Source organism: Anabas testudineus, chromosome 21 (genome assembly GCF_900324465.2).
Source record: "Anabas testudineus chromosome 21, fAnaTes1.2, whole genome shotgun sequence".
NCBI lineage: Eukaryota > Metazoa > Chordata > Actinopteri > Anabantiformes > Anabantidae > Anabas > Anabas testudineus.
In genome coordinates, this window is record NC_046629.1 from 5,610,536 (window position 1) to 5,729,827 (window position 119,292).

Here is a 119,292-nt window from a genome sequence, read left to right on the forward strand (position 1 = left end):
AGGACGACTTGCCATGACTAATGGAGTGGTGAATTCTGTATTTCATGTCAAGTTTATTATTTATTTATTTTCTTTGATCAACACAGTGTAACGAACAGCAAAGGTTGCTGCATCTATACAACATAAACCATAACAATTAATTTTCAGTGCATTTGTTTTTGTTTGGATAGTTAGCATTTACTGTAACAGAGTGTTTTCTTGACACAAGTGGTTTAAATTCCTGACTAACTGCTGCGCTGGGTTTTCCCCTCTTGGTTTAGACGTAAAAGGCCGCGACACATCATAAATAATAAGAAGAATGTCACAGGGCCTACTTCTTGTGTAATTAAATCAACGTGTTGTACTGTATGTGATGGTGAAAAACGCCTGTGTGTGTGTCTGTGTGTGTGTGTTTGCTCACCATATGCACTATGACACATACACACACAGACTGTGTCCTTGCCTGTCTACTGTACTTCAAACACTCATACTTGAACGTGTTGTATGAATGAACATAAAACAGTTTCCGTATCTCTTAATAAACACTGCTCAGTGCTCACATCTAAATGCTGGATTTATTGACCACCATCAGCAATTTTGGGAAGAGTGTGTGGTTGTTTGGAGTTGGCTTTTAGAGGAGAACATTCTTCAAGTGTGACTAAGCTGAATACAACAGTTGAATATAATTTATTTTGAACAGTGGGTATTAGCTGACCAGCTTTTCATTGAGTCAGTGCTGACATGCTTGTTTTCCTTATTCAGTAGTTTAAGTTAGAAAAACTAGCATGGGTTGAAATTAAAGTCTGTTAGTTCTTTAAACTGTGCAATCTTTTCCTAAAGTTGCTGCTGATGAGGCAGCACCTCTGCTCATCTCTGTCTGTCACATTATCTGACTATGTTGGCTTCATTTACCAGTGAGTGGACCTTCTAGTCTGAAAGATGCTGTATGTAGGCATTTGTACTCCTAGCCACTAGGGGGCTATCACATGATTTTGATCCTCGCTATTAGCCAAATATAAGTCTGGGTTGAATGTTATTATAATCATAGAGAATACAACTGCAAGATAATAAAATTTACATTTTCATTTACATTCATGCTATACTGTTGAGTCAGTGTAGTGATACTAATGTAGTACTTCATTCATACAGTGCATTCAGAAAGTATTGAGTTTTGTCTATTTTGTTCTGTTGCAGCCTGACACTGTAATTGTCCAAACTGAGCAATGGGGGGAGAAAGGCCTTTGTAAGAGAGGTGACCAAGAGCCCAGAGGTCACCGTGACTGACCTCCAGAGGTCCTGTGTGGAGAAGGACCACCATCACTGCAGTACAACTACTCAAATAGTCTCTTACAATGTGTAAAAAAAGGTGTAAGTGCCACAAATTAACATTTAATTTAAAGACATAAAATCCTAAAAACTTGTTTTGTTTTATTACAGCTACATTTGTTATTTTAAGATTTAACTGTTCACAAGTTTCTATATATTGTTTCTGTACAGTATATTTTTAAAATGAGTTTAAACATCCATGTGTAGCAGGAGCTGACGTGTTGGGCCATCTGCCCTCTGACCCTAAACAGCTTCACAAAACACTTTCTAAATCTCATTTTGCCAAAGTAGGAACTCATCTGTCGTCACTTTTGACTCTCTGTAGCCAAAACAGTGATTATATCAATGCTGCTGCTGCAGTTAATGTAGATAACAGCCACGCGGGAGAGAGGGAATTAAGCCCAGAGCTGCGAGAGACAGACTGGTCCCTCCACCACAGGTCCCATTGTCATTTTCGGGAAGGCGATCACAGTAATAGTCTTGTAATTGGCTTTAAGTGGATTAGGTGCCGGGCAGGGCAGAGCAGCTCTGGTCACAGATGTGCAATCCAAACACAACCTGTTGTCCAGGCTGTGACTGAGTGTGAGGTCTCAATCTGGACAATACACATGCGTTCCAATTGTTCCTGTTCATGCTTCTGACAGGCTCAAGTAACAAATAAAGAATTTACTGCGATTACAAAACTGCTAATTTACTCCTACTACTACTAATGTATCACAAAGAAACAACTTTGTTAAGATTGGAACAACAAAGAAGAAGAAGAAGAATCACTAATGACATAAATTTGACATTTAATCATTGCTGGGGAGAAGTAAACTACAGAACTACCTCAGTAATCCTGCTTGGTGCCCCCACCTGTATTATAGTTTAATGAGCATTGTGCAGACAAGTTATTGCAATAAATTGTTATCGTGTGTATTTATTCATCAGTGTCATGCAGTCTGAATGTCACAGAGCCATTCTCAATTAAAATCTTCTTTCCACTAGTGGTAGTAAATTTAACTTGGCATTCCTTTATGTAGCAGGTGTGAGGGATTAGGCCGAGGGGGGTTGTTCGCAACGTGTGCATGTTATGAGACGTCTGAGCATAAAGACCGACTCACACACTGAGTTGCGTGAGCAGCAACACAACAATATATATACTGTAATTTGACAATGTGGCAGAACCATGAAACATGAGTTAGTTATTCTGATCAAGACAATTATGATGTCTTGATCGTAATGTGAAAAAGACATTCTGACACGCTCTCTCATCACTTGACATCTTTACTGACCAGACAAGAGCATCTGTTGAAGACCTTATGCATGTGAAACCTTTATTGCTTCCTTTTAAAAGTGCTTTAAAGGTTCTGCAGGATGTCCATGTGTCTGATCGTGCAGAATAATGTGCACCTGAGACGACAGGCTCATCTGTGTGTGTCTCTACAGTGTCAGCTTTAGCTTCCATTAAAATCTGAGTGTATCCATATGAGCGCTGGGGAATATCTTCACACATCAAGCAAGCAGTGCAGTTTAAAAGGTTCAAGATTAAATGGAGATGTTGATTTGTACCATTGTCTTCCATTTGTGTTTTTCAGAGCCTTAAAAGTTTTTGACATCGCTTGAGCAGTTGGTAAATGTGTTGGTTTTTGGCTCACAGGAGTCCTCCAGGAGGAGGAGTTTGCTGAACATGTGCAGCCGCTCCTATTTCCACCAGAGAAATGCTAGAGGGTCCCAGCTTCCTGTTTTACCCTCTCAGCGCACGTTGCAATGTGACCCCTGACAAGTTGCTGGGCAGCACAATGAGCGCGGGTGTGATTCAGCTTTCAACAGGCCTGTTACCCTGGATTATGCCAGCGTTGTTTAATAGTGTTATCCAGACCACAATAGAATGTTGTTTTATCAGAGTATTAAGTCAGACACTTTGCTCACTGATGGCTTCAAAAATGTCACCGTGAAATTTCTGTGAATCTGTCCCTGGCCTTTGCCCAGTCGGCCCAGGTGAGGTCCATGAGAGAGCGCAGCTGCCACACTCAAACTTGCATTCAGACACGCACAGCCAGGCATGTATGGCCCCCATAGATAGATTGATGGTGGCTGGAGTTGGTGGGGGGACCGAGGGATGTGTGGCTGTCCTGAAATCAAGCCAGCTTTAACACAGCGGACACGCTCTCAAGCCCACAGTCGTAGTAACATTTTATGTGACAAGCATTATAAAGGTGATTTATAGAACACATGTGCGTTTGGTTGAATATTTTCCAGAATATTTAGCTGCGGGTTTTAAGTCTGCATTTTCAGATCTGCCTGGTTGTTTGCATTGTGTTAAACAAACTTCCTGCGAAAATAATGAGCGTAGCGAATGGAAAACTCTGAATGCCCTCTCAGAAAGCCTGACAAGGACAAGGGTTGCATGCTGTTGCAAGCACATACTTATAAGCATTGTTGTTTTTATGGGTTGGCCTTTTATGTATGTCACTGACCTCTGACTTGTTCTCTTTTGTACTCGTTCATTCTGAGCAGACCCCGGCCATAATGCTCACAGTGGCTGTAAATAGAAGCTTTGATGTAAAATTCCTGCAGAAACAGTGTGTGGAGCTTAGTGTGGACAGTTCAGACAGATTGAGGTGTCAGTCACACAATGGTTTACTCAAATACTGCTGTGCTTGTTTAAAGTTTCTCACATTTCTTGCCTAAGACTGTGAATCAAATACAACTTTCTGGAAGCTACTGCAAGTCTGTTCCGCTTCTGTAGTAAAGGTTTAGGTTTTCAGTGGACTTTTAGAAAGGAAACACGCTTTACTTTTGTGTGTGTGGAGGGAGAAAAGGCTGCAGAACATCTGGGCCCACACGCACACGCACACACACACACACACACACACACAATGTTAATGTAATTAAGTACCAAAAGATTCCAGCACTAATACCATCAGCCATTAAGTGTTGAGGTTCAGGGATGAGGAAACAATGATAATGAGTCCAGATGTTTTTATAATGTCACTTTACTTTAACTGTTTATTCTCACTTTTTTAAATAGAAACTGTAGCAAAATAGAGGAGAAGATGAGGAGAACTGTTCATTTACAACCCATAATTGTGACAAAATATTGTGACAAAGCATGTCATACAAGTAATAGACATCAAACTAAAGAGCAGAAAATCCGGAGCTCCTACATTCTCTGTCTGTCTGATAGGACGAAACAAGCCGGCATTCCTAATTTTCATTTCTCCTGCTCCAAGGCTGGCGACACCTGTTTCACTGTATCTGGACTCACAACTCAGCCAGCTCTCTTCATCCCTCTACACCCTCCCCCATCCAGCATCTGTGTGCTGTTCTACCCCACCCAGCGCCCCCCATTCCCTTCCACCACAATCCCCTCCTACTGATGTTACAGTCCTGACAGTCAGGCCTCTTGATAATAGCTGCTGTAAGTTTAGTCCCTCCGTGTCTACACATGATGTGTTCATGCACAGTAATGAGTGCAGGTTATCTGTGCCTTCACAGCAATCAGAACCCAACACACAATCACTGTAGTAAATGTAAAAAAATACTCTTGAAGTGTAAAAACACACTTTGGCACACATGTATCTATGCAGATGGATGAGAATTGAATTCTAGGCTGCCTTTATCAGCCTCTAATAGATTGACCAGTTATTCCTTAGCCACCACTCTTTAGTTTTTCTCAACTTGAGCACATGCTTTGTACTCTAAAATCAACCCTCCACAGAGGTTTCAGTATCCGGGTCACCTTCCCGGTCAGTTACACTATCAGCTGGATCTCTGAAGACCTGACTGCAAACTGTCACAGAGCACCGGACCTCTCTCATTTAGACAAGGGGGCTTCCCGGTGGGGGGTCTTTGTAGTCAGCAGGCACGGCACCATGGGACAGCCTGGGCCGAGGATTTTATCAGAACCACCTGCCTGTGGAGGTCAACCATATCTCAAACATCTTTTTTCCCTCCTGAGGAAGAAGAAGAATCATTTAGACTGTTTCCTGTTGACCTGCATGTCACAGAGGTCTGTTTCTGCAACTGTGAGAATCTCAGCCTGTAGATGGGCTGAGCATTAACTGTATCTGTCTAAAACTCGGAAAACAGCAAGTATTTTAGTTTCTGTTCTTCAATCCATTTGATTTTAAGAGATTAGGATTAAGATTAGATTAAATGCTGTCTTATACAGTGAGGGAAAAAATTATTTGAACCCCAGCTGATTTTGTAAGTTTGCCCACTAACAAAGAAATGATCAGGCTATAATTTCAATGGTAGGTGTATTTGAACAGTGAGACACAACAATGACAAAAAAAATCCAGAAAAATGCGTTTCAAAAAGAGTTATAAATTAATTTGCATTTCCATGAAGGAAATAAGTATTTGATCCCCTATCCGTCAGCAAGATCTCTAGCTCCCAGGTGGATCTTATACAGGTAACGAGCTGACATTGGCAGCCCTCTCAGCTCGTTACCTGCATAAAAGAGACCTGTCCACAGAAGCAATCAACCAATCCAGATTCCAAACTCTTCACCAAGGCCAAGACCAAAGAGCTTTCCAAGGATGTCAGGGACAAGATTGTGGACCTACACAAGGCTGGAATGGGCTACAAGACCATCGCCAAGCAGCTGGGTGAGAAGGTGACAACAGTTGGTGCAATTATTCGCAAATGGAAGAAACATAAATTAACTGCCAATCTCCCTTGGTCTGGAGCTCCATGCAAGATCTCACCTCGTGGAGTTTCAATGATAATGAGAACAGTGAGGAATCAGCCAAGAACCACTCGGGAGGAACTTGTCAATGATCTCAAGGCAGCTGGGACCATAGTCACCAAAAAAACAGTTGGTAACACACTACGCCGTGAAGGACTGAAATCCTGCTGTGCCCGCAAGGTCCCCCTGCTCAAGAAAGCCCATCTACAGGCCCGTTTGAAGTTTGCCACTGAACATCTGACTGATTCAGAGGAAGACTGGGTGAAAGTGTTGTGGTCAGATAAGACCAAAATCGAGCTCTTTGGCATCAACTCAACTCGCTGTGTTTGGAGGAGGAGGAAGGCTGCCTATGACTCCAAAAACACCATCCCCACTGTCAAATATGGAGGTGGAAACATTATGCTTTGGGGGTGTTTTTCTGCCAAGGGGACAGGACAATTGCACCGCATCAAAGGGAGGATGGATGGGGCCATGTACCGTCAAATGTTGGGTGAGAACCTCCTTCCCTCAGTCAGGGCATTGAAAAGGGTCGTGGTTGGGTACTCCAGCATGACAATGATCCAAAACACACGGCTAAGGCAACAAATCACTGGCTCAAGAAGAAGCATATTAAGGTCATGGAGTGGCCTAGTCAGTCTCCAGACCTTAATCCCATAGAAAATCTGTGGAGGGAGCTGAAGGTTTGAGTTGCCAAACATCAGCCAAGAAACATTAATGACTTGGAGAGGATCTGCAAAGAGGAGTGGGCCAAAATCCCCCCTGAGATGTGTGCAAACCTTGTGGCCAACTACAAGAAACGGCTGACCTCTGTGATTGCCAACAAAGGTTTTGCCACCAAGTACTAAAGCACGTTTTTCGAAGGGATCAAATACTTCTTTCCTTCTAGAAATGCAAATTAATTTATAACTCTTTTTGAAACGCATTTTTCTGGATTTTTTTTGTCATTGTTGTGTCTCACTGTTCAAATACACCTACCATTGAAATTATAGACTGATCATTTCTTTGTTAGTGGGCAAACTTACAAAATCAGCTGGGGTTCAAATAATTTTTTCCCTCACTGTATATTTTAAGCATCACTTTGAGACAGGATAAAATAACTCCACGATTCCTCACGATATTACTTGAGGACAATGTTCTGTCATCAAGAATGTGATTAGACATAGTGTCTTTCTTCTAATTTCATAGATAAATAGCTGGGTATCATCTGCATAGTAATGAAAATGTATAAAGTGTTTCCTAATAATATTGTCTAAGGGGTCCAAGCACAGAACCCTGTGGAACTCCATAATTAGAATAGAATTTTGTGGTATATAGCGCCGAATGCAGCACTAAGATCTAACAAGACAAATATAGAGAGTAGTCCATTGTCTGATGCTAAAAGAACAGCAACCTTAAAAAGATACATTGATCTGATCTAATATGAACTTGCTGATCAAAGGTAAGATATCTTTGAACAGCCTAGCCGGGATGGGGTCTAAGAGACATGTTGTTGATTTAGGGGAATTAATTATTGAAATTAACTCAGCATGATCTACGGAGAAAAAGAAGTCTAGGTATGAGTGAGGTCAGACAAATGAGTCTAGAGCTGTTGAACATGCGAATCCATTCATGCCAGTTGCAGGGAGGATCTGATCATCTTTTTTTTAATAGTCATGATTTTATTAGTAAATAATTCATAAAGTCAGAGTTAAGAAGATACTAGGCTCAGCAGAGCTATGACTCTTTGTCAGTCTGGCTACAATGCTGAAAAGAAACCAGGGGTTGTTCTTATTTGCCTCTATTAATGAGCAATAATATGTGGTTCTAGCTTTGTGGAGGGCTTTTTTTTATATATTTTAAAACTGTCTGTAACAAACTGGGTTTTTCAAGGGGAAGGACCTAGAAATGCCAGGCACACATGAATAAGAATGTAGTTTATTGTATAGATTGTATAGGAAGGGGACAAAACACTGATAAGAGGAGACACAAGGTACAGGACAAAACAAGAACAAGGTCCAACAAACAAAAAACAAGTCAAAAGCACAAGGCACAAACTAATAAGTTAACAGCTGGAGAGCAGTACAAACACTGACTAACTCCATGAGGGAGTGTTTATATATCGAGGCTGGTGCACAGGTGGAACCGATGAAATCAAGGTGAGTGGGCAGAAGAAGACAAAGGTGGAGCTGATCATGGTGATAGAGGTGAGTAGGCAGAGGGAGAAAAACAGGTGAAACTTATAAGATGATAATGAGAGGTGGACAGAAAAATAAACTAACAGGGGCAAGACAAGACAGAGATCGTAACACTGTCTTTCCAGACTAGGCAGGATTCATTTCAATTACTGGAACATCACCTCCTTTCCAGTGTACGTGATCTCTGCTTTAAGCTTCAGATTTGTGAATTGTACCATGGAGTTAACTTCCTCTGATTTACTACCTTCTGACTCATTCAGACAGATGTATTCTTCCTGCTGCAGCCAGGTTTCAGTAAGACTAAATAAGTCTATTTGATGGTCAATTATCAGATCATTTACTAACTGGGATTATTTGTTCTATTATTATTATTATGTGGTGTCAGCATTAACCAAACTGAAGTTCTGTGTCATGAATCAGAATACAACCTGCAAACAGTGCACTTTGTCTGGTTTCTGCTGAAACCTTAAACAGTTTTATGTGAAGATCACAAGCTGATGTTTGTTTTATGTTCAGGTAACAAGAAATTAAATCTGACAGTCTCTCAATAATAGTGACTGTTTTCAAAAAAAACGTGATCTACAGTGTTTTGTCTGCTCTAGCTTTTGTTTTAATAATAATGTTTTAGTGCTCTTGCAATAAATGCTGAGATGTGTGGACATGCAACACCTAATAGGACCCAATTTTCCGTAAAATTGTGTTTTCAACTTGTTTCATTACATGTAAAGTTTTATTTTCCAGGTCATTATGATGATTCAGAAAGAGATCTCTACTTCTGTGACTGTAAAAACATTGGCCACATCACCAGCGTGTGTGTGTGTGTGTGTGTGTGTGTGTGTGTGTGTGTGTGCTTCCTTTTTAAAGCTTGACATCTGTATCATGACTTTATCAATCCTAAAATAGCTTCAAGATGTTTCTTGAAGGAGAAGAAGTACTGGTGTGAGGCAGCTGAAGGTATTTGCAGACCCTTTGTGAAAAAGCAGTGATTTAGGGCTTCAGTACACATGTCAGGCACACTGCAACACCTCAGAAAGTGGGTCTGCGTCTCCTGTCAGCACTAATTTACACTGAAGATGAGTCAAGCTAAGGAATCTCAAGCAAAAGAGAGAAATAAACACAAGAGGGCAACAGTTTACCAGAATTTCTGATTGGACTTCCTCAGATAAACTCACACTCTGTCTTATCAAAACCAGATCCTCAGATCCAAGAAATTAAAGCAGTGTAGCAGTATTTTCTCTTTCTCTTTTGCATATGGTCCACTGACCTCCCCGGGGTGGACTTGCATCCAGTAGAGTTCCCCAGAGAGCGATTCAGAGTCTGTTAAAATGTCTGAAATGTGTTAGGAGAGAAAGATCAATGGCTGAGACACGAGGATTATGGGATACGTCCAGTCAGCGTGCTGTCACTCAGAATGTGCTCAAAGAAACAGCTCAGGCACCAGATCACTCTCATCTCCGTCAGAGGACCTTGTTAAAATACTTGGTGCTTTATCTGCAATTGTTGAGTTTCATGTTTTACGGGGAGCTGGCCGCACTCTGCCATTAATCAATCAGTGGGATTGTTTGCATAGTTTGTTTCTAATGAAAGACGGCATGATGAAAGGCAAAGAGTGGCTGTTCCTCAAACTCAACCATTCTTTTCCACTTAGGGACCTGATGGATAGTTTACAGTATAAAACAAACCTGTTGTGCATTATGTCATAGCACTGCTCTGTAGGGTCATGTGCACCGCTCTTCTTCACTAATTCAGTTCCTGAGGTAGATTTGCGGTGAATATGGGTGAGGACAACTGGAGGGATAGGGTGATTTTTGAATGCTGCTGGAACAGGGGAGGGGGTGTATATAAGTCAAATAATGTGCATAATTATTGGAAATAATGTCCAGATATAAGGAGTGGAGCCAAATTATGAAATCATGCGCTTCTCTCCAGTGCATCACCCTGCTCATTATTTGAAGTCATGCTTGGAAAAACAGGTGTTTCCAATACTCGGTCGTTGTCTCCACGGTCCCACAAACCCTTTATTTTCTGATGATGGTTCAGATATGATGTTTCATGGCTGAAGCTGTACGCATGATAGGAAGTGATTGGAGAGAGCTGTTCAGATGACATGCATGTAATGGACGCTGATTGGCCCCATCTATATCCCTGGGGTCTGCGCCTGTGTAACAAGAGGGGAACCACAAAGCTGGAGGACTGATCCTAAACGCTGCATGTTCCTCTGTTTGGCGGTTCAAATGATTACAGGAGGATTTCTCTGTCTCTTTAAACAGGTGCCATATTTATGTGCATCAAGCACAACAGCAGTGCAGCTGAGTGCAGTTGGCACTCAAGCTTGATTCTCCATTCTCATAATAAACAGAACCAGCAGGGAGAAAATTTGTCTTTTTTGGGTTTATGATCGATGCATTGCGTCAGTGTTTGAAGCCCGTGCCTGTGATGTGGAGCAGAGCAGATGTGTGTCTTTTATAAGCGGAGAACTCGCTCTTGTGTGATTAATAATCATGTCATTTGTTGTTATTGTAGCCTAGAGGCTGTGACTGATTAGTACGTCAACTCCCACAGTTACAATATCAAACCCTGTTTTTAAACGTTAATCAGTAATTAGCTGTGAAATATAGAACATTGGGTGTGTAACAGCATCATTATTTTGTTGATTACACACTGTAAACACAATAATTTGTTTTATGTATGTGCTCCAAATTACACTGTATGAGTAACTCCTGTTTCTACTGAGTTTTGGAGATAATATCTACGTTGCATATTAGTCTAAACACAGTATGTTGTTAATTTTAGCAAAATTTAATTGTGTTAATGATCAACTTTAGGCTAAAAATCTATTGCTAACGATGAGGAAAAAAGCAAAATCATGTGCATGAACTAAAGCGTTTATTGAGCTTTTTATGTGCTTGGCACCTGTATTTACATTGTTTTTTTAAATGCCTCAAAAAGAAATACTTTGCTATTTCCCTTTTTCACACATTTGTATAACAGAATTGCCTGTGAAATTGTTGTTGCTCAGCACTTAAATACACATCTCTACAACACACCAAAACATACTTTAATTATTCTGTTTTTCTATTGCTTCTTTTATAATGTTTCACACTTTTAAGCTTATGTTATTGATTGCATTTGCCATCTTATATATATATACAGTATGTGTATATATATATATATACATATATATAAAATATATGTGTATATACATACATACTTAAAAACATAATCCACTCAAAAATAGTGAAGTCATTCCAGTCTATGAGGAAAACATGTTGATGAAGCTGTGTAGCTGCTGAAGACAGACTTGTTCAGTTCAGCTGATTGTGTCCATGTGTTCACCCTGTTTGGCACATCAACTGGCCACTACAGCACCCCGATACTTCATCTCCTGTGTGTATGTGGAGCAGTGAGTCATTGAGTGATATTGTCCAGTTGTCCCTTTCATTCCAGCCAAAACTTAGCATAGCATGACTGCGAACCACTGACCCCTTGACATTTCTACAACGATACGCCGCAAGTGCTGCGCGAAGCAAAACCTTGACAGCGAAGATTCTTTGGTTGCATGATGTCATGACTGGATGACCTTTGATTGCTCAAGAATGAGTCACTTGAAAAGTGTGTTGCGACTATTGCACCATAACATATTCACAACTGATAATCCCTTCAGAATCAGAGCGTGTGGGCTCCTTCATCTCTTTGTTTCCTTCCTTCTTCAGTGAGGTTGTTTCTTTACTTTTTCTTTTATTAATACAAAGATAATCAAATAACAGTTCTGCCCCACTCTGTAATGCTTTGTACATGGTGGAGTGTCTTTAAAAACAAAAGCATGAGATGATATCCGTGTCTGAAAGTTTAGTTTGAACCACAATACATTAGCGGTTCATGTAAAAACTCCAGTTCAACACCAAACCTGGTTCATTCATAAATTAGAGATTGGCCTCTCAGCTGAAAGACTTTACAAATACTGAAGATTGTGAGGTTTGATCCCAGTTTCTACACCATGTGCATAGACATCTGAGAAGAGGAGCCATACTGACGACCGTCACAGGAGTTGCTGCCCTGCTGGCCACTGGGGGCGTTGCCGATCATGTGCATAGTGTCCATGCTTCCGTTGGAAAGGTACTGGCGCTCGGCGAAGGCCCCGGCTGGAGACGAGGAGCAGAGCAAACCTCCCTGTGGCTTCTCTGGGCTGGTGGCCAGGCGAGGAGAAGTGGGAAAGTTGTATCCGTACAAGTTGTAAGGGTTGTGCAGGGAGAAAGCATTGTAGGAGCCCTGTTGCACATGATGGTGGCTCCCACTGAACATGTGGGCGGAGGAAGGAGGGGAACCAGATGAAGAGGATGAGCCAGAGCCGGAGCCACCCCCAGCTTGCATCACATACTGAAGCTGTGAGGCTGGGAAGGAGCCGAGCTGACTGCTGTATGCATCCATCTTGCCTCCAGTGCCACTTCCACTGCCACCTCCAGTCAGGGAGGCATGAGTGCCGCCCTGCATGCCGGCAGCAATCAAGGAGGAAGTCCTCTGTGGCAGGAAGGAATCAGAGGGCTGAGCAGAGGACACAGCACCACCTGCAGCCTGGAGGCGTCCATAGGAACTGTCGGCCAGGCCCCCATAGCCCTGCAGAGCCGCCATGTTGTTGCGAGCACAAGCTGGGTACTCTGATAGTCCCAGGTTACAGAGCTGACTCTCCCTGCAGCCCACATTGAAGGTGTTGGGAGCAAGGTGGAAGGTCGGAGGGGAGCAGGAAGGAGACAGGAGGTGTGCCGCACCTGAAGGGGACGGGGTTCCTGTGCTGGACGTGGTAGGAGAAGTACCAGTGCTTCCACCTGGGAAACACACAAATACAGAGAGAATAAAATGCAGTAGCAAAAGTTTAATATAGAACCAATCAGTGCAAAGATTATACTCAAAGTCATTCATAAGAATCAAGAGAGACGTATTGAAGACCCCTGGACTAAACTCTGTGTAACCGACGGTGGTGTTTGTGTTGTTGGGGTTACTTAGAAGGCTAAAGTTCTAAACTCTGACAGTAAACGAGAAAGTGACATGCATCCCTGCCCATCTACCTCTGACCTCCCTGTGCAGAGTAGTAAAAGATTTCCTTGTGTGAGTCTCTCATTGCCAGACATCCACATCCTTTCTACTGTGTTGCAGTGCAGGAAAAATGTCTTCCACAACCGGTTGCAATGTGTAAAAGTTAAAAATATATGTCTTTTATGTGGCCACAGAATAAACCAAAGAATCTGAAAGTCCAAAAGTCTTCATCATGAAGATGTATCTCCTAAGTCTGAGCACATGTAAAGAGCCGACAGAAGCAGAGTCCAGTAGGAATCGCCAACAGGGTAATTTCCCAGTGGTCCACATGCACTGAGTCAGACTAATTAAGTATACACTGAACTATAATATGAATTCACCTGTGGCCAAGTTAATAAATAACTTTGATCCCAACGGACTTTCTCAAACTCCAACCCTCACACTAATTGGTGTTGGAAACTGTTCTGGGAGATCACGAACCATATCGTGAAATATATTACTGGTACGTGGAGATAAATGTGCACCATGTCTGGTCAGCAGAGCCACCCCAGCTCTTTCTTCAATAAAAAGCCACACGCTCCAAGTTTTAGACATGTACTATATGGACTGGATTGAAAAGGGAAAGGGGGAGAATATATATATATATATATATATGTTATGGCACAAATTGTATCCACTCAGTCCAAGTCTTTCAGAGTGAAATGATAGCTGTGGGATCCCAGTCGCATATTTTTCTATTTATGAGAATTTGGCCAAGGTTCATTTTGCTGTTGGAGAAATTCAGTTTGAAACCAGAATGAGGAGGAAGCATAACTAAATAATCCAGAACTTGCTTGGCTGTGGTTCTGATTTTGAACCATATGCCTTCGATAATAACGCTGCATCACTGTGCTCTGCTAAAGATGAAGAAGGGGGTTGTAGGGGGAAGAACAGAGGGGAGAGAGAGTAAGAAAGCAGCATAGATATATGTAGGAGGACCGTTTGGTGATGTCATGTTTTCCTCTGGTTAGAAGGGCCCGAGGTGCTTCAGCGCTGAAGGGGGAATCGCTGATCACTTGAAGGGAAAAGGGTGTCTACTGCCGTTAGGGCAAAGCTCCACACTGCACACGTACACCGCTGTGTCCTTACAGGGGGACACAGGGTTCACTGGCAGCGCAAGGACTTTTAATTAAATCCCAGTCACCTTGGAGGAGTTTAATGATAACAAACACATGTCATCGGCTGAGACAAAATCCTGAGTGTCACGTCATACTGACCTCCAGAGGTATCCCAGATAAGGTCAGTGAGAGACCAGATTTTAAAGCGGCGAGGCCCTTGATATGAGCCATGACTAAGACCTTGTGCCGGTGTTGGAGCGGATACAAAGGGAGGTGGCCCAACTGACGCTGACTCGTGTTGCGGAGTCGTCCAAAAGCCACAGGATTTGTTTAACAATTTTATTTTCAAGGGCTGCGTGTGATGTGAAAAGTTCAGTAGACACAGTCTGACCTGACAGAGTAGCAGCGTATGGCCAAGCTCACATGAAGGACAACCATAGCTGATGTAGTGTGTGGTGATATATGCAGGGAAACTATGCAGAGGGAGAGTTCAGATTGGTACAACACATGCACCAGTGTCATGCTAATTACCCCGGTACACTACCACACAGTGTAGAAGTTAACTATGAAGTCATTGTGACTTTATGTTTTATTGACAATTATAAAGAACATAAACAAATATCTAACATTTAAAGAGATGATAATGAACACAAAAAAGAATTGAGACTACTTGTTGACAAATAACTACACTATGACGTGAAGCCGCAGAGGTTTTAAAAAGAGCTTTAGAGGATTCAGATCATTGTAAAATGAGCAATAGTTTAACATCCGCAATACACAATTAACTGACAATTCAGGTTAAATTACTTTCTATGGAGTTTGACATCTACACACCTTGTTGTTTCTGCATATTGGTGAAATCTTCAAATGTGAGGGTCCTCACAGGAGGTCTCCAGAAGGCATAGGTCTCCATGATCGCCTCGAGGCCAGTCCTGATTTCAGAATAACAAAGGATAAAGCAGTATTTTAATTATCATGTCTGTTCTAGCATGAATTACTAGATTTTACTAACACTTCTTTATTTTCATGGCATGAGAAGTGCAACAACAAGCATAACAAAACCTCAGAAACACTTTGAGAAATATGTTTGTATTATTTCATTATTATTATTTTATGTATTCAGTCCTGTAGATGCAGTCATTTGTATTTTGATGTTGTTTTCAGTCTTACTGTATAGAAATTCTCTTCTTTTAATCAGTTTTTATTTATTCAACACCAACGACATTTCTTTTTTCTATCTATCTACTTCCCTGTAGGTAAAGCTGCACATACATGATGGTTTCAGTGTCTTGCTCAAAGATAATTCCATATGTGACCTGGGAGAACTGGGACTCGAACCACAGCCACCCTAATAATCCAATTCAACTACTTTAAAAAGTAGTGTGGTTTTATGATGCCTTTAATAATAAACGACTAATTCAATTTACGCATTTCGACAACAAGTGAACATTATAAACTTTATACAGTTGGAACTGCAATTGATTGTGCAGGTGTATCTAATAAAATTGCCACTAAATGTACTTTATCCACTGTTTCTGTGGAAGTGCTATGAAAAGAAAAGCTAGTTTTATATTAATAGTCATAAATAGTCATAAAGCAGGTACGTGTGGGTGTGACTAATGCATGAGTGGAAAAGGAGGAGAGATGGATATGGGTGAGAAACAGAGAGAGTATTGGAGCAGAAGTCTTGAGAAAGATCAGTTGAACAGAGAGAGGAAGTGATGTTGGTTAATATTTGTGTCTGAGGAAGGCTGGTGGTAAATGAGTCAGTCTGAATGAGAGAGTGTCAGACAGAGAGGGGGCGGGAGAAAGTGGAGTCCTGCTCAGAGGAAACTGGAGCCATTAAAAAGGAGCACGTTTTTAGTGTGCACATAAATCTGGGTGACGTTTCATCTTGAATCTGTACACAGTTCTCCGTCCTGCTTGATTTACTTCCCTGCACACTACTCAGCCTCGTCCCAGGGAAACCCGCACCCGTCACAGCTCACCATGTTGTTTTAGGGCCACTAGCTGCCTGGCTGTGGCAGCTCGTTAGTGCGCCATGCTAATCGGCCCGGCCCCTTCTCATCAGTGCACTCATTCATACAGTCACACTGCTGTGGGACCAAAACCCAACAAATGAGCTGTATCGCTCTGCTGGGCCATAAAGCCCGGTCACCAGACACAACTGACAGCACCACCATGACTTACAGTTCTACATTAAGTCGCTATTTAAAAGTCAGAAAAGGGAAAACAAGTTGGTGCTTAATTTGAGAATTAGCAGTGCAGGTTTGCCCTTTTTATTAATCTGAATTTTCCCTCAGTGTGGAGCTCGTTGGTCACGATCCAAAGCGAACAGGCTGCTGATGCCTCCCTGCAAAAACTCTAAGTAAAACTCTTATGTTTTTAAATAACATTCATATAAAACACTAATCTAAACAGTTTTAATGGCACGTGGCAGAGCAACAAAAAACTAAGGATGTCACACCTATTTCTGTTTGTTTCTGCTGTTACACTTTATTTTGCTTGAATTCACTGCAAACAGAAATTTAAGAATGATGATATATAAATAGTTGTTGAGCAGCATTTCCCTTGTTTCTAAGTGTCTTTGATTTTCTTTTGTGTTAAAATCACAGACTTTACTGCAGAAACAACGGCTTGTTAAGTATTTTAATAAAAATAAAAAGAAAGAATGAAATGCTGTTTGTATTCTTTCCAAAAGTCACTTTTCAAATTCCTTAAAATAACAATTAGAGCTCAGTGAGGGAGTAAAGGAAAAGACAAAGGATCCTGCCTAATCACAAATCTTCGGTTTATCATGACTGACTTTGAACATTTGAAGGTGGAGGTGCAGCAGCAAAGTGACAAAATAAGTGAAGTCTTTTACATATTTCTAATTTGTACTATGTTTAGAAAATCTGATTAAAACATGTCTTGTGTTTTTTTTTTATGTGTTGCTCACGCCCACAAATTAGATCACCCGTTATTAACCGGGTGGGCTGCACTTGACACTGATCCAACCACAAGAGGGGGTTCTGTTGCTTTTATTTCAATAGTTTTAAATATAAATATTAATCTTTTCTTCTGCTTCTACGTTTGAATGCTCCTTTTTTATAATAGCAGCATAGTTGTCATCTACTGAGATGCACATTATATTATCTTTATATAAAATTATAAATAAATTATACTTATTATATTTTGAGCTCTTGCCCACTACAGTATTCTCATTTACCTGAAAATCTGCAGGTTTGTCTTGATTAAAAATTGGGAACTGAAGGACCTGCAGTTACAGTATATTATCCAGCCTTATCCAGAGTGACACACAGTGTGGAACCACACAAGCTCCTAAATCACCATAATTATGCAAAAGAAGCAGCATTCGACTCAGCACACTAACACGGACAATTAGAGATTGAAAAAAAGCAGGAGAACAAACTACAAGATTCAGAATGACTCTGAAAAGAGTTTGTAAGGTGACAGAAGATGAGTTCTCTGAATTGCAACAAAACAATTCCCAACAGGACCGAAGGAAGGAATCACGAGCAGCACAGTACGTGAGGATAAAATCAGTTTTTCTCCCCTCGGACAAATCTCTCTTTCTCTGTTATCTTTTCATCTGTAGCTTTCCTGCAATGAAATTCTAATGCCAGTTCATAAATCAAACCGTCTATTGTTTGAAAAATGAAAAAAGATGTCTCAAATATCTGTGTGCCAATAATGCAGACCAGATGAGGGGGCTGCTTTCATGTGCGGAGGGGTCTGGTGGTTCAACACACCCATGCCTTCCCCCTCGTCTCCTCTGCAAATGTTATATATGATAATTCAGACACCGAGAGAAAGAGGAAGGAAAGTAGGCAGAAGGAAAGACGGAGAGCGGCGTGGAAACAGCTGATGCAACAGTTGAAAGAGCGGCAAAAGTGTGTATGAGAGACTGTGGAATAAAAAAGCCATGACTGCAGTGTTAAAAATGATTTTTAGGTCAAAGGACGTCTAGACGTCTAGGTTAAAACAGGCGTAATTACATTTAACCCAACAGCTTTTTATGATTACACTATATCTCAGTCTGAGGCAGGTTCTAACTATGTGCTAAATAGTTTTTTTATGGCTTCATGTAACTAGATGGCTTTAAAAAACAAATTCATAGGGGAGAGATAAACATGAAATGAATAGTCCATGAACAGCTAACTGTACATGCTGGGAATACAGAAAAATTTATATCATATTATTTGACTGTGAAAAAGTCAGCAAATAATTGACATTTAGGAGTAAAGATGGTAAAAAAACTGACACACTTACAGCTAAAAATGCAAACGGGGTCATGAAGACAACGTGGCAGGTTGTTCTGTGCAACTTCAAGGTACTTTAATGGAGTATATATTTATATGAACTGACTTCATTACATTTTAGATATAATATTGTCCTTTTTGCCCCAGTTTATTTTCATTGAAGGTGCAGATACTAAATGCTAATGATGTATTATGATTAATAAACTGTTTATAAAGCAGATACTTTCTGAATACTCAGCTGTTACTAACACACTAGTGATGCTTACACCAATAATTATAAACTAATAATATTATGCACTATTGTTCAAATGTTTGAGTCACTTAATATTCTCGTTTTTCATTAAAACGTACATTTTCAGTTGTCAGATCAAATTTACAAAAAGGTTTTCTAATGATGAATGTTTGACAATATAAAATTACCATTACCCGCATCCTGCTCTGCTGCGCTCTGCCATGTTCTGCACAGCCCTTCAAATATTAGTCATTATTCAATTACAGTAAATAAGAAGCTGCAAAACGGACCAAACGAAGAGAAGTTGATAAGATAGAAAATAGATTTTTTACATGTTTCTGCTAAATTTATATTTTAAAAAAAGTAAATACTGTAAATTTAAGATCTGAACATTATTTAAAAGGCACAAATTGAACAAATCCAGACTAGACTGTCACATTTATGTCATCAACAGCATTCAGAGTCTCAGTTGAACTTCAAGAAATATAATTGTTAGTGGAGCACTGAGCATGAATTTGAGCTGAACTGAGCAAACAGATGCTGTGATGCTAATATACCTGTTTCTGCCCGAGTCCCGGAAACCTTTGGCGAATGGGTTACGGTCAATCTTTAGTCTTGTAATCTGCAAACAAGAACAGAAAACAGAGAACAAAGATGTTTGTAGCATGTAGCATTGACAGTTCGAGAGGTTTAACTATGGTCAACATGTCAAACATCACCTGAGATGACAACTTTTAGAAGACAAAGACGTCTTCACTGTGGTTATAAGAGAACTTTGATGAACTTTGAGTTGAGATTTAGTCTCTACTGTGTATTTATCTGGCTTGAATTTGTAGGTATGTTTGAAATGTGCTTCTGAATTCATCATATTTCCACATAAAAGTTCTGCAGGAAATGTTTCAGGGATTTAAAGAAAATTCCAACATGTGTGGATTGAATTATATTTGCATGATCGTGACTGTAAAAGAATAAAAACTAATTTGTGAGACATCGGATACCTGCTGGTTTTGGTAGGCGGTGACGGTGGTGAAGACGGTTTCAGGGAAGCTGAAGGTCTTCACTCCCTCGCCGCTGGGTACTGGCTTGTTTGGAGACAGGTCGCTGCTGAAGTCCTTCCTGATGACATGAACGCGAGGCTGATACTTGTGCATGGAGTGGAGAATAATCTGGAAATATGAGGAGAGAGAGGAGAAAGTTTCTTTATGTCCTTCCTTGTCCAGGAGACAATTTGAAGCCCAATTGGAGGAAAAGTTGAATCAAAATTCAAACAAAAGCAAATCTAGTCCAGGAATTTCTCAGGAATCTGTAAGTGCACCTCTAAAGTTTAATTTATTTGTCTGCAAACACACAATACATGCACTTCCTTCCTCACATCAATTAGCTCCTCTGACTCTCTGTCAGTGAAGCTAAGCGGAAACTGAGTTCACACTGCGATGACGCTCGCAGGAGAGCCGAGGATTATTTCACAGCAGAGCGGAGGCGTCAGACGGTGTCGGCCCCAGCCTCGCCTCGGGGCCTCGGTCTGCTCTTGATTAATCTGAGAGTGAGAAAACCTCCCCAGAGCCAAACTCCCCAGACCGCTCCCCCCCTTTGCCTTCCAACTCTGCTACAACAGAGGGGGTCATTTCAAACCAGGGCTGTGGGGGGAAAAGCAGTATCAGAAACAGCCTCTTTAATGTTCCAGACCTCAAATCTCACAAACTCAGACACACAAATTAGAACTGGGCTGCTGCATAGAAACACTCACATGCAGGTTCTAATCTGAAATCCTCGTTTTTGGCCTCCATCTGTGTCAACGTTCATTTCTGTAGTGTTGTAGCACACTCTGCTTGGAGATCACCTGCCAGTCAAACTATGTAGGAGGTGCTGTGCAGCACCTCTTTCTCTGTTGTTCAGTAGATGTGCAGAATTATTTTCCTGCTGCTGCTCTTTCAATTCATAAAACTGCATTTTCTTTTCTCATCTTTATGTATTTTCCACTTTGATAATTTTAATCTGCAAATAAGGGGCTGCACAGTTTTCAATCAACTTTCAATGTGTGTGTTTAGAAATTGTAACATCTCAAAAATAAAAGAAGTTCTCTACCAGACAACAAGTGTTAAATCGTTAAGTGGTTCCATGTTGAATCACAGTCATGTACTAGCAATAGAGATTTCAAAATAGACACGCATGCAGCTGCCTTGTGGCCCAGAGCAGAGTCATGCTTACAGTTCCCAGCCGGCCCGAGGTGAAGTAAAATCAGAGCGGATCACACAACTGACACGCTGAACTCAGAACAAACGACTCGGAGAGCGGCCAGAGGACACGAGCTGACAGTTGTTCACGCTCAAATACAATTAGGCTAAATAAGTGATGTTTTCATTTGGTGGTAGGTAATGACGTTCTTTGAAGCCCCTTTGAAAACGGTCTGGACATTCACACGAGCGAGACACCCAGCACATCTGTGGTGTGTATCTCCCAAAAAGCCAAATTAAGTCATGTAAAGCATCATTTAGACGACGGCGGAGCCTGAAGCCAAATATAATGAAAAACACGTTAATGTCCATCACTGTTTAATATTCAAAACCCAGCGAGGTCCCCTGTGAAATTACATAAAGCTACAGACAAGAACAACGAGGTCTTCAGGTCACCAGTAGTGACAGTTCTGTACAAAACCTCCTGCATGATTCACTCGGCTGAAGAGAAGCAGGCAGATGTTGAAAACAGACTATATAGAGAATTCTTCAGAGGAGTTTTGAATGCAGCACAGCATTAATAAACTACAGTGGAATGGCTCATTAACAACAAAGCAACAATCTTTTTGGCCAGTCCAGCCCGCTTCAGCGTTTTATTAGATTTTCCCATAGACAGAATGAGACGAAGACAAAGTCTGAAAATCCAACATAAAGGGCGAGACTGAGTGCTGGTAGCTTCCTGTGCAACATCCTCTTTGCACAAATGACACCAAGCTGCTGGGTTTGATGCTATGATAAGTACATTTTAATCAGTTTTTTAATTTGCAAGAACGTTTGTTAGGATCACAGTTCAAAATGCATCAATATGACCAAAACATATTACTGGTTTGACTTTTTATGTATTTATTTTAAACATGCAGGGCCACAGTCAGTGGTAGAATGAAACAAAATGTAGTATTTAGCACAGTTTTGTGATGCTTCAGTGCATGACGCACTTATTTTATCACTTTATACTTCAATATAATTATATAGCAGCTACAGTTATAGTATGTGTAGTTATTTTACAGGTGTATTTTTAAAGCATATGGTCAAATTTCCAACATAAAAACTAAGTAATTCAATTTAGCTCCACCTTGTTGTTTTTTTTAATTAGGTAATGAATCCAGATGCTTCTTTCAGCACTGACCACAGTGAGAACAGTGTTTTATTGTGTTTTCAGTAACTGTAACCAGAGTTATAATCTAGTTTTAATAAATCATACAATCAATCATAATTATGAATGTCTCATAATTTATGAGCTGATAATATGTTTTGTATGTTAGAAGTATTTTAATTACATGTAAAACTGTTTTTTTTTTTTGTTGTGTTTTTCTTTTCTATACACAGAATATATAATTATCTGCTCGCTACTAGATTTAAGCTTTAATTAGAATCATTTTATTGGAAAATGTATTTTGCTGTAGTTTTCAGTTAAACCTACAAATTTCATGATGTGTTTACAAACTCACGGCGGCACTGTTGATCAGTCTGAAGGACGACGTCCCATCTGAGACATAATAAATATTGCGTTTTCACACAGGCTTTGCTTCTGTTGTGCTCTGTGACGTCTGATGATTCATGACACGTACGGTGTCTGTTTCTGATGAGGCAGACATTTCACGACACCACAAGTCAGGAGGATGAGCGAGAAGTGCTGAGGTTTCCCACACAGGAAGCTCCAAAATTAATTTCCTTTGGCCTCTAAACACCCACCGGGGGAAACAAAGCCCTTAAACTGAGCAGCGGGAGAGGAAAGACAACCTCCCCTCACTTGGAGGGAGCCCTGCATGTGAACGGTCGCCCACAAACACCCATATGTTATTACATTTGTCACCACGGAGCTGATGTGATCATCTGCAGAGCTGTGACAGAGCGGGAACCTGCCAGACCCTCACACAGCTCAGTACAATAAACCGGACGCCGCCATTTTGTCGCAGCACTGGAGACATGTTCGAAATGGTACCTTCACTACACAACTTTTACACATCATCTCTGTATCGATGCTGATCACTGAGGAGGAACTGATTTGCCGCAGCTCCTCTGTCTTTTCTACACTTTTTTCTCCCGTCATGACTTTGGTTCAGATGTTATCTTGTTTGTATCCAAAGCTTCAGCAGCTAATTAAAGGACACGGAGCTCACACAAACATGAGATAATTCTGGATTTGCTATTAATTCAGATTAGAGCTCTTCCACCAACACTATATAGGACCCCAGACTAACAATAAAAACTACAAGTGAGGCAGCCATGTTGTTTGTAGTTGTTGTGCCTCTTTGTTTCTCTTTGTAAAGCTAAGATCTTTTCTACCAGCCACTCAGAAACTGCACAGATTGTTTATAAAGAGTTAAATTGCAATGCTGCTTCACAAATTTCTCTCATGGTAAAGCTTTGTGTCATACTATATTATTTATTTTATTACTTAGTTGAGTATTTTCTTAGCTTTTATTGCAGATTTAAAACATAAGGTGCCAATCAATGCCAATAATAAAAAGCCAACATGGTTTTCCTTTACCTAATATTGTCCCTTTCCAGTGAAACCCATTTCTAACTATAGAGAAGGATAAAGTACGGGATACAAATACGGGACTTACTTTAGTTTTCTGCCCACTTGGTGATTATAAATAAGGTAAGCAGTAAATCAAACAAATTGTGGTCTAACTTGTTGCATTACAGTTAAATATTTCACCTACAAAACCCACAGTACATATACAGAGCAGCCAAGGACCAATAAGAGACTTACTTTAGCTCACCACCTCTGTTACTGACTGGATGCAAGCAAGGCAGTAAATCAGACAGATTGTGGTCAGACTTAAGTTTAAGCCCAGTGGTGTGGCTGCTGGAGCATTCTACAAATCAAATTCGGTCATTAAGTGCTTTTAACGAAACCGTTTCATTACTAAATGCTTTATGGAGCCATGAAGGAAATGAATATTATATATTAAAACAAGGGCACGGGTTCAAATCCCCGACTTCTAATGTCTCTCAACGCTAATCCACAAACCTACTAACATTCAGTCCATCTTCAAAGTGGGACGGAGGGCAGTTTGTGTGATGCATCGCAGAAAATTCAGAACAAGCCTCACGACTCTGTGAGTCATGAAAGTATAAAGAATCATTTCAACTTTTCTTTTAAGCAAACACACTGTGAGAGAGCCGAGGCACAGGCACGGCTTCAACGGTGCATTAATTTCTGCAGCACTGTGGAATGACATGAGGCACAAAATTAAACTAATGAATCACAGCTCAAACATTTCAACCCAGAGCGCTGCAGCTGAAATAGCTGTCTTCTTTACCGCAGGACCCCATGCTGAGTCAGCACTATTTTTATGCCAGTGGCATCTGATTGGTCAGTGGATGCAGGAGAATCCAGCAGCAGTGTTGATTAATGCTAATACAATCAACTAGATTTAACTTTTACTTTAACCTTTGTTGAGTTACAGTAAAAAAAAATCTATTAATTAATAAAGGAAGCGTCTAATTTATCATGTCTGTTGAATATTAGCTCCTTTGCTTTATTACTGTGGTCTAAATATGGTCATAACAGCGTGTTTCCCCACTTAATATTTATGTTGCAGCATGTGAAAGTATTCGGCAGCACAGAATTTGTCAAACAGAAAAGGTCCCTTACGTGTCCCTGGTCGTCCAGCTCGTTGTTGGTGAGCTTGAGCTTGTCGAAGCTGACCACCTGCCTCATCCACGTGTCTCCTGAGGCCAGAGAGTCCGGGTGGATGTAGACCCGAGGAGGAACGGGGGAGTCCGCGTTTCCTGCCACCATCCACTTGGAGCTGTGGTACACGTACCTGGAAGACAGAAGCACATTTGAAGTACTGGTAACTCCACTAATAAATAAATGAGCTGATTAATGCAGAAACACCGACACTGATGCTTCTCTCCTTCACGTATCGCTAATTTTATTAAATGCATTTTCTAATCACAGCACAAATTCTCCCTCATCACTTCACTGTTTTGAGAACTATTAAGACTCTGAGATTACATCAGGGTTGAGTGGGATATCATAAAGCCTGTTTGGATTTCACAAAGGCTCAAGCGCCTCTGCTTTTTACACTCCGCTGGAAAACAAACTCCAAACACTCGACCACGTTGCCACAACACCGGCTTTTCAAACTCCCCCTTTGTTTCTTCATTGTGCTTGAAATTTCTGCATTGCTGCATAGTTTCAATTAAGCGGAGCCATAATATTTGATGATGTTGTGAGTGAGTTTGAGGGCAATGGGGCGTCCCACCCATTAAACAGCAGGGAAAGAGAGAAAGAAAGAAAGAAAATGGCTTTTATTGTCGCAGCGTCCACAAACAACCAGTCATAGTATTCTCTGTCTACAAAAAGGGAGGGAAGGGAGAGAGACGAGAGAATGAGGAAGATAAAGTGGATGTACATAAAGATAAAAAGGTGGAATGAGAGAGAAAGAGAGAGAGAAACCTAGAACAGGAGAGCGAGGTAAAGAAGAAGTGGAGAGACAGTGTGAAGCACAGCTGTTTGCCTTTAGTTCTGGCCGGGCGCTCAGTCGAAAGTGTTTTATCTGCAGCGTCTCTGCCAAAGTCATCACTCACTCCTGAAACATGGACAAAACTCTCATTTGGTCCTTTTGTTATAGCCTCAAAGGGCTGCACCACCCCGCTACACACACACACACACACACACACACACACTCGTAAAGCCTAAGTATAAATACACTGAAATACAAGCAAAAATACACACTCGGCCTCCTCCTGCCACAAAAAACACAACTGGCTTTAAAGAGCAATGGGAGCGTTTTGAAGGATGTTGGTGAACATGCTGTTTGGCAGCCATGTTAGAGGTAAAGTCAGTTCTCTGTCACCTATAACAGCGTAGAGTGTTTTAAACATGACATTCATAATCAACACATCATCTACATTCACAACAGGAGCTCAGCAGTTTACTCATATCTGCTCCACCTCCTCCAATATCAATAATCAAAGGCAGCTCAATCCCTACAGTCCTCGTGTGTCCACGAGCAAGACGCTGAACCCCTAATTGGTCAAGATGTGTGATTTTTTAGTCGCTTGAGATAAAAGCATCCAACAAATGACTGAATGTAAAGCCAACGAGAGATTTGACATGTTGGACCAGTTCAAATCAGAGCTCTTATTAAAGGATCTGTGCACACGAGAAACATGTAAATGTGTTTTAACGACAGAACTTCTATTTCCTTCCCTCCACGGCCACACACAGCTAACAGCTCTTACTGGTATTTGTCCCGTTCTCCATCCTGTTTGTTAAATAAAACGCACTGAAGCCATCACCGGAATCCAGTTTTCACCAGACCTTCATAACTGAGCGAGATTGTTCTGAGTGGTTTGCAGCGACCACATGGTGAGATGCATTAATAAGCTCAGATGGACTTTGTTCAGTTTTTCTACATTAATGTATTATGTTTTATTGTTTTGTCATTTCTCCAAACAAAGACCAAAACTGAACTCAGCTGTGCAATTCAACCCAATACCCCCAATAAAACATTCAATAACCATCTGATGTCTCAGCTACGCCTTCAGCCATCGTGTGAGTTTTCATCTACACTTTCTATACGTGTGTTATTTTATTTATCCAGTATAAAAGGTTTAATCCTGATTTTAATGCATGCACCCTGTCAATCAGGGAAGAGCAGCCACACAACAAGTGTTAAACCTGCAATGACGTGGAGGCAGGAGAGACAAGTTAAGAGAAGTATATCCCATCATATCATATTTTAAGTTGATACTGAGAACATCCAGCAGCAATAACCAGCTGGCTAGTTGCTAACGAGTCTTCAGTTTGGTGCTCAGCACATTTTAGAGCTTTTTCTCTGAAAACAGCTGCTCACTGTGGTCAAAAGTGAAACGCAGCGAGAGGGAAGCAATAGTAAAGTTGTGGCCGGACAATTAAAGAATGAGCTATGAAACTGTGTGCTCGGTGGAGCTGAGCTGCAGATTCAGTGGATTCTGTGTTTGGTTGGTTCATTGACGACTCACACTGTCGTTTCATACATCGACTATTTAGCTTAGAGTCTTTTTGGTTACAGGTTACATTAACACGAATCAGTGCAGCATCAACACCATCTGTCCTTTAGTTTAGTTTAGAAAAACTCCTGTTAAATAATATCAGTTAAAATTAAAATCATATAAAATGTATTTACATAAAAATGTTTTTGCTCTCTGTTGGTGAAATGATGAAAAACCATTAATCTACCTGTTACACACTTTTTACTCCATCTCATCCCAACACACCTTCACACACAGCTCTGATATTCGACCTCGACACACACACACACTAACACACACATTTACATGTGAACAAAGGTTGCCAGGCGTTTTTGTAATTTCCTGTTTGGAGTGCTGTTTAGGGTTACGCTCGGCATAGCAGGAAAAGTGTTGGGGAACGAGGAAACTTTAGCCCCAAACAGGACTGGAAATCTGATTAGTCGCCTTGCTTTCATCTTCGTAAATCTGCCATCTGGCACCAGCACGATCAATAAAGACTGGACTTAATGTGACACTCTTACTGGACAGATGAGGGAGAGCGGAGGAGGGGGTCCTCTCCCCTTCCAGCCAAACTCCAAACCATACAGCTGACAAAACCGAACTCCAGTGCACACTCTGGTTCTCTTTCTTTTTCTCAAATACACCCACTGAGATGAACACGCAGGCACGTTAAAACATAAAACCCACATATAGAAATGCACACAACAAATATCCTCACCATGAAGTATAAATAATGAAAAGCTGGAGTTCCTCCAGTGCTTCCTTCTGTTGCAGGTTATTGTACAGGTTGTCAGAATAAAGATTACGTTAAATACAGATTCTCGCGAATATGGCAAAGTGTGTTTTATTTTAAATGTGCACTTATTGATTTTATTGATTGATCTTTGGGCAAAAGAATAAGCTGTAAACACATAATGTGATGATGTGTTATCACACACAAAGAGTGAACCAAAACTTTAAAGTCGAGGGCCAGAAAACCAAAACAAAGCCCTAAAAGAAGCTAAAATATTCCCTTAAATAATAGTTCTCTGTGGTTTTATCTCTACAACTAACCTCATTCGTATAAAGATACAATATTTTGATGTACTAATAAGATGAATAATTTTGATTAGTGCAGCTTTAATTGTTTTACTGTGTTTAATTTTTATTACAGTCTCAGTTTAGTTGATTCAGGTTAACATGATGGGTTTAAGACTGGAGCTTGTGGAATTATTACATGGTGATCAGGACTTTGTTGTGTCTTTTGTTTCTAGATTTAACATTTGAAGGATAGAAAAAACATGCCGTAAATGCATTTGATCCAATTTAGCCATTCTACATGCAGCTAAGTCTAATTTAATTCAAGTTAGAAGAACATAATGCAGCACAAGGTTTTGCACGTTTAACTCTTTCAAGTGTGTTTCTAATTGTTTGTGGGTATTTGGGGTACGTATGTGTTTTAAAGCATTAGTGCAACATACTCTGACGCAGTTGAAGGACTGGGGTACGTTTGGGGACACACATCTCCTAACGTTCAGTGATCAGAGGATAAACTGAGTGACCGTCCACATGAAACAACTGTAATATATGGAGATTTAATGAGCGCAGCACCAATGAGACGTTCTTAAAGACAGGCAGGGAGCCCAAGCAAAGCAAGTCCTTTCCAATAAAGACTGGATTTCCAGACCCCAATCTCTCCAGGACTGTGAGACACACCAGTGACAGCTCCCAGCTCAGTTTGCAAAGCCCTGTGGTAAATTCTCGAGCCAGGAAGAAAATCCTATTTAATTTTACAAGTTCTTCTGGCCTCTAAAAATCCTCCACAATGTCTTGGTTCGCTGGTGGGAGAACGAGGAGAGGTGGCAGGGCAGAACGTCTGCCGCTCTGGTGGAAAACTTTACGTTAATAAACAGTGATAGGAAATGACAGATGCAGGAAACTTGAATCAAACACACACATCGTTGACTAATAAGTTGTTTTTATGTAGAGTTGCATCTTAAATTCCTTTCTGACATGCCATAGTTTTGTTTCTGCTGAGGGATTAAATCTGTGGCACGCTCAGCTTTTACAATCAAATATTCATTCTCACATCCCAACACATGAAGACTTGTAAACTTGTTTTATGCCATTTAACTTTCTGCTTAAAAATACGCTCAGCAGCTGCCAAGAGGCCATGTGGGCATTTATAACACACACATTAACACAACTCAGCTTTAAGACATGTCTCTACACTTCTTTCCATATAAAGTTAATTCTTGTTAGATTGAACTACACCTTTAGATTAGGTGTAGTTTGATGGTGCTGCTATTTATCACAATTCACATTTTTCCTATCTTGTTTTTTTTTTATTATTATTATTGGAAGAATGAATTCTTTATTCAAAGTTTTGGAGTTGCCTTGAATAACTCAACACTTTCCCGCTATATTAAAACTTGTGGACGCCAACGGGCATGAGGTGGAGCAGAGTACACAGGGTGAAGAAGTCAGAAAGCATGGGGAGTAAAACGTTATTGGATTTGCCACATTATCACTTGAGCGTTACTGTATGTGCATCCGCTCTTACTGTTTCAAACCAGACGCCAACGCTGAATATGCAGGTAAACATCACACATTTTTCCCATCTTCTTCATTTCACTTCCTGTTTCTGTCACGACACCTGAAAAGTTGATATTGAGCCCTAAAGAAAAAACCTATAAACCTCTACAGAAGCAGGTATGTGCCCCCCCCCCCCCTCAAACCTGACTCGACTCTCGTGTTTTCCCTTTTCTGTCATTACAGCTGAATGTTGAGAGTTATCCTATTTGCAGGCAGCCTCTGGCTCTGCTGCTCAGCCAGGGGGATGATGAATACATTTCAATCTCCTCTCTCTGGCTCCGGCTTCAGGGACCAGTGCAGCGGGCCAGGATATCTTATTGCATATCCAGAGAGATCCATCATACACAAGCTTTCCTCCAGCACATCCACACTTTAATCACTTTCACTTCACTTCACGGATGCAAATGATGGGAGTAACTAAGTGTTTTGCATTGATGAGAAAAAACAGCAGCAGTTATGAAAAATGTGAAAAATGACAAAAGGCTGAAATATTTTTGTTCTTTCCAAATCCACTTACGTACGTCTCTAACATTAGAAGATGACGAGAATCCAACTAGGTCAAAATGTTTATGCTCAGTCCGACTCGTGTGCAGCTCACAGGCACATGTACATATGTGCATATTATGTCCAGCTGTGCATTTATTAAAAGAGGTTCTGAGGGTTGATCCAGCTATTTTCAGACTGAAGTCGCCTAAAGCTGTGTTTCTGTGCAGCATCTGTACATTTTACTTTTTTTTTGTTTTTGTTTTTGTTCATGCCAATAAAAAAATACAATTAGTCAGCGTTTTCACCACAGCTTAATTCTTGTTGTGGGTGAAAAGCATCTGAAACAGAATTGAGACCATCATGGGACATTAAACGCCCCACTGAAACCCAAAAGAATGAAATCTTTTTGGTTTCACAGCGGTTTGGTAGAGAAACTCTGGGACACATTTCTGCATTTGGAAGTTAAATGAAAATGGCAAGGAACATAATGAAATGTGCAAAGACAATTACATGTAATGTTGGGCTTCAGACTGTTTTCTACAACAGTGTTGGGAGATGAAACTAATGTGTGATTGATTAACGCCCTGTCTGTGTGGGGAAGGTACCTGTATCTCTTGTTGTCCACAGGCACGATGTCCATGGCGATGTAATACTGCTGATGAGGGTCCAGACCTGCTATCTTCACTCGCATGGCAGGAAACATCCTCCTGAAGTGGAAAAAGCAACACTTACTGTTGTATAACAGAGTAATAGGTGTCTCTTTGTTTTCCTGCAGGTGTGGAAATAAAAGAGGACAAATCTTAAAATCACCTGAACAGACTAGGATCTCCACTACAAACAGAAAGATGAATGTTACGTGTGCAGCTAATTAACTCATAGGTGCAAAAAGGAATTTTTTCTGACAGTTATTTTTACAAAGAAACAACATAAACCTCACATAAATATTCAAATGTCTAAAAATGTAAGATAAAGTAATATTACTGACCTGAACTGCCTGTTTGGGTCTTTTAATTTCAGCTAACTAACATCAAAAATTTCTTTTTTACATGTGCCGAGCATTATTTCTGATTCTGATTCCCTGTGACATGTTGACTGCTGATTTTTATTATGATGCTGTACCGTTAATTATTGGAAACGCTTGTGCAGTGGAGCACTGAGGCGCCTCCCTCCAGTTCTGCAGGCTACTGTACAAAATACCCAGACTTCTGAGTTAAGAGTTGTTTGAAGGTTTGAGGAGAATCTACATTTGCTCCGTCACTCGTTAGACAGTGAAATCAGAGGAGATGATGTGTTCAAGTCCTTCGTTTGAACAGTTGATGTAAACACAGTGATGTTTGTGCAGCACTGAATGAGCTCATCAACCTGCAGCTACGTGTTTATGTTCATTAAATAGATAAATGTATTAACTATACGCTGGAAGTATTTGAAAACAAGGCTGATAATTGAAACTTTATAAGAGGTAATTGGTGAAAGACTTTAAGATTTAGATTTTAGTTGCAGTTAGTTGCACACAAACTGTTGCTGACTGGCTTCTCTGTAGGGGAAGAAGTAAACATCCACCTTTAGATTTGGGGAGAGGCAGTTTTTTGCTTAATCAGAGCTCAGAGCGGTTTTATTGTCTTTAATTAATTTAATTTCCCTAATTGGTTAATTTAATAAAACCCAACATTTAATCTGTGCATCACATCATATTTAATTTTTGTGGGGCCATTAATTTATAAAAACTAAATTTTTAAATACTAGAAATTATAAATGTTTCTTTGTGTTTTTATTATTTCACTGAACACTCCGTAGTGTCATCCCGCTGTGACCTCTGACCTTTGCACTGCTGAGCTTTATTCTGCTAATGTCTTAATTTTTTCATAAATATTTAAAATAGTTTAACTGGAATGTGATTTAAATGAGATTATAAATAGATTTCACCTCCTCTGTTTTGATGTTGAAGACTTAAACTCACTTTGGTGCAAACGTCGTGAAAACTGCGTAAAAAGGAGGAAACGACGCTGATATGAAATAAAACGCTGTGTACACAGAGAAGGACGTGCTTCAACTTAATTCCTCGTTTTGCACTTCAAACGCTGCATTTTACTTTTTCATTTAAAGGTCGTAAATCCAGCCCGGACTAATGAGAACAGAGGGCTGTTTTCGTGCTTCCCTTCTCTTCTGGATTTATGGGCTTATTATGAGCAGGCCGTGAAGTGCGCACGGCGACGGTCTCGTCCGTCTTCACTCTGCTTCAGCGCAAACTCATTGTTGCTCTGTTTATGAGCTGATTACCAATTTAAACCCAATTCATAAAAAACAGCCAAGTGTAGTCTGTAACGAGCAGAGGAGGGTTAGAGGTTATTTAATCTGAAGTCAGAGCAGAGAGAAAAGATGAAAACAGCCTCTGGTTTCAATTAAAACCGCGCTAAAAATAAAATGTAATTAATGAATATGGTTTTAAAGGGTCAAACAAATGACCAGAAGAACAGGTTTAGAAAGCTGGACATGTGTATAGGTTAAAATCTGCTGTTTTATATGATGTAAATAAAAAGACCCAAATTCAAACATGCAATTAAATTATTCTGTATCATCTTCAATCAATATGTCTCATAATTTCAAACTGTTTTGAGAAATATAAAGACTGATCTCATCGTGGACAGCGCTACTTCACGTCATTTAACAAACAAGAGCTTTAAAGACTCAGCACGATCATAAAAATCCTGTTATCAGTCGTCTGCCGACTGATGTGAAGAGAGGAGGAAATGTTGGTGGAAATGTGCGGCGCTCCGGGCGCGGTGAGGGGAGCAGGCTGCGGGGAAAGGTCTTTCCTGCAGGATCCGCAGGTCAACTCCTGCGCTTGCTCTGGGTTTTGTGGGACTGTTGGTGCGAGAACCCGGAACATGTTAGAGAGAGATTAATTAGAACCAGCTCTCCTTGTTCTCCAGCATCAGGAATAACCTGCCGCGTCGTGAAGGCCTGAACGCAGCAGAGCGGCCTGCATGTGCAACACATTAACACCCCCGAAACTGAGTGAGTGAGTGTGTGTGTGTGTGTGTGTGTGTGTGTGTGTGTGTGTGTGTGTGTGTGTGTGTGTGTGTGTGTGTGTGTGTGTCCCCTTATGTGAAATTATTTTCGAAAATTAATTCACAGTGGGACTGAAGAGGAACCTTCTTAGCTGTTTGTGCTCTCCAAATAATTAGAAAATACTCTGTCGTGCGTAAAAGTTTGCAAAATCTCCCTTTACGCACAGTTGGCACAGAGTCTGTCTGCGCCATAATTCCGCCGCAGAGCCGCACGTAAACCTTCTGAGCTACTTCCAGCAGGTGTGTGCGTGTGTGTGCGTGTGTGTGCGTGCGTGTCTGGCCTACCTGCCCGCCTTAGTGATGATCATCTCCGTGCCGATGTCATGGAAGCGCTTCCACAGATCTGCGCACTGCAGCTCCACCTGGATCTCCTCCATGGAGGCCGGGGGCGACTGATCGCAGGGACCGGGAGCCAGGTCGGCAGGTGAGCCAAAGGAGCACGATGTCCTCTCGGCCAGACCCTCTCCGTCGGAGCCGGGACTCGCTTCTGAGTCTGAGGGGGAAATGAGGAAGATGCTGAGAATGCAGCTCTGAAACAGTGGAATTAATGCGCGGCTTTACGCAGGAAACTTGGCGCGGCGAGAAAGTTCTCTCCACCGACTCCAAATCACCTGCCTTCTCCAGCCTGGAGAGAGACGGGCGAGTTTGTCTCTCTGGCACAGCTCGTCGTGGAGTTCTGGGCTGATGTCAAAAGCAGAATAAATGTTGCGTGAAGACTTTGAAGTGCGATGTAGAAAATATTAAATTTTGAATTGGGCCACACAATGACGAACTCCGATGGGAAACATCCAGCAAATTAAGTTTCCCTTCAAATGCTCCTTCTGGACCAGGTTTTACAGACTGACCATTCACAACGTTTGAGCAGATAAAAACGTTCCCTTCATCCTGAATCACATCCAGACCTACAGGAGAGGTTTCCATCCGTCTGAGCCTCTCTGACTCCCAGACACCAACCAGTGACCTCAGCCGCTTTACATTCGCCTTATTCACTTCAAGTGGAATAAGCAGCCTGGCTATTCAGGCCACAGCCTGGTGGACAAAATAACAGAAACACCTGACAATCCTGCACTATCCACATGTTGAATTTGCAGCATCATTATTTAGTCCACAGCACATTTCCACCATCTTCACTGCATTTTAACACTAAAGTATTTCTTTAATGTCAAACAGGAGCTCACAAATTATACTAGATTCTAAATCCAAGCTCATTTTCTGCCAGTATAAAAATGATTACTCTCCTTCACTCTGACCTTTAAATATTACTTTACACACATGTGATGTTATTTCAAATTAAAATCGAAATGTTTGGGTATTAAATGTCAAATTGTATCATAGTTTTTCCAGCTGGGGTGCTGGATTTTTAACGTTCAACACTCCTGATCTGCACTTTAACAGACAAACTCTCATAAGATCACCACATGCACATGCACCAAGTCTTATTTCACTTTTCTTTGAAACAGTTTACGGCTGAATATCCTACACACACCCCAACACCGACCAAAAAGAAAAAAAATATCTAATAATGTATTATTTATCGGGGGCCCTGACATGAGGAGGTTGACTTGGCAGACTAAGGGCACACAAATATGGTTATGCAAATGCAAAGCTGCTGAGAGACTGGACTGCGTCCCAGGTGAAACCGCCGCGGCGCAGGCTGAGCCAACCCCGCTGGAAACAAGAGCCCAGAGAGAAGAGATGGAGATAGGAGGAGCGGAGAGGAGGGATAGGGGGGCGGACTGACCACAGAGAGACAGAGAGAGACTTTCCATCATCTTCTTGGGAGATCCTTCCAGTGTCACTGCAGCCAGTGAGGACTGTCACACATGATCAGTCTCCTCATCGTCCCCCTTTAACTGTTCGCACACATGCAGATCCACAGTGAGACACTCAATCAGTCAGCTAGCTGCCCCCTCACTCCCCATAAAAAACACTTATTACACACACTGATGGTGTTAAAGGAAGAGGACAAGACAGATGGATCAATCCCCCCACCCCATTTAAAAAACTCTGCAGTGCTGTAATGTAATCTTCAGATGGGACCAATAAGATGAGATGATGCCAACAGAAGGCATTTAATTTAACAGGACTAAAAAGAGGGGGGGTGAGGAATTTGTGATTGTGTTTTGGTCTCAGCATCAAACTGTTCTGCAGAAAGTGAAAAACACACTGGTGACGGTGTCAGTAAAAAAATAATCATACGATGGAGGTTTGTCTGATCCAATCTACTGTGGAGGCATTTATTCTTTTTTAATCATTCATGTTCCGTAATCTATCATGTCTGTGTCATTCATCAGGTTTTCTAATTAAGATCTAAATGCTGTGGCTTTACCTCGTGTGCAAGAAGACTTGACACTGTATAAAAACATTGACATATTTTGGCATCACAACTAAAAATATTTGCAGTAAACACAACCTGAAAAGCCACATTTAGCTCCATATCTCCAAAAACTGGATGTTAGTGTGTGAAACGGAGGCGTTCAGAGGAAACAGACGCATTCCAGACAGCAAAAGCGGTCTGATTAAAAGAGACAATTTGGCAGGAATGCCTCCGAGATGCAGTGAAGGGGAACTGTCAGCCAAGCGGGAGCCTGTGAACTGTGCCTGGCTGCCCTGTCATCAGGCTGAAGGACCTGTCCTCCACCAGTCACCAGCCACACACACGGGTCTGAAATACACCACCACGCTCCCAGAACCGGCTTCGTGTTTGTGTTTATGTACAAACTCAGAGTCAGAAAGAAAAATCCAAACTGGAAACACAGTGATGACTTTATACGAAGGCTGAAGCTTTTGTTTCATTTCTTTTTTTTTTTTTTTTAGCTGAATGAATAAGAACTGACATTTATGGATGAACAAAAATTTGCCCATTCAGCCGAACGCTGCTCTGACATCTGCTGTGGTTAGCTTCTCACACACTCACACACACACACTTGGGGCCTGTATCTAGTGGTTAAAGGCTCCCAATCAGCTCATGCCAGGCCCCATTACAATAAAGCCAACATCCATAGTCGCCCCTAAGTGGTCTGAATTGAATCAAGTCAGCGGTGTACATGTCATTGTCCTCTGTGTCACAGTTCACATGGAGTCACACTCACACCAGCTGCAAACAGCTTAATGCCCCAAAACACTGAGAGGACCTGATTTTAATAATGTTATAAAAAGCTTTTTATTCACTAAGTAGATCATAACTAATACAAATATTTTGTTGTTTTAGTTGAACAATAAAGCTACATTCTGCATTTAAAGATTCATGATTACAAGAAGCAATGTAAAAACAAATAAAGAGATTTAAAGTTTAATTGAAGCTGAATTTAATTTTTCCAACTCTGAACCGCAGATAAATATTTGATCTAAAATCATCTTCATCATAATAAGTCTGATACAGGTGTGTGATAGTTTGTAGGTAGAGATTCATCACCTAATTTGAGATATTTATTTTGAAAGTTGCCTCTTAAACCTGGTCAAAGATAGAAAATTATATTTAAATCCTAAAACTCCCCCAAATGTAAATTTGAGAAATTTTTATCCAATGATTTTTATCATCTCCAGAATTTCCATTTGAAGCTGTGGAGCAGCAGTAAAATGTGAGAGGATCCTTAAAATACTAAACACATTCAACAGAAAAAGTTTTTCTAGAGTAAGAAGTTAAATATCACAGGTGGACTTGAAATCTGTTAGAATTATTATATAGCTATTAGTCGTTTAGCATTTATAGTGAAGTATTTTATCAAGAAAGTGGACATGATCATTTGCGAAATATGAAATCACTGATAACTCAGTTCACACCGTGGAGCGTCTGTTTGCTCACTGAATGGATGGAAACAAAAACTAAACACGTCTTCTCTCAGCCTGCGCGCTCCACAGAGGAAAAACCCTCTTAGAGAAACTCTGAAAGGAAGAAGCGGCCTTCGGTATGTTACCAAACAGCAGTGTTCGCGTTTAACCAGCAGACACCTGGTGAAATTGTCACTGTCTGAATGTGTTTGGTTCTGTGCGTAATTTACGCGTAAAAGCGAAAAGTGTCACCTTGTAAATCGCACAACTTGAGTGAGGCCTTTTCTAAATGGCATTAAATAATAAGTTATACTAGATGTAGCTTCTCGTGTTAATTGTAAACCTACCGAGTTGTAGCTGCAGAGGTTTTGTGAGCTCTAGCAAAACTACTTTTTCTGTGCTAACTGAGCCGCTCGGCTCTTACAGTCCGACTGTAAAATGCGAGCCTGTGCTTCTCTCAGTCCTGGCCTTGTCTTTAGGGCTAATAAACGTGTTATACGACCAGTCGGCTTCCAGCCTAGCCTGGCGTGGAGTAAAAATAAAATCACTCCGTTAAGGATTCCTCAAAACCACATAATCTGACCACAGAGACTCGCTGTTCTCGGTCACAGCCGCCCGACTGCGCCAAAGCGGAGGCATTAGGACCCGAGCAGGACACGATGAACCTGCCAGGAACCCGCCTGCTAATGAGTGGGACCAGAGGGGGGCGGGAACTGTGTCGTTCATACAGCCACAAATTCTGAAATCACCCGGAACAAAACCTGGGAGAGAGCGAACAAAAAAACATTTCTGCCTCACGGAATTAAAGACGATTGGATAATTATTCCCGCATTGACCGCGGTTTGATTTGAGTTCTGTTTCATTTTGACCTTTGAAACACACACACACACACACACACACACACACACACACACACACACACACACACACACACACACACACACACACACACACACACAAAACCAAAGTTTAGTGTCACCTCCCTTATTTAACCTCAGTTCGCACTGATCTATGCATCAACAGGTTAAATCCCCATGATGATTTCTAAAACAACTTCCCCTCATTCAAATCCTGCTCCCGGTCATTTACTTTTATTTTCCTCTTTCTTAAGTTCTGTTTTTCATCCACGAAGTTTCGCACCAGAGAGGAGTCGTGCGTAAAGGCGCTGCGCCCCAGGGGTCAGCCTGCAGCCTGCAGCAGGCAGCGGGACTCAGCGTTGGCCTGCAGTGTGTGAACAGGACGCAGAGCTCGGAAAGTTTCACGTCTGTCTGTTTATGTTCCTACAGAAATGTAATAAGCTGTAAAGTTCATTTAACACAGTACGAGTCGTTCAGGCCCATTTCATTAAATATCCAATCATCGAGATCCACAATCCTCACGAGGAAAAATCGTTTTCTCGACCTCTAACATTTTGCAAATAGACGAATAAAGTTAAAAAATATTTGTTATTTATTATATTTAACGTTGTGTGAATTGAATTTGCAGACAAATGTACTTTTATCTGTGACCTAAAAGGGGCGCGCAGCTCGGATTGTGAAGCGCAAAGCGAAGCGTCGAGGTTAAAAGTCACTTCGAGCTCTTTTTCAGCGCCACAGCAGGTTTATCTCAGTGTGATCAGAGATATTATAATGAACTAATTCACAGGAACAGTAATACTGGAGCGTACATGCTGCAAAATAAATAAATAAAATCAACTGCAAATGAGCTGTGAATTTAACATTATGGAAAAATAAATAATTAATCACATAGAACTTTAATTAGTGCGAGTAATAAATTAGTATCTGATCTTTTCTTTTGCTATATTTCAATAAAAGGGTTTTTCTTAATCCTCCTTTGTGCATTTTATTGATTTTATTATTAAACTATTTGCCTCTTTAAACCTTCAAAGTTTTTTCTAAGCGTCAATAAACTTAATAAACTTATGAAATATAAAATATTCTCCCGGTGGCGCAATACGGGCGCACATTCACCTGCAAATCTGCACAAGTACCTGGACTCATTACTCCGAATCTGGTTCAATAGAATTAAAAAGGTCTAGAATCGTTTGTCTGTCAGGATAAAACGCGTCACGTCAGGCCTCCTCCAAAGCCTGCAGCCAAATTTCTGTTGAAAGCAAACTGCGTCCAAACAGCAGCACGACTTTAGGCTCTGACTCATTCAACTATTTCTACTGTTTTTGATGTTATTTCTATCTGACAGTGTAATCCACCAGTCCCGAGTCAAAACCTGGACAAACCAAGAGACACACGTCTAATCTGAGCCTCGCGTCTGAAGCGCAGTGAGATCACTGATTGATTGGCTTCCTTAAGGAATGCTGTGTTATTTTTCTGACAGCAGAGACTTTCTCTTCAGGCCTGCACTCATCTTTTTTGGAAGCTACGCTACAGCAGCAACTACAAAACGTCTTCCTTTCTTTTCTGCGCTGCAGTGAAGCAGAATCACTAAAACAACAACTTCTCACTCGGTTTAAAGAATAAATCATCCACATTCACATGGAGACCGTGGAGCTTCTAACTACATGCGGTGTCGTGGGTTGGGTCATTGAAAGTGGAGCCATGTTTTGACTCGGGACTCGTGGGTTTGCGTTGCGCTTCAGTGATCTAACGGTGCACTCCGGACAACTGAGCGGTGTGGTGCATGTCTGCGCACTGACCCGGGTCCATATCCAGACAGTGCGTTGGGTCCTCTCCGTCGGTGGCGAGACTCTCCATGGACAACTCCAGCTCCTTCTCCTCCCAGCCTCGGAGCTTCCTCTTCTTGTTGGAGCCGATCAGGGCTTCCACGGAAAAAGCGTGGGCTCTAGAGCTCAGAGCTGCGGCAGATCGCCTCCTCTCACTCATTTCTCTCAAATCCACCCGAAGGGGACGCGGCGAAAAAGCCACTCCGTCCGTCCAAAGTTTGCAGTGAAGCAAACAATAAAAATGCACACGTCAGTGTTTACAGCGAGGCTCAAACTCACCAAGTGTCCAAAGTAAATCCAACTCTGACTAGAAACGCCGCGTCAAACTTTTAAAGGCAGAGTGCGTCATCCTGGCTGCGCAGGAGTTCGAGTCCGAGAGGATTGATCGTTTTGATGCGGTGTGCCGCTCTGTCCTTCCACTCCGCGTTTTTCTTTTTCTCTTTCTGACCCCCTCACTTCTCTCTGATTGATACTCACTTCTGGAGGAGCATTTTTTCCAAGCGCAGAGGGCGGCCCTCACGCGCCCTGTCAAACGCCAGCGTCCAATGAGGAGAGAGAAAAGAGAGCAGCACGAAGAGTTCTGTCCAATGGGAGCGGGGCGAGACGCGCGTCCTGGAAGAGGAACCGTCATCAGAACTGCAGCAGCCTAATCAACCACTTCATAATGTAGCCAATGGAAAACACATGAGCTTATTATATTTTTTGTCATTTAGCCGAAGATTTGCCTGCAGCACAATAACTTAGCTGTCATTTGAATTTATTGATGCAGTCACTGACCTCCCCAGCCTCTCACTTTGTTCAGATCCTGCAGATTCACTTCTCCTCAGGCAGGTTTGGGCCACAGCGAGGCCCTCACCTCACAGAAAAATGTCCCCGTGTCATTTTAAAATGCGTTTCTCATCAAGCCTGAGCTGCTGCCTCCATCACTACTGGGGCAGATTGGAGGAAAAGTCCCGTCACAGCTTCATCGTGTCGCCCGACAGCTGAAGCAGAGCTGCAGCAGGACAGGTGGGCTGGTCCCAGACTAGACGAGACCAGAAGATTAGGAAGGGAAGCAGCTCTGCCCGGCGCGTTGTCCGCTCGGTAACAGAAACATATTCATAACCAATATGATGAACTGGTGTGTTCAGAGAATAGATAATAATATAATAGATAATAATGATTGTTGATTTAAAAAATAAGTTTCCTTCCACGACTTCATGTCTAATTATTCTACAAGTCTATTAACTATTTAACTGTAACTATAACATAATCAGGTATTAATCGTTAATATTTTGTTGTTAAATTCCTGCTACTGGTGAAATAAAAGAGCAAATTACCATGAAATGACACGAGTCCAGTGTCATTCGATAAAATAATAAAAATTAAGAATATTTTCTGATTTCTTTTTTTTGTTTTTAACATTTTGTGTTAAAATAAGTGAAAAAAGTGAAAAATACTTTTTCCAGTGTGAGTAAATAGTAAATAGACTCTACACTCAACAAAACCGAATTAAATTATAAGAATTATAATGAGATATATTTTACTCTTTAAAAACATGAGCTCTTTGCTGAGACCTTGCTCTGAGCTGCATGAGATGTGTGTGCGGGCCTGATGCTCGGGAAGAAGCGCCTGAAGAAAACAGGATGATCACTTTCTACCGCGGAGGAAAAATCTTTTACACGTTTCCCGTCAGCGGGAGAAAGAAGCGGAGTTCGGCACCGAGCGGGCCTGAAGTCAACCTGCGCCCGCAGACAGGGGAGCTTTCCCAAAGGTCACCGCAGAGCGTTGTTCTTAACAGAAAGATATATTGAAGTGCGCAGCGGGTTCATGACTCTGCTGTGAAGGTGGAACAACTGTTAGAGCATCACAACAAATTAAGACAACTGGAAAATAAAATAGTCACAAAGAAATAAACCCCGTCGGGTTATTTTAGTGACATCTTACAGCTTAAATGAAATAATTCAACTCGCCTTAATTCATCATTTCCTCCTGACACACTTCAAATCTCCGCTGGGCGACGAACGACGAACTTCTACCGACTTTCTGTTGTTTAGTAGAAACTATTTTCGCGCTTTGTGTTTTTATTTGGGCGTAAAACTAATTATTGAGAAACAAACCAGATAAGCAAAGAATACAAAGTTTGAAAATGATCTGAAACATCAATTTAAACAACTTTACTCAGTCGATACTTTTATTATCGCTCGTGCGTAAAGTTTTGGCAAAGGAAGTAAATATTGTGCGTGTGCCTGCGTGTGTGTGTGTGCGGGGCGGGGCGGGGCGGCTGGGGTATCGTGTGGGAGGAAACTGGTTCAACACCCGTAGTAAAAACTAAAACCAACTGTTTGCTGTTTAGATCCTAATTATAGCCTGATGGCATCTCAGTCGCCCAAAACTGAACCAAATCTGAACTCTTTGATTCTCACTTTAATTAAATCTCCAGAGGTTCAACTACAAATATTTTCTCTGAAATTATTTCTGAATTTCTCACATAATTAGGACCCAAACCACCACAGTTGCCAGTTCTGTTGCCGTTTTTACCAAACTGGAGAGTCTGAGAACTTTTTACTCATAAACACAGTCACACACCCGAAATCCAACTGAGAACAGTTTGTTTTTAGATTTCGTGCAACCAGAACAGACGCGTGGAAGCGGGGCCGAGACGCTCAAACGTGCCGTTAATATTCAATTAAACAAAACCTCTGACCCCGCCTGACCCCGGAGAAGGAAGCCAGCAGCAGAGTCTCTGAAGCGGCAGCAGCTCTCGGGTCAGTGACTGTGACCCCCCCACGCTGGACTGGACGCTCTATACATGTTGCAGAGCAGGAGCTGCAGGTTAAACTTGCAGACACGTGTGCAACGAAGCTAAATTCACATGACGCAGATTTTTATATTTATAAAAGCAGCAGCAGCCTAATTTAAGATTATGTTATAGGTGTCAAATTGTGCATTTAATTATAAACTGTGTTACTGTGATGACCACAACCAAAAGGTCGGAGTTCAAGAACAAGATAAAAAAAAAAAGAAGAAGAAGCAAATATCCAAAAAGGAAGTGGAGGTTTGGACCAAGTGCGCAGCGACTCGTGTGCGTAATGACGATAAGAAATAGTTCATAGTAAGAGATAGTATATGAGAGATTTTTTAAAATCAAATCAATAAAAGGTCAAATAAAACTTTATACTTTAAAATGACAGAGTTTGTTAATTTCACACCAGACATCGCTGTGAACAAAGGAATGAAACAATAATAGTCAATAATAACACACTGAAACTTCTTATTCTGAAAACATCCACGCTGTGCGTGTCCTTTGTTTTGTGGAGTCAAATAAATCTTCAACGGGTGTTATACAGATGTAATTATAAAGTGGAAAATATCCTGCAGTTACAGCCTATCTGGGTAAACGTTATGTTCTATTCTCAAACTAACGATTTAAGTAAATAAATCGGCCTAATTATACGACACTTGCGTGTTTGTCTTCTGCTTCTACTGCTTCTAAACTCAACTAAACAGTTCGGCCACCCTGCTCAAGAGGTTTAAAAAGTCGCAATGGTCCTTTAATAAAATGTCAGGGGCTAATTTATCACCGCTGACGTTTCTTAGAAATAATTGTCAGATATTACAGCTGTAAAACAAACACCGCAAAGTTATTTTCAATTTTATATTTATGTTCCGTAATTTACATGAGGTCACTGATAAATGAAGTTCGTTGTATATTAGTGTGATAAAATCTCTGCTGTCTGCTGAAGGTTAAGAGGTTTAATGTTTATTAGTTTCCTTTTCTGCTCACTGCGTGTTCACCGTAAAACTTCTACATCACCAAAAAGCCCATTTCTGATGTTTATTTTGTCTGTAGCTGTTTCCATGCGACACCATTTCCATTTCTCTAAAAAAATAACATTTACTACGACTCTATTAAAGTTTTTACTTCTGCGCATAAAACGCTTCAGTTGCAGTTTACTTATTGCGCCACAGCGACGTCACCGAGGCCTGCGCACGTCTCCGGCCGCATCTGGTCCTAACAGGTCGCCGTGATTAACAACCTGGTGCTGTGTGTGGGTGTGTGGTGTGTGTGTGTGTGTGTGTGTGTGTGTGTGTGTGTGTGTGTAGAGTCTGTACGTGTTTCTATTTATATTCTGTCCGCTTTTTATGCCAAAAGAAAAAAAAAATGACGCAAAGGGAAATAAATCTAGTGAGGATGCGCCGAGATGGAAAAATCACAGCGCAGCTCCACTGTGCGTGTGCGTGTGTGAGACCCTGCAGGTATATTATAATCCTGAAGAGGTGCGTTTTCAATTAAAACCCTGATGGAAGAAAGTTAAACCTGCAGGGATACTAAATAAATAAATAAATAAATAAATAAATAAATAGAGAAGACAAGGAAACGATCTGATAAATTAATTAACACGAACTTTTGTTTATTTGACCAAATTGCAACTAGAAAATAAACGTTTTTCAGTGTTTTCTAACATGGATCCTACAATTGGACTCGTCTGAACTCGTTTCCAGCGTCTTTGCTCTGGTCCAGAGAACTTGGCGGTGTTTCTGCACAGATTTGATGTTCGGCTTCCTTCTTTCGTAATAGAGCTACAGGTTTTAATGTCTGCTGTGTTTTAAAAGACAACAGGTTTCAGCTGGAGAATCCCTGAATCTTTCCACAATATATTATAAACTGTAGATGTCAAAGAACTAAATTATTTGCAAAGCTGCATTGAAAAATCTTGTTTTTAATTCCTTTATGAGGTTTGTTAATCAGAACATTGTTATTAAAGATTTTACAAACTCTTATTATCGTGTCTCCGTCTTTTTCTTTTCTAATTTTACTTTGTGCGCCAACAAAAGTCTCGACTTCTCTGTATCTGGGTTTTTTGTATAAACAGCAGCAGGATGGTGAACGAGCGAGAATAAGAGTGGGTGAGAAACAGTAGAGAAGGAAAAACAAGAAGGAATCAAGGAGGGAGGAATCGAAATAGTGTGGAGGAGGCAAAAGAGGAGGAGACAAGAACGATGACAGGAAAATAAAGGACAAGAAGGAATTAAAGAATGGACAAAATTAATGGAAGCAAATATAATTTATGAAATAAATACCTTAATGTCGATGCTCATATTACTGCAGGTGTAAAATAGTCTCTCTAACATGATCATGTGCGAGGGTTCCTGTGAACAGCCAAACTACAGCAGGGTTTTACAGTTGGGTAGAAATGAGTGTGTTTAATTACTGTGGACACATGATTGTAACCGTGTGTGTGCAGTTACTGTGCTGAGTGTGTGTATTATTTTAATTAGGCGTCTGTTTCCTATGGCAGAGATGCACAAGTGAGATTAATAAAGTTTAAGATGCCACAGGATGATAATAAAAGTCAAAGAGACAAAAAGGATGAAAAACTGAAAATAGTAAAATGAGTAAATAATAAATAAATAGAAAGCCTCCACCTTTGAATCACCTCAGTGTCCGTGCTCAAATCTTTACCTCTAAACTCTTGTGGAGGCCGAGGTGACACACTGGACCTGCAGCAGAGTCTGAAATCAGCAGGTGGCACAATTATTCAGTTGCAGAAGCCACAAAGTGCAGGACGTTTAGCTGTGGAGTGACAAGCAGCTGCTCCGGGAGAAAAACAAAACTCGACAGTCCAAACACGCAGAAAACATCTACAAGTATCTGTTCTGTAATTGTGGAAGCTCGGCTGACGATGGCGTTGACGTGTTTCTAGCATCTGCCCACACAGTTAGAAACAGCCAGTGCGACACACACACCACCCTTAACGATGACCTCAGTAATAATCATGTACATTAATTTATTCTTTACACCGATTCGTGCGACTGTACAGGTGTCCCTAATAAAGTGGCAGCTGAGTGTATGTAACAGACAAACATGTTGTGAGTGTGGAGACTGACCCGAGCTGACACTACATTCCTGAGCCTCAGTTATTATCTCAGTGTGGCCCGGATGTTGTTCAAACATTTTGCAGCAGTAAACAGTTCGGTCCTTATAGCTCTGAAATAGACTAAATATACACGCTGAAGTGATCTGCAGTACAAAGACACGACTTCACTTTAGGTTTTTAAAACCATGACGTGAGTTATTACACGTTTTCCTTTTAATTTTTGCACCACAAAATCTTTCACGTTTTTAACTGTCTGACCTTTATTTATTCACACATATTGTGTTTTGTACATCTGTAGGAGGAGTAGGGCAGTTTTCTTCCATCTATCCTTTACTTTTCTTTCTGTTTTGTAAACTGTGTTGCGTTAACAGAAACCTCCAAACCCTAAAAAATAAATAAATCACATGTCGAACCATCACTGAATCTGGTTTGAGTATCTTTTATCTGCTTTTATTCTGTGATTCGTTGTATTTTAAATGTGAAAGTCAAATACGTGTAATTTAATAAGTAGCTTTTATCTCTTCAAATAAAATGATTTTCATTATTATTTTGACAGCAGAGAAGTTTGTCTGTGCAACATTTTAATTAAGGAGCATTAAAAGAATATTGATGAAACACCCGATAAAACGGGCAGATAAATGAACAGCAACGTCTTCAAAATGAGTGCTCAGTAAACGTCCTAGAACAACTCTTCTGTTGTTGTTTTGTTGGGTTGAGACCCACGTTACCACTTCGCCCAAGTGAAGCAGCCTCCTCATTTATTTCAATGAGATAAAAGCAGAAGGCAGAAAAGCAAAAGGTTCCTCCAACAATCGGTTTTCAGTCTAAACACCAGTTTTCCCCTTGAATGGTATAAAAAAGCAAACAGTCATCAGAGTATAATTGGTTTCAGTAGTTAACTACTGAGCGTGGAGTTGTTTTTTTCGAGCCTTGCTGCCTCTCAGCAGAATCCAACACGCTGTCGGACCTCTCTCAGGACCGGGGCCGCCAGTTCCCGGGCCCTGTGAGTCCCCTGAACCAGCACTTTCTCCAGATGATCCCGGTCATTCCTCAGCCTCTCGATCTCCTCTCTGATGGGGTTTAGCCTCTGGATCACAGCCTCAGTTACGAGCTGCTTATAGGCTCCCGTATCCAAACCTCTGGCTTGACACAGCGCTTCCTCCACGGTGATCATCGCCATGGCAGCATGGATTGTCACCAGGTTAGACACACCTGGACGTGTCTCGGGGTCGAAGGTGACCTCAGAGGTGAAGTCGGTGACCGCGCGGCGGATCTTAAGGGCGATGTCATCAGGAGAGTCTGTGATGGTAATGGTGGCCATCGCTTGGGGGTCAGATTTGGACATTTTAGCAGAGGGGTCACGGAGGGATTTGACCTTTCGTGTGGAGCCTGTGGAAGAAAAACAGACTGATGAAACAAAATATTAAAAATATAAAAGTACTTTAACATATCGTTAAGCTTTGTAAGTACAGTGTGCTGATTGATAAACACTTCCTGCTAAATACCGTGTGACTTTCTCCTCTAATCAGAAGTTAGAGGAGCCTGTATTTAGCCTGACGAGCCAAACAGCGTCATGCGATGGGAACCTCAACGAGCGACTCTGAGTTTCTCGATGTTGTTGATGTTAGGAGAACATTTTACGTGGAAAGTGAAGGTTGCATGTTCCCCTTAAACCTGATTAGTTCTTTTTACAAATAGAAAACAAACTATAAGTAATGATACTGTGGGATTTCCTGCTGCAACTAAGTTCCAACTCTTTTCTTTCCCATCAAGTCGTCCACATCCACCCCACATGCCACGTCCTGTCCATCACCTCTGAGACTCTCTTATTTCAAACAAATCTTAAGATAGATTTAGGTTTGGTTTAAAGCGGAAGGTGGTGACTTGAAGCTTTCATTTGAGAAATGAAGATGAGATCCACACGTCAAATATTGCTCCTGGCTGCACAAAATAAACCTCTTAAAATAAAGTCATCTCCAGGACGCCGCCCACCTAATATATTATAACTTTATTACTGTGATACAAGAAGAAGAAAATATTTCTTCAATCAAAGCTGCATCTTGACTGCATCTTTTGCTTTTATGACACTCATCATCAAGGACAATGAAACTGGGATCTGAACATGTGGTCCGTGTGTGTGTGTGTGTGTGTGTGTGTGTGTGTGTGTGTGTGTAAAAACTATGAGTAGATATTTTCAAAATAAAACATTTTATTGCTTGTTAACTCTCTGTTGAAAGACGACATATTCTCTAGAATTTCGCTTCACTGTAACATGTGGTAGGTCGCTCTACTCTGAAAACAGACATTTCATTAATTCTTCTTTATTTAACAGATATAGTCCTGGACTAGAGAACTGAAAATAAAGTATTCATTAAATAAACTTCAAATGCTAAATGGTTACTGCTCATGCCATAAAATATGGTAAGAACAACGTCCGCGATGCCCCCTATATCCTAGCCCCGTGTTTCTTGTCTGTATCTCGACTGTCTAGAATCAAACAAAGGCAAAAGCATAAACATTCTTTATTATATTATATATTATTGACCTCTCTTCCTCGTTTCCTATCAGTGCAGAAAGTACATGAAACCTTGTTTCCAATGCAAATCAACCAGATTTTTATTTTTAATGGAAAATATGACTCTAAAAATGAAAAGCTACTCCCTGCTGGTACCAGTCGTCGTTTTTTTATCATTTGTAGCTGTGAAACTGATGCGTGTGTGTGTGTTCTTACTCAGGAGAGCGCGGGGTTCAGGGAACAAGTCTCCGTAACGGTTGTTGAAGATGCGAGCGAGATCCTGAGCCAGCTCTAAATGCTGGACCTGATCCTCTCCGACGGGTACGTGAGTGGACCTGAGAGAAGATCCCAGAACAAAACATCATCAGCAGCTACAGAGTGAGAGAACAAGAGCTGAAATACGCAGCGAGAGTCGAGCACGAATCGGAGACACTAGAGATGGAGTCGTCTCTGCACCATCAGTGTCTTTGAAAGGAAATGGAGTTTTGGCTGTTTGAGTAGCTCGGTGAAGTTTTATCAACATTTTTACAGGAACAAATATCACACAATTCAACAACAACACTTGACTTCTTGTGCTGAACTGTGTCGATAAATTTCAGCCACATAGTGGGAACATCACTCTGGATCAGCCACAGGCAACAAAGATCAATACCTAAATGCTACCTAAATAAGTTTTCATGATCAATATAATAACATTTACACTTTATGTGGCATTTACTGCGTTAAAACGTTTCTGTCATTTCATATTTATCCATGCACACACTGCACATTTTCATGTTCAACTCAACTGATCAAGACCAGAAGTAATAAAATACAATTAAACACATGCATTCGCAAGAAAATAGAGTTTTAAAAAGACATCACTCGTTAAAACACAGAGCTCATTGGGATTTAATTTATAAGACAATTATTCAAACCACTTCCGACTGAGTTTCTCTTTGAGATTAAACACAGAATGGCCTTGGCTTTCGAATACAAAGATGAATCTGCTTTTGAACACGCAGGATGACTGCACATGTCTGTACGCTCCAACAGTAACAATGGCTGCCGTCAACAACCTCAGCAAAAGCACAGTGCACGACCCGTAACGAGAGAGGAAACACGGATAAATGACTGAAAACGTCTTGTGTGAATGGAGTTCTTACTTGTAGAGGAGAATATCGGCGGCCTGGAGGACAGGATACGTATAGAGACCAACGCTGCCTTCATTCCTTTGTTTGCTCTTCATCTGGAGTAAAAAATGGACAAAAATAATAAGAAGCACAAGCAGGAAGAAGAAAAATAACAAGAACATCAAAATCAGACTGAACAGAGGGGAAATACTCCGTCACTCCACACAGAGTCATTTTCACTTTTACGACTCATCAGCTCTCACACACACAGGATACGGATGAGCTCCTGTGACCTGTTCCACTGTGATTCAGATTGGTTCATGTGGTGAATAAATAAAGGTGTTTTCTATGTAGTAACGAAGAACAAGAACAGGGAACGTCTGGTTCATTTGCACTTTATTACGTATTTAAACTGAAAGAAGCCCTTTGGCAGTCAAAAGAGAGGAATAAAAACGATAGAGCTGACAATAGGGATACTGGATAAGTGCCGGAAATTCAGTGGGAGTAGAAGAAGGAATGCTCTTAATTTGCATCTATTAAAGTGACGTTAAGCACAGACGTGCTGATAATCGAATCAGCATGATTCTGAACCAGTGTGGGAGAATGAAGAGGTCCAAATGCAATAATTAAGCCAAGATATGCAATTTACTGTAAAAAGGAGCCATCTTCAGACTGCAGCAAGATTCAAAGCTGGATTTTGAGGGTTCCTCCCGGTTTAATTGTGTTCAGCATTGAAATAAATACTTCTGATGATATAGTAAGTACAGAAAAAAAGACCAAGTTACAGAATAAATTATTGACAATGCAGCTGCACAGTGACAGTATCTATGATTATGTGCACAGGAATCAGTTTAATCAGAAAAAAGAGATTCAGTCTGTGCATCAGGAAGTAAACTATGACTTCATTCTGGTATCTGTAAGTAACCAGCAGACACTGTTTCCCTGGTTTCTTTCCTGTCATTCTAAAGATGTTTAAATAGTGATAGAAGTGGTTAAACAACAAGCACTATTCACATACGTCTTAATAACCTTATAGGAGTCCAGCATTTCAACTAGAATCAAGAATCGATTTTTTTATGGCTTGTAAAGCGTCACAACCCACTTTTACTGTAAATTATTTATAGAGGTTTGTTTGAAAAAAGGTTTTCTTCACCAAAGTTTACCATTTGTACTTCAGCTACCTCTGAAGCTTCTCTACAGACTCACTGGTCATTTATCTGATAATTTTTTTCTATGTGTGTATATTTATATCTTATCGTGTTCGTGTTTGCTGTGGGACACCTTAACGACTCACCTTCCACTGAGGTAGGTGGCGTAGGCGGGGCATGCTGGTCAGACAGCCGAGGATCCAGGAGAGCTCGGCGTGCTCGGACACCTGCAGGGTGGAGAGACCGGGACGAAGTTATGTTTTATAACAACAGCAACACAAGCTGCATGTGTGCAACCGAAACCTCGGCCACCTGGCACGGACAGTTCTAGATCTGAGTATTAATACTTTAACTACTTTTTCTATCCATCAGCAAAAAACTCTCTTTTCATTTCTAATCTCAAATGCTGGGTTAGAGTAGTACCTATTTAATATTTAACAGGGTTTTACTACACGTTTACACAGAGGACAGATAATGTATTCATATGTACACACTGCATATACACATGCAAACTGCCTGTGTGCATTATGCTGACCACAAAGAAGAATACAAGAGATAAATAGAATAAATAAATTAAGCAGACAGCTTAAACAAACACATATGAAGGGATGAGGGGTGTGGTATGATCCAGCTGTGGTGGAGGAAGAGGAGGGTGCCCCCCTAGCGCCTCCAAGTGGGAGAGAAGTGTACTGCTACTGTGTACGTTCAATCTGCCCTACACTTCTCACAAGGACAGGTGTACACACCTGTGTTCAGCCACTTAACACTACTCTCACATTAACTTAAGGGGTTTCTGCCTGTTTCTACTTTTGTGCATTAATAGAACAGGAAACAGTAAAAACTTTTGTTTTAATTAATTTTTACGAGTCTTGAGGGCACAAAACAATCCTGCATCTGTGGTTTCTTCTATTTGTTGGAGTTAGTTCCCGTTCCAGTACGAGGGTCTGATAACAGATGGTGTTAGCATGTTGGACAGATTATAAAGCCCCTTTAGGCAAATTTGTTATATGCGGCGTTAGCCTATATAAATAAAACTTGATTTGATTTTTAATCAGCTGAGGTTACATAGAGTTTATTTACTGAAGCCAATTACTTGAAAATTAGCTAATAAACACTGGTGCACTGCAAATAGACTTAAATAGACATCAATTCAATGTTGTTACCTTGTTGCTTGTTTACAAACTCAATTCAGCCTTTCACTGAATTATTAACACGCCATCTGCTTGAACTGTTGTTTAGCTTTAGGTTAGTGTTCGTTTTTTCCTATTTGCATGTGGACAAATTAATAGCAACATGTTGTGGAGAAATGAAGAGGTGAAGGCTAATGTAGTATCGCTTGAGCATCTGGCAGTGGTAAATTAACTCTAACATATCTGCTTTCATGGAGGCTGTTGTGAATGTAAAAAAAAAAAAAAAGAAAAGAAAAGAAATATGTGTGTGGGTACGCAGGAAATATCCTTCTGCTTCAGCAAATTAAAGTTTATGGACGCTGGCTGCGTTGCCATCCTCTCTTTCTCTTGTTGCTTGAAAAGCATTCTGCGGACCGTGACGTCAACACCAGACAGCGGGGACATAAACCAGGATTTCAGGCTAGCATGTAGGGGGTCGGTATTCATTACACGCTGCAGACAGACAAGAGATGGGACAGATGTCGATGACAGCGCAGAAAGAGATGGATATGGTTTGAAGTGCAATAAAACTCAGATATTTAAAGGCTTGGGAAGAACAGGGCCTCCATTCACGCTGCATGGCAAAAACGCACCGCAACAAGAGATATGCTTATGTTACGGATCATGTGGGCATGACATTGATAGTGACTTATACAGCCATGACAGCGAGCATGACCTTCAAAAGGGGACTTTAGAGAACAGTCCAGCACAGTAGATCTACCCCCCCACCCTCAGTACTTCTATGAAACCCAGAGGTTTTGTGGATCTGCTGATTCATTCACTTCACTTTTGATGCACTGACTTCAGCTCGTCACCAGTTCAGTTCTTTTTTTCTCCCTCTTCCAAATGAAGCTGAGTATTTTCTTTGGCCAGTCATCGTATTTTTACATGTGGAGCAGGCATGTTGAACAGGAGAGTCGCCTCACTGCCAAGTTATGTGGCATGAAGCTAAACAGGAATAAAAATAGGACTGAATATGTGTGTGTGCAGGACTGGTAGAGAAACGCATTTGAACTATCTCACACATACACTTCAACTTCTAAACTTGCAAGAAAACAACACGGCAGAAACAAACAGCTGTGGTTTCTCTCCCCGTCCTTACTGAATTTAACCCTGAAATCTGGGATCTGCTGTGCGCTGCAAACACTGAATTTTTCATTATTCTTCAGTTTCTTTACGTGGCTGAATCAGGACTTAATGACAATTTATAGTAGTGTGGGTTTTTACGCTTTTGTAGCATACAGTTAGGAATCAGGGATGCCCAGCAGGTAAATATCAGGTGATCTAAATGAAATAAGCAAACTTGGGAACGAAGTCTGACAAAAGGGACACTCGCATATACTTTTACACGACTCCAGTGGAGCATTGATTAAGTTTTTGTTGGGTAACTGTAGGAAACGTGTAAAATAATGTGCAGAAATTTGGCCTAAAATAATAAAAAAAGAGTAAGATTTGGAAGAGAAGAGAGTGAGAGTGAGACAGCTGAGCGTGCAGAGGTGGGTGGGTGCATGAGGGAGTTCAGGTAAACCGGTGCTGTTGAGTTGACAACTCTGTAGGCAACAGTCAGGGCTTTGAACGTGATGCAGCAGCTACATGAAGCCAGTGCAGAGATCTGAAAAGTGGTGTAACGTGTCACAAATGAGACGTGCTGCTGCATTATGGATGACCTGAAGGTGTTTGATGGTGCAGCTGGTGAAACCATCAGAAAGACAATGCTGTAGTCAAGCTAAGATATGACCAGACACACTAAATAAAATAGTGCTGAAACCATTCATTAGTACTGATTAACCGACTCACCTGAGACTGTTGGAAGAGTACAGCTCTCTCTGGGTCAATGCCGCAGGCCAGCAGGCTGGCCGCCATGTCCATTATGTTGCTCCGGAGTTGGTTCGGGTCCTGAGGCTGGGTGATGGAGTGCATGTCCACAATGCTGTACAGCACTGAAGGATACTGGTCCTGCAGGGCCACCCAGTTCTCCAGAGCACCCAGATAGTTCCCCAAATGGGGCACGCCAGTCGGCTGAATCCCAGAAAAAACACGTCCACATCCTGGAGACAACTAGAAAAGATCATTTTGTAAATTTTATTATTTTAATTAATATTTTCAATTAGTAAAATACAAACAAGATGACTGCTTGTCACACTTTCATTGGTACTTGAACTTCTAAAAATAAAGATCATGTCTATAACATCATGCAGCAAATATTCGTTCATTTAAAACTTAAACTAACAACAAGAGAAAAAGATAATGACACAAAAGGCTGTGAAAACTAGTGAAGTGAGGTGAGATTAGAGTTTGGAGAAAGAGAGAGCGAAGGTGAAAAGGTGAGAAACTAGAAAGAAGCCTGCAGAGACTGAAGTGTCAGTGTTCAACTATTGGCAGGTTGGACGCCAGCAGCAGTCTTGTATTTCTGGGATGCTAACTCCATGGCTATCACCTCTGTTCTCTCCCAAAGAATGCATCACCTCACTGGCCAACAATAACACCTAATTATCAGTGTAATCAACTTCAAGGCCTGTGTTAAGACAGAGACACATTGAGAAGTCAGATTTACCACACTACATGCAGCCGCCACATCACCAGCATTAAAGTCTGAGCCGTATTTTCAGAGGTGGATTTGAGACAGCAGCAGTTTTTTGACTTGCTCTAAAGGAACGAAGGAGATCATTGTGTTGGGTAAGACTGGTCGGGTAAGACCGTCTTATTTCTTCCGGCACTGGCCGACTCCTCTGAACATTGGCTTTCACTCTGCCCTGCTGGAAGGGAGTCGTAACCACTGCTTGTGACACCAAGCACCACATGATACAATTAGAGGGCACCTGTCATGAGACATGAAACCACACTGGCATCTAAAATCTAGGGCTTCTTCACCAAAGTCTTTACACGGTAGATTAAGGCTTCAGTAGAGCATAAAAAACACAAAGACACAGACAGGAACAGTTTTTTATTTCCTTCTTTTTTCGTTGGGCAACTAGAAAGACAGTGTTCAACATCTGGGCAACACAAATGAAGAGCCCACAAGCCGGGATGCAGAGGTGTTGTGCTGTGGTTTGGCAGGATGCTCACAGTAACAGGTAAAAGGCTGGAGAGGGATCATGTCTTTGTTAGAGTGTGGAGCTGGGTGGAGGTAACAACAACTTCCATTGGCACTACAGTTAGCATTTTACATTAGTTCTACAACCTCTAGAGCAGGTTTCAAGTAAAAGCAGCTTTAAAAAAAACTAACCGGATCTTGCTAAACAGGTTTTCTGGAATATACATCCCTGCTAGACAAACCCAAACAAAAGGTGGTGAATTATTTCACATGCTGCTGTTTTTCTGTGACAGTAACGGAATTTATGCAACATGTTTAAACATACTTTTGTTTATTTGGAAGTAGACATTGTAATGATCAGCTTTTCCTGCATTTAGTTTAAAATTCCTGAGATGTATGTGCAATAATATCTTCATTGTTGATTTAACAAAGTGTGTAACTGATTAGCAATCCACAGATAAAAACACGAGTCCACAGACAAAAACTCATTGCATTTGACATGTAGCTTAGTAGCTACATGACACATTGATAATGAATGATGCTCTGAGCATGGATGCAGCGTGCTACCATGGTGCAGGTCAGTCAATGTCCCATAAGCCAAGTTAGTGTAGCTACCAAAAATTAAATAGCTAAAGTTAAAAATGCAATTTACAACATAACATTTAACAGTTCGACACAGAAATTACGCACTTGCATTCACATCACATTTAGAAATTTAAACTAACCAGTGCACAAAATATAAACAATATAAAAAGCTTCAGAAGTCAACTGGTCACGACAGACTGAAGCCAGCTGAGGTACAAGCACAAAACCACACTCAGATGGCGACAAACACTGTCAGAGACATGGTGTTAATTCATACTACTGAGAGAGATGGTTTCAAATATCTTTTGAATCTTTTAAACTCAATATACACAAACTGTCCGGCTGAAGATATCACAATCCAACAGCTCTGCCTGTAATGTTTGGTTCATGTTTCCAAACTATGGTGCATAACCAGCAGGTTTCACATTTTGCCATTATCATTTGATTATCAACAATCAGATAATGGCAGAAAGTGTCCAGATATTTTTTTAATTAATATCACACGCCTCTTGTTAAATTCATAAACTACCCATGAAAACTAACCTTGTGTTAAAGTTGACACAGTTATGGTCTGCTATCATTTTCAAAACAAAGAACCCACACTAATGACGACGTTACGTTTGTTTTAGCTCAACATGTGTTGAGGGGCTGTCTACATCAACAGCTGGACATTTTAACAGAAGAGTTTTTCCAACTCTTCCCCCTCAAACCTCATGGGATCTGTGTGTTATCACCTCAAATCTGACTGCTGATAATATATTCCTTAGTTGCTCTCCTTGAGGTTATCATAACTAATCATTTAAACCTGAAGCTTTCAGAGGATATCCTCTTCAGTCACCGTTCAGAGAGTGGTTATCTTGACAGCTTGCTGAGCCCCATCACATTCAATCTGACTATCAGACAGGCTCAGCACAGCATCTGAGATCAGGTAACAGCTGCCCTCTCACCAGCGTTGCCCAGAGTTTCGGCATTTTCCAGCCCAGAGGGATCAAAGAACAACTGCTCGGAGGCCAGCTTGGTCCACAGAGTCTCAGACTATTGGCCTCAGGGAGCCAGTTGCTACCCGGCAAAAAAAGAGTCAGGAAGGAACTGGGTGCTTATGTCATTATCGACGGGGTAATTGCACTGGAGCACCGCTGATGCTGATAGCCTCTTAAGAGGTGTCAGGATTGATTGGGGTGCAGATGGGCCCCAAGTCTGGCTCATGTATTTTCTCACCTCAAGTCGACATGGCAAACGCATGTTCCCCTCTGCTGTGGCCCCCAGGGGAATCCATTAGCTATGCAGACATGGTAATGATGTCATTTGAGCCAATCGGGTGTCAAATGAGAGTCAGCACCACAGCTAACTAGCCACTGGGCAATCATGGGCTATCGCACATCATGTTGCTTCTCCAAACACCTCCATGTTACTGCTGGTCAAAGGAAAGTGTCTCTAAACATGTGCTTCTGTAGCTGTTGGATGAGAAAGTAGGTTACGCAAGAAAGTAAATCAGCTACTGCATGATGAAAGAGGAGAAGGCAAATGTTGTAAAGCAGTTAATGTTTGTAATGAATACGGCCCTGCAAAGCCAAAAGTAATAAACTATTATCATTTAGCTTTCTTTTCCCATGGATTATACTAATTCACATACGTGTAGAGTGCTTTATTTCCTATTAGATGGTTTAAGATATAAAATAAGGAGCAACAATTTGACTACTTATATGCCAAAATAATTTGATTGTTCTGCTTATTTAATTATATATCTGCTGAGCAAACCTGGAGACAGTATTCAGACCTCTATATGAAGTTATTATGTGTTGTAGGTCACAGGACTATTTTCTAGTGGTTGAAATATTCCAAGCATGTTGCGTTTCATGATGTCAGCACATCATGAAACACAGGTGTTTTGTCGTTGACGGCTTTTGATGAACAACTGCTGCACTATGACTAATTGGGCTTTGGCACAACACACTTGAATGTGTCCAGTGCAAAACACTGCATTGAGCTAAACAGATCAGCCACAACAATAAAACCTCTTGCATAATATTAAACAAGTCCAACCCTAATACCAAAACAGCATTTACCCATCCAGGCATGAACCTCTGAAGGTGCCCTTCTGGTATCTGGTACTAAGACGTTGGCAGCATTTTCAGAGTTCTGTAAGGTGCACTTGTTGCTTAGGAAAGCTCATATTAAAGCTCATATTTTACACTGACAGGCACAACGTTGTCATACATTGTCACTAAAGTGAGGAAAGCTTTCCTTCCTTCACATCTGCCATATGCTGAATGCGTTATGCACCGTGTGTGTGTGACATTAACACCAACAGCCAAAAGGTTAGATACACTAAAAAGCCATGTTTTCACACTTGCACTACCTTTCCGGGAAAAAGTGCTCATTTGTCAATGCGTGTATGTGCATGGTAATCTCTGTAGGGATGGTGGTCATGTGCAAACATAGACATACGTCCACACGTGTCATAGTCATTGCCTACATCAACATGAGAGAAGCTGTGAAGGTGTCTGTCTATATGAATTTGACAGCTCACATCAAGGATCAACGCTGATGGAAAGAAAACGATCAGACAGCTCATGAAAAAAAAGAAACAGGAATGTGAGCAGATCTTGTGTATAAGCTCTATTATTAAACGTAAAACAATAGTCAACTGGAAAGGATTCAGTTCAGTCAAGGCCAAATAAAAAAAAGAATCAGTCCTGGATTTCCTATCATTTAAGAGAAAATATGGTTCCAGGAAACATTTCTCTTTTCTCTTTAAAGACTTTCAGAACCCTGGGAAAGAAAACAAATTCATCATTTCAGTGCAAGATACAATGAAATTACATCCTCAGAAGAATGTGTGAGGATGAGAAATAGCACTGGGGAAAAACTGAACAGAACTCCAACACATATTCAGTGTGTAGTTTCACAGGACAGGGATTTTACGAATCTTTCTCTAATCTAAGTAACTCCTTCTGTAGAGGCCAAAACATTCACCTAACACCTAACAGTGAAATAAAATATGGACCTGCAAAAAGCTGGAACAATGTGGAGACTGCACTTTCCTTGAACTGATCTGACAAAATGTTTTATCATAAATGAGATCATGCAGAAGTTATAGTAAAAAAAAAAAAAAAAATCTTCCATATATCCGGACACTAAAATGCATCTCATGGCCTGTTTGAATATTGCTTTCTTTACTCAGTAGTATATTGGTCACTGTAAGAAATGGCTTCAATCACGGGTCCAGATGTATAAACAATGCACTAAACATAAATACACAAAAACCCTGCACACACCATGTGATCATGCATAACCTATCGTTTTCCAGAGGCAACTATAAATTTAATGATCGGCAGAATAAAAACAACATGATGTAATGTTATATTATAGTTTTGTTTAGATGTTTTGTCAACTGTCCAGCACTTTTATCCTAAACCGTAAAGATGCCATGTTGGTAAAGAATTAATCGAGCTATTGTTGAGAGGTTGCAGCGTCGAGCATGTCCAGACCTACAGTCTCGCTTTGCTGCGTGTTATTAATCACAGTCACAGTTTTGGTTGGGCTCAGACTTGCAAAACAGTGGATTTCTCTTCTCTGATCTGTTCTGGGCCGCTTTTCGGAGCTCATACATCATATCAGAGACCGGGAGTCCTGGAGTGGCACACTGACATCTCTCTCACTGAGGAAGAAGTGGGGGGTGGCAACGGTCCCCATCATTTCACTGCGCCAATTTCAACACATCTCAAAACCACCTCTGGGAGAATCACCGCTTGCCCCGCTGTGAATTACTATCAGCTCTTTGTAGGCCAAGGAAAACGTCCAGATCTGACCGTGGCTGGAGCGCATCGAGATGGACCTACAGATGGAGCATTTTCGTGGCTCTCCCACTGAGCGTTCGACACACTGGATCCAGTGTTGTTCTTCTGTCCTGAGTGACACACACACCCCATTAACACTGCTGAAATGCACCTTGACACAGCTCCTGCTTTTCCTCTCTATCGTTCTTCATCTCTGTCTTCCTCTCACTTTGGGACCTGTTAACGATGGCGACCAACAGAGCTGCACTTCACTGAGGTATCAAAAAGGAAATGGGGCTTACTGTATTACACCCCTCTTTATCCCTAAAAATGTGAGTGTGTGTGTGTGTTTGGCTAAGGTGGGAACATACCACAGCTGGAAACAAAGTGCATATGTCCACAGAGAAAACATGCACACAGGAATGTGTATGCATGCAGAGAAGAAATGGGGCAGCAGATAACACAAGAAAAAAAAAGGAAAAGAATGTGATGGAGGAGGCAAAGTGGTAAAAAAATAAATAAGAATAAAAGTGTTACTACAGTCAAGACAAGTTTTTTTCCTTTTTTCCTCCCAGAGAGGGGGAGCAGAGGGGAAGGTCCAAAAGGAGCGTTTGATTAAATCTGCGGTTGACGTGTGGGACAGGTGAGATTGATGAGGTTCCTCTGAGCTTCACACTGTGCGGAGAGCGGGGGTAGAAGAACAGAATGCTGCAGTGTGGCGGGCCAGGGCTCGGGGCCCGCTCACGCCGTGGGGTCCCTCGGCTGATTAATGGGACTGGAGGCCCTTCAAAAACAGCACTCCCCGCAGACAGGGCCCGACGGTGCTCCAAAAATAACCAGGCAGGGAAGGCAGCCCCAGACTCTGGCTCTAACAGGCTGCAGCTTCTGAAGGATCCAGATTTCAATGTGGCCTGAGGTGGGGCGTACGGGGGGGGGGGGGGTTACCTAGAGAAGCAGCCTCCTCGAGACAGGAAACCGTAATCTGGCTCATTAGGAACTAAATATTTAATGACTTTTCTACTTTATGGGAACTGCCAAACAATGACAACTGATATCGTATCATATTACCTTCATGAAACTGACGCCTTAAGATCTAACAACTAATAAATAGACCTTATGGTAAAATTGTTTTGCCAACTAATGCTTCCACAGTTCAGATTTAACTTCCCTCAGATTTAACGACACATTATATTATTGTAGCAGATGTAATCATATTATGATTGTGTTCAGATTCAGTGTATGTTTTAATGAATCAAAGCTAAATTAATTACCAGAGACAACTGCAGGGCGTACAATGGGAGGAGGTTGACAAACCACAGGACCGAGTTCAACCACAGAGTGTGTGGTTGGTTTTAGGCAAGAAAAGTACTGTGGTTAATAATAAGGAAAGAATGTAATTTTGTTTAAAGTTCAATAAACACATTGTGCGTCAAGTTATATTTTCTATATTAAGTCAGACCACACTCTTTAATAACCGTGTTAGGTTATAGAAAGACCCCAGCCAAGTGCTCTGAGCTGCGAAGCGCCACTACTACTTACTAAAAAAACTGAATGTTGTACTTCAAAATTCTGGGTACACTTTAAATATGTTCAATATTATATTTGTGACTTTCCATTTACACTAATTGTTAACAGAGCAGTGTTTTGCCAAGAATCAGAAAATACAAAATGTACTTAGGAAACTATTTAATTTATAGTCTATATATTGCTTTTTTTTAAATGTAATTTTAATAAAAATGTGATAATATAATAATCATACGCATACATTCTGAGTTAAAACATAAAAAGTTCAACATGCATAACACTGCCATCTAGTGGTCTGGAGTTTAAACAACATAAAATGAATCACTGCCTAGAGTTTGTGTTTAAATTATTAATTAAAAATAACAACAGACAGGGTTTTGAATCAATACAGTATCACACAATATTGCCACAGTAAAGTTCAGTTCAATTCAGGCATTCAAATTAAAGGCGATACAGGCTTAATATATCACAGTAATATGCAATATGTTTGCATTAAGAATATAAGCAAAAGTATAAATAATCAACATCCTTAGGCCACAAGTCACATCAGCATACGGCCTAGAGAACCAGGGCAGACACAGTGTTACTAAACCAAACTAAAACCGAGTTACAGGATGTAACCAGCCACCAGCCTTTGTTTTAATGTGGCTAAATGGCATCATGTTTTTGAATGAAGCAAATGCCAAAGCCTCTATCACTTTCTTCCAGCTCCGATTATAGAAAGTACCACTGGCAAACAAATTAACAGAGTTTGTTGCTGTTGTTGGCTGAATCTCTCCTCACATTGGTCGCGTTTGTGTATGAGCGGTTAGTTTCAAACACAACTCGCGAATCACAGATCTTTGATTCACATGTTTTGCTGCCAAACCATTTCCAAATGACAGAAGCCCTTTCTTTTTCAAACAAACAAACTAAAACACAAGAAACTAAAGCTTGTACGTATATGATTGGCTAATGCAGCGTTTTGGGATGCGAGTTTTGCAGATGACACCCCCGCCTTGCCAAAAGACTGTTTTGACTGCAGTGAATATGACACGTGAGCACAGCATATAAAAAACAATACAAAATAAATGTCAACACCTTTTTAATGATAGCTACTGACAACTGGTTCCTTCATGCAAACAAGGATTAAGAAACTGTAACACTGTACTCTGAGTTAAGGCCTGTTGAGACCAAAGCAGTTTGCCTACAATATGTCCATGATCACATGTAGAGCAGCTGTGTGCAGCTGGAAAAGCCAAGACTAGCTTAAATTATATGTAACTTTTTTCACTGTTAGATAAACACAGTCATGTCAGAGCTACTTGTTTCCATGCAGTCAGTCCTTCCAAACTGTTTCCAATAGTTTTATTTAACCACTTCCTTCGCCGCCTGTGTTAACAATGAACATGTTTAATTTCATTTCACTTACAGGAAACAAATGACTGACACAAGCGCTAATAGTACCTGTAAAACACATAAAAGTCACAACAGAGCAAAAAATAAGCAGCACACACCTCATAAATTATCAATCTATAATTATGGTAACACTCAGAGCGAACCACCAGCAGCAGCTTTTCTGAAGAGTCCAGTCATTTCCTGCTGCAAAAGCAGCGTCTGTTGACTTGTGTGCACCTCAAAGGCATGATACCAGATACTTGGTACGTTTTAATTAAAAATGTCAGACGCTCAGCAAAATGTGCTGGATCAAAACAAGTAAGACTCCCCTGGTGCCACTGTGGGTACATGTCTACAGGCAGTTTTGGTAATTCGACTTGGCTAGATATGAATAAAAGAAAAAGGAATATGTTGACATATGGGATAGTTTTAAGAACAGGGTAACGTGCACAGAATCTGGGTGAGGGTCCTGGCTGGAGAACGACTACGACAGACCTAATTACACAGAGCAGACTGTTGAGAATTAGTGGTTTTTCTGACAGTTGAAAATAAATAGGGCAGTTAATGAACATCCTCAAAGGAGAGGCCGTGTTTCCTCACTCTCGCCAGCCTCTCCCATGTGGTGCGGGAGCTGCACTAATGGTTTTAGCTGACACCCGACTCAGTGAATTTGGAGTGAAGGAGAACAGAGAAGCAAATTAGAAGTCACTTCCTCTTTCCTGGAGCCCCGAGTTGACATGACTGATATCAGACAATAATGGGACCACAGGCGAGAGACGGCTGAACGGGCTAGAGGTTAGTGTAGAGCAGCGGGGCTCTAGGGAGGACACGCTCTTCAAACACACACTTAAACTCAAAACTACACTGACTGAATTCACTACTCAGAGTAAATGAAATTATGCAGCACTTCACCATCACCTTTGTTTTGCCTTGTCATCAAGAATTATCAACTCTGATTTAAGACTGAGACTAGTTTGTCACTCAATTTTAAACAACACTATGTCTTATTAATTTTGAGCAGCCACTGCATTCACACAAAAAGGGGGTCTGCCATTTCAGCATTAGTCTTCTATAAAGCTGAATAATCAGGAGTATATATATATATATATATATATATATATATATATATATATATATATATATATATATATATATATATATATATATATATATATATATATATATATAAAGGAAAAAAAATAAAAGATTTTTTATATAATTAATATAAAAAATATGATAAAACATTGAAAGTATTCAACTTTTGTGAACTTGCTGCAGTTGGTTAAGTTAAGGAAAATCAACTGTATACATTAATATAAAATCAAATCAACTGTGACTGAAGTTAGGGAATTGGCAAATTCAAAAGCACACACACAAAAACAAAGACAAAACAAAACAACAACAAAAATAATTGCCTCTAAATGTGATACAGGCAGTGATTAAGTTGCTTGTTTGGCATAAGTGATATGATGATAGGAATGATAGGATCATAACTTTTAGGAGACACGATAAAGCTTTATAACAATACTTATGCCTAAACATTCTAGCTTAGTATTCCTTCAATAATTACTGGAGGACAGAACTGACCAATAATAAATCGCTAATGACAATAACACTACAACCGTCCAAGCACAAAACACTTAATGCATCACAAGAAAACTTTTTTTTTTTTTGTTTCCCCAAGTTAAAACATAAAAAATAAAAATAAAATAACAGCTGACAGCAGTTTTCTCCTCTGCTCAAGTCATGTTGGCAAATTACTACAAGTTATTATCACGTTATTGTCAACATTGAACAAAATTCTAAAACATCTGACAAAGGTCACACTTCGTCTTTGCACTGGTTTGTTGCGGTCCAGTTTCTCTTTTTTAAACACATTTTGCACAGTGCAGAAAAACCTCCCAAAAAAAGCATCTTGTTTGACGCACATCACACCTCGGAGCATTGTGAGCGTGCCTGTGTTTGCACTCAGTCGTCCACATTTGGAGAAAATTAAAACAAATGAAAACCAACACTTCAATTCTCCTGTTATTGCTGGTAATGAAGGACTGCTGTGATGCTTTTTGAGCCCCCCCTACTTTCTCCCCTCTCGTCACACACCTCTCTCCAACCTCTGCAGAGACTTTGCCTTAACAAAATACAGACGGGTTGGCGGTCAACATGCATACTGCATTACAGCTCATACATCAACCAGCAACGGGGCTTTGGGCAGATGGGTGAAGTTTCTAGCTGATTCGTAATGCAAGAACAGCTCAGTAATTAGAATTGTTGTCGTACTGAAACACACTGGTTATTTTAATGTGTCCCAGGAGACTCGTTGTTTGCCTTAACACCCCATTTGCGTCTCAGAGGCAGCCGTGCAATAATGGGAAACCCTAAGCAGAGTTGTAGTAGGTGCGTTGTTTAAATCCAGTGAAGTAAAAAGTTAAACTTGAGGAGCTACTGAGGATATGATGTCACATTTAAGACTGGAAAAGGAAACTGAACAGAGTAAAATTAAGACAGAGTATGGAAAACATAGTTACAAACAAAAGCTACTGAAGTAAAAGAAGGTTGTGTGTTAAAGTAAAGACAGGTGTAATTTAAACTATTTAAACTAACTTTAAATTTAAACAAACTCATTCAGGAACTGTAAAGTAAAAAAAAATCCTGATATCAACCAATAACTGTGATTTTTCAGCTTTGTAAAATCTACAAAGAGCTACAGTCAAATTTTTATGCAAAAACAATTGTTATAATTTTCTTTGTTTAGCTCAACTTAAGTTTCTGATTTCCTCCATTTCCCAGGCTGCCTCTTCTCCATGGACTGGACTGGTTTAACCATGATATGGTAGAGCCATTTTTCTTTCATCTCTTCTTTGAGAAACAGGAACTTCAGTCAGAACACCAAGGCTGACGGCTACTGCTGAGGTTGAAAGTCTCAGAAAACCCTTTGTGCTGTCAAACTAAATGCAGCTGCTGTAAATACCTAAATCCTGCTGCAGTTTCACAAGTATTCTCTGCATGTCTTTACTTTTTAAAAACAGTTTTAGACTAATACTGACAGTCTGACACACTTGCACTTGAAAGCAATGGACTGCAAATAGACTGTATATTTATTTATTATTATAATTTATTTATTATATAGTGTTAGACTTCCTGCTCAGAGCACAGTGCAGATACTAAAGATGCAATAAGAACTTAATCAATTTTACTAATAGACAACAGTGCACTGTAGTTTAATGAAAACAAATGTGTTTGGTGAATTGGAGAGTATTTAGTTCTGTTTAAATCAGGGGATTGTGTGTGGGAAGTAGTTCATGGTGGATTTTGAAGCGATGGTTTAAATCACTGTGCTGTTATAGGCGTTTCTAATCAGTTTGAAGACGTTTTTGTGTAACTAATAAAATTTATGGTATTTAGTATTTAGTTTGTCTCTACACAACTTTAAGGAAGAATACTTCCATCCTCATGTTATATCATGGGAGTGAGTTCGTTGCTTTCAGTTTTAACTTCATCTGCCCACAGCACTTGTTTCCAAAACCATCAGGCCTATTCAGATCTTCCTCTGTAGACATCAGATTATGAGATTTGCTTCTGATCTCTTCGTGTAGGTCCAGTTTGTGCAGCAACAAGTCCCAGCAGGGCAAAAGATGGCACCTACTGCTGCACCCTGCTACTGACAAGCATGTAACTGTGCACCAGCACTCCTGTAGCTCCTCTGCAGTCTTACAGGGATTTATTTCCGCCTTTTCTCCCCAACAAACATCCAGTTTTACCATAACATTTTCTTGTCTTTCAAAAATAGTTTGCCACAATTAGACTACAGTTGATTGTAAATATCTAGCAAAAGTTGTATATGCTTCTTTTTAGGGATGTCTCAGCTACAAACACATTTTAGGCACAGCACACCACCTCTACACTACAGTAGTTAGCACACCTGCTGAAAAGGTCACTACTTATTATAACAGGTAGTTAACCGAGAGACATACAACATGCTCTCCACTGGCATCATGTAACTAGGACCCCTCATTGTAAATAAACAATACCAGCACTGCAATTCAGAAAATCTTTACACGAGAGGCTAAAACCCGACTGGTGGATGAACAGGTGAACACACTGAGTACAAACAAAAAAAGAAATCTAGTTTCAGTTTAATCGTTCACATAAACTCTCTCGGCTCGAAGTCGCTTCTTCGAGCTGTGACACCAAACTCCACAGTTAAAAACATTTTCACCGCAGTACGTACCTTGTTTTCAGGACAGGCTCCAGCGGAAAACAACCTTTTCGGAGAAGTTAACTTCTGAATGAACCTGAAGAGATGTTTCATGTTAGTCTGCACAGGGAGCGCCATCTTGGATCGTGACCTCATACTACGGTGGCTCTGAAAGGACAAACTAACAGCGATTCATAAATGCGGACAGTGAAGGTGACAAACCCAAAGTGAAATTTGTTTGTTTCAGAGCGATCACGGCGTTTTGTTGATAGATGATTCATCATTTATTTTTTCTTTAATTTTATTTAGTCATAACTAAAAGAGACAAATGTGAATATCATATTGTAAAAAAGTCACACACTCATTATTTCATTTATAAGCTTCTGCGATTTTTTTTCTGCCCAGAGCTGCATTAATTTTTCACCTAATCCCATACTCCTGGAAGAAAAAATCCATTGATGGAACAATCTGGTCATTCAGTATATTCAGGTAGTCAGCTGACCTCATTCTATCGGGTTCATAACGTTGCTGAACCTTGACCTGACCAACTGCAGCAACCCCAGATCATAGCACTGCCCCCACAGGCTTGTACAGTAGACACTGGGCATGATGGGTGCCTCTTAAAGTGTAATCCTTTTATTTATATTAATATTTAAAAGTTATTTAATATTATTTAATTTCCTTTAGATTTTATATCAGTTGTTTATTTTCCCCATCATTTTTTTATTTATTTTTTGTTCAGCAGCCAATTCTCGCTTTGCCTGTCCTAATTCATTCACTAATTTAATTTCATTTTGAGTTTCTATCTTAAGACAAACTAAAATAAGAGTGTGAGAAACTTTTTTTCATAATTATGTTCAGTAGTAAGAAGATTGACAGCTTCTCTGCCACCTCTACTTTCGGTAAAAGGGTTATCAACATGCAGAGTTACAGATTTTAGTTTAAAGTATTAATGTGTCGTGGGTTTCAATGTAAAGTTTTAGCTGAGTGGTATAACAGTACTCTGGATTACAATGATCTGTCCCATGTCTGGTGATTTTGAAGTTTTTTCTACACATTTCAATACAGAAACACACAGTCATTCAGTCTGAGCTCCAATAAAATAAGAAAACAGGGATCTTGAAGACAGTTGCTTAAAGTGAAGTACAAATATCTGGCTCTACTAGCTGAACTGTACACCAGCTGCCTGCACTGATATGTATGTGTGAGCCTATGGAAATGGAAGATATGCAGTTACACACTCTCCCACCACAACATGTACAGTAGGCTATAGAAATGTGTCAGACATGTGCGGTTTCCTTATTATCTGACGTCTCTATGTTAATTGGGTGGTGTTGTGTCTAGCTCGGCTGCTTCCTTAACAACTGAACTTTCCCAGAGAGCAGCTGCAGAACTATTCCATACCTTCCCTCATTACAAAGTGGCGATATACATACAGTACTATAAGTGATTATGCTACACGCAGGCTAAGGTTACAACATGTTTGCAGGGCACACTGGCTGTTCACAGTCCCTGAGACATCTTGTTTCACAAACATCTGCTCCTGATTTTTTTCCCTCCACCTTTTGCATCTGGTTGCATTTGCAGAATACAGGCTATCATTCCATATTCATTATTATTTCCCGGGGCGCTGAGGCTGAGCGCTTTGGTTCATCAGATTTAGAGACCTGAGCCGGTATGTACTCTCACGCCTGGGTGATGGGAGAGCTGAAAGTGACTGGTGGGCGATGGGTTTGTATGCTTGCTTGTGTGTGTGTGTGTGTGTGTGTGTATCTTAAGGACTCCAGCTCCTGTTTCCTGGCCACCCGGTAGAGGTTGGTCCTCCTGGCTTTGTCTCCTCTTTCCTTCTTGAGAGAAGAGAGAGAAATGTCAGCTTCTTGGTTCTTTGAGTCTCATGATAAATAATTTGGGTAATTCAGTATGTGGTGCTTGAGTGAGTTCAGAGAGGTCAGCGTGGGAGAAACTCCTCAAAGTAAGAAAACACAGAGGTCACTGTGAATAAAACTGTGATAAGGATGTTGTGATGTAAGGCTACAACCAGATTAAGATAAGATAAGATAAGATAAGATAAGATATTCTTTATTGATCCCACATTGGGGAAATTCAATTGCTACAGCAGGTCAGTGCAAAAAGAACAACAGTAATGTGCAAAAAGAATGAAAGGGTGTGCAAAAATACAAAAGTAATAAACATTTAACGAGAATCTACAACTATATACACTATTACGACTTAACATATATAATATGTTATACGTAATAATAAAATAAATAAAGTAAAAAACAATACAGTCAGGTGGGCTATGGATGCATGATAACCGGTTTTGTACATGTATATTTAAACTGTGGCATTGTACAGTCTAACAGCTGTTGGAATGAATGACCTGCGGAACCGCTCCTTCCTACATGGAGGGTGTAACAGTCTGCAACTAAAGGAGCTGCTCAGTGCCTCCACTGTCCGATGTAGTGGGTGAGAGGTGTTGTCCATGATGGATGTTAGCTTGGCCAACATCCTCCTTTCACCCACTTCCTCCACAGAGTCCAGTGGACAGCCCAGGACAGAACTGGCCCTCCTGACCAGCTTGTTGAGCCTCTTTCTGTCCCGGTCTGTGCTGCCTGCTCCCCAGCAGACCACGCCGTAGTGGATAGCAGAGGCTACCACAGAGTCATAAAAAGTCCTTAAGAGAGGCCTGCACACTCCAAAGGACCTCAGTCTCCTCAGAAGGTGGAGGCGACTTTGGCCCTTCTTGTACAGGGCATCAGTGTTGTGAGTCCAGTCCAATTTCTTGTTGAGGTGAACACCCAGGTACTTAAAACTGTCCACTACCTCAATGTCCAGACCCTGGATGCTCACCGGTGTGTGTTGTGGTGTTCTCCTCCTGAAGTCAATCACCATCTCCTTTGTCTTACTGGTGTTCAAGCACAAGTGGTTGCGCTCACACCAGTCCACAAAGTCCACAATGACTGACCTGTACTCCAGCTCGTTCCCCCCTGACACACAGCCAACAATGGCCGAGTCGTCAGAGAACTTCTGGAGGTGACAACTGCTGGTGTCGTACGTGAAGTCCGATGTGTAAAGGGTGAAAAGGAACGGTGAGAGCACCGTCCCCTGAGGAGCCCCAGTGCTGGAAACCACCACCTCTGACACACAGTTGTGTAGCCTCACATACTGTGGCCTGTTGGTGAGGTAGTCGGTCGTCCATGCAGCCAGTCGTCCGTCCACTCCTGCCCCTTCCAGCTTCTCTCTCAGCAGAGCTGGCCGGATGGTGTTGAAGGCGCTGGAGAAGTCAAAGAACATGACCCTCACAGCGGTTCCGGCATTCTCCAGGTGAGTCAGCGCCCGGTGCAGCAGGTAGATGACAGCGTCATCCACTCCGATGTTCGGCCTGTAGGCAAACTGCAGCGGGTCCATCGCGGTGCTGACCACTGAGCGAAGGTGGCTGAGGATGAGCCTCTCCATGGTCTTCATCAGGTGGGAGGTCAAGGCTACTGGTCTGTAGTGGTTTGGCTCCTTAGCGTGCACCATCTTAGGAACCGGAACCACACAGGAGGTCTTCCACAGGACCGGGACCGTCTCCAGACTCAGGCTCAGGTTGTAGATGTAACTGACCACCTCACAGAGCTGGTCAGCACAGTCCCTGAGCAGTCCGGGTCCGATGCCGTCTGGACCTGCAGCTTTCCTGGTCTTAAGTCGCCTCAGTTCTCTCCTCACCTGATTAGAAGTGAGGCAAAGGGGGGTGGAGGTGGGGGGCAGAGATGGGATGGTTGTGGATGGGGGTGGTGTGAAATGGTGAGAGTGCGTGGGGGTGGGTGTAGCTGCTGGACTGGAGATGTGTGAAGTGGGAGGGGGAGGGCTGGAATCAAACCTGTTGAAGAACAGGTTTAACTCGTTGGCCAAGCCCTGATCTTCATCAGATGCCACCGTGCCTGCTCTCTGTCCGTGGCCAGTGATGGTCTTTAGGCCTCTCCACACATCTCGAGTGTTGTTGTTCTCCAGCCGCTCCTACGGGAGCTCTCCAGCCGCTCATACGGGGCGCCAGGGCAAACATGAGAAGCCTGACGGTTTACTGTGTGGTCATTTAATTATACACATTTTCTTTAGACTATGCAGCATGTAAGCACAAAACCAGAATAATTAAGTTGTGTATAAGGTATTAGAACAGAACTGACAGCACATGGAGACCCTTAGCACATCACAGTGCATGTTCTCAAATGTCTTAATTTTAATTAAGATACATGTTGTTTGTTGTTTGGTAATTAATCTTGTGTAAAGCACTTCGGCTGTTTATCAGTGTAATTTAAACATCATTTAATCAAAATATTTCTTCACACATGTCATTTTGCCATTCAAACATTTTTAAACTACACTCCAGAAATGTAAATATATAGCATTAAGCAATTAAAATGGCAGATTAACCTACACTTATGGTGGTGTTAAGATTAATCTTGAGCATAATTTAATTCAAGATACATTTAATTTAGTTTAAATCATCTCTTATAAAATATTTTATTCTAACAAATGTTTGTTTGCAAAAAAATATGAAAAACAGTAAAAATTTACAGTTCAGGCTCATTCACAAACTTTTTTCAATGTACTGTATCAGTGTGCAGCATCAAAGTTTGAAATATTCAAATCTTCCTTATATTAGTTTTAAATCATCATCACAAAAATGTTGAAATTACAGAAAAATATAAATTATTATTTCAGCACAGAGATACATTGAAGCTGCAAAACTGACTACAGACTATGACTTCAACCTGAAAATAGTATGAATCTGCATCGTGATGAGACCCACTTCTGCTGCTCTACTGGTTTATACAGCATCTGAAAGAAAGTAAATTTAAGTTGAAGTGTTAAAAACTGTCCATCACTCAGTTTGAAGTAGAGAAGAAGAAATAATAACTCAGCAGTCTTATCTCCAGAGAAAAGCGAGAATTTGTGCAGGTGATGAGTGAAGACTTGGTGCTTTCATTACAAATGCTCTCTCCTCTCACCATCAGGGTGATTCATTTTTCCATGTTCCTCCTCCTCCATCTCAGCTTCACACCTCCTTTGTGATAATTGTCACCTTTGCCTTCTTCTTCTCACTCTGCCTCATCCTACTTTCCTCTATCATCTTCTTCATCATCCTCTTTTCCTACACTGTTACTCATCCTCTGCATGTCCCTCCTCTACCATTTTCTCTCCTCCTTTCTCCTCCACGCTCTCTAACACTATGCTTGTAGTCTTTAAAGCAAGTATGTGGGTTTAGCACACATGCTAACTGTCTGGTGCAGCCCTCCTGAGCTGAGGCCGAGGAGAGATGCTGGTAGGAAAGTCCGGCTAGTGGTGACCAACACTCCACCTGTCATAATACAGCCAAGCAAGGCATGATGGGAGGTGGTGGGGCTGCTGAGTGAGGGGCCAAAGTGTGTGTGTGTGTGTGTGTGTGACTCTGGATACTGACGCTGAAAGACAGGGTCTCCCCTCTGACATTGTAGGCATTCAGAATCCACAGGGTGTCCACCACCCAAGCGGATGGATGGATGGACAGACAAATGATTGATGGATTAATCACGTGGACTGACAAACAGAACACATGTCTACATAGATGGACAAGGAGCAAATTGTACAGACAGATGAGTTGGTAGCTGCAAGGTTAGAATTTGGCTGAAGGGATAAAAACAATAAAGTGTGATACTGCGCAGTGCGGAGAATGTGTCAGTGATTGAATTGTCGAGCCGACCGCACACAGCCTGCAGCTTCGCTCCCTCTCCGACCCGCTGTTCTCAGAGTGGGAAGCCTCAGAGAATCATAATAAACATTCAGGACAAAGTATTTTGTGTAAAGCAATGTTTGCTTCCCCAGGGAGGATCTGGATTTCATTACATATCTGTGTGGCTATACATGTGCGAAAGAGCATGTCTGTAGTTAGAGTAGAGCGATGTGACAGTATAGATCATGAGATAGTGGAACGATGTGCAGATTTTGCCATAGAAATATCTGTAGTGGTTTTACAATAGGCATGGGCAGTTTATTTTATTTTATTTTTTATTATTCAGCAGGATTATTTCCTTTCAATAAAGTTCAATAAAGTCAAGTATTTAATTCACTGGATCTAACTCAAATTGATTATTTTAACTTAAATCAGTTTCTCAAATTAATTTACACATAATGTAACCTGTTATTGACACAGAGGCAAAAAATTGCAAATACTACAACATCATCATTGTCAGTTGACAGATGGTAATGATAATGAGAAACTGAATGTGAGGATCTTTTCTCATGTTTATATAACTGAAAACTGAATGTTTTTTATATTGCTGGTTGTTTAGATGTTCTTACCAATGGGTTGACCTACATATTGAATTGACAGTGTGACAATGGTGGGTATTATTCACTATGGTGTCATCCTCTAGAGATCAAACAATTTGATTGATTGATCAGAAGTAAATCTCCCCAATACATCAGAATAATAATCATCAGGCACAGCCAAAACAACAACTGGTATTTTTTTTACAATATATAGTACAATAAGAACATTAGTAGGTTATAATGCATCATAATGTAGCGACACGTAAAGGAAACACGACAGTGTGTAGGTGTGTGAGAGAGAGAAACTGGGGGTGTACAATGGGGGTTGTGGGGTCCCTAATGGAGGCAGTCTGTTTCAGCACCTTGTCTCATTGCCTGTTGTAGTGCTGACAGGACAGAAGTGGGGGTGAAGGTGTGCGGGGAGTATTTTTATTGTCAGTATATTTTTTAATTATTAGTCTTTATTTAATTATTAAATAAATGTTTAAAAGTGCAGTGTATAAGATAAATAGTTACGACTTCTACTCTAATAAAGTGTCCAACAAGTCACTGAAAACCAATTAAACAGAGCTGGAGGTGGCAAACCTATAAATAAATAAATGGAATGGACATGGTTTTAAATTGTACTAGTTACTAGTTTGTGTTTGACAAATAAAATGCTTATAACCTGATCTTGTGTTTTCATGTGTGGAGCTAAGAGTTAAACCCTCAGTGTAAGAAAACCATATTTAAAAACCTGCAGGTAGTTTCTATTGCACACCATCAGTGTCATAAATGCTTCATATAATCAGAGCCAGCCTTCTGCTTCCTGTCACAAGGAAGATGTTCCTCCTCAATGACTGATCACAGCTAAGTAACACGAAATAAACGTCACAACAAAAGCATCTGCTCAGTCTGAATGCTGTAATATGAATATGTTCAGATGTAGAGCATACATACATACATGATTTATGTCAGAGTGCATTTCAAAGCCATTATTGGCCATTTAGCACAATGAAGAAAGTGTAACTGAGAGCTGTGTTTAGTTCTCTGTGAACCAGACTTGATGTGTGTTTCGGGGGTTTCCATAATGCAGCCTCTGACTGAGCTGAAGTCTCAGGAAAGTGTCAGAACTGATGAGGACTACAGAGCGTGAGTATCTGCATGTGTTTGTGTGTGTGTGTGTAAGCTTGCATGTCTGCTGTATGTGTGTTTATTACGCGTTACCAAAATAACAAAAGAATCAGAGGATGAGTGGATGCCAGTGTAGCGTGTAATCAGAGCCAGATCCTACAATCCATCAGCGCCGGGGTCGATCAGAAAATTACTGACACCAGTTGACGGAGACTTTCTCCTGATTCCACAGCAGCAGAGACCCAGTCATTAGTCAGCCTGACAGTGCTCATTTATTCCCTGTGAAGAGAAAAAGAATGAGTGTCTCTTTGGGTACGAATCCTTTCTTTTTTCAGTCTCCGCCACGCCACCCCCCCCCACAGCCTACCACATGAACTAGAAGTCACGCAGACAAACTGAATTTGTTTTTTACCCTGAAGTAAAACTCCTTTAGACTGCACTGGATTGTTTTGATCCGTCTGTTTCTTAAACACAATTACTGTGTTTCCCATGTTAACTGAGAATTTGATTCTACTACTACTATTATTACTCACTCACACAACAGATTATATGCAACAAACCTGCATGACACATTTCAACAGAGGTAGAGGAATTACGCACACTTAATACTCCCTCCTAAACAGTACTCCACTACAGGCAGAAGTACCACTTAAATTCTTTATTTACATAAAAGTAAAATAACTAAAACTAAAAAACTAATTTCACACGACTTTTATCTCTCGACTGAATTATAAAGTTAGTCATAAAAGAATCATGCCTTTTAAAAAACACTGTGCTTTTAAAAAAACTATTTTTTATTCATTAAAAAAGGGATACAGATTTTTGTTACTTAAGAGAGTTGGTGTGAAACAAAAACAGAAGAGCTGGTAAAGTTGGAGCTGATTGTAACAACACCATATAGCTGAGGTTTAGTCAGAATAAACTATGATGTAACTGTTGTCTACTGCAGTACAGAACCATTGTTGCTTTTTTATTTCCACGTTATCAACACATATGCAGTTTACATAATATGTGACATCTCCACTGAAGCCATACGGAAAGATTTTCTTCCCCAGCAATGGTGGAGCATTAATATTTCACATAGTTCCCAACATGGGGAGCTAGCAGCAGTCGTAGTTGTTGGGATAGGTGGTCAACACATCGTTCCTAAGGCAACAAGTGGAAATTTGCTAGGATTATGACATGTAATACTCTTGACTTAGCAACAACCATTGCAGGATATTAAAATTAGATTTTGCACCATTTTAAGCTGATTACCATCCAGCAAAGTAACAGATTAAAGGACAAACTAGTTAACAAGCTAACATGTATGAAAACAACCTGAATATTTTCATGAAATGCTTGGGAGAAAAATGAATGGCCTACACATTACTCCCTCGGATATGTGCTAACACAAAGTAATGAAAGCCTGAACCAATAAATGATTTAATCTATTAATGTGCAGCAACATGAGCCAAAGTAAATCCTGATCTCAAATGTGACCTTCTTATCCAGTTGTGTATGTGTGTGTTTGCATTTATCGCCTGTCTCCCCCTTGAACTTGATGACTGATTAAGAGTTGGAACATTGAATAAACTGTCCAAGTATCAGCAAACCAATAAGTGTGTGTATGTGTGAGTGTGTTTTCTCAGCAGCCACTAGAAACAGCCACATTATAACACCTAATTTACTCTCATTTAAAAGCAGGAAAGGGGTTAAAGCAGAGGCCGATGCTGTGTGTTCTTCATGCAGATGTGAAGCACTTTTCTTTCAGGAAGCTGCTTCACTAAGTCTGAGAAACGTACACAGTATGCTGTTTGTTTCACAGATTTCTTTTTATTTGTATGTTATTTAGTGCATTTGTTACAGCTATTTTCTGTCTGTTAACTGTAGTATTTTACCCACAGCTGCAGAGATATCATGAATAGAAGCCAATGGAACCAGCAATTTTTTCAATCGACATCAATATCAATAATGTACCAAAAAAAAATAAAAAATCTGTTATTTTATGTTTTCCCCTAGAGACACAGTTTTGTGATGTGATGTGTACAGATGCCTGTCTCACAGAGCTCAGATGTTATCTTAAATGTAAAAGCCCACATGAAATAAAAGAGCAGCATGATTGCAAAATAAGCAATATATTATGGAACTACACTTATCATTCTAATCAGAGCAAATCCTCATTACTAATGCATGCTGTAATAATACAGTTATATGGTGTTTAAAATTAAAAGTCTACCTGAAAAAGTCAGAATTAAAAGTTTTACTTTGGAGTTTTTCAAGCTGATGTTAATATAATACTTTAGGGCGTAAATGTGCAGCACATGATAATATGTTTTTGTCACTATAACTCTTGTACTGTGTAAAATTCATTCTAAAATTTGCCTGCGACTCTTATGAAACATCAATCACATCTTTCAAAGTTAAAGGGTAATACTTTTAAATAAGAATTTATTGTACTGAACAAAAAAACAAAAGGAAAATATACGTCCATATGCTGCTGCTTTAGGTTTTCTTATGTTGTGCTTCTTTTTGGTTTATAGGTAACTTGCAAGTCCTTTAATCAGATACATTAATGCTAGCTGTGTGCACAGTAACAATTTTCCATTTAACCCTGGAACCATCTCATCCCATGTCTGTAAAGCTTTTCTCATGAGTGCGTGCATATGCGAGGAAGAGACAGGCAAAGTGATAGCACACATGTATGTTTTAGTGCATGTGTATGGGGCCGCTCACATATGTAATAGATGTGTAATATCTGTTCCAAGGCCTCATCACTGCTGTCAGCACGTCAGATATTCAGCGTGTGTGACGGAGGATTGTTTTACTGAAGTCATACAGCTGGAACAGGCTGACGTCTCTCTATCGAACCTGCTCATTTTCATCTCAGCCTAACCGCCTGCACATTCACTGTGGAAAAGAGAAAAACTACAGTGAGACAGTGGTCACTGTGTTCATCTGTGAAAAAGAGGCAATCTGCATCTACAATAGTAGTGGGTAAGTACAGTATTTAGAGTGAGAGTATCTGTATGTACTGGAGGCTGACATGTAATGTTGGGATTCCTGCAGAAATAGATAATTAGGGACAGCGAGGTCCTGAAACTGAAGCTTAGTACTCTATATTCTTTTATTGAAAAGCAAGAATGAGTGAATGATGAGTGAATCTAGTTCAAGAAAGAAGTTCCAAATGCATAATCACACAAACTGCAGGCCGATTAGTAGTCTACCATTAAAAGTTACAGGAGTTTTACCTGTCAGAGTCTTCAATACATTACACTGTATGTGTTACACTCCCCAGCTGTAGCCCAGGCGGAGGGGATCTGGTCCAGATGGATGTTGGGTCACGTCCTTCTGGAGCAGCAAACACACTAACGAGCATGAAGAGCCACAGTCAGGATCAGGTTCACCCGGCACAGAGCCACACACGCAGAGGCAGAGCAGAGCAGCCGCTGTGTGCACTCTGCAAAAAAGTAACAGCAAGGTGCAACACAACATGAACTGTTTGTCTACAGTTGAAGACAAGTAAGAGGTTTATATGGAATAATATGTATTTCTTTAAATATAAAGAAGTTAAAAAGACTTTAGGCCTATAACAAGGTACTCGTCTGAAACAGCCTACAATGCTCAATAGGAGTCTTTCTAAAGTACAATCAAAGTGTATCTCATCAAAGACACATTATTTGGCAAGAAAATTTATACAGTACATAACAAGGCCAAAGATGAGTACGAGGACAGTATGTGGATCAAAACAGCCAACTAGCTATCAAAGATTTAAAAATACAACAGTGTGGCATTTCCCCCATGGTTCCATCTGGAAACAACATCGGAAGACATGAAAAGACCTGAGTAATGCCTCGCTGCCATGAGAAGAGACACAAGTGCTTCCCAGCAGACATGTTTATGAGCAGATCCATGATTAAGAAGAGATGGTGTGACACAGAGATGCTCCTCATGTGCATAATTATAGGTCATCTACCAGCATCCTCCTCTCATTTGTGGCACCACTACAGACCTTCTATCCTCAACTCCAAGTTAATGTCATAGTCTTTTTGATTTTCCCTGAATGACTCTTTTATGGCAACTATTCTAAGATATAACCAAAAACCTATGTTTAAAAGACAAATGTCTGCAGAGGGACAATAACTGCTTTCATGTCCAATGACACACAGGAATTATTGTGTTCTTTAAAAAAAAAAAAAAAAAAGTTCATAATAGATCCATTCTGCTGCAACAGGTGGGGGCGGAACATAAATTACCGTTAAACAAACAACCACCAATAAAGAATTTCCTGTGTAAACATTCACTGAATCACTCCAGCCCAGCTTCATTCTAAGCTTTTCACACTTTTAGCTCACAACAACATTAAGAAAACAAATGATGACCCTTTGTTGTGTAAACAGGAATCTGGCACATATCTAGTCAGACACTTTGGTACCTGGTCTCCATCTTATACCACACACAGTTCAATATCCCTCTGTTTTTGAGGAAAGATTTGGGAATTTCTCCTAAATTCCCATCACATTTGTGCACATCAGTGTCACTCAGTCTGTGTTTACATGTTGGATGTGTCCATATTGATTTTATATTTTTTAAATATTGATTAAAAACTGTGCAGATTAAGTTGAAGCACAACTTGTCTGTTGTAGTCCACTTTCGCTTCCTCCTTTAAATCTGTACAATTAGCAGAAGGTCTCTTTTCATTTAAAGAAACTACAGCATGTGATACACTGGTGAAAAATATAAAATTAACCATGACATCTTTGGATCTGTCCAATTTCCCCAAACGCCTGTCCCACATCTTCAAAATTACAGAACTTTATTCTAATGACTTATTCGGCTGTTTTTACGTTTTTAGTCTCTAATTACTGCTGCTGAGTTTATTCAGCTTTCATGGACCTGAGCAACAAGGCATTTGCACCCGCAACCATCCGGAGGCACAATCACAAGCGTCTGCTCACTGTCCAAGCTCACTGGCTCCCACACGTCCACATTAAATCTAATTACATTTCCATGTTCCTCTCCTTCTTTTTAAGCTTACTATGTTAAAACTGCTCAGTGTCACTTCATAATTCTGCCTGAAACAAGAACAAATCTGTCATTAAAGGGAGTGATCTACTATTCTTAGGGAGATCCAACGTGAATAATGTGCACTAACTGCTCAGCGTTTTGTTTTAATTGGGTTTTTTGGAACGGGGACAGTGGCCAGCCGCTTCTCTGCAGCTTTATTAGTTTTTATCACCACAAAGACAAGAACGTGTGGAGTGAGAGAAATGACAGCAAAGGTAAAGCCAGGAGTCAAACACACGCAGTCATGGTGCATTTTTCTTGGTTTGAGCAGAAAAAGAGACACATGACTGAGTGACCAACTGGCTCATCAGCATGTTCACTGTCAAAAGACTGAAGGTTGGCAGTGATGCATATGCACTAAAGGGTACATTTGTGAATGTGAACAGTGCAAACATATATTCATCTGTAAATCTGTAAATCAGCCTTAATTTTCACTTAACCTACGTTGTATATCTTCATCCAGGATCAGTGTCTTTCTCATGTAATACTGATTATGTCCCATTATTAGCATTTTTAAATACTGAATATGTCATTATGATATATACTTTTACACTCCTTTAAATATTTTTTAAGGTGGCTTTCAATTACATACATTAATTACTATACAGTACTTCTTAAACTGATCCAGTACATCCATTTAAGTTGCTGTGGTGGCTAGGTTAGTAAAAATCTGGCTATTTGCACATCCTGCATTCATGGGGCACCATGTCAAATATTCTCTGCCAACTCCTGAGGAAATAACTGGATCTTTAGCTGCTAAATGATTTGTTAACTAGCAGCTAACTGTGTCTGGCTGCTGTTTGGTCTCTGTCTTGTAGCATACAGTTTTTAGAGGTCCTTCAGTGAAAACATCTGCTTGCTGCAGTGAGAGTCAACCATAACAGTAAAACTGTGGGCCGAAAAACAAAAACAACAAGCTGAAAGGGACTATAAATTTTTGTAGAACTGTGAGAAGCTAAAAGTAGGTTGATAATCCACTTTATCAATGTAGTGATTTATTCAAAGCAGTACAGAATCCAATAATCCCTTCTAATAAATTTAAATATGTTCAGAATTCTGACAAAAACCTGGCAATAGGCAAATGCAAAAAGCATTCGAATTATGACCTTTACAAACCCACATCTGTCAAATCTTGCTTCATGCATCAATTGTGCATGCCCACGCACACGCACACACACACACACACACACACACACACACACACACACACACACACACACACACACACACACACACACACACACACACACACAGTGTACCTGGCAGTAACACAGCAACAAATGCAGAATACACAGAGTTTCTGGAGGATAATCAGGTCTTAATGTTCTCTGATCTCATGCTTTTTAATTCTCTCCTTCATCATGTCAGAAACCAATAGCAGCCTCCTCCATCTCCCGCACTGCTAGAAATGGAAAGACGCATGAGGCGAACAGCCCGAAGGTTTGACTCCTGGCCAGAAAGAAGACGAGGAAGAAGACAGTAGGATTTGGCAGAAGCAGAGAGTTCTCATTGTGGGCAGGCATTGACTACTACAATACTGTACCTACCCAATTCAGACGGACGACCTTCATGCAGTTTTTGTTTGTTTTTATTTCAAGTTCAAGTTCTGCTGTCCCTGCAGCATTTGTTGGTTCGTTTCTCAGCTTGGCCCTAAGTACTGAATTCTTAAAACAGACAGACTCTCATTTTGCACTGGTCAACTGTGGGGATGTTAACTTACAATTCCAGTGGTATACATAAAGCATTTTTTTCCTCATGTATAGGTTTCCGCCTGCCGGACAGATTTTGCAGCATACATCATCATTTACCCGGCTGCTCATCTCTGAGCAGAAAAGACAAGTAGAAGCAATTAAGGGTCTTGAATGAAACTAACCATCCATATCCGCATTGAGGGAGCTGAAGGGTAATGAGTCCCAAAGACTGTACCGCAGTTCACGGGTGAGCGAAGGGGAGCGAGCTACACTAATGGAAACGATGCACACTGATCAGTTCATAATGCGTGCCCAGCTTGGGGATTGAATATCATAAGGAAACCCATGTGAGGGGGAGGTGGGGGGGCTATCCTCTGGAGAAGGTGCGTTGGAGTGACACCACATGTGTGCATCAGTAGTGTACTCTTCTACGAAAGAGACCCCATCATCTTTGGATTCTGTGCTAATCAAGACACGGGAAAGAAAAAACAGAAAGGATTCAGGTCATTGAACCAACAATTGCAAAACAGAATAGCGTTGCCTTGGGAACACGAATACAGCCGATGTAAATAATGTGATCTATTGGTGCCATCTGGAAAAGATTGTGCTGAAGGGTGCCTCATTCTTTGACTCTTCTCTTTGCTTTAAGTGAAGGGATCCATTACCATGTTTATTTGTGCAGCTAAGTCTTGGTCAGCGAAAAGGATTATGTAGTGGGGAATTGAGAGTAGAACCTACACAAACAGTCCTATTAAAGCTGGATTTCTGATATATCCTGAACAATAATGGATTTACAAGGCAGGAGTTTTTCCTCTCTCAACTTCTTACTACCTCTTCATTTTCCAGAAATTGAAACCAGACCCGCAGAGGAGTGTGGCTCTTCTATGTGTGCAGTGCGAGAGAGGAAACAGACCAGATCAGTATTTTTCATAGCTTTAAAATACACAGATACTGCAGCGAGAGAGGAAGAAGAAGAAAGAGAGAGACTAGGCCCGCATTGTTCAGTGTTCGACACTGCAGCTCTTACATTTTCTCTATTAGAACAAGAGAGACAGGATGAGGGGGGGTGTGTCTTTATCAAAACTTAAAGTTGAGAGGTATTTAGTTTTTTTCCCCCCCAACAATGCATTTGTCCATTTCTACATACCACCTAACTACTCTAGGCTGTTTGCAGCTCTTAGTCTACAGCAGGTTTGATTTCTTCAAACAGCTGGACAGTGTAGATTTTGACCCTCATTTTTTGAATCCATCTTCAGGCACGAGGGCAACAGGGCTGCTTGTTAAATTATAATTTACACAGAAATCCCGAAACTATTATCCTATATTGGAATATTACCAGCTGCAGTTTATTTTTTTTACTTCTACACATCAATAGCAGTTGATTTTGTACACGTATTTTAAAAGTGCATCTTCCAATTTGTGTTACCAATTCAAAATAATCAAAATAACCAAAAGTATACTGGTGAACAGTGAACCTGGTGCTCTTTCGGGGGCCCTGGAGATCTGACTCCCAGAGTAGTTGCCTCCTAATCTATGATTATATGTCTTACCTGCTTTGTCTTGTCTGTTATTTCCTATCATCTAGACCCAAAATACTTGATATACTCTCTCTACTGTTTGTCAGAAAGAGATGCAGTAGGAGTGTATGGTTTCCTCATTTTAGACATGTCCAAATCCTGCTGTGAATTGCACTGTGGCCTACGACTAGCCCCATAGAGCCCAGGAACCTCTCTCTCAAATTCCCTCATCTCTGTCATCACCGTGTTTACTTTTCTATATCATGTACAGCTGAATCCAAAGTAAAAGACTCCCTTATGTATTTCACCTCCACCGTTCAACACAACACACAACATCACATCTACTACAAAGTGAAGTAGCACGGGACATTTGTTATGTGAAAAATATATACAGATGGATGCGGGCACATAGGTTTAGTTGGTAGCGTGATTACCCGTCAGTGCAATGGCCAACATATGTTAAGTTATCCCTGCAGGAGACAATGAACCCCAAGGCTGCACTCACAAAATAAATACATAAATAATAAAAAGGGTTGCATCAGGAAGTACATCCAGTGTAAATACCGGTGGTGACTTTCATGGTATAAACTGTAAGAAAAAAAGGGATTCTTTTTTAATCTGGACAATTTTAAGTATTGTTTTACAATTTCCAGAAAAATTAAAGATTCTTACTGGCAATGCTAAAAAGCTAGCTAGCTCTAAACTTTAACACAATTTTCCTTTATGAGGTTTTATCTTCAGATTTTATTGTATTTCATACAAATAAGGTTTCAAACAAAACCTGTCATCAGCTCCGGTCTCCTCTTGTTCTCTGATGACTGACCACAATGACTTTATTAAAGCTCTAGGCTCTCAGCTTTTCCTCCAATGATACTGTGGCAGTGTTAGCTATTCTTATCTTTTTAGGGTATCTTACACCCTTTAAAAACATTTCCTTTATGGCAATTTAGGCTTTTATTTTTGTTAGTTAGTGTTTCAAACATTCAAAATGCCACTAACCACAAATGTGAGACCGCGATGAGAATCGACCAAACTGCACCTTGTCGCACGTGTTAGGTAGTATTGGGAATATTGAATACATTGGAATATTTTGCCACCTAGTGGTTCTTTGCTGTTCGACATAAAAGAAGGACAATGAATCTATGACCTTTGTTATAATTTATACCTGATAGGGAATTCAGTTTAGATTTTTTCAAAAGCATTTTACCTTTATTCTATAAAGTAAAATTAAAATACAAACTGAAATCACTATCACTATTACAATATGATTTGTTGTTTCCTATTTTTTAGTGTTTATTTTATGTGTTTAATTCATGCATAGCATGTCAATTTTCAACACTCAACACTCAAAAAAAACAGGTTTAGCACCATCTATGAAAAACTCACCAGGTTGTCTTGGTTAATGTGACCTGATGGCTTGTGCCGATTTCTGATCAAGGCTGCAGACCTCAAAGCTGTCGTCTCCACGTGTGTGTCAGCACCGGTGATCAAGAGACAGAGAGGAGAGAGGCAACCTCTCAGCATCACAGACACATACAGCAGAGTCTGAAAACAGAAGATGAGAGAGAAATATATTAGTACTATGTGAAGTTTCTGTAGTTAAACAACTTCAGAGAGAGAAAGTGAAACTTTGTTATAGTGGGGTAAAGTTTAACACAGTTTATTTTGACGACTGCTACAGTATATTACAATATGGGCTAGAAATTATTAGACTAATCAGGTTTATCTAAATATGTTAAATCCAACTACTGAGCAACTTGCACTAATCAAATAGTTTTTGTGTCTTTTAATATTGTGTCTGGTGGTACCAATGAGAATATCTGATGTGAGTCAGTTTTGTTGTAATTTAATGTTGTGTACAATGTAAAGATCTGAGCAGCCCTGACAGTAACAGCTTAGCTGTTAGATGTGAGTTAAAGTAAAATTAATTGCATCTGTAATGTAGTCACTTACACTGAAAAATAAAATATAATGTAAAACATTCTTAAAATACAAACACAGTCACGAGGAAGACGAAAGCCGTTCAGCTTCTCATAAACTTATGAATCCATTAACACTGCAACATTGATAAAAATAAAAACATGTCACTTAAAAAAAAAAAAAAAAAAACTTTAAATATCTGTAATTGACAAAGAAATGCTATTTTAATTTAATTTAAATCAATTTACAGCCTGACCAGTAATGGGCTGTGCTGATAATACCAATTGATATTACTGTAGCTTGTCATAGATGTACTATTAAAACAAGACTTCCTGCAATATGTGGTTAATAAATAAATAAAAACTATTCATGACATACTTTTGAAAACATCTATATTTTACTTTAAGGGTCTACTTTATTAGATAATTTATATGTTTACATGTTATAATTGCAGTGCAGAAATGGCAAGGAGGCTGCTGACGTCACAACTATCATTCTTGAATGAAAGTATTTTAATAACACACAATTTGCATAAACAATTTATCTTAACGAGTTGATTTTTCAAACATACAATGTTCACAATGAATGTTTCCATGATTGTTTAGAAGGGCGCACAATCCAGAGTTGGTAAGGTTCAGATTACTTTAGAATCAGCAAGATAAGAATGTAAATCGAGTGAAGAAACACAGGTAGCAAAATGATGTTCACCACTGGGAAATATTATCCTGTATACTGACATAACCTCAAATAGCACAATCAGTAGAAATGGTCAAGACAGCGAGGGAAGAGATGACAGAAAGAAGAGTGTGCGATTACACTAAAACTAAATTAAAGAGAAGAAGCAACTTATACAAAGAAACAAAAATAAAGAAAGTAAGGGAGAAAACAAAATCCTGGAAACTGTCTACAACTCCACAGCTCGGTGCAGAGGTTCGAACTGTCAGCAGCACCATCAACGCACAAACCAAAGAAAGCTGCAAAATTCAGAGCTCCTCCGCAAACATCAACCCAAACTGTGGAGGCCGGCATAATCAAGACGCACACTGTGATTATCAGGCCTGTTGATTTCTGGTTGTCTCTCTGTGCTCTCCAATGATCTGTGGTTAACCATCATCTGGATTATATTTCTGCACTGTAATCCAGCAGAGGGACAGCGGGAAGAAGGAGGAGAGGGGCTGAGTGGGGTTGAAGAGATAGAGAGATAAAGACGACAAGTGAGTGAGGGATAAGAGGACTATATGACTGATGAGGCACGGCTCCGTGCATTTTCTAATTTGGCTTCCACTGTCGAGCCAAGAGGAAGTGGAGCTGCCATGTCTCCTTTCCCCTACAATCCTTCACCATTGCTGGCAGCAGACTGCCTGAGGCTGGGCCTCCTCCCCCTGGAGATGCCCCTGAGTGTGAGGTGCCAACTTCAATCTCAGTGATTTCTCAAGAGACAGAGAGAAGACTTTTTACTGCAGAGCGAAGCAAGATTCTCTCATGGTTAACCCTACTTAGCAGTATAATGAGCTGGAAAAGACCTCCATCCTGGTTTGTATTATATGCCAGCCTGCTAATTTGACACCTCTGTATAAATATATTAAGAGACTGTGTCTTCCCAGTATGCACAGAAACTGAGGGATGAGAGAAATGTCTGAGGAAATTAGTGTTAGAATTAATTATTTTTAAGGATTTATTGTGTATTGAGTGTTTTACTTTTGATAATCCATTGGGAAGAGTTGACGTAACTATAAAGGAGGATAACGTAAGGATAATTTTCCATTGAAATGTCTTGGCAAGCATACTGTATTAAGAAAACAATTCTTTATAATGATTTCCTTAACATTTGAATAGCTAGGCAAGTGAGTGTGTAACGTTAACAGCTGGTGCTGGTGCTCTTATCTACAGTTTTGCAGTTTTCTGGTCATTCTTTTTCATTCCAATTAGCTTTGTGCGTTCATTTGCACAGTCCCTGTTCTCTATTTCTCTTACACAGCAACACTCACCTAATGTTATTCAAACACATACACACACATAAAACACTTATTAACACCACCCGATACATCTCACACACATGTGGTGCAGACTTCTAAGGCAGATTGATGTTTCACATGTAGCATAGTGCCCTGATTCTCAACCTGCTCTACAGATGTTATGGATGCTGGGGTGTCTCTGCAGCTAAAATATGGACAAGTGAGAAACAGAGAGGCAGAGTAACAGGAGAAGTATTTCAGAACAACAGACAACAGCACAGAAAAGTGGAGATGTGAGATATTTTTGGCCAAGCTGCAGCATCTGACACTTTTGTGAGCTTTGCTATAAAAACCTCAAACTGAGATGTAAAAGCAGATAAAGAGAAAATATGAAAAAAACATCTGGGATAACATCAGAAGGCTTGCTCATAAAATTTGCTTTAGGCCTGTATAGCAGCATTTTTTCATACAAATGATACAGCAGTCCGATGTACAACCACTGCGCATGATTTTGAAAACAATAGTACGACCTGGTTGTCCTTTCTTTCTTTTACTAGACAACAGAGTTTGGGCATATAAAGTTGCTGAACCTAGACCTGACCAACTGCAACAACCCCAGATCATAGCACTGCCCCCACAGGCTTGTTGGGTAGGCACTAGACATGATGGGTGCATCACTTCATTTGCCTCTCTTCTTACCCTGACACTCTCCTATCTCTGGAACAGGGTAAATGTAATCCTAACCCAGTTTTAGTAGTTTCATCAGTCTCCTTAGATGTTTGTTTTAACTTGATTCATACCAATAATTTGACTCTTCTGAAACAGATTAACATCTTTTCCACGACCACAGGATGTGTCTTCAGACAGGGTTGTTCAAGAAATGAGAAGCCACTCACTGTATGAGTTAGGGTTAAATAACTTCTTGCCAGCTGAAACATAATCATCCATACAATAATTATCCAATGGGAGGCACTTACCTATTTGCTTAGTTAAATCAAGGTGGTGCCTTTTTTGGAAGGGCAGTGTGTAATAATATATCTATGAGTAAAATGCAGAGCTGAAGTTAGAAAAGATTAGGACTGCTAGCCTAAATAGACACCTCTAAAACAAAGTGTTATGTATTTTGTTAATCTGTAAATAAACAAATGATAATGTGTGGGAGTTACAGTATATGCCTTAACTATTTTCTGGCAAACAACAATCAACTTCTCAGTTTTGTTGTCAAAGAAACATAAGGTTTGGTACAACTGTGCCCACTGTGCCCTTGCAGCAACCAAAACCAAAACATGTGCTCACCAATGGTATTTTGCATGTTAGATCCCAGTCACAGCTACATGCGACCCTCAGTGGAACAGAGCAATCATTAACAAAATTTGTTTCTTCTGTTAAAAAAAAGAAAAGCCTACTGAATTTCAGTGAGTACACCAAATTAAGAATAACAACAACGCACACATTGGCTGCCACTCTACACTGTATCACAATTAGTCATATGTTGTTCACATTAGTTCTTCTAATGACTGTGAAGACAGCAGAACTTTCAAACATTTCCTCTTGGGGGCAATGCAGTTTGGTGGTAATTTCTTGCTCCACATTGCTGAAGCAGTAAAATGTGGAACTTGCAGGGTTCCTACATCTGTAGTTAAAACAGCATGAAAGCCTCAGTTCTTCCCCCCGAAGCTTCGAAGGCTGGACTGGCTCCCAGCGAGGAGGAACCCCGTAGGTTCAGCTTTGTAACTCAGACAACAACTGGCACACAGGCCTCTTTGTGGCATACATATGTGAGATGGATTTCAGTGGTTACAACAATAACAACAACAGCAGCAACACATGGTTGAATCCCTTTCAAAGCTGACTCCACTTCACAACGCAGTCCAACAGAATGTGACAGAAGTGTAATGTGAAATACAAGCACACATATGACAGAAAATTAAAACTTAAATGTGCTTTCTTCACTCTTAGTTGATCAGAGATTCCTTTTGCAAAAACATTTACTCTACAACTCTTGAATATCTAATAACTGGATGAGTTCCTGACTACCCAATGATAGTTTTACAAGGCAGTTCAAACATTTTAATAGAGCAGAGAGTTTTTAGATCTTTTCCTCTCTTCCCACACACACACACACACACACACACACAGAGGTTCAGAGGTTTCACATATTGTTGGATGGGAAATAAAGACAAAGATAAAGAGGGGAAGAGGCAAGAGGTTGAAGACATGAGTACATCTCATCTTGGAGAATGCTCAAGAGACGGTCTATCAAAGCTGCTTTCCTTCCGCCCATAAATACCAGCTCATTGAATAAAATCCTCCCCATGGGCATCAAGTCAAAATCAGAGATCTGGTCAACACATGAGAGGCATGGTCATCACTTCAAGGAAAAACTAATGGCACATACAGTATGTATTATTAAGGTGGCCTGATAGTTACAGCTTTAAGTGTATATCAAAACCAGCTGTATAATTCTTGACAACTCAGGTGAAGTCTATGATTTTAATGCATCACGCATCATGTTCCTCTAGTTGTCCATCCAGGCTTTGTGGTCAGAAAACATCCAGTGGTTTATATTCCATAAATCCAGAAGAGAAGGATGTGGGGCAGGCGGGAAATTACTACTAATCATCACATAGAGCATTAATATTCATGCACAGCGGGAAGAGAGGGTAAGATAGGAGTAGCAGAAAGTAGTTTCCAACACAAAGAGTTTGTTTCAGTGCTCAGTGTCTACTCAATGTCAGTAACAGTTAGATTTCTTTTTCATGGACTTTCAGTCAATCTGCTAGTTTTCAAATGTACATTGTTGTTGTGACGTTAGCAGCTGGATGTTGCAGTGAGAAGATAACTTCAAGAGTTTCCTTTGCAGCTACTGTAGCTCTGATTAGCTCAGTAGCAGTAGCACCTGAGTTCTCACTAACTTTCTTTACTTCGTACTGCATTCAGTTAGATAACCGTGTTTATGTGATAATGTAGTTGGATCAGCTTTTTCCCTAGTTGATAATATCATTGCTGTTTATTAAAGTGATGGGCAGGCTAAGCAACCCTCACTTTTTGATCCTTAACTCTCACTGGAGATCCAAATTGTTATTTCAGGTGAGGTCTTTTTTAATATGTACCTAAAAATGTGATATTGTTGATACCTCTTCTTTCAAGCAGTTACACACTCTCCACTTTGGCAACTCCCGTAATTGCTGGCAGAAGAAGGAGGATAAGGAATTTTGTGATTTCCCTCTGTGTAGGCAGGGAGGAAGGGATTCCTAAAGGGGTCTTTAGTAGGAAGCCACAAGTCTTAAATAGCCTGTTGGAGGATTACTGCAGGATCTCCACAGAGCCAGGCTTGACAGAGAAATATGGCTTCCAACACATCCAGGCTTCTTTTATCAGTCATGGCAAGCAAGATGGGCACTGGGACTTCCTCCCCCCACCATTCTCTTCTCTTTCGCTCTCTTTTTTCAGGGGGGTTTGGAGGGAGGTGAGGAGAGGCGGCGGGCAGTGTTCCGTCTTTCCATCAGAGATACAGAGCAGAGGACTTCTGCCAGCAAGCAGAGCTTTGAAAGTGAAACGTAAGAATGGCAGATCACAGAGGCCAAAGAAAAATGATATTCTCCTTGTTACGACAGAACCTTTGTTGTGGGGGCTTCTGCTTTTAACTGGAAACAGGTCTAGGCGCCTCCTGTGTTTCTGCAGTGTCTATACACACCCACACCCACACACATATACATGTACATAGGGCCGAGCACATAGTACGCTTAAACTCTCCATCATTTCTACATCCCCTAAAGCCTGGTGACAGCTTGGTCAACATGATGCCATGTGCAAAGCCTAGTTCTCTGCAGGATCTTTGTCCTCATCTGTCAGTGGAGACACCGGGTGGGCAGATGGGGGCATCCTACTGTAAATGGCAGGTGGAAACGCATGTGGCCACGTTGCAGGTACAAGAGTAGAATGCAGTGCAGAAGGAGAGAAGTCTACAAAATCCCTTGTGAGCACATAAATCTGTCAACACCATCCTGTTCTCGCTTTCTATCTCCTCCTGAAAAGTATTTCACAGCCTGAGATCTGAGTGCATCTGGTCACAGAGGTGTTTCTTTTTTCATGTTTGTTATCAAACATACATTTTTTTATGAAAAGGAAGGAGGGAAGAGTAAAAATTATGTAGAGTGTAAATGTGCCGCCACCCACCGACCCAGTATAATTAAATATTTTGTCCTTAGTACCATTTTGTTTTGAATTTAATCTCAGTGTAGAATGATAATAAGAATATAATTAGAGTAAACCTAGAGTGAAATAAAATGGATGTAATGTGTCATGTGCTTCACTGGATACAAAGTCTTCTGGGGACGACGTGGCAAAGTGGCCCCTTTATTTTCTTCATCTCATTTTCGCTCTAGGAGTTGTTGGTTCCCACAGAGTTGTAGCGCTGGCTCTGGAGCTGAGTTTTATAGTCAAGACTGGTCCTGGTTTGTTTTCCAGACACTCCAAAAGAAGAACAAGAGATTCAGACTCATATTGAAACCATACATATTATTTTATGCCAACAAAATGAGACAAGTCCAGTCCATTTTAGAACATTTTTACCTGTTATAGGACTTTTATATTCTGTATAAGCAGGAAGATTCCATCAGATAATTTCAGAAGAAAATACAGCGAGTCGTTAAGCATTTCAAATAGGATTTGTTTGTTTTTTCTAATTCAGGAAGATTGCAGCTCTCTGTTTTATATTACAGGGCTTCCAAAAATGAATACTTAGATTTTTTTTTTTTTTTTGCAGTGTAGAAACAGCACTGAAATGAAACACCCCAGATTTAAGACAAGCAGAACACAACACAACATCTCACTTCATCTTTCTAAGTAACACACACAAACTTAAAAACAGACTTGTGCTTATTTGTGGATTTGTTAAATTAAACAGAAAAGGTTTAAAACTAATGTAAAATATGTATTTTGTGACGGTAACCCTGGTTATATTTTTTGGGTGAGAGTGAGACGTCCGGCTTCAGAGAAGGTTCCAAAGCCTGTGGTGAGGTGGGTGTACAGTAGTTTGAGTATGTGGGCATGTGAGCTCTGATCTTTTTGTGATTATAAGAGGAGATGACTGACAACATTTTGGGTTGGCCAGAGGGGCGATTCAGAGACCTTTTGTCTGACTCATGTTCACATGCTTGCTTACACACAGAAACACATGCATGCACACGTACACCCTTCTAAAGCCAACTGGTCCTGAGAAAAGCCCGCAATTTGTCCAGTTTTCATCAGGGTAAGAAAATTAGAGTTCAGCATATTGTCTGTAATGCTTAGCAAATTTTCAGTTGCCTTTGCCAAACCATACAAATCCAGATTTGACAAAAACAACTGTAGTCTTTTTGCTGTAAAACCAGATATTTTGGGATGAAGAGTCTTGGGTTCCTACATATGAGCATCCCAGTAAAACACATTTAACATTTAACCTCCTCCATACTAACTTAAAAGTCTGCTATTGTCTCTCACTGCTTTCATATTGGCGGTGACAGTAAAGTGATTTCCATGCCGCCTCTGGGCACATCTGCTGCATAACATTAAATGGAAAAATTCAGTAAAAATATTTACTTCCCACTCTGCTCTTTGAGCTAAATATACTTTTCCAGTTGTCTTTGGATTATGGGCTCTGAGTAATGGTCAGGGCTTTCTTTTTTATTTTGTTAACATGCAGCTGTCACAAATCAGGTGTCTGATTTTCATCTATTGTGTCCAACCTGTGACAGTTTAGTGTTGCATACCCGTTTGTCAAAGCCACAGACCAGCATGTAGATGAATACCTTCTGACATTTACAGAAACACACAAAGGGTATGCGATTTTCAAATTTGAACTGTTGTTTCTCATTCTAGTACATTACATGTTGCCTCTATTGTTCTTACATTAAATGTTAGTGTTCATGTTACAGTCTCATTGTGGCTTTCACCAGTTTTGACTCATTCCTCCAAACCCTAACACGATTCTTCTAAATGAGGCATGTTACTCCTCCATCACTTCTGTAATGGAGAGGACACATTTGACCAAAATGTTTTTTTCTTCCCGCTGAATTAACTCAGTGTAATGTTTCCAAAGTAGCCTAATGGTGTTCCGCAAGAAAAGGATTATGCACCACAGCTGTGTTGTTAATTTGGTTTTTGCCTTTACATTAACGGATAATTAGTCACAGCATTAAAGTACTTTAGTGTGGGTTTTTAATAGATGTGCATAGCACTCTGCTGGAACTAATACTCCCAAAGTGATGGCGTCTTGGAAGTAAAGTGTATCACTGATAATGAGAACAGTTCAAATTAAAAAACAAATAATCTATACAATTCAAACTTGGGTCGAAATAATATCTCAACCTGCCAAAAAATTCAACTGACAGAGAAATTTAAGGGAATAAAAAGATCAGATTTCAGCAAGATTCTTCTCAGTTTTTTCTTATTTGTGTCATTGTTTTAGTGTCACCCATGTTTCTGAAGTGGTGCTTGCACTTGTAATGTTCAGCAGTATTAGAAGACCATAGGACTTTAAGTTGACACTATACTGCTCACTGTGCTACAAAACCATGAGCTGCCTGGGAAGGTTTAACTCTGTTTAAAAGAACTACAACAAATGTTTTACTACTAAATTTTTCACAAAAGGGATTTGTGATTTAATACACTGTTTTCAAAAGCAATCCAATTTTCCGTCTAAATAACTTTATTCCTGTCACATCCAGTTTGAATCTTGGACTTGCAGAACAAAGCCAAGCACAGTGCTGTAATACTTCTGAAACAAACCAGATCTTGAATGATAGACAGTTCTGTGAGCCTTGCTTAGATATATGAAAGAATATGAAGTGGAGGTTTCATCTGTTAAACCCCTGAGGTAGACAGTAAAAACGTTAGACTTCTGTATCAAAATCTAAATCTCTGGCAGTGGTGAATTTTAAACTGAGATACTGAAAAAGCTCAGCCAGAATAAACTACTTATCCAGCCAAATGTGAGTGAGTAGGTTGCCATGGGTGTATACATACAGTATATAGTACATGTCGTCCACGAATGAGCATACCTGCTTTCTACTTCCCACCAACCAGTTTGCAGTCAAGAGATGTAATGAGGGTCAGAAGCTCTACACAATTATCAAATGTAAACAAGAACAAGCAATCTGAATGCTGGCAATGCAGCAGCTTGCTGTGCCTGCCCTGTACAACGCACTGGCTGTGCCGTCTGTCTTCCCTCAAGAAGCAAACAAAAGAAAAGAAGCAGGGATGAGTAAGGAGTTTGGTTTGATTCTAATTGGCCACAATATTTGCATAATTTCAGAGAAATAGTTGGGGAGTCTTGGAGAGAGCTGATTAGAGAAAATGTCGCAGTGGATTCACATTTCAGCAGTGACTGATTGGACATGAAACTTTCCAAATGACTCTCAGAGAACACATGAAAAATCTTCAAACGATGAGCAGGAAAGATGAGAAAATGTGGAAGAAAGAAGAGAAAGCGGTGAAGACGGCAGGCTTGAGAGCACTGTTATCCCATTCTTTTTTCATAAGGCCAATAAATCAAAGCTTGGTGGATTTTCAATGATCAGAAAGAATCATTCCAGAGTATTTATTACATATTATGAAGTAGAAAAGCTGCACACCATGAGTTTTATATGTTTTTTTTATGCGTCTTTTTTATGAAGTCTTTGTGTCCCTGAGGCAATTATTCACCCCAGTAAAAGGGTTCACACAGCCAGGCATGAGGACACAAAGTTTCAAGATGGTTATTAGACAAGTTGAGCTCTTGCCCCACCAGACTTCAAGGATTTTTTAATTTCTTTGAGAAAATAAATGATTGTTCTGCAAAGCGTTTTGCTGAAAGACAAAGAAACAACTGCATACATGGCAACAGCCTCTGAAGCTGACAGACTCGAGCTGCTGGCAGTCACTTTTCCTCATCTGTACCCAAACTGCAAACACCCCAAACCAAATGATCACATGGGGTATTTTCAGCACTGATTTCGTGTCTTACTGTATCCTTCACTGTACACTGCTAATGGAAAGCAGGAAATATTCTCATTTGAACATATTCTCATTGCAGATCTTATGCTCTGAATAGAAGATTAGCATACAGAGTTCTGCTAAATAGAAATAAAGTGTGTATAAGAGTTTGAGGTCAAAACAAAAGACTTGCTACACAAGAGACTGATTGAGTGAACAAAAATAATATATATCACTAAGGTTTCCAGGAGGTCTATAATGAGTTTTTATTTTCATCTATAATTGCTGTGAGTAAAGCAAAGCTCTAAAGAACAGGGGCTCCTCAATACAACCAGCTGTGGCTGTGGTGGACACACACACACTTTCAGTCAGGGAATCTCTGTAGGTCTTGATGCACCATACAGATTAGCAGCAGATGACTAACCAGATATAATTTGTTGTTAACAAGAGTGGATAGTAAACTGTAACAACATAGGTATAGGCTGCAAATATTTAAAGAACATCACACTGTCCTGATTTTTTTCCATAACGGGATATTTCCAAACTTGATGTCAGTCAAAACTCTGCTCCTATAAAAATTAAAACCACATAACCAAACCTGATGTAGTGCCTTATTTAAGATTAGTATGTGATACCCCACAGAACTGCACAACAGATTATTGTTTTAATGCTGTGATTTAAGGGCTGATAGACAAGTAGGCACCCAATTTTAGCACTAGTACAAACAAGTCAAACGATGGTCATTAAGGTAAGGTAGATTAAAAAAATCACAGTTATTATTAAAAGTACAGTGCAGAGATATTTACTCTTAGAAGTTTATGAGTGAGGTTTGCCTTTCTAACCAATCAGAGAATGTCACCTATTTCGGCTTTATTATTATTATTATTATTATTATTACATTTTGCAGTTAATTCTTAACTGTAATTTGATAATGATTCCTACCTCAAAGGGCGTGCAGAGCATGGCGGAGCATAGCAGACAATAAAAAAACATAGCTAAGAGGTCTGGACGGAGAAGAATAGATTTTAATCTGAAACTACTGCTAGCTTAAGTTGCATAGTCTACATTTAAGCAAATATTGTGATATAATTACTTGTGTCAGAGTTGAGTTTCCAGTCATGATTAAAGAGGACCAACTTGTCATCAAGATGAAAATTAAATAGAAGTTGATTGAAATAAGTTAAATGTCTCCTCTTACTACACTGAGCTCCTCACTTAGTTTTCAGCAAGTGCTTTGACTTCCTATAATGACTAAATACATCTCTCTTGGAAAACAATGGCCTGAACTCATTAAGGTTTTTACACCTATGCATGAAGCATACATTTAGATTAGTAGTTTCTTTTACATAATTAATTTGGACAAAACACACAGAAAGAAAAAAAACACTACATAAAGGAGAAAATGCATGTACGTGCAGCATGAAAACTCCAAGTGAACGTTAATGCCCTAATGCACTCAGAGAAGGTCAGCACAGTTGAGTTGTGTTAGCTTCAGGATCACTTGAGGGCAGAATGCATCCTTCACACATATTACAACATGCACGTTGCTTATATAGGGGGAAAAACTGTGCACAAATAATATAAACCATGGGCCCGCAGTAGACATGAGCAAATCGTCCCCTGTATGTATGGATTGAATCATAAGAGTCTGAAATGGCGTGACTGCAGTGTGTGAGTTACGCTCAGATCTCTCCCAGACATCAAATACTCTGAACATCCATCACTCAGCCGCTACATGACGTTTACAGCCACTGATGTGTTCACTCCTTTAACTTTGCTTTGGCACAATAAACAATGCTTTCCACTGACATGGACATACTGCAACTACACACTCCCAAAAACTAGAGAGCCTTTCCAAGCCTCTAGAAAAACAATAAAGATGACAGAACTACAATTAACATATAATTATAGCTTTAAAAACATCTACTTGGACTATTTTTAAGCACTGTACTCCTCAACTAAAACCCTCTACCAGTCTTCAATTCTTATTCATAACTTAAAAATACTGAATAAAATACTGTTAATGTGTATTTTCATTTAAAGATGTTGAATTACTTAATTTGACTTCAGGCAAAATGGCTTAATAATATTCACGCTAATTGCAATACAAATTCACCCAAGACTTTTTCATGTTAATTCCAAGAAAAAAACAGTATCACTAACTGATGTGAATTATTCAATTATAATCATATAGTTTGAAAGCCAGTTGTGACTTAACAGATGTTTACGAGAAATGCTTTGTTTTAATGCTTCAAGTAACAAACCGTGATGAACACATGAAAATAATTCAAAATACATCATTTTTACAGCTGTGCAACTGTAGTAAAATTAATTTATTTATTATATTCAGTGGCTTGAATATTTTGATACTGTAAGAAGAAATATCTAACTGTAAACAATAACAGTTTTATATGATCCATGACTATTTTCTCATCCATTGAATCTCTGAATAGGCTTGCATATTTATCTTGTTTTCTTTCAGTTGTTTTAATTAGCCATCACTAATTGAGTAAAATATTTTTTTGCATTTTTAACAATTCAAGTCAAGTAAATGTTATTTATGGAGAATAAATAATTCTTTTTTCTGAGAAGGGACAAATGAAGTTAAAAAAAAAACAGTCACAGCTGGTAATGTATTTTCATTGCAACACTGTTTTTTTCCTGCCATTAAAAAAATGTAATTAAAAAAAAGAAGAATACAACCTCTTTGTTCTTTATCTCTTTCAATCATTGTGCTAATTAAATGATCCTTTGTCCCAACTTGTGTGAGAAAGCAGAAAACATGCAACACCCACAGCAGGCAATTCAAACATTCCTTAGATTTTTTCTCCTCGGATAAAATAGCAATAAAGTACAAAAATATGCACTTCCCTCTCTGGCCTTTGTGCAAAAATTAAAACCTTGATGGGCAGCCATCAGTTAGGATGTGCTGCCAAGTCCATGCTGCATGGATTTGTGACCCATATCTGTGGACTTGGCTGTATTTAGTCTGACAATAAACCTGGGAGAGACAGAAGTGGAGGGGCTAGAATCCTTGCCAGGGCACGATAACACCTTGACAATTCAACACACATGTGCCGCGGCATGCTGGGCCACAGCCTCAGGGCAGAGCCTCAGCCAGCATGTGGAAGAGGTTTTCTACTCAGCTGAATGTCCAGTACCTCCAATACAGCGGCCCTGGAGCCAGATCTAACTCTGTGGTATTAGGCATCAAGGCCAGCTGTGGATTAACACAATTTGCACCTCCTCTCGTTGCAGGTAACACCCGCACCTCCCCATGGAGGTCCAACTCGTCAGATTTAGCCCTTGGCTCCACCTTCACAGCCTTTTTGTGTTGAAGCCAAAAATAAAACATAAATTCAGAGACACATACAGAAAGACACACATCTCCGAAAAAGCCAGGTTTTGTTACATAAGATATTACATTTACAAAGAAGTAAATTCAATTCAAAGGCCGTAATGAAATGAGAGCGAGAGAATCTAATTTAACATCACTGCGCTCCACTGCTGTTTTAAAATGCTTGAACAACTACTCGAGGCGTTTGGTTTCGTCCGCGGTGAGCTAAGACACTATGGCATTCATATTATTTTCTCTCACATCCTGCCATCCATCCATCACTTACTGTATGGGTGAGACCCTTAACATAACAAGCTCATGATATCAAAGGTTGGGACATCTGTGTTTTATATGTAAAGACCCTCAAAACACCTGTCAAAGTCCGCACTCTGCTTGACATTTCCAGAAAAAAAGCCCTGGCACCACACAAAGTTTTTGTTTAGTTTTGTCCCAGCCTTTGTCTCTTACATACTTTTAGCTAATTGGAGTTGTATCAAATTATGGAGATACTGTCACACTGCTCCATCATTACTTCAGCAGCTGAAGTCAGATGGCCCTTATGTCATCCGTTGGTATTTATGTATAAAGGCTTACTGTTCACCTCAAAAATTAACTCACCTTCTTTCCCCATTTAAATCTTCTACAATACACAATCCAATAACTATCTTTAAATACTAACACTGGGAGGAATACATTTACTAAAAGCACTAATGGACTGGATTTTCTTCAGTCAATATTGAATTCCTTAAATTCTCCTGGTTATTTTAATTTTATATATAATAATAATAATAATTTTACTGCATTTATGTTGTCTGTGGATATTTGTTTTGCTTCTCATTTTGTTTTTCACATGAGTTATATGAAAAATTAATGTTTCTTGTTTCCATATCTCTTTAGACTCCTTAACACAACAATTAAAATGTGAACATAATTCACACGAAAAGTTCTATGGGAGCAGATGAGGGACAAAAATAGGAAGTAAGGACAGATGAAGCAAGACTAGGAATGAGGTAAGCTGGAAGAATATGGGAGGGAGGAAAGATGAATGTTAGGAAGTAAAGGGTTTATTGCTCCTACAAACAACTGACCTGAGCGAGCTTTTGGTGTTTTTTGGCACAAAAGAGAGGCCGGGGCTCAGAGTGCTGACGAGAGGCTTAGCTGGTGTGGGAGGAGCATGACACTGTGGTGGGGGACCCTGTCACATGAGAGGGGAACCAACACCTACTGTAGGCTGGCCAAAGAGCTCAGGTTAAGGTAAGCCACTTATTTTATCCACTTCACTGGCTGTATTTATTTCCACTTTCACTGGATTCTACTTACAGTTGTTTATCTTGTACCAAAACGTAGACACCCAGTGCTTTTCACGAGACCGATTAAAAACATCAGAGTGACAGGGTATGTTTATCTACTGGTGATGAGCAGCACTCGTAGCCAGTGAAACATGAGCAGGCCTCTGATACATAAACAAATTATCCATAAAAGAAGCAGGTTAAATCTTCACCTTGTTTAGTATTGTACAGTTAATACCAAACACAAGGTATTCTAGAAATTCACCTGGACAATGTGCTCCCAGCAGCCATTCAGTGGGTCACATTTCACAGCCTACACAGGACGGAGGCTCAGGTTTATCACACATCCAGCCACACTGAGAAAAATAAACTCAAAAAAGGACAGAAATCCCAGTAAAAGGAGTTCTAAATTAGCTGTACCAGCTTGTGGTAAAATAAATATAATATTTTAGTATATTTTATTTTGTTTGCAGAAGACATTTACATTAAATATATAGGAGCGAAAAAATACAACAAATTAATCTTTTTATATTATATATACACACACAGACACACACACACTTTTATAATGGTTCCATTTTCAAGAACTCACAAACATATTAAATAATTAAACATATCAAAATCAAATAAAATTGTAAAATGAAGGCTTTAAATATTGCTTTAGGTTTAACCTAAGTTAACAGAGTTCAGAAAGCACCTTGTATAGTGCTGCACCTAGAGAGAGTGAGTGTGACATTGTGTTTACTAGTGTCACAGGTGTTACACCAGACGTTATTTATAGTTTTTCTATAGAGACACTGAATGTGTAGTGAGCTATTCTGACATTCATGCTTTAAATTAAAGTTTACTTGCGTTTGCCTGCTTTACAGATTTTGAATGGAGCTTTATGATTAGAACATTCATTTATTTAGTATTGCACTGCCCTCAAGTGTTCATAGTTGAAAACTTTGAGAGCAGGATTTGTGCTGAGATCTTTCCAAGTTAAAATTGAGAAAATAGAATAGTATAATAATAATAAAAATAATAATACATTAAAAGCCAGGGGCTGAAATAAATCTACAGTAAATGTTTGAAATTTGTTTTAGCTTTGCAACAAGAAATTATGGTTATTTAACATTCTTTAACTTAGTAGTATTTGTAATACCAGTAGTATTGATATCTCTAGTAAAAGTAAGTAGTAGTAGCAAAACTATAACTGTAGCATAATTTGCAGTATATTACAGTACTGTCACCATTTCTGAGTACTGTACTGTAGTGTAGTAGTACTATGATTAGAAGCCACCACCAGTATCTGTGATACTATTGGAAGCACAGGCATTAGCTGTGGTAGTCGAAGTGGTAATAGTACCATCAGTACTAGTAGTATTAGCAGTAGCAGTTTTATTATTGTCATCTACTATAATTGTAACGCCTGTGCTTTCTGTTTGAAGGTTATGAGTCTATCAGAAGGGAAGAAGTTCTGTTGAGAAAGAATGAACATTTGTAATCGGTGAGTAAAGTGTCTGTCGACTGTTTTAATTTTATTAATTGTCTGTGTACTCGGAGAGACAATACTATACTATAAATTTTGTCAAGTCTTGACAGGACAAAAAGTTACAAGGATATAAAGCTTCATAAGTGTAAACGATTAAATTTGTTATGACATTAAGTTATTTATAATAAATATGTATTTTTTTAGTATGTAGTTATTCATTCACTCATCTACTATACTGCTTTTGAAATTACCGACTCATCTTTAGATTATAATTAATAAATAAGTACAATGAGGCATGTTTATTTTTTCCTTCTTCTTTGATTAACATTGGATATATGTATATAAATAAATATGCATACATTTCACACAAAGGCAGCAGTTGCTTTTTATTTTTCGGGTACACATTAAAGTATAGGTAGGAACAGAGCCATACTTTTCAGCTCAACATCCTGCATACTTGGTTGACTGATATTTGATTGAATTAATTCATTAATGTTTATTTAAATTGTTTTTGACTGGCGTTCTGTCGGTCTGACTAGTGCTCTTATTGTTTCAGCACTAACAAGTCCAGGACCTTGCAATTCCATACTGCACTGCCATCATTTTTTATATTTCTAGGGAAATTTGAGACTTTTTTGTTTATTGTGTTTATAAGATGATTGTAGAATTTACTACATTTTAATCAGGCAGCTCAGTCTAGTGATGTAGCATATTCAGTTATTGTGTTACCTAGCTTTAATAAGGTATAGGCTTTATAATATTTTATACTGAAAACATATACAATTAATTATATATATATATATATACACAAGAGTGTGTTCAAACGGAAACGTGATTAAATTAACTGCACTTAATCAATAATAGCATGGAGGCTAATTAAACATGTTAAATGTGCTGTGACACTGTTCCTGAGTAGCTGCTCTCTGGAAAAAGAAATATTTGTGCACAGTGATAAAGAATCGACAGGAACATCTCAAAAAACAAATACAAAAGGAATTTGACCTTAGGACAAACTTTATATTTACCTATTATTGTTGTTTTCCACCATGTTGGCAGTAACTGTCTAAAGTCACTTGTTATCCTGGTGACCATTGGCACAATTTCCTGTTGGTACAAAGTAGTAAAGTGCATTAGTTTCTTCTTAAATGACATATTATATTACTCTGAAATGTAATAGTTAATATTTTTATATTTTGTGTATTCGGGCCACAGGCTGATTTTAGATGTGATTTGAGAGATTCACCTTACACCTGTTGATGGTCCACTGACAGTGAAAGCGGACGTTGTTTGAACGGTTAGCGTTAGCTTGAGTTAGCTTAAATAGCTGTATGGTGTATAACATTTTGCATAATATTTAGAAACTAATTACATCCGTAATGCGGATGGCAAAAATAAGACTTTTAATGGCGATAAAGTGTTTCATAACCTGTCAACCTGTCTTTTAAACAGAGTGTTATTCAGAACAAATTTAGCTAACTAACGCTAGCGTTAGCTCATTTAGCTAAAGGCAACAACGGCTTCCTGATCCGGCGGATTTCCTTCAGACTCGGTGAAGCGTTGCAGGTAGAAAGTTTTCTAATGAATCCCACCTCACGTCAGGTGTTTGTCGAGTTTAATTCACGTTTCATCGGTCATTCACTCGCATTAAATCCACTACCTGCAGTAGCTAATTGTATATTCCGTACTAAGTTTGTGTCTTTCACCTGTTAGCGCTTTTTCCCATTTTTACCCTCTTAAATTAGCTCAACCTAGCCTAGCATACATTCGAGTCACACAGGTAGCTAGCCAGCTAACGTTAGTAACCCTACTCGGCAGAGATAACAAACTATATTTGTAAAAATAAATAGTTTAAACACTCACCGCTGTTCTGCTGACATTGTCAAAATTCATAGATCAAGATAAGTCAAGATAAAGATCTTTGAACCTGTCTGGTTCCTACCTAGAGAACCAGTGGGCCGCCATCTTTAGTTTAACATCTCCAGGTCAACAAGGCAGATTAATATATAATAATATAAATTAATATATAATAATATAGATTAATCTATAATAATATAGATTAATATATAATAATATAGATTAATATATAATAATATAGATTAATATATAATAATATAGATTAATATATAATAATATAGATTAATATTAATAATATAGATTAATATTAATAATATAAATTAATATATAATAATATAGATTAATATTAATAATATAGATTAATATATAATAATATAGATTAATCTATAATAATATAAATTAATATATAATAATATAGATTAATATATAACAATATAAATTAATCTATAATAATCTAGATTAATCTATAATAATCTAGATTAATATATAATAATATAGATGAATCTATAATAATATAAATTAATATATAATAATATAGATTAATATATAACAATATAAATTAATCTATAATAATCTAGATTAATCTAAACTACATCTAGATCAAAGGTTACGCTGCAGACTGCTCACAACTAGACTAGAGTAATCACATTAATGTTTTTGTTGCTGTTTTTATTTTTGTTTTGTTTTTGCTTTACCAAACGTTGTATGCCCATATCCCAGATATGGATGTTGTTATTTTTTATTAATTTAACTTTTATGTTTCTTTAGGCCTGGAAATAGTCACATTTACTGGCAGTTGTATAAAACAAATGTTGTACCTGTCTCCACTGTAAATTAATTTTAAAGTGTAAATACAGGGTTGGTTCTTGAATTTCCCCCCAAAACAAATAGGATGTCCACTAAGCTTCATTATTAAAGGTTCAGTGTGTAAGTTTACAAATTTTAACTTGATCCTGTAGCAGACTACGACCTGGAACCTGGACGGCCAGGTGAGGTCTAATTAAGAAAGTGCAATCTTCAACCCTACCGCTAGATGTCACTAAGTCTTTCACACTGCACCTTTAAACTGACATGATTATTTTGAAGGAAGCTGTTGATTTGCTTCATTTAATTATTATTTTATGTATATTTAGTCTTCTCTACTTAATGATTTAAGTTGTTAGTTCAATAGGAGTGTGAATATTCCTCACCTGGTATATGTGAAGAGTAATTGAGCATCTGTATGAAACAATATGTGGTTAATGAGAATTGTTTATACTTGTGTTGCTAAGGGCTTGCACACTGTAACACTTTAACCTGCCATCACACACAACTGAGAGAAGTTACGTGACAACAACCGTATTCACTGAATGTGCATATTAGCATGTAGGATTGTGTGCACACAGCATGTAAATATGTTTGCATATGTGCTACAGTATGTCCTATCTGGGCTGCAGAGCACTGTGTCAGACACCTCTTGTCCTCACTATAGTTGGAGTCACCATCAGCACATTTCCAGCTTGTGTAAACACAATAAGAGCTGGGGTCCCTCTCGGGTCACATACACTGTCAGTGGCTTTTATAGTGGCTTTATGAAAGTTTGATTCTGACTGACAGAAAGCAACGCTGTGCATATAAGGAGAGACACAGACACAAGGATCTAAACCTGTTTAAGACCCAAAAAGAAATGGAAAAACTGAATGACTTTAGATGCTCAGGTGTCAAAGTGCAGAAGCTTGACTGGTGAGTTGTTGACTACGTGATACGTTGCTGATATGAGGGGAGTTTCAGTTTGAGCAGTGATGTTGCAACTTCAGTCCTTCATGGAGGCTGTGGCATGTGAAAGTTCGGGATTTTGTTTATGACAGATCAATAATTTGTGGTAAGTCTTGAAGCTGTAACTTCATGAATGTACGATAGTTTTATATTCTGAACTTTGAATGCTTGTTTTCAACTGGTGCCTGCAGCTATTTGTCTCACATGCATGTTTCCAGATGACACTAAATGTAAGAGCTCTCGGGTTGTGGTAAAGATAGAAAATAAATAACTAATTATCTTTAACAAAGTCAGCAGTGTTTAGCATTTAGAAAGGAGGTTTTTTGTAAACTTGAAGGTCTGCACTTTCAGCTAGTTATTCATAGTGTCTTTGCCTATGGTGAAAGGATTTATCTTGTTATACTGAAGAATTATTATCAATGGGTGATTATCTCTTTCCTATTCTACTCATGTATTGTACATGCTGTTGCACATGTTGAGAAGCATCAAAATGACAGTATGTGATATCTGCACCCACACAGAGAGGGAGGTCGCTGTGCAGAGATGGCTATGGTATGCCTGACGGATTTTGAGGAGTATGCCAAGGAGCATCTCTCAAAGGCCACCTGGGATTACTATGCCGCTGGAGCAGACGAATGTTGCACCAGAGACGACAATCTACTGGCTTACAAAAGGTACACTGAAAAAAATAAACCCAGACATTCAAGGCCATCACAAGTATGTGATTTAACTTTTCAGTTTATGGCTGCAGATAATCAGTCACTGTTAAACTTGTGCAGAGTAAAAGTGCAGCTTAAACCCATATAAACAAAATACCACGTTTACAAAAAACAACCACACCATTTGGGGTTTATGTTTAAACTGATGATCATGTGAGGACAGTGCCTGTAAAAATGTCATAGATAAATGTTTTTTGTGGACTTTGGACTGCTGTTACAGATGTCTATGTGTGTGTGTGTGGTTGTGATTCTTTATAATCACTAACAGACAGTTACATTTTACACAGCACTCATGCTCCACTGTTTCCCAACCCCCTGTAGTGACGAAGAAACTGTTTTGAAAGTTGCATTATTATCAGTGGGACAAACATACAGGGTCATCATTTTTTAATCTTGTCAGAGCCTTTCCCTTGTGTGCATCCTTGTACATTCCTCTCAGCTTTCCTAATTCTTTATTTAAAAAAAAAAAGCGATAGACTGCTTTTCCTTACTGTGATGCTTCGTACTATATATCTTCAACAACCCTGTTACTAAAGATATGCTGATATATTTGGGGTCAGGCTAGTGATTTTCCTCCTGCACGAATATGGGTTGGGCTGTGTCCTGGAATGTGAGAGTTTTGGGAAAACTGAATGTCAGAGTGTCGCGTCTGTATTTATTCAGAAAAATCTGATATGTGCATCAAAAACAGCATGATATCATTTCATAAATATAGACATATCTTGAAGGGAGCTGTTCAGAACATTTCTTCCTCGCAAACTGCCACATTGCATTTTATTTGTTATGATTGCTCAGGATCCGTCTGAGGCCTCGGATCCTGCGGGATGTGTCAGTGAGCGACACTCGGACCACAGTGCAGGGGACAGAAATCAGCTTCCCAGTTGGTATTGCACCTACTGCCTTTCACTGCCTGGCCTGGCATGAAGGGGAGGTGGCTACAGCTCGAGGTGAGGATGGTATTTGTGTCTCTCTATCAATCTTCATTTACCATAGCAATGATTTCTCAACTTTCACCACACAGCCACTGAGGCACTCAACACCTGCTACATCACCAGCACTTACTCCACCTGCTCAGTGGAGGAGATAGTGGCAGCAGCACCAAACGGTTACCGCTGGTTCCAGCTGTATGTGTACAGGGACCGGAAGCTGTCAGAACAGATTGTGCACCGTGTAGAGGCGCTTGGCTACAAGGCTCTGGTCCTCACTGTTGACGTCCCCTACACCGGAAAGCGCCGCAATGACATCCGCAACCAGTTCAAGCTGCCACCACACCTCAAGGTCAAGAACTTTGATGGAGTATTCCAGGTAACAATTTTTTTTAATGTACTCTCTAAAACATACAGTGACGAGAAAAAGTATGTGAACAGTATGTGTAACATAGCACAGGCATATATATTGAGAACAACCTTAAAAATCTCATACTGCAAATGGAAAAAGCAAAACTAGCAGAGCGTCTATGGCAGGACATCACAAAGGAAGTCGCTACTTACTAAAAATTACATTGCTGCACGCCTGAACTTAGCAAAATTACAGTTTTGTGGACTGATGAAACTATATTAAACTATTTGGAAAGAACACACAGCACTACATCCGGCGTAAAAAGGTCACAGCATATCATCATGAAAACATCATTCCAATTGTAAAGTATAGTGGAGGAAACATCCATGATTTGGGCCTGCTTTGCTGCATCAGGGTTTGGCCAACACAACAGAATGGCTTCAGAAACAAAATCTGCCTTTTGGAGTGGCCTAGTCAGAGCCCAGACCTCAACCCAATGAAGATGCTATAGAATGACTTGAAGAGAGTCACACATGAGACATTCAAAGAATATGACATAGCTAAAGCAGTTCTGCAGAAGAATGGGCTAAAAGTCCTTCTGAACGAAGTGCAGGTCTGATCTACAGCTTCAGGAAGGACCTGGTTGAGGTTGTGTTATTATTGTAGACACATTATATTTGTTAAAACTCTTGACTTAAAGATCAGATCAGAATTTAAGACAAATTAATGCAGAAAACCATGAAATTCCAAAAGATTCACATACTTTTGTTGCCACTGTATAAAGACGTAACGGAAAATACACGAGGCAAATCAAAGATAAAACTAAAGCAAAAATGAAACAAAAGCCGTCAAGACAAAACAAAGATGAAACATGTGAAACAAGAAAACACAATATACTAAACAAGTCTGCCTCATTTACTGCTTCTTTAATACAATATTACACGTTTACACTGAATAAAACCGCTGTATTCAAGTCACTGTTTTTTATGTTTGCACTGTTACATCAGATAACAATGATATGATATCAGATTATTAAAAGTCTGTTAGTAAAGGTACAGTAATAGTTCAGAGTATATTTGTATGTGAAGTAGACACTTACAACAGTTGTATGTGTACAACATGCACTATAAGCAGGAGACTGCGGGCCCAGAGGAGTATGGGATCCCAGCCAACACCTTAGACCCCTCCATCAGCTGGAAGGACGTGTACTGGCTGCAGTCCATCACCCGTCTGCCTGTTATCATCAAGGGTATCCTAACCAAGGAGGATGCTGAGCTGGCCGTGGAGCATGGTGTTCAGGGTATCATCGTGTCAAACCATGGGGGGAGACAGCTGGATGGAGGTCCAGCCTCGGTACGTACTGACCAGATGACTTGCATTATATTATAAAAACATCTTGTGTCTGATGTCATATTTCCAGATGGGATGTAGGTGTACGTGAGGTAGCAACAAATATGACATGTAAAGGTATTAAAGGTAGAATAAAAAGAAGCAGGAGCAGTATTTGTGTGTAGTAGTGGTACTAGTAGTATGCCTATTAAATGTACAAGTAGTAGTGACGCGCAGTAACTGCAGTTTGTGTACATTACTAGCAGTAGAAACTGTTGCAGCAGTTATCAGTAATTAAAGGCTCCTGCCAAGAGTTAGGGTTAAACTTTGGCTGCAGTATAAACAGCCAGTCTACACTGACCAGACTGTGCACTGTTCCTTTGAAGTACGTTGGCCCTCTTATGTCTTCACCTTTGCTACCAACAGATCGATGCACTGGCAGAGATCGTGGACACTGTGCAGGGCCGGATCGAGATCTATCTGGACGGAGGAATCAGGACAGGAAGTGATGTGCTGAAAGCACTGGCCTTGGGAGCAAAGTGTGTATTCATTGGCCGTCCAGCAGTGTGGGGCCTTGCATACAAGGTACTGTGGCAATAAGACAGTGAAGTGTTAGTCAAAGTAGCTCTAGCCCACACCCACAAACAAATTGGAAGGCTAACACAAGACTCCAGTTAGCTTTTTTATAGTCATTATTCAAAGGGTTCAAATACTTTTTCCATTCCAAACCATGAGGTTTTCCTAGTTGTTCTCAATAAACACATGAAAGATCAAAACATTTTTTGTGTTATTGTTTTAGGCACATTAAATTTGTTGATACTTTTGACTTAGACGAAGATCAGATCATGTTTTATGACAAATTAATGCAGAAAACTACAAAATCCCACATGTGGGATGTATTTTGTGTGTGCATGTGGCCTTTTGCACTTTTATTTGAAATTTTAGTACTCACAGTTATTTAGCTATCTGACACATATTTTCATGTTTTCTTTGTCTGAACTCAGTGAAATCATAAAGATTTTACGCACTGTGTCTTTCATTAGTGTGTCTGCACTCACTGTTTTTATCTATACAGTCATATGTTTCATTGTGTGATCTTCCAGGGTGAGGAAGGAGTGAGGGAAGTACTGCAAATCTTAAATGATGAGTTCCGTCTGTCCATGGCTTTGTCAGGTGAGAGATGTCAAATCAAGTCACTAGAACAATCATGACTGTGGCCATGTTTATACATTTTGTGCCAAAATAAGTAGAGTATCTCAAATAAAACAACAGCGTGTCTGAATTGATTCAGGTTGCAGGAACGTGGCAGAGATCAACAGGAACCTCATTCAGTTCTCCAAGCTTTAACATGCCAGCAGGGGGCAGCACTGAGGACAATAAGGACACCCACTGAAGAGAGTGTTGAACAAGACTCAGAAACAGCATCGTGATGAAATGAAAGATGTTCACTTCAATACTCATGTCTTCATCACGTCAAGAAGACATGATACATGCAAGCAGCTTCCATCATTTGGAAATGACCAAACTGTCTTCATGCCAGAATGCATGAGTGAGAAAAGGCAAATGAAAGTGTTTTTGCTTTTGGATTGGAGGAGATGGAGACACTTATGATGAAACCAAGAAACAGATGATGACATACACTGTGGTTTGAAATGCTGCCTGTGTTTGTGGTTTAATAAACACCTGCTGAGGTGATGATTTGTTGGTATTTTCTGTATCTGTTATTAGCAGGTGAAGTTTTTGGTTTGTTTGTTGACAACCTTTTAATGCAGGAAAATTAAAGTATAGTAGTCTGACTGAAAGTGTAGGCACATAATCGCTCTAATGTCTTTAGAAGAAACTGGTTTTAAATTGAATAATAATATAATATATTGTTGAGTATGTTAGATGCTTTCAACTTTCATTCTGCAAATTACATAAAAAATTGTTACCATTAAAAAAACCATTAAAATGTTAGTGAATGATAAATGAATGATAACAATTTAATACATTTCATTTTCTTCTTTTACTGCATACTGCATAATTTCAAAACCTTAAAAGCCGTTTGTGAAACTTGCATATTTCACTAACCATATCACAAGTGTGACACAGTGGCGGGTGCATGAAGATGTGTAAAGACAGAAAGAGAAGTAGCACAGGAAGTCGCTGAGGTCTTGGTTAAGTGAAACGTTGAAACGGTGATGCTCACTCAGACGCTTCAGTTCTCCAAACAGCTGGGGCAGTGCAGCAGACAGTCTGCTGAGTGTTCCTCTCGGAGTTCTGGTCAGTTAGATTAACAGGCTGGAGGGAGGCCTCGGGTCCAGTCTGCTGAGGAAGCTTTCTTCCAGGTAGGTCACCCAACGACATTTCTGTAGTTTTACAGTACATCCAGCTCCATTTCAAACATCTGCAGGCATGGATGACAAGAAAAACCTACCACAGGTTCATATGTGTACATTCATGTGCAGTCATACACTACAAAAGTAGATTTAGGTCACACCGCTGTATCACACTTTACTCACTTTTAATAACTGGTGGTGATACTAAGCACTGGCACCCAATGACTTTAAAAATAGCTAATGAAACAAAGATCAACTTTAAGTTCTTTAAACTGAGTCTTGAATGAATTAGAGAGGTAAGAAGTCAGAGTTAAAAAGCATTACAACACCAAGAAAGAGCTTTTATCTAGTGTCTTCATTAAAGATTCAGACTATGTTGTTTATAACACAATTAGTTGCTTTTAAATTCTCATTTTCCATCAATTCACCTTCATAATCTCAACTCATACTCAACTGAAGTGAGCAAAAAAAAACCCAAAATCTGATGTCAGTCATCTAAAAACCTACACATGGTAGTAATTTGCACACTTGACCCACACATATGTAAGTGTAGTAAAGTGTGTGAACTAACACAGCTGCAAGTACGGAGATGATGTCTTTGTGGAAGTTACAGACAAACAACAGTTTAATGTGACGAAACAAAGAGAAAATATAGTTAGTATAGTATAAATTATTTATTGTTGTGCTCACAAACAACCATGTAGGTTGTAACACAGTTGATTTTATGCAAAGAAAAGCACGCTGCTAGCAGTTTCATATATATTAATATACATATATTAAGTGTGGAAAATGAACTATTTACTGTCCTTGAGTACAGTAAATAAAACGTAGCTGTAAATAAACATGAATGCTGTTTGACAAGGTAACATAAGAATGAACAGAAGTTTATTTTTATTAATGTGGATAAAATCTGATTATAGACTCAAATACAAAGGAGAACCAAAAATACATGTCTGTCTTCTTACACTACTTACTTTGTTTTCACATAGGAAGTCTCACCAGCGAAACAACAGCCCTCAAGAGGAAAATGACATGGGGTAAATGGTTGTTTTGGTTCAGTACTTACTTTACAATGTTTCTCTTGTTGATATTGCACATGAACTTCAACATTTCATGTCCTTGTATAATACATAAGCAAAAGAAATTTGTTCAGGGTGTTATTGTTGTCATGATTATCGTTTACTAGAATTGAGTATTGACGTTTGCAACAAGACAACACAAAATAAATAAAAGTCTTTGTTTCCTTAAATACGTAACTGCAGCACCGTGCTTGGTTTAGTGTACGTTTAATTAGTTGTATACCACATTGCATGTAAGTGACTTGGCAGGAAACTGTTTGTAGAGAAGTGACTTCGTTGGAAGGAGTTTCCTCTTTTTCAGATCACAGGACTCTAAAATAACAAAAACAAAAAACAGACTTCTGTAGAGTGGGTAAGAAGTCAGATAACAAGCTCCGTTAATCAAATATCTGACATGGTTAAAGTTAGGCTTTGAGCTAATCAGGCTTTAAGATCTCCTAACTCTACTGAAGAAAGTGATGCACAACTAACAGGAAGTGCTGAGAAACGGTGCGTGTGAAACTGCCACAAACAGTCCGTACGCCTGAAGCTGTTTTGGATGCCGACACGACTCTATGAGACAAACTCTGTATCCTCTAATCTCGGTTTGACCAAAACACGAATTAAATGGAGGCTGCAAATTAAACATATAAGCACAGTTTGGTCTTGCACCACCTCTGCAGGGGAAATGGAGATGACAGCGGGGCAGGGAGGCTGAGCCGCAGGCTGTCCCGCCTGGGCAGCAGGCAGTCCAGAGATCCACCAAGGCCAAGGCCAAGGCCTCCAGCTCAGCCAGAAAGACCTGATCCTGCTCCGCAAGGTGAGTCCTCACTGGCTCTCCACAGCTTTCAGTTTTAAAGAAAAGACTGATACAAGAAAGTGGACGTGGTGATGCAGGCTTCATTTAATGTGTTCAAGATTCACACCACACCGACACAAATGTAAAATAACTCAAACACTCACTCATGACAGAGAAACTCTACATATGGATAAAAGAGGTTTATCATAGTAAAAGGTGGAGTGAACAGGTGTTGAGGATGTGAAGATGCAGTTGTAAGTTCAGTTAGAGTTCTCCACCCCCTTATAGAGGAGGGAGGACCATGGTGTTGTAGATCTTAAAGGACCTGAGCCTCCACAGAAATCCAGCCGGCTCTGGGCTTGTTGTGGATCCATGTTGAGGTTGTTGTACAGTCCAGTCTCCAGGTGTCTGTTCTCTGAAACAACCTCATTTCAAATATAGAGATAAGAGACTCCACTACCTAGTCCAGGTTTTTTAGTTTTATTGATGTTAAGCTGGAGACGATTAAGCCCACGCAAGTAAACAAAACTGTCCACCACTCTCTGTCACTCTGTGATGTCCCCACACTGAATATACCTCACGACAGCAGGGACATCAGAGAGCTGAAGGTGGCAGGACTTACTCGTTTCTCATTATCTTTTCACTCTTTGACTACGGCACTATAGATGACAGGCTTCCAGTGGCTCCTGCTTCACCTCCACTTCCGCCCCCGGCTGCAGCTCCTACACCCCTCCCCCCACGCTTGGACACGCCACCGAAACGTCCAGACAAAGCCACAAAGCCCAAACTGCCACCACGACCACTGTCCAAGGTGTTCAGTAGCAGTGAGCACGGAGCAGCTGTGCTGCAGGTTTGTGGTCGTGACTATTTTCTGAAGGGTTCACAGTAACATGCACCACAGCAAGCTACTCATGACAAACACTGTTTTCTTTCCAAAGGGTTTTGATACTTTTCGGGCAGATGAGACTCTCTGTGACGTCATCTTGGTTCCTGGAGACAGCAAGAAGATGTTCCCAGTTCACAGAGTTATCATGGCTTCATGCAGTGACTATTTCAAGGCAATGTTCACAGGTAAGGGGTCTCCTCCAGTGCAGTCGGAGGTCACAGGTTTGGAAAATGCTGCATTGTTTGACTAATCAGACTTTAATTATTATGTAAGTTATAGTAGAAACCCATTTAACTATACAGAAAACATTAGATCAGTATCAGAAAGTTTTTTAAGACCTTTCAAAGCTTTAATATAAAACTTACACGCCCTAAATAACAGAATGCTGATCGTCGAAATCATTGTTTTTAACGTGCAGTCATTTCCCTTTTAGATTAACATATTTTTACAAATACTAAAGGAAAAGAGGAAGAATGTTTTGCATCATGACTTACTTCTACAGTGAGCTTCCTTCATTTGTAGCTTTCACCTCAATACAGCATTTATAATCCACGGCATAATTAATTACAGTGCTTCTATTGTCCTTTTGTCCTCTGAGCAGTCAGACTTCACTATACTTGCTGAATGTGCACTTTTAAATTGTGTCTGCACAAGATAAATCTTTAGACATAATGCAAAGTCATTCTTTGACCTTGTCCTTGTCTCTGTACTCATCCAGGAGGCATGAGGGAGCAGGAGATGAGAGAGATCAAGCTGCATGGCGTCACTACGTTGGGGTTAAAGAACATTATAGACTTCATCTACACATCCAAAGTCAGCCTGGACATGGGTAATCTCCAGGATACACTGGAGGCTGCAAACTTCTTGCAGGTCATGCCTGTGCTGAGCTTCTGTAATCAGCTTCTGAGCAGTGAGGTGAGAGGCTTTTCCTTCAGTTTGCAAAGCTGCATCAATGTTGTAATTATATTTAAGTAGGCAGGAGGCCTATAGGTCATTCACTGCTTGGTGAATGACCTATAGGCCTATAGGACCTGAAGGTAATCCATGATTTTCTGTGTTGTTCTTTAATGCAGATCACTATTGATAACTGTGTGGAGGTGGAGCACATCGCTACAGACTTGCTTCTAGAGGATGTTCTGCTGAACATAGGTGAGTAAGAAAAGTACATCCTTTATACAGTATAGGATAAAAATACTGTAGCAAGTAAATACTGTAGTATTTGGACTATTCTGATCCTCTTTGTTCTGTCTAACGTAGGTGAGTTTGTGAGCCAGAACCTCTTAGAGCTGGTGCAGTGTGAGCGTTACCTCCAGCTCTCTGAGACCACCATGGCCAACGCTCTGGCCAGCAACTCTCTGAAAGGTTTCTCTGAGCTGGACCTCTACAACATTGCCAGGGACTGGCTGGAGCATGATGCTCCTAAACGTCACTCATCGGTTTATGCCTTAATGCGCCACATTCGTTTCCCACTGATGAGCCCCAGTGAGCTGATTCAGATCTCACAGGACGAAGAGGACGAAGGTGAATCCTTGATGCGCTCTGACACGGCCTGCGTGAACCTCCTGCTGGAGGCCAGCAACTATCAGATGATGCCTTTCATGCAGCCGTCCCTGCAAACTGAGCGGACCCAAATACGCTCGGACTCCACTCACATCCTGGCACTCGGTGGTGTGATGAGGCAGCAGCTGGTGGTGAGCCGGGAGCTGAGGCTGTATGATGAAGTGGCTGAGCATTGGAGGGCCCTGAAGCCCATGGAGGTGCCACGCTACCAGCATGGGGTGGCTCTCCTGGGTGGCTTCCTCTTTATTGTTGGAGGTTAGTGCACCACTTGCATGAAGTTCTTGTTCATTTACTCATCATGATTGAAATTGACAAAAAATCTCTGACACACTGAAACTAAAGTTCCACTGTTTGAAAACTGAAACTTAAATTTAAAACTAAAAATGTTCCCATTAAGTCACATGTGTAATAAAATACTATGAGTACTATGAAAATGTTGAGACAAACATGCTGATCCTCGTTGTCTTCTCAGGCCAGAGCACATACGACACCAAAGGTAAGACAGCCATAGACAGCGCCTACCGCTACGACCCACGCTTCGACAAGTGGCTTCAGATTGCTTCCCTCAACGAGAAGAGGACCTTCTTCCACCTCAGTGCTCTGAAGGGGAAACTTTTTGCCGTCGGAGGAAGGAATGCCTCAGGAGAGATTGGTGAGCTGCTGTCTGCCTTTACTACAGCTGAACGGATTCAGTGTATTTTGCTAATGCAGATAAACTTACATTAAAGTAGCAGGCCAACATTTAATATCAACACAATCATTACTGAGCAGCTGCTACTGTATCATGTGTATTACAAATGAACAATATGTAAGAATCAACCCCAAACATCTCTATCACTTCAGACACAGTGGAGTGCTACAACCTGAAGAAAAACGAGTGGACGTTTGTGACCAACATGGTGGAGCCTCACTATGGACACGCTGGAACAGTTCACGGGGACCTCATGTACATCTCAGGTAAAACTGTTGATTATCTTTGTTGTGTTTTTTTAATTACGTTAATTGTCTTTTCCTTGTTGCTGTAACATAAATCTGCACTATGAAGCAGATTCATCTGGAATCAATCAATTTATGAGCCAGAATGAGTGTCCATTGTAAAATTTAGGTTCTAGCAAAGTGTCACGTTGGAGGAGGAATTTCATTCATTTTCATTTGTTACCTTTAAAGGTAAATTTTATGATCTAAGTCAGAGTTAATTCATTGTCACCGTGTACAGTTTAGCCTGCAGCATCATTTTGGGTGGTGTAAAAATAATAGTAATAAAAATTCAAACAAAAACACACTTAAAGCACAGGAGAGGCAGAAAAGCTTCGAGGAGCGCTCAGCTGGTGAACTGCTTGTTGAACACTGGAGAACACTGCACAAGAAAAAGACACAAAACCTTGACCATCCTTCTATTAACAGTCCTTTCTGACTCACAGCACATCTGTTAACATACAAGCCTCTTTTAGTAGATCTCGACAACGCTTATCTCATGGTAACAATACGTTTCACTTGCTTGGCTGACCCATTTAAAACAACTTCCTGTTTGCTGCAGCAAACTCCCACACGCTGATCTTCACCTCGGGTGAGGTACGTCACTTAGCAACCTTGGACAGGAAACGGGTTTCTCATAGTGAGAGCGGAACCATGAGTTTCACATGCAGGACAGAGAGAGACAGGAAACACCAAGGCTTGTGGTTGAAGCCACAGCGCTGTGCAACAAAGTTAAAGGCCATGACTCTAAACTGCTGTATGTACAATAACATTTACAGGAATACGGCACATACTGGACCTGGACACATCCTGTACTCAGTGGATTCCACTAGATGGTTTTTATATTGCAACCCTGGCTCAGCATGATGTAATTAAACACAAAAAATCATCAAGATACAAGAGCTTGAACGAATTACGTCTGTCCATATTCTGCACAGGACCAGTAGTTAAGACAAAGATTCAGATTACACAGTGATGATCATTAAAGTATTGATGTCAACACTAAGACAAACAACTGCTTCACAAACTTGCACATGACAGAAGCAGTTTGGAATGGAAATCCTGTAACAGAAGTATTTTAACTGTGTAATCAGGACGGTATAAACACACAGACGACCGATTAACTGATGCACTGCAGGTGAGTAGGAGCGAGAATCAGGTCAGGTGGCAGGAAGCATGGCAGTGATCAGAGAATGAATGTATGAGACCAGAAGTAAACAGAACCAGAGCAAACAGGGCTGATAGAGTGTGTGAGTGTGACAGTCCTGAGTTTACATTCCTGTAAAAGAGTGTTTGTGGAAAAGCTGCAGGGTTTCAAATCTCTAATATAATAGATGTGATTTAAAGTGTATCAAATCTCAACGTACTAGTTTAGTACAATAATTAAGTTGCATTCATTAAAAGAAACACAACACTGTTTGCAGTTTATACACTTCATCACCCGAGACATGATATCGACTCTTATACTCTCGTATTTCTCTTTAAAGATGAAACAACTGAAGCGAGTGATCGATTCTTAGTAAACTGAGGCAGAGGTTGGATATTTTTATACCTGTGCAGCTGTGAAGGAAGTGTATTTTAATAGGAAGTCGCAATTTAGTGTATGATGTTATTTCATTAGTTAGAGAACATTTGTGGTGGCACTGAAATACACTAAAACATCTTACTTCTTAATGAGTTCTCAGTAACTACTCATTATTGGCTCCACATTTCTGAACCATTTGGACTGAATAATGTCAAACTTTTATATGAAATGTGCATCTGTACATTAAATATTGAGCCTTTTTCACACCTAAAGCAAGAGGTGAACACTATTTCTTCTACATATACACTGGAAAGAACACGTCTGCTTTGCTCTCTATTCAAATTGTTTTCGTAAACAAGTAGTTCATGGAGCAGAAATGACAAAACTATTCGTTAATTATCGAAAGACGTTGGGCAGCTAAGTGATTAACCAGCATTCAAATAAGGAGATAAGTTCAAAAGAATCAGGAAGTTCTGTGTTGGTCACATTGTTTTGAGGAAAGTACCAGACCACGACTTCAAACTCGCCCACGGACACATACATAAAATAATAATTAAATATAGTTTTTATGATTCAAATGCAAATTAAAATAATAAATGAACCAGTTGTTTATTTAGTGCTGTTCTGTTCTGGTCACTCCAGAATCCCCAAAGATTTTCCAACTGTCTGTGCTCCTGTAATTAGCAAATTTTCTCGATGTTTGCTCTTTACTAATTGATTTATTGATCAGCTGAAAATAGCTGAAACACAGCACATCTTTTTAATCAAACACATTTTAGGGCCTGGATGGTCTTTGATGCAGGAATATTTTACTTCCGGCATTTTAATATGTGTTTTATTCCCACGTCACACAGGTGGCATCACCCGGGACACCTTCCAAAAGGAGCTTTGGTGCTACGATCCTGTCGCAGACACATGGAGTCGACGGGCCGACATGACGGAGCTCCGTGGCCTTCACTGCATGTGCACTGTGGGAGACAGACTCTACGTCATGGGTGGGAATCACTTCCGAGGCTGCAGTGACTACGACGACGTCCTGGGCTGTGAATACTACAGCCCCGAGACAGACCAGTGGACTGTGGTGGCACCAATGCCTCGGGGCCAGAGCGACGTTGGTGTGACAGTGTTTAACGGGCAGATCTACGTGGTGGGAGGGTATTCTTGGAACAGCAGATGCATGGTTGAGATTGTGCAGCGATATGATCCAGAGCAGGATGTGTGGGACAGAGTTTTCAACGTGCTGGAGCCTCTCGGCGGGATTCGGGCCTGTACGATGACGGTTCATCTGCCAGAGGGGTCAGTGGATGAGGCCCAGATACAGGAATGCCCTCTGCCAACAGCTAAGAGCTGAGAGAGCTCCACACGTGGGGGTTTCTGAGCTATGACACTGGAAAGATGAAACTTACCTGTGTTAAAGTGCTGTGTGAAAACAAGAGCAACACAGGAAATAGTGTGGGCTGCAGAAGAAGCTGAGCTATAGTATGCCACATTAGCACTGAGTAGTTTGATAATTAGAGATCTTCTTATCCAACACAATCTCTGGGGCCACTTCCCGTCTTTCCACTTACTCAGTTATGTCACTCTGCTGCTCGTGCTTATTTTCTCTCCGCAGCTAAACACGAAACACTCACATCTCTCAAATTAGACGTTCAACGTTCAATTTTCTCTTCATGACTCTCTCTTATTCTCACGGGTAGAACATAAACACCAAGTATTTGATCACTTTTCATCTGACAAATTACAGAAAGAGGAAATTTATCAACGAAAGGCCACAGTGTGAGGGATTCATCTGTGTTTTACTGTGTACAACATGAGGAACAACCTCTAAAAAGACGTTTAACTCGCAACAGCTGATTTTTCTGATTCTGGTATTTGCAAAACATATTTTATAGACAAAATACCTGATCCCTACAGTTTATTGAAAGATTTATGATGCAGCTTCACGTATTATTAGTACAAAAACACAGTAGGATAGTGTGAAAGAAAACAGTTTAGTTCAGTTCAGACACCCACACTGTAGGAATTTATTATCGTGCTTTTGCACTTTGTTCTAATTATTTGATACAAGAAGGAGGAGGAGGAAGGAAATTAGATTGTATCTCAGAACATTTGCTCCCATTGAGACACATTTGTCCTCCGCTGCAGCAGCTTATAAAAGATGTACTGCGGTATTGTAATTTTAAATGTATTAACAATTTAAAAATGGTCAGAATGTAATGTTGCTGATTGTCATTCAAATGTCTTTAATAACACAGTAAGAACTCGATCTGTAGGCTGTAATATTAACTGTGGCTGTTTCATTCATGCAATAACATTATAGTGTATATTGTAGGCTGTATCATAAAAGGGAAATTTCATTGGACATTGGTAAATAATCTACTATAACTGTTGACTATCAGCCCTCAAAGTTTTCTATAAAACCTCAGCAACGACAAACTGCTCATTTCATAATAATATGACAGTCATAGTTCCACAAAAAACAATTAATTAGCTAACTAGTGAGAAATACATTTTTCATTTTGAGTGAATTTCCTGGACATATGTCAAACATTATTATTAATATTTCACTCAATGATTCCCTCTTGCCAAACGTCATAATAAGTGGGTGTAATGTTTCTTGTTTGTTTAGATTTTTTTGTACATGTATTGTTTGATGCATTGTTTTTAAAATAAAACTAATAAAATGATGTTTCACTAAGGATCGCCTTGTTCTCTGTCAGTGAAAACCTCATCAGTCATTAGGATAAGAAAACCTTCAGCAGCTATAAACACACACGTGTCTGATGCAAGTGAATGACCATGAAAATACCCTCGAGGCTTCATCCTTCACCTCCAGATAAGACGACAGACAGCTGTGATATCGACTTCTACGTATGTCAAGGACTAGAAACACTGAAAAGCGAGAGTATGTGATGGCTAACACATCACTGAAAAGACACAACTGAGAAAAGATGCCTTGTGAGACTTGACCTAATTTACAGCTGCAAGAAAAAGTATGTGAACTCTTTTCCTGGTTTTCTGCTTGAGTCTAATCTTCATGAAAGTGACAAATATCAACAAACACAATATTTCTAAGCTGATAAAACACAAACAGTTTAAATGTTTCACGTCTGTATTGAACACATACATTAAATATAAACAGTGATGTTGGAAAAAGTAAGTGAAACTCTACACCTTGTCCAATCAATGAAATGAAAGTTGTGGTTTAGAGCTAAGTGTCAATGTCCTGTCCACAAGCAGCATCAGCGATGTGAGCCGTGCCTCACAGAAAAGGGACTTCAGAAGACCTCTTATCTACGCTTCATGTACCAGGAGAGAGTTTCAGAGTAATCTCAAAGACTTTAGATTCGATTTCAAAAGAAATCTGATGTTGTTCATCTTCAAGAAGCGTAAAAGTGAGTAAAAAAGACCAAATGTAAATGTCAAAAGGTTTACGTATATAATAATACTGGTTGGAGTCCCCACAACCACAAGGCCTCACATAGGTAAAAACCCTGCACCACCCTGAGTTTCCACCGCAGCACTGTGGCGTATGACCTAGCGTACCACTTATTGAGTGAACACTAGTGTGACACTCTCACACTCAGTGTGAGAGAAATAACATGTTTGACCATGTGGCAGACACATCACCTTGAATCATTTAATCTTGTTTCGTGGAGCCTTGCACCTTCATCAGGGTCGTGTGCTCGTCTTTGCCTTCAACAGAACCCCACTTACAGTTCATCACTTAATTTTAAAGACGACTCATTTTATCTTCTGTTCTTTTACAGTTAAAATATT

At 40.0% G+C, this 119,292-nt stretch overlaps 4 protein-coding genes and 1 long non-coding RNA gene across 8 annotated transcripts; 2 read left to right on the forward strand and 3 right to left on the reverse strand.

Moving 5' to 3' along the window:
* Positions 1 to 11,072: 11,072 nt before the first annotated feature.
* Positions 11,073 to 40,001, reverse strand: tbx15 (T-box transcription factor 15). Its single transcript, XM_026376634.1, has 8 exons — positions 39,542 to 40,001; positions 33,403 to 33,610; positions 30,655 to 30,756; positions 24,621 to 24,792; positions 19,778 to 19,945; positions 19,337 to 19,401; positions 15,117 to 15,214; positions 11,073 to 12,977 (listed from the first exon to the last, which is right to left on the reverse strand). Exons 1-8 carry the CDS (start codon positions 39,726 to 39,728, stop codon positions 12,145 to 12,147), a joined length of 1,833 nt encoding a protein of 610 aa, XP_026232419.1. The 5' UTR covers positions 39,729 to 40,001; the 3' UTR covers positions 11,073 to 12,144.
* Positions 40,002 to 44,950: 4,949 nt separating this feature from the next.
* wars2 (tryptophanyl tRNA synthetase 2, mitochondrial) lies at positions 44,951 to 66,039 on the reverse strand. Its single transcript, XM_026375742.1, has 6 exons — positions 65,901 to 66,039; positions 53,171 to 53,431; positions 50,351 to 50,431; positions 49,090 to 49,172; positions 48,161 to 48,279; positions 44,951 to 46,818 (listed from the first exon to the last, which is right to left on the reverse strand). Exons 1-6 carry the CDS (start codon positions 66,021 to 66,023, stop codon positions 46,370 to 46,372), a joined length of 1,116 nt encoding a protein of 371 aa, XP_026231527.1. The 5' UTR covers positions 66,024 to 66,039; the 3' UTR covers positions 44,951 to 46,369.
* A 7,070-nt stretch (positions 66,040 to 73,109) lies between these two features.
* LOC113172970 lies at positions 73,110 to 101,430 on the reverse strand. Its single transcript, XR_003299798.1, has 5 exons — positions 101,317 to 101,430; positions 82,912 to 83,070; positions 76,502 to 76,710; positions 75,987 to 76,160; positions 73,110 to 73,550 (listed from the first exon to the last, which is right to left on the reverse strand). It is a non-coding gene; the product is annotated as an uncharacterized LOC113172970 (long non-coding RNA).
* Positions 101,003 to 108,229, forward strand: hao2 (hydroxyacid oxidase 2 (long chain)). 4 transcript variants are annotated; one of them, XM_026376113.1, is made up of 8 exons: positions 101,003 to 101,019; positions 103,587 to 103,739; positions 104,580 to 104,731; positions 104,806 to 105,089; positions 106,194 to 106,415; positions 106,818 to 106,976; positions 107,495 to 107,564; positions 107,683 to 108,229. In XM_026376113.1, the coding sequence occupies exons 2-8, from the start codon at positions 103,609 to 103,611 to the stop codon at positions 107,736 to 107,738; spliced, it is 1,074 nt and encodes a 357-aa protein (XP_026231898.1). In that variant the 5' UTR covers positions 101,003 to 101,019; positions 103,587 to 103,608; the 3' UTR covers positions 107,739 to 108,229. The 4 variants fall into 4 exon arrangements, with proteins under 4 accessions (XP_026231898.1, XP_026231899.1, XP_026231896.1 ...); XM_026376114.1 differs by lacking the exon at positions 101,003 to 101,019 and adding an exon at positions 103,008 to 103,171 and having other exon boundaries at positions 106,197 to 106,415; XM_026376111.1 differs by lacking the exon at positions 101,003 to 101,019 and adding an exon at positions 103,012 to 103,171.
* Positions 108,230 to 108,563: 334 nt separating this feature from the next.
* On the forward strand, positions 108,564 to 117,690 carry si:rp71-68n21.9 (kelch-like protein 9). The gene is made up of 11 exons (XM_026376110.1): positions 108,564 to 108,718; positions 109,699 to 109,746; positions 110,451 to 110,587; positions 111,232 to 111,416; positions 111,505 to 111,637; positions 112,171 to 112,367; positions 112,526 to 112,601; positions 112,710 to 113,267; positions 113,485 to 113,664; positions 113,856 to 113,969; positions 116,367 to 117,690. The coding sequence occupies exons 2-11, from the start codon at positions 109,742 to 109,744 to the stop codon at positions 116,861 to 116,863; spliced, it is 2,082 nt and encodes a 693-aa protein (XP_026231895.1). The 5' UTR covers positions 108,564 to 108,718; positions 109,699 to 109,741; the 3' UTR covers positions 116,864 to 117,690.
* The last annotated feature ends 1,602 nt before the right edge of the window (positions 117,691 to 119,292 follow it).

Coding starts and splice junctions, on each gene's coding strand:
- hao2 (XM_026376113.1), top strand. CDS start 103,609: ATGGCTATGGTATGCCTGACGGATTTTGAGGAGTATGCCAAGGAGCAT. Junction 105,090..106,193: donor ACTTTGATGGAGTATTCCAG/GTAACAATTTTT, acceptor ATGCACTATAAG/CAGGAGACTGCGGGCCCAGA. Junction 107,565..107,682: donor TCTGTCCATGGCTTTGTCAG/GTGAGAGATGTC, acceptor GAATTGATTCAG/GTTGCAGGAACGTGGCAGAG.
- wars2 (XM_026375742.1), bottom strand. CDS start 66,023: ATGAGGTCACGATCCAAGATGGCGCTCCCTGTGCAGACTAACATGAAA. Junction 49,173..50,350: donor GCCACCTACCTCAGTGGAAG/GTGAGTCGTTAA, acceptor TTTTTACTCCAG/ATGAAGAGCAAACAAAGGAA. Junction 48,280..49,089: donor GCCGATATTCTCCTCTACAA/GTAAGAACTCCA, acceptor ATCTTCTCTCAG/GTCCACTCACGTACCCGTCG.
- si:rp71-68n21.9 (XM_026376110.1), top strand. Junction 112,602..112,709: donor GGATGTTCTGCTGAACATAG/GTGAGTAAGAAA, acceptor TGTCTAACGTAG/GTGAGTTTGTGAGCCAGAAC. Junction 113,268..113,484: donor CTTCCTCTTTATTGTTGGAG/GTTAGTGCACCA, acceptor TTGTCTTCTCAG/GCCAGAGCACATACGACACC.
- tbx15 (XM_026376634.1), bottom strand. CDS start 39,728: ATGAGTGAGAGGAGGCGATCTGCCGCAGCTCTGAGCTCTAGAGCCCAC. Junction 24,793..30,654: donor GTGGACAACAAGAGATACAG/GTACCTTCCCCA, acceptor TCTGTCTTCCAG/GTACGTGTACCACAGCTCCA. Junction 19,946..24,620: donor AGCTGGACGACCAGGGACAC/GTAAGGGACCTT, acceptor TCATATTTCCAG/ATTATTCTCCACTCCATGCA.